The sequence below is a fragment of the Bicyclus anynana genome, chromosome 16 (genome assembly GCF_947172395.1).
Source record: "Bicyclus anynana chromosome 16, ilBicAnyn1.1, whole genome shotgun sequence".
In the NCBI taxonomy this organism is placed as follows: Eukaryota; Metazoa; Arthropoda; class Insecta; order Lepidoptera; family Nymphalidae; genus Bicyclus; species Bicyclus anynana.
The window spans coordinates 11,350,703-11,494,881 of NC_069098.1; the positions used below are offsets into that span (position 1 = coordinate 11,350,703).

General features: G+C 35.6%; 3 protein-coding genes and 2 long non-coding RNA genes across 11 annotated transcripts; 3 read left to right on the forward strand and 2 right to left on the reverse strand.

The window, feature by feature from the left end:
• Window positions 1–21,702: 21,702 nt before the first annotated feature.
• Window positions 21,703–31,901, forward strand: LOC112051842 (upstream stimulatory factor 2). Its single transcript, XM_024090655.2, has 7 exons — window positions 21,703–21,851; window positions 22,029–22,075; window positions 22,282–22,368; window positions 23,044–23,121; window positions 23,691–23,809; window positions 25,074–25,258; window positions 26,457–31,901. The coding sequence occupies exons 1-7, from the start codon at window positions 21,802–21,804 to the stop codon at window positions 26,614–26,616; spliced, it is 726 nt and encodes a 241-aa protein (XP_023946423.1). The 5' UTR covers window positions 21,703–21,801; the 3' UTR covers window positions 26,617–31,901.
• A 1,423-nt stretch (window positions 31,902–33,324) lies between these two features.
• Window positions 33,325–46,809, reverse strand: LOC112051831 (zinc finger protein 354C). 3 transcript variants are annotated; one of them, XM_024090635.2, is made up of 11 exons: window positions 46,413–46,805; window positions 45,162–45,355; window positions 44,997–45,055; window positions 44,268–44,454; window positions 42,828–43,117; window positions 41,955–42,215; window positions 41,068–41,564; window positions 40,456–40,572; window positions 39,321–39,469; window positions 34,394–34,488; window positions 33,325–33,612 (listed from the first exon to the last, which is right to left on the reverse strand). In XM_024090635.2, the coding sequence occupies exons 1-11, from the start codon at window positions 46,518–46,520 to the stop codon at window positions 33,350–33,352; spliced, it is 2,220 nt and encodes a 739-aa protein (XP_023946403.2). In that variant the 5' UTR covers window positions 46,521–46,805; the 3' UTR covers window positions 33,325–33,349. The 3 variants fall into 3 exon arrangements, with proteins under 3 accessions (XP_023946403.2, XP_052741962.1, XP_052741963.1); XM_052886002.1 differs by lacking the exons at window positions 33,325–33,612; window positions 34,394–34,488 and adding an exon at window positions 36,063–37,874 and having other exon boundaries at window positions 46,413–46,809; XM_052886003.1 differs by lacking the exons at window positions 33,325–33,612; window positions 34,394–34,488; window positions 46,413–46,805 and adding exons at window positions 36,063–37,874; window positions 46,249–46,302.
• A 7,935-nt stretch (window positions 46,810–54,744) lies between these two features.
• LOC128198829 (uncharacterized) lies at window positions 54,745–56,449 on the reverse strand. Its single transcript, XR_008251534.1, has 2 exons — window positions 56,036–56,449; window positions 54,745–54,887 (listed from the first exon to the last, which is right to left on the reverse strand). It is a non-coding gene; the product is annotated as an uncharacterized LOC128198829 (long non-coding RNA).
• A 1,055-nt stretch (window positions 56,450–57,504) lies between these two features.
• LOC112055006 (uncharacterized) lies at window positions 57,505–70,486 on the forward strand. 4 transcript variants are annotated; one of them, XR_008251535.1, is made up of 9 exons: window positions 57,505–57,773; window positions 58,081–58,247; window positions 62,938–63,105; window positions 63,514–63,598; window positions 63,955–64,039; window positions 65,014–65,098; window positions 65,631–65,715; window positions 67,360–67,489; window positions 68,104–70,486. It is a non-coding gene; the product is annotated as an uncharacterized LOC112055006 (long non-coding RNA). The 4 variants fall into 4 exon arrangements; XR_008251536.1 differs by lacking the exon at window positions 63,514–63,598; XR_008251537.1 differs by lacking the exons at window positions 62,938–63,105; window positions 63,514–63,598; window positions 63,955–64,039; ... (2 more) ...; window positions 67,360–67,489; window positions 68,104–70,486 and adding an exon at window positions 62,824–62,905 and having other exon boundaries at window positions 57,507–57,773.
• A 422-nt stretch (window positions 70,487–70,908) lies between these two features.
• On the forward strand, window positions 70,909–72,931 carry LOC112051832 (protein FAM177A1). Of its 2 annotated transcripts, none has more exons than XM_024090638.2 (2): window positions 70,909–71,227; window positions 71,649–72,931. In XM_024090638.2, the coding sequence occupies exons 1-2, from the start codon at window positions 71,123–71,125 to the stop codon at window positions 71,922–71,924; spliced, it is 381 nt and encodes a 126-aa protein (XP_023946406.1). In that variant the 5' UTR covers window positions 70,909–71,122; the 3' UTR covers window positions 71,925–72,931. The 2 variants fall into 2 exon arrangements, with proteins under 2 accessions (XP_023946406.1, XP_023946405.1); XM_024090637.2 differs by having other exon boundaries at window positions 70,915–71,269.
• The last annotated feature ends 71,248 nt before the right edge of the window (window positions 72,932–144,179 follow it).

The window sequence follows — 144,179 nt, forward strand, 5'->3', positions numbered from 1 at the left end:
CTCATATTTTGTTACTTTTATTACAACCTTTTTTTATGTACTTTATTTTTCGTTGTTTCGTACCTACTTTTTGAAATAAATTTCGTGCTATCTGAGACAAGGGAGTGTAATATTACCAACTTCCCAACTCTGGGCTGGAGTTCTGAAAATTTCTTTGAAGAAATAAAAGAAGCCTGACATGGACTCAATCCCAGGAGCTCATGGTTGCAATACAAACCACAGTTGGTTTTACTATGCACTGGCTATATTACTTATTTTACATAAACCGCATGCATGAATGCGGTTACATAAACCGCATTCAATTTTTAAAACTGGCACGCAAACATATTTCAGCGGCGTTGTCAACGTCGCGATGACAGTGCGGCGACTGAGCTCAGGTTTGCTAATTAGCATAGTTTTAATGTGCCACTTGCGGTGCGCTTATAACCTATCTACCTCTTTTTTCTTCTAACATTATTGTATACAATGCTAAATGAAGTAATATCACTGTATTGTATATAAAATAAAATCACTTAAAATTAAAAGCATAGCAATTAACCCACTCAGACAAGATATAAAGTCCCTTTTAATTAATTGCTAACATGTAAGCTTAGAACAACCTCTGTGAAAGCGAACATGCAAACATTATCAGATGGGAATTTGATCGTGAAAAGGTTTACTTTGCATTAATTAATGAAGGGTAAAACTTGAGGAAACTTTATAGAAGTTTAATATTTAATGATCTACTTTACATGCATGGCATCGGTTTGAGCGTGTCATGTTTCAGCCTTTAACTTCTAATGACGTTTTTATGGCTTTTGTTAACCCCTCCTTTGATACAGGCAAAAATTATTACTATAGTATGTAAAGCTATAATATTATAATGGAAAAAGGTATTTTAGGAACACCCTCTTTAAATCACGAGGTTCTAAGTTAAACTATGTCTTACTATGAAATGTATGGGATTTTCTGTAAAAATTATCACCTCTACCTGATGATAATTTTTACACCTGACCTGTCGATAGCAAATGCCATTCCTATATATTTTCTAGTTTTCGAAGCGTTTGCAATCGTAGAAAGAGAATCGACGTGCCACTTGGTTATAGGAGCTGGTCTTGTAGTCAATCATTAATAGGCTGATAATGATGATTCTGATATAATTACTCATATCTACTCCAGTGAAATAAAAAATACTAGCGGACACCCGCGACTTCGTCCGCGTGGAATTCAATTTTTCACAAATCCCGCGGGAAACATGGATTCTTCCGGGATGAAAAGTATGTGTTGTGTTAACCTAGAGTAAAATCTATTTCCATTCCAAATTTCAGCCAAATCGCTTCAGTAGCCGCAGCGTAAAAGAGGAACAAACATACTTACACATTTACACACTTTCACAGTTACAAGTGTAAGTGTGCAAGTACACTTACACACAAACTGTCGCCTTTATTATATTAGTGTGATGTGATAGTGTGTGATACCTACCGACTAAAGCTATCCATTAATCAAGGCTTTAAATTTTACCACATAGTGTTCAATCCCAAACCCACCTCAATAAAGGGCGCCGGGATCGTTAGGAGTTGCAATTTGTTACCGCATCCCCTTTCAACTGTCAATCGCAGAAATTTTTTATCCCGCAAAAATTCTAAAAAGGATCGTTCACTGATTCCGTAATTATAGTCGAGGGCAATAGACGGTTTTATTTTATTATAGAACCGGCGGGCTGTTATTTTTGAATTTCCATTTTCTCGTCGCGACCACAAAGTAAATGTTGTTAATGTATAGGTACCCAGTTGCTGTACCACTCACATTCGTATTATTTGTGTATTCTCTGAAAAATTAATCTTTATCGAGTTTTGACGTAACAAAGCTATGATAAAGTTAAAATCTCGAAAAGTATGCCGGCTCATGCGGCATACTTTTCGAGATTTTAACTATCACTAACTTCCACTTCTGATTATCGGACAACAGACTAAATCACGCGGGCTAAATATCGGGATATCGTGTTAAGTCTCAACTAGGTATACACAAAGTAACACTATCCATCAATACCGTTGACTTACTTCTACAGATCTACCCTCTAATTGCAATATTAAAGAAAGTAATACTATCAGATGTAAACCAGGATAATTACGGGCTGGCAACCGCTAGTAGCAGGGTTAAAGGATACTTTTATTACATGTAAATGCTCCGTCTCCCCGCTCGTGTTGGCTTCCAGCTAAGTAAATAACAATGCAATGGTTTAACTATATGAATAACAGATTCACTCAATTCTCTTACTCACTGCTACACTGACTAGATCCAGCTAAAGCGTCCAAATGAATAAACTTGAGAGTTAATACCGCGTGGCGCGTGCTAGCTCCGAAATCGTCAACTGGCTACTATCTAATCCTCCGACAAATACATTATTTTAAGTGCGGTGCTTATGCTTATAATATTATTTTAAGTATTTTAGCTATCGCCGTTTTAGCAATGATAATTTTATATTACAGATCATAACGTTCCTTGTTGCCCACAACTAACATTGAGATGAAGAAAAATGAGGCGCTCAAAAGAGGACATTTCCCTCTTTTAAGCGCCTCATTTTTCATGACCTAGGAACACATCTAACAGTATTTAACATCATTACATTCTAGCATTTTTTCTATTCATCATCATCATCATTATCAACCCATATTCGGCTCATAGCTGAGCTCGAGTCTCATCTCAGAATGAGAGGGGTTAGGCCAATAATCCGCCACGCTGACCCAATGCGGATTGGCAGACATCACACACACAGAGAATTAAGAAAATTCTCTGGTATGCAGGTTTCCTCACGATGTTTTCTTTTACCGTTTTAGACACGTGATATTTAATTTCTTAAAATGCACACAACTGAAAAGTTGGAGGTGCATGCCCCGGACTGGATTTGAACCCACACCTTCCGTAATCGGAGGCAGAGGTCATATCCACTGGGCTATCACGGCTCTCATATTTTTTTCTATTGGTTTCACTATTTTTTAGATTTCCCGGAAATTTTACACATTTTTCAATAACTCATAAATTAAACTGTATAAATTACAATAGGTCCATTGTTGTGATTAGATACAGTAAGGTACATACCTACACTTTATTGGTATGGAATACTTGACAAAATATCAGGAATTAATTCGAAGCACATGCATATTCCTTATTTTTTAATATATTTTCAGTATTATATACATATATAGTTCTTTTGTAAGGCCCTAGGGCACAGAAAACACATATACAAGTACCTAGGGGCTGTTAGGATAGGCTGATTCTGTGTGCACTACAACAGTACGCCTAACTTCTAATTACCCAGCAGCACTTTGATATCAAAATCACAAGTACTACGCCCAGCTCAATATCTATGTTAAGATTAAAACGTGGTTCGACCGTAAATTCACAGGCTATCAAAAGATTGAAGGGGTTTTATGTGTCAATTTCGCATAAAGTACACGATGCGGGTAAGTGGTTTTATGCTGCCAGATAGGGACACTCATAAAATAAGCTTTCTTTACGCCGTAGTGAGGACGCTGTAAAAATATACGTCATCATGAAAACGAGATTTACTAAAATGCATGACTAATCTGTTGTATAGATACACTGCAATGCAAGACTTAAAGGCGTTACAGAGTTTTACCTTACCTTATCAGCCGATAGACGTCTACAGCTGGACATAGGCCTCTTGCATGGACCACATCTCGAGTACGTAAGTACAACGATCTCGAGCCGCCAGCATCCAGCGACTCCCTGCAACCCGCTATCCTCGGTCCACCTAGTGGAGGGTCGACCAACACTGCGCTTTCCGGTGCGGGATCGCCATTCCAGCACATTGGGAACCCAGCGTCCATCGACTCTTCGAACTATGTGGCCTGCCCATTGCCACTTCAGCTTTGTGACTCGCTGAGCTATGTCAGTGACTTTGGTTCGTCTGCGGATCTCCTCATTCCTGATTCGATCACGCAGAGAAACTCCAAGCATAGCTCGCTCCATCGCCCGCTGAGTGACTTTGAGCCTTCTAATGAGGCCCATCTAATAAGGCCCCAGTCAGAGATTTATCTAATCGCAATTTTCGAAGTCCCCTGCTGGACATTGGCTTCTTGCATAGACTTCCAAACAACACGGTCTCGAGCCGCCAGCATCCAATGGCTCCCTGCAATCCGTTTGATGACCTCAGTCTATCTAGTAGGGGATCGACAACACTTACCGGTGCGGGGTCATCATTCCAGCACCTTGGGACCCCAACGTACATTGCTAGTTTAGCTTCGCGACTCGCTGAGCTATGTCAGTGACTTAGGTTCTTCTACAGATCACCTCATTTCTGATTCAATCACGCAGAAAAACTCCAAGCATAGCTCGCTACGGTACATTGACAGTTAAATCAACAATTCCAGAAAGTCGTTATATTTGGACAAACACATTTTATTTGCACCGGAAAAATACCAATTCCAGTTACGTGTTTAACCACAATGTTCGGGCCACAATTTCCTCCGCCGAAGTTTCATATGAGGGTTGAATGTAACTAATAACCCGCGAACCCTTGTCGCTCGTTTCCGATAATTCAATTATTCGACAATCTGTATAAAGATGTATTCTTTAACGTAACCTGAAATGGGTTGCTGTAAGCTTTATTTTTTTTAGTAGTAGTTGAATATCCAAACTAAATAATACACTACTTACTCAGTGCTTATCGCTTACGAAGCGTCGTCGCATTAAATACGAGTAATTAAAGTAGTAATTAGACTATTGGCCTAACCTCTCTCATTCTGAGAGGAGACTCGAGCTCAGCAGTGAGCCGAATAAGAGTTGATCACGACGAGTAGACCGACTAGTCTGAGCACAATCCGTAAAAGAAAAAAAAAATGAAAAATTCTGTTTTTTTCTAATAAATCAAAATCACCAAAAATAATTGGAATTCACAGTTAATATTTTTTTTATTTATGTTCTTTCTTGAAATCGTTATTTTTTTTTTTAAGTACAAACCCATATTTTAATTAAGCAACTGTCAATCAAACTGAAATTAAACTACAGAACATAGAAAACGCTAAAGCTGTAATTAAACCAGTCTAAAACTGATATTAAAATCACTAATTTGTATATTGTAACCAATGATATTAAATACTGTTAGATGTGTTACTAGCGCATGAAAAATGAGACGCTCAAAAGAGGAAATTTATATACAACTCAATGTTAGTTAATTAAACAAATAATATTCAAATATCATCTATGTCGAGTTGTGTGTTCAGGAAGTGTAAAAACATAAATATACAATGGAATTAAAGACAAAATTGTGCATGTATGCACTCAGTGGCGTAGCCTTTATTATTCGGATCACTTTTTGCGGTGATTTTGTAGGAACGTAACCGATCTATAGTATAAAATCATCATTGATTATAGCGGTTTATTCATCATATCTGGGCCCAGGAATGTCTGAAACCGGACCATTTTTCCAGTCGATCCTTTAGTTTTTCAACAAACGGATTCGTTTAATGAAGAGGCTGTACCGATCACTTGTAGAGAGCTTACCTAAAATCTCTTAATTAGCATTAGTTTACAAAGTATTTACCTCCCTCGGCGACACGATAAAGTCCCTAATCCCTAAAGCCGGCTTTATCAGAAATCAATACCTATTTAATGAAACAACCCTTTCTCTGGGCCGATTATCGAAGAGGTATTTTCAGTGAAAGCTTATTAGCGGAAATTTAAATGGGAATAAGTGCCTGTAAAGTTTATTTAATGCTAAAACGAAACTATCGCTATTTAAATATTCTAGGTACTTAAATAAATTAAGTTTCGGACTCTTTATAATGGACTAGCAGACGCCCCGCTATTTCTCCCGCGTAGTTTCCGTTCCCGCGTTAACACGAAGATAAAACATAGTCTCTGACACTTTCAAATAACGTGACTTTCTATTGTTAAAAGAATTTTACTTGTTTATAATCCATACAAATAATCTAAATGCGACAGTAAGTCTGTCTGTCTGTCTGTTACTTTTTCACGGCTAAACGGCTGAACCGATCAAAATGAACTTTGGTATAATGGTAAATAGGATGAATTTTTAACCCTTAAATAAGAAAGGAAGGGGGTGAAATAGAGGTTGAAAGTTTGTATGGAAATTCCCTCATTTTTAGAGTTACAGTTTTAAAAAATTTTACATGAATCATAAAAAATACGAAATATTATATGATTCAAGAATTTTTAAAATAGTGGTGAAATAGGGGTTGAAAGTTTACATTAATTTCCACGAGGACGAAGTCGCGGGCGTCCGCTAGTATTACTATAGATAACTTTAACTTAGTCGGATCGATCAGTGCGCTGTGCCAATGTTGATATTCCTGGTCCACATGACGATAATCTGGTGAAATCCTAAAAGGAAAAACCTTCCTCACGAGATTACCGCCATATGGAATGTGGAGTCAACCGTTATTGTTCCGAAAGTCGTTTCAGTCAATGAGACGTGGATAACTTCGATCAAAACCATAAGAAGCTTTCGCTTTACATTTTTAATACATTCAAAATGTAAAGCGAAAGTCGATTCTAGATACGAAGCTTATTGTGAAAATCAGTAGGTACCTATGGAACGAGCATGGGCTGAAGAACGTTAATCTTTACAAAATTACCATCACAAGAAAAAATATAAATCTAATAATAAACATACATACAAACATATCTCAGAGATGATTATTCACTTCATACCCACCTTTTCTGTTTTTGTTTAGATTTTGTTTCTAATTATTGTTATATTAAGTTAAACGTAGTGTTTTTATGTATTATGTGTATTTTTAATTGTAAAATTAGATTTTCTCTTTATTTATTTTTCATTATTTTTCTAGTTCTTAGTAGATTTAATTACAGCTTTGTCAACGGCGCAGGGTGCGCAGAAAAACTTTAACAAGTTTATGTCTGCACCTTTTAATTTTTATCATTGTAAATATATAATAAATAAATAAATAAATAAAATAAAATGACTTTTGGAGAATAAATAGTTAGGTTAGATACCTTTCCGGTAGAATGATACAAACTAAAATATATTCAGAATTCAGGTCAGAATGATTTACCTGTTCTTCCAATAAGTACACAAGTTACATTTAATGCTCAAAGTAATTGCTAATAGAACTATTGTGCCCAAACAAATAATTTACGTACGAAGTAGTTATAAAAGTATACAACGCAATTCGGATTGGTACGTCTACTGAAATTGGTTTTTCTAAGAAATAAGGAAAATCTTTTGTTCGTTTCTATTTCACGAATGTAATTTATAATACATACTCTTGATATCGAATCAAATAGGGCTCGCTATGTATCAGTATATGCCATGTAGATTTTTTGAGTCTTATTATGGCTACGAAAATGTTGTACATAAGTTTCGTAAACTGTGTTGACTGTTGTGTTTCCTACCTCCAATCTAAACAACTTCAAGGCAAGTGTGAATAAGTATTTACTTCTTCTACCTTTTACTATAATTAAATTAAACCCACCACTCCATAGACCCCATCATTGCTTCCCATCCAGCATAATTGTAGACAAGCGGATGCCTATCGATCATAAAAACAAACTATAAATATAATTTTACAATTTTTTGCACCGCCGATAGGTTGCCTGTCTATCGATGTTCTATAAGATATTATTAGCAGGCTCAGAAGTGGATGAAAATAAGAAAACCAATGACGAACAAAGGTTCACAATATTTGTCAGGACAACTTAATTAACAAATCAAACTATAACCAAAATAAGACCCTAGAATGGCAGAGAATGACCTTAAATGGAGTCGCGGACTTGTGATGTAGGGTTAAGGACTTCCTTGACAATTAACTAAAACTCCCCTTTTCCACTCAAGTTCTTAAAAGATTACAACCCTTAAAAGATTACACAACAAGAAATGTGGACGGCGCGAACGCTACGAGAATACTGAAACCGACCGTACGGCGAGCGCCTTATATCGCTAATCGTTCCTGCTCGATTGCTACCCCTCTCTAACTCCCTACTCTTTACGGAAACAAGTCGCGCCAAATGCAAGATCGAGCGTCGTCATATCCGTTTCAGACTACAATATATTATTTCAGGGAGTGTACTCATGAACTTTTTGATCTTATTCTTGATCTTATTAATTACCGATCTACCATAAAAGTGATGGCAGACATCAGTTTGAATCTGCATCGCTACGTAGTCGATATACCTCGGACGCATATAATAAATTGCATGACATGAACGCGTTTTTTATTATTATAACGGAATTAAGAAGAAGTTACCGAGCTTTTTTTAATCCTGGTAAAATAATGGTCTTCGCTGGATTTTTGAAAAACTGTATTTCACGCGGACGACGTCGCGAGCGTCCGCTAATAGTGAATAAACTAAACGAATGTAAACAAGTGAGGTCAAGGGTGGTAGGTGTTTAGTGCCCCCGCAGACTGAGCGACTAGTCACCGCGAAAGCGACACGCTACGTAACGCTGTGGTTGAAAATCACTTCGAGTGATGATAATTAGTTTATCCATACTAATATTATAGATGCGAGAGTAAGGCTGTCTGTCTGACTGTTTGCATTAAACATGGTAACATGCATAACAGTATCTTTTAATCTATGCTTCCCGCGGGATTAGTAAAAACAGAATTTCACACTATTATTTATATTCTTTAGAAGTATGCGTACGACAGTCGACCGTCTCTCTTACTGACTCGAAGAAAATGATCGCTCTTTGCCATTAAGCCGTTGCGTTATTAGACGTAAACAGTGCAAACTGCGCATCACGTTGCAGCGACAAGGCGCCTCGGTACGATCGTCTCTCATTTGCTCGAAGAAAATTATCACTTTTTGTCGTTTAGACGTGTAACCATTGCGTCTAATCGCAAACAGTGCAAACTGCGCACCACTTTGCAACGACTAGTCGCCTGATCTCAATCTCAATCTCTGCCATTTCATCATCATTATCAACCCATATTCAGCACACCGCTGTACTCGAGTCTCTTGGCTCTTCTTCAATGCGGATTGGCAGACTTCTCACACGCAGAGAATTAAAAAATATTCTCTGGTATGCAGGTTCCTCACGATGTTTTTTCTTCACCGTTTGAGACACGTGATATTTTAATTTCTTAAAATGCACACAACTGAAAAGTTGGAGGTGCATGCTCCGGACCGGATTCGGATCCACACCCTCCGGAATCGGAGGCAGTCATATCCTCTGAGTCTGAGCTATCACCCTCTCTCTCTGCCATTTACACGAAGAAAATGATCGCTCTGTGTCGTTTAGTCGCGTAATCGTTGCGTAAACTGCACGTCATGTCGCGACAACAAGTCGCCCAGTGTGCGGGGTCACTTACTGCCAGCGATAAAAGCAAAGTCAAGTTAAACAGTGAAATCGTGTTAAACAAAACTGGATCAAGTTTACGTTGACCGAGTCTTGTTTTGATATAAATCTTGACATTATTGGGTTACATTTCTAGAACACGGGCCTGGATCTGTTTCACCGTTCTCTTTAATACCTAATTCATTACGTAGATAGGTACTAAATACTAACTAAAAGTTTATGTATAATAAATGTGAAAATCAGTCTGTTGACTTTAAACAGATAATTGGCTGAAACGATTTAGATGCTTGCTAGCTATTTATTCCAAGGTCCTACTTGGAGAAAATATTAGCTACTTTTTTGATTTGAAGGTTCGAGTTAAAGTCGTTTATTTTTCATGTTATATTTATGAAAATCAGGGTAGGTAGGTACTTAAAGAAAATAAAAAATCCACTTAAAATAAAGTAGGTACCTTAAGGTTTTATTGTCAAATTGTAAACTGTTACGTAGTTAAAAAGAGGATGACAGCATACGACGATTATTTAACGGGCGTAGTCGTGGTCATCCATTAGATGGTGTTATAAGTCTGTATTTGGATTGTGGACTACGTCAGAAACTCTCTATTACGTCAGAAACTCGGTCACTCGATTTTTCACACAAATCTACTGTTTTGACAATCCCAGTTTGAACGCAATCAATGATTTTTTATGTAACTTGAATTTCTAAGTATGATTTTACTAGCAATCCCAGTCAAGTTTCGTTTTGACAGTTACGGAACTAATCAATCGCAAGAATCGGCGACAAACAGAAATTGTGCTTTTCTGTTCAGTACCTGCATCGGTCAACCTATCCTTGTGAAAAAATAATTGATGAATAAAAACGCTTCTTTTTGCCTCTTCTGTCTATCATGGGCGTGAAAAACCTATGAAAAGACAATGTCTTAAATATATCTATGAAAATATCGAGCAGTTGCGGTCAACGCTGCTACAGAGCATATCTCAAATAATGGGTTTGAATATATTGATTTTTATGATACATTCGGGTGAATAAGGTCAATGTTAACTAATTTATACATAAAAAGCAAAGATTGTCTGGATATTTGCAAAATAAATGAGATTACAAAATTTCAAAATCTATTAAAAATCTTTTATCGTAATTAGATGAAAATTCATACAGTTTTAGCTTCCTTACATTAAATGTGACGTTTTTTAATAAATGAACTATAAACATAAACGCACAAAGATATTAGTAAGTTTGTTTGAACGCACATACAATTCTAACGATCATTACATTACCTACGACGTCATTAGTTCGTGCTATTTTGTATGGGGCGTTTTTCAAGGATCCGTGGCAGCTCCGCAAATCTGACCCTTTAAATCCCTGTAGCTTCGAAAGTAATGATCGCAGATACCCTGTTCCTTTTACAAAATTGTTTTACTATTAGCATACTCTTAATTTATATACAATTTAAAAACTGTCATCATCCCTATTATATTATTTATCTACTACGAGATAAAGTCTAAAATTGCGTGAAATCGTGTATCTACTGTTTGCAGACTCCAAGGCGCCGTGGTGGCGACTGTTTGTCGTTGCGGAGATGAAGTCGTTTAGCTTTCGCTGAATATAATGGAATCACATTTATACCTATGAGTAATAATTGATATTTGTTTTGGTTTATGAGCAATAGTTTTAGCAGACGTGATTACAAAAATAAGAAAACTAATGTCAAACAAAAATTCACAACATTTGTCAGGACAACTTAATTAACAAATCAAACTGGAACCAAAATAAGACCCTAGAATGGCAGATAATGATCTTGAGTGAAGTCCCGCACTTCTGAACGTTGTGAGTAGGGTTTAAGGCGCTTTTGACAGATATCTAACACTCCCCTTTTCCACTCAAGTCACTCTCCCCGCCTATCCCAAATAACCCATAAAGAATTACACAACAAGAGATGTGGACGGCTCGAACGCCACGAGCACACTGAAGCCGTCCGTACCGCAAGTCGATGTAACGCGGCGATAACAATAGTTTTTTAGTATAGATACTATCAACAAACAAACATTTAGCTAAAACAAAATAATGACGAAAATTATTACGAACATCAATGGGCAGGGACGTAGTTCGAAGAGCCGAAAGAAGTTGGGGTCCAAAGATGCTGGAATGGCGACCCCGCACCAGAAAGCGCAGTGTTTGTCGACCCACTAGGTGGACCCAGGACATCAAACGGGTTGCAAGGAGCCGCTGGATGCTGACGGCTTGATATCTTTTGTTTGGAAGTCCATGCAAGAGGCCTATGTCTAGCAATGGACGTCCATCGGCTAATAATGATGATAATAATGATGAAGTGTTGAAATATTGTTGATGATTTATAATTACATGTAATATTAGTAATAACATAATTGTAATTGTAATCTTTAATAATGTAATTTTTAGATATCATTTTCTTGTTTGTTCTTGTTTTCTTGTATTTAATTGTATGTGACTTGTTTTTATTTTTTTTTATTGCTTTTAGTTTACTGTAGCTTGACATTTTTTTTTGCATATTAATTTGCATTGTTTAATTTGACATTCATTAATTTCTGACAACTGTAGTGTTGACATAATGAATGCTGTGATAACCTATAATTAGCTGTGCAATATTTATTCCTATGTAAATTATTAACAAGTGATATTGTAATAGCTAATAAAATAAATAATAAATAAATAAGTAATATTGTTGAAAAAAAATAGTAGGTAGGTACCTATATGCTTCTAAACTAAGTCTACCTGTATCACGAATTGGAATTTGAATTTACTTATCGGATTCAGTTCGATTTTCTTTTTGTAATCGAAAAGTGAATACGAAATAGAAATACGAGTGCCTTGCCAAAAAATATACGTCGAATTGAAAATTTTCCCCTTTTACAAGTTGAATTCGGTTTAAAAGCAAGTAAGTAGATAAACTTTACACGCTACTGTAATATTCATGAGGTTCAAGCTTTGCGCGTGTCTCCGCTTAACTAGATGATTAAACGTACTCCCAGGGCACAGTAGAGATAGTCGATGTCTACTCTTTAACCGACTTACAAAGAGGAAAATGTTAGTTCGGCTGCATGTATCTATACTAATAAAGTTGAAGAGTTGGTTTGTTTATTTGGTTGAACGAGCTAATCTCAGAAAGTACTGGTCCGATTTGAAAAATTCTTTTAGCGTTAGATAGCCCATTTATCAAGGAACGCTATAGGCTATTTATTTAAAAAAGGAATGCCTCCAGAATCTCCAATATTTTAATAGAAGCGGGCTAACTTGTTAGGAGGAGGATGAAAGTCCACACTTCTTTCGGTTTCTACACGAAATCGTACCGGAACGCTAAATCGCTTGGCGGTACGTTATTGCCGGTAGTGTAGTAACTAGCCCCGGCCGAAGCCTCCCACCAGCCAGACCTGGAACAACTAAGAAAATCTCAGTCTGCCCAGCTGGGGATCGAACCCAGGACCTCCGTTTTGTAATACCACTGCGCCACGAAGGCCGTATGTATGTATGTCTATGCAGTGGACGTCCATCGGCTGTTATGATAATGATGAAATACCTAATTAAATATGTACCTGTTTTTTACTATACTAATATTATAAAGAGGTAGATAACGTATGAGAGGTTGTAGGGGTGATCTCAGGATCTGTCTGTGAGTGTCATAGGCTATATTTTATTTTTTAATCTCACGGGAATGGGAACTACGCGGGTGAAACAGGCCTCGGAGCGACGGCTAGTGTCATATAAATAAGAATCTAGTTTAAATAATACCTATACAAGACGTTCCCTGAAAATATGCATCGTAATAACATAAACACTCGTTGTCAACCCATATTCGGCTCACTGCTGAGCTCGAGTCTCCTCTCAGAATGAGAGGGGTTAGGCCAACAGTCCACCACGCTCGCCCAATGCGTATTGGCAGACTTCACACACACAGAGAATTAAGAAAATTCTCTGGTATGCAGGTTTCCTTCACCGTTGAGATACGTGTTTTTTAATTTCTTAAAATGCACTAAAAATACTTAAACTGTAAAATCAAAAAACTGAAAAGTTCGAGGTGCATCCCCGGACCGGATTCGAGTCACACGCTTCGGAATCGGAGGCAGATGTCATATCCACTGGGCTATCACGGCTCACATAAACCTTACACTCAAACACGCAAATGAACATTATATAGATACACATTCTGAACATTTCAAAATATGGAACCTGCTTTTAAGTCTGTGAATAAAATAATTTGATTCACAGATGCGTAATAGGTATAATGAATAATTCCATTGTTAAACCCCCCGTTAATTATGCTTAACGACATAAGCAAACTTGTCTGAATTTCATTCAGAATCCCCTTCAGCCCTTAAGATGTAATGGCCCGTAGATCTAGTTAAAAGTTTCGTAGCTCAAACCACGTTTACACCACGATCGGAGGACGACAATTTTTTTGTTATAAATATTTTAATTTTCTTTTTATAGTGTGTTCTAGCATAGTGACCGTAAATGGCACAGTATAGGCAATTTTGTTCACTTATTTTGATTTTAACACGAAAAAAATATTTTCAAAATCGGTTAATAAATGACGAAGTTATGAGGTAACAAACATTAAAAAAAACTATCACTTAAAATTAATAGAACACTCCACATTATCATTATTATTATCAACCTATTTTAATGGCTTACAATACTTCATTCGTTGTAGGGAGGGGTATAATTTCAAATTCAAAATTAATTTATTTCTAGCTTAGTTTACAAGCCCTTTTGAAACGTGACATTTCGGCGGTCTTATTAACCCCACTGCTAATACACAAACAAAAAAACAACATAACTAAAGCAATTGCTTAAATAACATACAGAAGCATCTTGAATCGACAAATTGTAAACGAGGTTCAATTTAAAAACGTAGGCACCTACTATGAACTCGGTTGAACGTCGGTTGCCGATAGACGCGTTATCCTGTATTCGATGAATAGTTCGCTAAGTAACTTCCAACTTATATAATCGTTATATCATACTCTACTGTATACAATATTACAGTATTTACCGCCCGCAAATTAATTCTGTTTTCTTACTTTATAATCTACCGCGTGCCCGCGTTTTTGCGTGAAATTTGGTCTACAGAATTCCCTCCGGTAGTTTCGCCAAGACCATCTGTCCGTGGCTTAGCGCAAAGATTATTACTACGAGTACCTACTAGAAAGCTGTAATTTAGCATGATTATGTACATAAAAAATGTAAACAGAGCCGTAAAACAAAATCTTGAAAAATTATTTTTTTAGCATACCTTCCCTGTCATGTAAAGTGGGCATGAATTTTTTTTCGTCTCTGCCATGGTGTGGGGTATCGTTATCGGTGTTTTTGTTCATTAAATAAGGTATTAAAGTGCTTATGTAATCTACGGAACCCTACACTGCGCGTGGCCGATTTTTATAAATCTAGAAGACAAGCTAGGTTTGTTTGAATCTACCATTTGTTTTGGATTTGAAATGATATCACTTAACCAACCCTGTATTATTCCAAAGCAACCTTGTATCTGCAAGCGAACTTCAGCTCTAACTGTCTGTAATTATCAACCCAATTTAATGGTCCAATAAAGGGCTAGGCTTCTCTGTAGGCTTATTCACTATCTTCGACGTATGCTGGTTGACATATACAAAATTGAGGTTCTATGTAAAAATGTCATCCGGTGCTTACTGGTGGCTATAACTGATCACACACACGTTTATTTTAATAGGTTGATAATGAAGACCAAAATAGTTAAGACGCCAGATAGTTTCCTTGTAGGAAAGTCGAGTTTTTTGAAGCACAAAAACATATTGATCATCATTATCATCATCATATCTGCCGATGAACGTCCACTGCAGGACATAGGCCTTTTGTAGGAGGGACTTCCAAACATCACGATCCTGAGCCGCACATCCTGCGAATCCCTGCGATTCGCTTGATTTCGTCAGTCCACCTGGTGAGGGGTCGACCAACACTGCGCTTGTAGTGCGAGGTCGCCATTCCAGCACCGTGCGATCCCAACGTCCAACACCTCTTCTAACTATCTGCCCCGCCCATTGCCACTTGCACATCGCGACTCGTTGAGCTATGTCGGTGACTTTCACTAAAGCATATTTTTTTTTTGTTTGTTTGTGATAATATTTACACAGCATACCTCTCAACTAAGTAAATCAATCAGAACGAATGGGGAACTTTAATTAAATGCTAACAATTGCAACAATAGGGGCAAAAATCGATTGACAGAGCCCCTGAAAACGCAAACACTATTAGACTCCCACTTATGCTGCACTTATCCACTCTGTATGGCCACGGGAACGAGCGAACAGCGGGAGCGACCAGAGAAAGCACCAAGGGTCTAGATCAACGATATTTTATACTATAGATATGATACGTGCCTATAAAATCGCCGCAAAAGGTTATCCGAATTTAGCTACTACACTGAGCACATTATGCACAATGTAGTGTTTATTTTATTTAAGCATATGACGTGGAATAAACTAAATTCCACTTCTGATAACAGAGAAGCCGTAGCCTCAGAGCAGGCTCTAAGCTTTACGTGTCAAGGATACACAAAATTCAATTAGTTTACAAGCACTTTTGAAGCGTCAAGTTATGACATAATTTAATTCAATGGTGGTAATTATAGTCCAAAAGTTAATATTAAATTTATGAGTCGTTAAAATAGTCAAAACATTAACACCCTAAGCCCGTCAAACAGCATTGGAGCAGCGTAGTGGGTATAAGCTCCATATCCCATCCCAATCAAGGAGGAAGGCCTGGCACTGTAGTAGATAGGCCATTAAACTAGCCTTGAGCCTAATAAAGATGAGTAGATAAATAGACTTACTCAAAATACACCACAATACCTAGCTAATCCATATCTATACTTCTATAGTTTAGAGAGGTATTTTGGTATTGTAGAGGTAATCTTTTGATCTACTGAACCGATTTATGAGTGTCAGTCTATATTTTATCCCCGTATTCTCACTGGAACAGGAACTACGCGGGTGATCCCGCGGGGCGTCGGCTAGTACAGCATATTTGCATCATAAAATGACCGGCATCGTTCGCTTCGCTTGAACAATATGATAATGTTTGACAAACATTAAACGGAAACAAGCGCCAGTCATCGCGGTCTAATTAATTAATACTAGAGAGAGCGCACCATCGTCCACGTAATGTCTTCATAAAATTTAATGGCCGATGTCATTAGGTGATTCGGTGGAATCAACTGCTACATACATCATACCTAAGTTAACGAAATTTGACGGCCTCCAAGGCGCAGTGGTATGTGCGGTGAATTTACAAGACAGAGGTTCTGGCTTTGATCCCCGACGGGGTTATTTGAGGTTTTCTTATTTTGTCCAGGTCTGGCTGGTAGGAGGCTACTGGCAAAGACGTACCAAGCGGTTTAGCGGTCCGGCATGATGTGGAGAAACTGAAATGGATGTGGATTTTCATCCTACGCCCAACAAGTTACCATCAGGTGAGATTGCAGTCAAGGGCTAACTTATAAAGAATAAAAAAAATCAGCCTGAACGTAACATCCTTGATAACTTAAACCTGCTTCCGTATGAGTGAGAGAAAGGGAAACCAGATAGACACGCCGTAACGCGTTACGTTACGAAGCTTACCTTCCCATGAGAATTGATTCACTTCAAAAATGCTGCCCCTGTAGCCATGTGATTCTCTTTCTACTATCGCAAACGCTTCGAAAACTAGAAAAATGTATGGGAATGACAGATCTTGATCACGTGACCTATCTATAGCAAATGTCATTCCCATACATTTTTCTAGTTTTGGAAGCGTTTGCGATCGTAGAAAGAGAATCGACATGCCACTTGGCTACAGGGGCAGGTTTGATAAATAGTTGTAGTTATAAAGTATCTCATTCATCAATAACGTTTAACCTTTTCAAAGACACAATACGACCGCCGTCTCTCTGACGCCGCTTAAGCAACGACCAAGGACAGATAGACGCCTTCAAGTCTGGACAGAGATTCGTCAGAGACGTAGATATAACTATTTAACTTAAAACGAATATGACTCTAATGTGGTGAGTCCTAAGGATCACAATACTCTGACTTTAATGTCTTGTTTTTCTATGCTCCCATACATTGCGGTATTAGTTCAGGGTAATGTTGTGTAGTTAAATACTTTAGTGGATTAAATTAATTATTATTATTGTAAACGTTCTTCATTTTGACATTTTTATTTTTATTATTATTCTAAATTTTCTTAGATTTAAGTATAGTTTAATCTTATACTTAAAGTTTTTAATCTGACTCTCCAGTGCTGTGAATGCCTGTAAAAGATGGCTGCAGTAGTCTAAGAATATTGTAACCGACTTATGTTTAATATTTTTCTGCTGTCATTGTTGGCATTTTCAAGAAATAAATCAATAAGAACTTTACAAGTAACGAATAGTAAGTAAGATGTAATCAATTGTGTCTCATAGCATGACTATAGTAGAAGCATGAACTGACGAACTTTAAACTTGTATAATAGTCCATAGAACATTTAATACACCTGATTACTAATACGTTAAGTCGTGATTAGCTTCATCTCGATGAGACGATCAACTTTTTTATTTACGGAAATTCTTGATTTTGGTAGCTAACTGAGATACCAGGAAATGAAAATTTCTGAGCGTCGGAGTTTGTAGGAAATTGTGTCTGTTTAGTTGTATAACTATTAGGTAATCAACAGTAAAAAACAGCTGGTTTTCAGCTCAAAGTCACTCAGCGGGCGATGGAGCGAGCTATTCTTGGAGTTTCTCTTTGAGATCAAAAAAGGAATGAGGAGATCAAGAAGAACGCAGAAGAACCAAGATCACTGAAGTAGCTCAGCGAGTTCGCTCAACTTACCTAATCTGAAGTGCAATTATTTAATTTAATCCCCCTATTTAATCTTAGGGTGAAATTTTAAAAATTATTGAAACTAACACATTTAATTTATATTTTTCTATTAGTCCTTAAACCGTAAAATTAAGTATGTAAAATTAAGTAGCACGTGCTTTTATAAAAACTCCGTTCACCTTCTTTTACCTAATTACATTTTCCCGACGAAAAGTAGGTATTCTTCTCTAATATTAAGAAGGATCTAATTTTTTAGATATAGGTACCTTTAAAATCCTTATTAATATTGGATTATCTATCTAGGTACTTGTAGATAAAAAAGCATATTTTAAACTTTTGTCCGCCTACTTATTTATTCACGATGGGATACAATATTCCCAAATGAATGTCCATTAGCATTAGCACTTTCAGAAAACACTTTGGAGTTAATCTTTTTATTGAATACAATATTCAAAGTAAGTAATAATAATAAGCGAGTTTAATATTGTTTTGATAATGTTATTTTACAAGACCGTTCAAATATTGTGTGAAGTTCGTACAGGTTGTAAACTAATAATAATAAGTAGGCACGTACAAACAAATAAATGAGAGATAAAATTCAAGTATTTTTTTTAAATTTACGGTAGATAAAATCCGTTCGATGCGATCCGTACGATGCACTTTCAGGACTTTCTTTTCTATACAAATAATACTAAAATCCGGTTGAAACAATGCGTCCGGTAGGTACATACGATGCGGATCTGTAGACGCCTACGTTTAGTCGGAAAACTGTAGGAATGGGTAGGTACCTACGGTAAAATTGGAACATCTTTGAACTTTTTCGAACATGCCACACAAAAATTCCATTAACAACATTGATCGAGTTCATTGGAATGAAGTAAAATTATGATCGACACATATCGCAGACAGACAAAATTGGTTTTCAATCCGCACCTACCTACGCTGACTAAGTCACAGCTCATAAATTAAATCTACCACCGTTTGTAACAGTGGCGTAGCGTGCTTTAAAGAGGCCCTGTATCAAATTTTGAGGGGCCGACTAGACGAGCGGCAAATCCCGATAAATCTCTTTAGACTTTGATTTTTCATTCATTTCATTATTACCCATATTCGGCTCACTGCTGAGCTCGAGTCTCCTCTCGGTTCTCAGAATGAGAGGGGCTAGGCCAATAGTCCACCACGCTGGCCCAATGCGGTTTGACAGACTTTACACACGCAGCGAATTAAGAAAATTCTCTGGTATGCAGGTTTCCTCACGTTGTTTTTCCTTCACCGTTTAAGAGAAGTGATATTTATTTTCTTAAAATGCACACAACTGAAATGTTGGGGTTGTATGTCCCGGATCGGATTCAAACCCACACCCGGAATCAGAGGCAGAGGTCATATCCACTGGGCTATCACGGCTTTGAGATTTTGATTTACCGTAGCTGCATTGCTTTTTTACTTTTTACCCAACTGCAACAAGGGTTATGTCATTTCTGCAGCATTTTTATGTTTTTTCCCAGGAAGCACCTCCAGGGGTAAGTAAGTAAGGGGTAACCACCAGCAAGGGGTCCCTGTATCATTGATACGGCTGATACAACGGTAGCTACGCCCCTGGCTCGTAAGGATTTCATTAGAATAATATTTACATATTATTATCTAGGTTACTATGTAGCAGCGGTATTTTGACGAAGGTAAGCCGTCCCAAAGAAAAGGAAATTCATACCGCTTGGTACAAACTCTGGATTTTTTATACATCCATACTAATATATATTCATTGTTGTGACGAATATGTAAATATGTATGGATTTTTAAAAGGTAACCCGAAGGAAATCTACCTAAACATAGAGGTCTGAGGTATGTCAGACAGAGCGCAGCAGAGTCTAAGACTAAGTCAAAATTCATTTATTTCATTAAGTAGGCTTAGTTTACAAACACTTTTTAAACGTCACGTAATGTTATTAAAAAGCTTGTCGAAAGCTTAGAATTAAAGTTACGAACGAGGGTACCAAATGCGCCCTGGACCGAGATGAGACCACAAAAAACTCAGCCAGGGATTTTTTTGTCTATACCAAAGGTGGGTACTGCTATAATTTTTTTTTTTTGGGTAATGTGTAAGTGCCGTAGGCTCCTTATGGGATCTCAGCGGCGTCACCGGGGGTTTGGGCGAGCGCAGAAGCATCGCCTGATGGGGCCCGAAGGCAGAAGCGGAATACATGGCCGGATCGACTCTCTAAGGGCGTCTCCTTTGAGACTCGGCTTAGAGGCTTAGAGGGCCATTCGGGTAATGGCGTGCAAGTTTCCTTTAGAAGAGCACTACTGCTCTTATCTCTGGGTTTACCTCTATCCTCCATTTGCGAAACCACTTTGCTAAGTGTGTTATCGCTTTCTGGAGGCGGGCTATTATAGATCTGCGTACAGCTATTCTGTAACGATGTTTTTGTACGAGTAACGTAACTCGACATTGTGAGTTTTGATTTTTCCCCAGTCCGTGTTAGACAGAGAGATAGCCGATAGATAGGTAAGTATAGATACGATTCGAAAATCGTACTGTCTATTTTAAGTAGGATAGATACGATCCGAAAATCGTACTGTCCCCCCCTCCCGCATACACTTCCTAATGACGCGTAGGCGTAACAAGCAAATATCTAGATTTATTTGCATAATTTTTTTTCAGATCATTATTATTATTATTTATTAATTATATTAATTTTGAACTAATAACGACAGAATAAAGAATGATACAGAAAAAGTCTTTACAAGCAGCGTGGTAAAGCCGGTGATGCCCATAAAACCCATACCCAGTCATAATTCAAGTCGTATTTCAAAATTTAACACTAACAACAATTGCGTAAAATAATATATACCAATAAAAAAATACTCCATCTTATTTCTCAGTTTTTGTACGAATAGTTTTTAAAATACATATTTAAAAACTTAGGACGACATTTTTCTTGATTAATATTGAAAATTACTGCGACGCTTCGTGTCGTACTGACACGAAGCGTCGCAGCTTCGTGCAGCTTTTTATTAGCTTTTGAACTTCGTATTTGGCACGGCTACCGTCACCGGACACCGTCGTGTTCCGTGCGCTCTATCTGCCTATTATTCTTTAATCTGTGATATTATCATAATTTTGGCGACTCATAAACGGCCAAATAAACATGCCTAACACCGATAGAGGGCGTTAATAAATTAATCCTTAATGAAAATTGATGAGTTACTATTTTTTTGAACTGAACATTTGCACAGTAGATAGGTGTGTAATGAATAGTTATATTATAATAAAGGGATTTGTTACATTTACCTTTAGGATTATCAACATTAATTTAAAAGATTTACTTACAGTGCCATCTGACTTCGATATTGTGTATTAATATACTACGCTCTGAACTTTACAGAGGGCTAAGTGTTTATGATAAAACTTAAGAGACATGATTAATTATTTGTTTTTGTTGTTTATTATATTTTTATTTAAATTACACTACTGAAGACGGGCAATACATAAAAACATGATGTTAAAATAATAATCGCTTCACGATTTTCAAAAACATGGTCTATACTCTATGGTCTCAAAATAGACACTAGTTTTGAAAAAAATCTGTGCAAAATTGTCTATGACTCCATCACATGACCACTTTATTTTGTTCCCGTGATCAACTTTAGAAAATTCAAAAATATTAACGCGCAATGGCCAAAGTGGAAATAATTGACATCCTCGAACACTCTCTAGATAGCAGGTAAAACGAAATGGTTGCCTGAAATTACCTTTTAAAATCGAATTAGTGTTACATAATAATCAAAACGGCCAAGTGCCAACGTAGAATGAGTACTTCTGCAATTTGGCAAATATTTTTCATTGTTATTTTTGTTTGAAAGAATGCGTTTTATTTGCTTAACTTTATTCGTATTTACAGTGGTGATAACGAACATATACTGGGCTTGATTGGCGACGAAGCATACGGTAAGTGTTTGCAATTTCATAACTTCAATAAATTATTATTTATTCGGGCCATTCACTCCCTTGCATTCACTATATTTGCCGTTGTAATTATGTGTGTTATCGTGCAGTGGTTCTATTTTGTTACCATTGGGGTAATTAGTGTGTTTATTGAATTAGTAAGTAGTTGTATGAGTAAATTGAATTATAAGTATTAATAATTATTCCAGAGAATACAGACAGAACACAAATAATTGCCCAGCCGATTATAGATGGGGCTGAGGAAGATAGCTCAAGTTATAGCTTCAAAGATATGTGTAAGTATTGTGTAGTTTATCACTCCTTATATGCACTGCAAAGATATGGAATGCCCTGTACGCTTCCACCACTTATGGTATCTTTCAGTCAAAAGCGAATAGATTTATTTCATCATGAGCTGTGTGGTTGCAGTCAAGTGCTAGTTTTGGTCATAAACATAAATACCATAATATAAATAAATAAATAAAATAGCCCATTATTCCAAATAAACATTAGATATATACATATAAGTTATGTATTGAAATGTTTATAATAAGTATGTCCCATTGTGTTTGTGTGTCTGACATGGCCTCCTCCAACTTCCTTCACTGAACCCTGTTGACTGCAATTTCATAAATAACATTATTATTATTTCAAAGCTTACTAAAATATCCTTGAGGTAAGAAAAGTTTTTTTGACTTTAATAAGAGAGGGTATTACCTTATTTCTTATTTCTCGTTTATATTCACAGCCATGTATTTGTGTTATACATATGTAATATGTGCCAAATAAACTTTAAATGTGCTCTGAACACACTATGAATTTCACAATGCTGCAATGTCAAAGTCTAGTCTAGAAGTTGGGCACGTTTACTTTATCTGTTTTTAAAAAAACAATGCATTTTTATTACAATATAGTTTAAAAAAAATAACAACATAATTTTATTTTAAGAAAGAGGGTATCCTCTGTTACAGCTGGCAGTACATACAAGTTAGTACAAATCCCAGACAAGCAGCTTACAAATAATATGTCTTCCCGTTCTCCTGCAAATGGTATGTATCTGTTTTAGTCATTAATATTTAAGGTTGCAAATAAATAATTATATTTATTACTATATATTACTATATGCTAGGGTAAGCAATATACACATGTTGGCACGAGTTAGCTATTAGATTGGTTGTCTTCTGATTGAGATAGTACAAACTGTTGCAGAGTTGTGTGGGGATGTGTCAGTCAATGGTTCAGTTTGCAAAATAACTTTATTTGGAACAATTTCAAAATAATTTAGTTCATAGCTTTGCATTTAATGTGTGCCAGATTTCTAAAGTCCAGTACATTTAGAGATAATTAATTGTAACAAACAGACAGATGGACACACACAGAGTGATCCTATAATGATTCTGTTTTTGTGCCGAGTACATCAACTAACACAGTGTGCGTGCGTGCGTGAGCCATGGTATTACTGTCCACTGTACCTGGTGGCAATGTGTATTGGAAGGGAATTGTAGGCTCTAGCGACTACATTAGATCGGAAGTAGTTAAAGTGGTACAGTGACCTCATGAAGACCTCCAGAGCTGCTAAATCAAGAAGTTATTTATTATACAACATTGACTTTTGCAGGATTACCCGGTGGGGAGTTCTATGTTATAAGTAATCCTGTTGAGGTGTTTGGTACAACAGCCACACAGAAGAAAGTAATAAGAAGGCAGCCGCCTATAGAGAAAACAATTACAAAAAAGGTAAAATAAAAATCACTGAAATCAATATATCATCATCATCATTATATCAGCCGATGGATGTTCACTGCTGGACATAGGCCTTTTGTAGGGACTTTCAAACATCACGATACTGAGCTACCTGCATCCAGCGAATCCCTGCGACTCGCTTGTGGACCCTGTGGACTTTTGTGTCTTCAGGCATTGATTAATATTGGACGAAAAGATGTTACAAAGTTTCCTGAATGCTGCCCAGCCGAGTTGGACTCTGCGGTTTACATCTTTCTTGAATTGGACCTACTTAACTGGACCATATGTCCTAGTTCCTCTGTAAGCTCTTGTTCATTCAAAGAAAATCAATATATACAGTGGATTATATCCAGAAGTTGTGACATGTAGTAAAACTAAACATTGAGGTAGTTCTTCTTCTTGCCTGGGCCTTTTCCACAGTTGGCCACTAAAACTGCTGGTCCCCACTGAAGTCACTCCAACCAACTAAGCTCACTCCAGAAGCTTAGCAGGCAGCCCAGTTTGCCGAACGCCTTATGGAGTCTTTCTAAAGACCCAACATGTGCTGCGCGTTGTTTAGATACACCTCTGCATCTAAGTATAACATGTATCTATGTCTGTTCATCATGCATGGTCTGCACAGAGGACTATACTACATGTCGATTGTACCTAGAACCGAAAGAGATGCCATTAAGAACGGGCCAGATTGACGCAATGCGGTGCGCCGTGCGGCAGGCCGCATGTCTATTTTATTATGAAATCGTATAATTTCAACACACTGTCTTCCGGCTGGCCGTCAAACGCTCCTATTGGCGTGAGACTGCGGCGCGCCGTACGGTTGAAATTGCGGTGTGCCGCATCCCCTCTACGCACTATGCGGCCAGCCGCGCGGTACGGCGGACCGCTTTAGAACTCAGATGATAAGGCTTTCTATATGAGCACCCCACTGAAGTTTAGAATCCAAGGTCACTCCCAGGAAAACTGTGGAATTCTCCATTCCCAGTGTTTCACCATCAATCATTATAGACTTATCTAATTTTATAACATTTGGTAATGAAAACTCAACACATTTAATATTCTTTGCATTTAAAAGTAAGTTGTTAACAGTGAACCAATGCGACACATGCGATATGGCACGGTTTACATCAATCCGCATGTCTTGCGGTCTGCCGTAACGGCGTGTCGCATTTTGGCTAGTCGTTAGTGCGTTGTTGCGCTAAGGGTAGACGAAGTCATGATGTATCCACTAGTCCTTACATAAAATGTTTATTTTTATTAGAGAGATGATAAACGACGAGCCACTCACAACGAAGTGGAGAGACGTCGCCGGGACAAGATCAACTGTTGGATCGGCAAGCTGGCTGCTCTCATACCCAACTCAGGGCTGCCCGACACCAACAGCAAGGGCGGCATACTGGCAAAAGCGTGCGACTACATCACTGAGCTCACAGAGAAACAGAAAAAGTGAGTTAAAGTCTGAATTAGTAGTAGTAGAGTGTGTCAGTGGAAATTATTTTCTTTTTTGTGTTCAGTTAAATCTATCAGAGATCAGACCCTGAAGTATAATAGTAGATTATGTAACAGTTGCATAATGACAGTCATTAATACACAGGTTGCATTTTGAAGTGAGTTTTATATTAGAGACACGAGTGCTTGATTGCCAAGTTATGCACGTTTCATACTCTCGTTATCAACCCATATACGACTCACTGCTGAGCTCGAGTCTTAGATCTCGAGGGTTAGGTCAATAGCTCACCACTCTGGCCCAATGCGGATTGGCAGACTTCTTACACGCAGAGAATTAAGAAATTCTCTGGTGTGCAGGTTTCCACACAATGTTTTCCTTCACCGTTTGAGACACGTGACATTTAATTTCTTAAAATGCACAGAACTGAAAAGTTGGAGGTGCATGCCCCGGACCAGATCCGAACCCACACTCTCCGGAATCAGAGGCAGAGGTCACATCCACTGGGCTATTACGGCTCTCTAGTTTCATACTCTACTTTATCTAATCTCATGAAATAGGAATCTAACAAAATTAAATAATACTACATTTTCCACGACTTTGTTGTATTTGTAGCACTTCCAATATATCCGGGAGAGTTTGTTTCATATCAAAGCTTGAGTCAGTGATTTTGCTAAAAATACAAAACTAAAATACATTTAAAATATAAATTTGTAAATAAATCAATAACGTAATTCAAGTGGCAGCAAAATTAAATTACGAAATACAATATTTTACCACATTTTACAAGTGTATACCAACAGGCAAAAATTGATACCCATACAGCCATGTCTTCACACGAACCCAGAGCTCCAATAGTAAAAAGTTATATTATAACACACATTCCATACAAAGAGCACTGTTACAATGTAATTTTTCAAGTTACTACAGTATGCATGTGAATAATCTATGCCATTATAATATATTTTTTAATTTCTTAATTGGAATATTATGACAAGATAATAGATAAACTGATTTTTTGATAGCTGAGGATGTTTTAAGTTGAAAGTTTATTTAATTAAGCAAACTCTTTATGTTTGTGAGTTGAAAAAATGACCTAACAAATCAACTAACTAAAAATGGCTCTGCGGTTAGTCTGTAGTATTATTATATCATTCTCAATCCTTAATCCTCGTATTTATTTATATTAATCAACAGGTTAGAAAGACTGGAAGTGGACAAGGAGAAACTGGTGCTGGAAATATATAGGCTAAACGAAGAGCTCACCGAACTGAGGAACGAGAACTCATCAATGCGACTGCAGCTTGCGGACAACTGCATAGTGACCAGCCATCGGCAGAAAGGTCAGAGGTCCTAGTCGCTGATAGTTAATGGACAGTAAAATTTAACTAATCTATGTCACACTGTTCAAGACTTGAAATGTGTAATATTTTCTTCCTTTCTCTGTCGGAGATCAGTCAGACCATAATCCGAACAAATGACTGCTTAGTATGTTGTTTCAGGCTCTGCAAATCCACCGCAGACCAATTATTGTATTGGACCTGCCTCGCTATACGTTACTTTTCTGTCAAAGTATATGATCAACGATCTAATGCGATTATAAAAACTGTCTCTAGAATCGATGGTAAATAGTTGTAATTGTGTTCGTCGATTAAAGAGCTCCTTAAAAATGTTTTTGTAAAGTTGAATGGTGTAAAAAACTGGCAACTTCTAGTTTAGTATAAGATATATACCAAATCGAAGCGCGTTTTCCTCAGAAAATGACAGACAATTTTGTCCGTGACTATGAGTGTGATACAGGTCCTTCTATAATTGGTCTGAGACATCCACTGATGTAGCGTCCCTCCAGGAATGAGTATTTATTACTATACTATGTTAGCCAGTCGTGTCCGTTTCAGGCGGAATTTACGATCCCTGACGTCTAACAATTTGCAGGGTTATTATGTAACTCGGTGTACCATTCAAGTAATCAGTCACTGCATCGCTTTTCATCGTATTTTCGTTTTTGCAGTCATCTAATATTGTGTTTTCAACGAAATGACACAATTATCGTCATTTTAATTATCGTCATAAAATAACATTAGTGTAGTAGTGATAGTAACGTTATTTTAACGAAAAACTGATATTTACGTAATTTCGTTGAAATAATCATGTTAGATGATCGTAGAAACAAAAAAACGTTAGCACTTAATGTAAAATAGTGCAGTCAAGCTTATTTCGTTGAAATAACTATATTAAATCATCAAATAATATTTACGTAAAATTTTTGCAGCCGAAACAACACATTAGCAAGTGACGTCATTCATAGAGATAATAGCGTGGTTGGCGTTTGCAGTGATGTGATATATGACGTCACCGCAAGCGCCAATCACAAACCGGCGCCTTGTAGCGAATGACGTCACAGTTTTATGATTGGCGTTTGCGGTGACGTGATAAAAATACAATTTTGTTTAGTAAAAATATTACAATTACGAGATTATTTTCACAAATAAAAATGTGATTAAAGTTTCTAGGCATCTAAACTGCCTATATGCAAAAAATATTCTTAGTTTTAAACAGCAGGCGAGTAGCCTATTCCTTGATTAACACAATTAAGACACGTATTCTTGCTATGGTGAACAGGGTAGCCGTGATAGCCAAGTGGATATGACCTCTTCCTCCGATTTCCGGAGGGTGTGGGTTCGAATCCGGTCCGGGGATGCACCTCCAACTTTTCAGTTGTGTGCATTTTAAATAATTAAATATCACGTGTTTCAAACGGTGAAGGAAAACATCGTGAGGAAACCTGCATACAAGAGAATTTTCCCAATTCATTGGGCCAGCGTGGTGGACTATTGGCCTAACCCCTCTCATTTTGAGAGGAGACTCGAGCTCAGCAGTGAGCCGAATATGGGTTGATAATGGTGAGCTTGAACAGTGTGCCATTTACAAGTGGTGACCATTTTAGAAATAACAAAGTATAACTGTATCGTGATGTTCATGAAACGGTGCTGAGTTGAATGTGTAGCAAATAAGTATGTGTCGCGTAATTATGTATAGTGTATTGTATAGATTGGTTATTGGTTATATTGATGTTATTGTACCATTATTGTTGAAATTATTATTATTTACAGCTTTGATGGTAATGTTATAAGCAATCAAACTTCGTTATTCATCATTCTTTTTTACTTGTGTGTGAGATCATCTGAATTAATCCAATTAAATGATTGCGTTTGAACGTTTTAGGAAAAGTAAGTGAGAATATCTAAATTCAATCCTGTAAAAGTAAACTTGAACTATATATGGAATTGAAATAGCGCCATCTAATTATGGATTGTGTTACCTACGCTATCTAGTCTAATTAATTTGAAGTTAAAAGTTATGTGGAATAAGACAGCGCAATCTAGCTAACACGAGAGAATGATAGACATGTTAACTCACACTCCTGCACATTTATTGATGTAGCGTTGTATGATATATTTTCAAAAAAGCTCTTCTTCTAAAAAAATTCTCGATAGATTCTAACCTGCAGATAGAAAGTTTATGATGTTAAGTCAAGTATTACGAATATACGTTTATTACAATTAATTGTCACGCATGCTTACGTAAACATTCTTACATGCTTTTTTTTGAACTTGTAAGAATTTTCGAAAACGCGTTTCGTTTTCAGACATAGACAGAGTGTGGGTTGGCATGTTTAAACAGTAGTAAATATCTATATTAGCCCAGCAGGGTTATTATGTAACTCGGTGTACCATTCAAGTAATCAGTCACTACATCGTTTTTCATTGGTGTAGTGACTCATTGTTTGAATGGTTCACTGAGATACATAATAAGGGCGCAGATCCCCTCCTATGTAACACAGTTGAAGGCCGGAGTATGTAGTGGGCCATTCAAAGGGACTGACATTAATGACTGCACACTAAAATAGCATTACTATCTAAGTAAATATCATGTATTGTTTAGTTACGAAATTTTTCGTTTTGCGGTATGAAATGAAACTTTTGTAATAATTTGTTATATTAAAACAATCAATCATAACATAATATGTTGTGTAATCTGCCATTTCGTTTGGCGACGTTGTCTTTTTGTCAAATATCTAAGTATGATAATTATTTCAGTGAACAATTTCGCTTTAAATTATATGTTGTACATTGCAGTGTTTAAAAGTATGGAGGTGGTAAAAATAGTAGAATATGTATTATCGTACACAGAAAAATTAAAAACCTCATTGTCTTATGAAACAAAATTTCTGATCAATGAAATTTAATTTCGCCATCTCCACACTAACGGTCATATTTATAAACATGGATTAAGATTTAAACCTCAATTATGTTCAAAGTAAAGTGGACCTAACCACTACTATTTATAGTTTACTTTACTGTGAAGTAAATTAATGCTTAAATTAAAATCCATGTTTATAAATATGGATGTGAATGGGTTTCAATGTTAATTTATTATCTCTCCAGGTATGGTCTTTTAAAATCTACTACTGATAGTCTAGAATAGAAGCCGGGCAAAGTTTTTGCACTAGATTACTGTAGTCCAGCCGCTCAGAGATTGCGATTCTGCCACCTGTCAATGTCATCTTTTTATATTTGTTAACTAATTGTTAATAACTTTAGCCTAAAATTAAAACGTTTATTGTAAGTTGGCATAATTATTCAATTTTTAATGTTAGTAAGAGATATATAAAATTTTGCCGTCAGTTTGAAGTTACATCGCCCATTCGATCATGAGAAACGCAATCTCTGAGCGGCCGAACTTTTAAAATCTAATCTAATTTTCTGTGAGAGGATGAACCTATGATTTTTTCCCCTTCATAGTTCTCCACTGCCGTGGCTAACAGGGGTACAGGGAAATTAGCTTGATTTTAATTAATTGTAAAAAAACCCCCGTTCTTGGACTAACACATACTTAAGTTAGATTATTGGAAACAACTATATAGATTATTTACAAGTAGTCAATAAAAGATATTACTGTACAAAAATATAATAGTTATAACTTATACCGGGAGACATTAATCGAATTTACGAGGCAGCAATAATGTACAATGCATTATAATGTGTATAAAAGTTGATGTAGTTACGCGTATTGTATATTAATTTACTCAGTATCAGGAACTGCTAGACTATTTAATCATGATCACGTTCGCGTAATGTAAGGCGATGTTATGTAATAGACTAAGAAATCCAAAAGTAACTACTTAATATACTCTTAAAAAAGACAATGTCTTTCAATATGGTACAGTTAAATTTTAATTTATTGAAAGACTAGCGGACCCGGTCAAGCTTCGCTTTAACTTATGTGCACTTCTTCCCTATCCTGCACTACCCTACTCCTGCCCCTACCCCTACCCTACCCTAGCCTACCCCTATTTCTTGAGTCTTAAAAGTTGCTTTTCTATACCTCCACAAAAATTTCAAGACCAAGATAAGATAAATCTGCACAGCCGTTCTCGAGTTTTAGCGAGACTAACGAACGGCAACGCGTACCCACATCAAATGAAAAAAAAAATAGATTTTAGCTCAGAAAAATTAAATTATGGATTTCAAATGTAACTTCCATGTTAGATATAATGTTATTTATTTGTATTATTTTAATTTTAATTTAATTTGTTAAGGTTCGCAATAAGTGTTTAGACTCACTTATTAAGTATGTCACCCGAACAGAAAGTTATCTGGCCCGGATTGTCCGGCCGCTCTGATAGTGCGTTTGCACACCCATTAATGTCAATGACATATTTAAAATCTATTATTAACCTTTAATTAACATTAAAAATTAAATTGTTATACCAACTTATTAATAAACGTATTAATTTTAGGCTAAAATTATTGACAATTAATTAACAAATGTAAAAAGGTGACATTGACAGGTGTCAGGAACGCAATCTCTGAGCGGCCGGACTTAAGTGTACTGTTTTTCAAAATGGCGACCGCTGCGACGTCAGTTCTTTGAGACAAAAATATACGAGTAATACAGACATAGATCGAGGGCCGTCTCTGAGGAGTCGTTAAGCCCATCTCTTCTGCTTCTGCCTTCAAACCCCATCAGGCGATGCTTCTGTGACATCTCTGAGGTCCCAATAAGGAGCCTACGCCACTACACAATCAGGAGAAAAAAACTGACTGTAGATCGGTCTTAAATGTTTATACGAAACCGAACAATTAATGCCGGCTCCACATTAGTGCCGTGGATTCTCGCCATGAATTCACAATCGTTTGAAACCGGCCGCGAAATGGAAGTAGAATCTGCTGCAGTAATAATTTCAAACGATTGTGAGCATCCAGTGAATGTGGAGGGCATGGACTCGTGCCGAGAATTCATGCCGAGAATTCGCGCGTGAATTCACGGCACTAATGTGGAGCCGGCTTTGGATCTCAAAACGGGAAGATAAAGCGTATGCAACAACCATAAAGATTACAAATTGTTTTTAAAGACTAAAGTTTACTATAGGCGAAGGTTTTGTTGTAAACAGCCTACAAAATGTATTTTTAGTTAGACCCTTGTACATTATAATTATAAATTAGTTTACGTGATATGGAAATTATTGTAAACTCCTATTATGAGTTTGTTTTAGTGAAGCGCTAATTTTATGAACCAGTAGTTTTACGTAAAATAATTTTGTACAGAGAAATAAAATGAAATAAATTAAAATTAAAACTTGTTTTATTCAAATTCGTTTATTTTAGCAGGCATTTGTATGAGCACTTTTAAAACGTGAAGTTAGTTGTTATGTTTATCACTATACTAAAGCCATATGCCTCAATAGCTCAACGGTAAGAGCGGTCGGACTCATCACCGAGGGGTGGTGGTTCGATCCCCGCACTGTTGGTCTATTGTCGTACCCACTCCTAGCACAGTCTTTCCCGACTAGTTGGAAGGGAAAGGAAATATTGGTCATATTAAAAAAAAAGATATGGCAAATATTCTTATTACGAAAAAAAAAAATATTCAATGTGCACTGTTTACCAACAAACAATTTAAAAACAAGGGTATAAATATAAACTGTTAGTCGTTTCACATTTATAATAATTTACTTGTTCATAGTTTAATGAAAATAAACTTTATTATTAAGCTTAGAACAATTAGATATAGTTAATACGTATTTTGAAAACCATTTTATAAATAAAAAACAATACATAATTTAAAATAAATTGGGTATGAAATGACATTCGTTTTCTTTTTACTTTCATTTGTAATTTGTTTGTTGGTTTAACATCGAGTACGGCTTTAGTACAGTTATCTGTTTAGCGCCATCTAGTAACAAGACTGAACAATCCATGATTTACCAAATACCATAGATACACTTTTATCTACGGTATCTATGTCAAATACAATAGCGAGTTGCAAAGAAAGACTTGTGACGTAAATTGTTTTGGTCTAGCAAAGAATATCACTAAGGATGCTATAACTTTTTAAATTTCTCAAGCTGTTTAAAGGTACCTCAATGTTTCAGGGAAAGGAAACCAAAATATCTCAATGTGGGTGCGATTTTGATATATTGTTTCGAAATAATTAATAAATTAATAAGTTTTGCAACAAAATAACATTTATTTACAGAAAGAAGTAAATTTTACAATACAATACGTAGGCAGATTATCCCTATGACAAAGTGCACATGACTAATGGACCCAGCTAGCGTCAATGCATATATCATGAAGAAAAAATTCACTGTCGACCAATAGCAGTGGAGTTGAAATATCGCTTTCTCTTTTTTCCAATAGCGGGGAAGTTTGAAATATCGCTTTCTCTTTTTTTCAACAGCGGTGGACTTGAAATATCGCTTTCTCTTTTTCCAATAGCGGTGGACTTGAAATATCGCCTTCTCTTTTGTTCCAATGCAACGAAAAAGAGGGCTATTTCACCGCTATTGGTCGACATTTCTTTTTCTTGTCCCGAGATATGTCATGGGCATGTTAAGAATACTTTTTTTTAGTTTCTGCCATCAGATGTATTTTTCATTTTCTTGTTTGTAACCATTTGTTCTTTTTATTCTATACAAGTTAGCCCTTGATTACAATCTCACCTGATGGTAAGTGATGATGATGATAAAAAACTATTTTTCTTCTTAAGACTATTACGGTAACTAAGTCCGGACAGTCGAAGTCTTAACTCAATAGATTATCAACACTCGGTGGTCCAGTTTCATCATCGTAATATTCTACAATTATGGGTCCATTTTTAGCGACTTCAGAGCTATCAGTGACCTCTGCATAGAATACAGTGACATCCATGTTACTTAGTTCTTCATTTTCCTGAATAACAGTCTTCTGCTGTTCGAGACACTCCTTGCATTTAGCATGATGTCTTTTCAAGAGAGCTGCGGTTATGAATTTGCAGTCGCAAAATGTGCAATGGAATGGCTTTTCACCTGAAATAATGTAATTTAAATTCTTCATCATTAATGGCTGAGAAAAATATAAATATTACAACAAAATGACGTCACCGAAATTTATGTCTACTAAAACTGTTTATAATAGTTTAGCTGACGACTCGTTTCATCTGCGTAGTTCACGTTTCCGTGAGAATACGGGTATGAATTAAAGTTCAAGACAATCACAAATAACATGGTTTTCTAGTGGTAAAAGAATTTTAGAAATCAGATCAGTAGATCCAGAGAAGTATAGATGAAACGGGTGATTTAAGGCTACCGTCTCATTAGTACGTTGCGTTACGATACCGATGCAATGTCGCAACGTAACGCAATACGGGGTTATTAATTATTATTAATAGTACGGGGTGCGTTTTTACACGAAGGTTTCAATACCAAATTATGCACCCTTTCATACTCTACGTTATTTAATCTCATGCAATAGATATTAGAACAATATAACTTTTTACCAAAAAAAAAAACATTGCATTGAATAAAATTTAAAATTCGTAAATTGTATACTAAAAAGTAGCTATTAGTGACTAGCCGACGCCCCGCGATTTTACCCGCGTAAGTAGTTTTAGGTGTCTTGATAATACGGGGTAAAATATAGATTTATTACCTCCGTATTCTATATAGTTATATAGCCTGTGACAATCACAAATAACATGACTTTCTATTGGTAAAGAAATTTTCGAAATATATTTAGTAGATCCAGAGAATACAACCTCGCAAACAGACAAACTACTTCTCTTTAATATTAGTATAGATAATGTTTTACCAGTGTGACACTTGATGTGCCGGTTGAGTGCATCCTGGCGAGCGAATCTACTCGGACAATATCTGCATTCGAACGGTCTTTCACCAGTGTGGCGTCTGCGAACAAAGTGCTTTATTCATATATACGGCTCACTGTTGAGCTCGAGTCTTCTCTCACAATGAGAGGGGTTAGGCCAAAAGTCCACCACGCTGACCCAATGCGGATTAGCAGACTTCACACACGCAGAGAATTAAGAAAATTCTTTGGTATGCAGGTTTCCTCACGATGTTTTTCAAATTAAGTTTTTTTATGAAATCCTAAAATTTATTAATTGATATCTATATATATTTCAGACCCTTATTCCATGTAGAGTGATTGTGGGAACAGTAGGTGACTTTTTTCCGAGTCATATATCTCAAACACCATAAAAGCTATCGATGTCAAACTTTAGTGGAAGAATGAGACACTTATTAAGGAATACTAATTGGCTGCGTTTCAGTCACAAATATATGTATTATACTTAATAGTTTTTGAAAAATATATATTTTTTTTTAAAAATGGCTTTTGATCCACTGTGTCCTATATAGTGTATACAGTGAGTCAGTTTTCAGGTCACAGTGGGTCAGTTGGGTGTTTAACCTAAAATAAAAGGTAATATTTTTTATCTATGTATAAAAACTGTATTTAGACTTTGTTTAACATATTATTAATCCTTTAACATTATGACAAACAGATTTTTTTTAAATGTAGTATTCTTAACTAGCCAACCAAAAGTCTTCATATGTAAAATGTCAAAGCAATGAAGTTCTTCTTCTTTATAAACAAATATAATAATAATATTCATTCATTCAAATGTAACCAACATAAAAACCAAATTATAAATTTTAAACAAAATAAATGACTTTTAGCTTCTAGACTTTTTACTTTAGCCATACAATTTAAAAGCACTTTCGTTTTTTACCTAACCTATAAATCACAATTGAGATCTTTGTAACGACATTATTATCAGCAAAACATAAAATTAAATAAAAACCTTTCCAAATACCAACTAACGGATATCGATTTGAGAAAAATCAACATTGACATAGTAGTAGGATTGTTGTCGTAAAGTGCTACATGCTTAGACCAATTATTGTATAGGACCTGCCTCGCTAGACGTTACTTTTCTGCCAAAGTATATGATCAAAGATCTAATGCGATTATAAAAACTGTCTCTATAGAATCGATGTTAAATAGTTGTAATCGTGTTCGTCGGTTAAAGAGCTCCGTAAAAATACCTTTTTGTGTAATTGAATTGTGTAAAAATCGGGCAAAAACTTCTAGTTTAGTGTAAGATTTATACCAAATCTAAACTCGTTTTCTTCAGAAAATGACAGACAATTTTGTTTGTGACTATGAGTGCGATACAGGTCCTACTATAATTGGTCTGAGGCTACATGAGGTTTAGACAATATAAATTTAATATCACATTCCTTAATAAATGATAAATCAGAAATCGTTGGCATATGGAACTGATATTTACGATTTGAACGTAAGAAGCTAACGTAATATTCTAAGTTATCATTACAGTTATGCAAAATGTTTCCTACATAATAAACACTTTTTTTCTTAGTAGAAAAACGAAGGAGAACGTAATCTTCTTCCCTTGGAACTCTGTGCAAGTCACGGGAAAGTAATATTTTATCACTCAATGTCTCTATTTCATCTATGGCTTCATCTTCCTCACACCAATCAGAGTCTTCATCATCAAGAGGAACATCTTCTCCATCATCCTCTGATTCACTTTGCAGGACTTTTCTCACAGCTTTTTTTTTGGTTTGTCTTTCTTTGGTAACTTATTTTTCTTCACTTCTGAATTTGACTTCTAATATTTTCTTTCTCAGGTGTGTCTGTTGCGATTAAGCTGCGGCCATTTTCTTATATTTATGTTCGCCCTTGGCAGTGCTTTGAGGGGTTTTCTAAATTGACTAGGACTTGCGGAAAAAAAGATGCGGATATGCCTTTTGACGTAGAGCACTGAGGTTCTGACGTATCTTGTTGTTCTGCGGAATGTAGCTCTATGTGCTCTTTATGTAAGCATTGCCGAGTCTCAGGTAGTTCCTATCTTTGATCAAGCATAGACTCTGGGTCTTGCTGAAAAGTTGGAGTATGTGCCAGAATTTCAGAGAATGTTTCATTTTCTAAAATCGATGGCCTATTTTGTTCATCAACTCTGCCATCTTGCAAAGATACGTCAGGTACGTTTTTTAAAACATCAGGATAAAGACGATCAGTCACAGCGCTCGGCAGAAAGTCTTCATCTGTGAAAACATTTCTATCAAAAGGGTAGATGCCGGTCTTTCTAAAGGCATTTATAATATTCATTGGGGTCATGGCCCTGGTAAATGCAGTCCCTATAAACTCAGCTAAATCGTAGATCGTCACATTTTTCCCTGGATTATTTAACAACCAAGAATCCATAGCAGCATTATAATAGCTTTTAAATGGAGAAAAAATGCCCACATCCAATGGCTGCATTTTGGCTGAAATATGGGGATGTAATGTTAATATTGTCACTCCGTTTTCTTTAGCTAAATCTATGGCTTCAATACACAAATGTGATTCGTGAGTATCCATAATGATTAATGATGCATTCTCCTTAGAACTTGAGGTGTGTTTAATAAAGTGTCTCATTGTTTTGACAAATAGCTCACTATTCATCCGTCCCGATGGATTCGCTAAACCTAACGTTCCAGGCGGGGTACCTTTTATCATGTGATCTTTATAATTTTTTCTGGGAAATATTAGTACTGGTGGTAAAGCTTGACCAGCTGCACTGATAAAGCAACAAGTAGTTACCAGTGTGCCTTTTTCACCACTAGTTACTTTTCCAATATTTTTTCCTTTAGGACCAATTACATTTTGGGGTTTTTGTACTGTTGTCGTTGCCGTCTCATCGAGGTTGTATACTCTGGTACCATCAGCAAACGAGGTATGTCTTTTATAAACTTCTTGTAGTTTATCAAAAAAAGCTTTGACGACTTCCTTGTTAAACGACGTTGCTCTAGCCAGACTGCAAGCTTCCGGCTTGCGTAAAGAAAGTTCACTATGACGCTGGCGAAAAGATTTTAACCAATCAATACCTGCCATCTTGTTAACATCCCATGACTGTGGTATTTTAATTTTGTTCAAAACAGCCATTTCATATGCAACTGTTCTACAATCTTTTGTAGTTAAGCCGTAAAACATAAGAGCGCAGTTTTGATAATACTCCTTTAATGCTTGTTCTTGCTCATCCGTGAAAACTCTGTTAGTGTCATAATGTGGTACAAGTCTCACATTTTCAGGACTTGTGGATGCTTTAACTTTGGCTGCATAACGTTGTAACGTCGAAAATGGAATTTTCAGTTCTCTAGCAACAGCACGTATTTTTTTCCCTGATCTGATATCTTGAAGAGCTTTTTTCATATCTTCTTCGGTATGATTACCTATTTTCCTCCATAACAGGCGTTTATTTGGCATTCTGTAAAATAAAATTACAATATGTAGTTGTTAAGTTGGTGGTGTTACGTCCTTTGCCCTGGAGAGCACGTTAAGCCATCGATCCCAATATTATATAGAAATAGAAGAACCTCGCAGTTATAGCCGCGTAGTTCTGATTCCCATAGGAAAAAGGTGATAATATAAAGCCTATTTTACTCCCTGATAATGTAGCTTTCTGTTGAAAGAATTTTTCAAATCGGTCTAGTAGTTTGTGAGTTTATTTGTTATCTACGTAAATACACTTTAAAATATTAGTATAGAATATAGATTATTTCAATAGGTCTAAAGTGGGTCGACTCACTGTGCCCACTTTGGAAACGACTAACTGTGTACCACCCACGCCATTTTAATTTAACGACACAATAACAGAATACTTCACCGAGAAAGCCGAATGAGGCCTTAATAAGTACTTAAAACATGAAAACTTTAACTAACTTCTAACATTTATAACTATGGAAGAAATAAAAATTAAAACTTACGTATTTTTTTATTTTTGCAGTCACAAAACACAAACTAATTCCTGTACCGTTAAAAACGCTTCCTAGCGATCCACTGGCAAGCTTGGCGTCATGTTGGAGCGCGAATATAATGTGAAAGAGACGCAACTATTGACCGTCTCTTTTTCACCAATATATTGTCGACCCAGTGTTCCCACTTGACCCACTGTAGCCACAATGACCCTACTACACGAAATTAATATTGTTTACATTAAATTTGATATGAGTCAAATACTTCTATTATCAAGTTTTTTTATATAAGTAAATTGCTGGATGGTTAGAGTAGGCCACAGCCAGGGACGGGCAATAGGGATGATGACAGTTTTTAAAATTGTATATAAATTAAGAGAATGCTAATAATAAAGCAATTTAGTAAAAGTAACAGGGTATCTGTGATCATTACTTTCGGAGCTACAGGGATTTAAAGGGTCAGATTTGCGGCGCTGCCGCGGTTCCCTGAAAAACGCCCCATACAATATTGTACTAGATTTGTATGGGCGTTCAAACAAAATTACTAATATCTTTGTTATTTGTGCGTTTATGTCTATAGTTCCCGTATTAAAAAATATCACATTTAATGTAAGGAAGCTAAAACTGTATGAAATTTCATCTAATTACGATAAAAGATTCTTAATAGATTTTGAAATGTATCTTTATAAATCTTATTTATTTTGCAAATATCCAGACAATCTTTGCTTTTTATGTATAGATTAGTTAACATTGACCTAATTTACACGATTTACGAATGTATCATAAAAATCAATATATATGTCACCGGAAAATAACAAGATCCGTAGGTTTATCAATTTACTAGGAAGTTTATAAACTTTTGTAGGATTTTAAACGGGAGATAAATTGTATTATTTTACGTCCACATTTTCGTATTCAAACCTAGTCATCATCCCCATTCCCTTGGGAGCATATTTTACCTCATATGGACGTCCAAGTCGGAGGTCCTGTAGAATCCCTTCCCGCATACAGTGCAGGTGATGGTGTAGGTATTGTTGTGTCTCCTCATGTGAATGTTGTGGTTGGAGGAACTGTTCTGCACCGCTCCACAAACGGTGCATATGTAGTTCTGAAAATCATCACCAATAACTCAAGAGCCGTGATAGCCTATGGATATGACCTCTGCTGATGCCGGAGGGTGCAGGTTCAAATCCGGTCCAGGACATGCACCTCCAACTTTTCAGTTGTGTGCATTTTAAGAAATTAAATATCACATGTCTCAAACGGTGAAGGAAAAACATCGTGATAAAACCTGCAGAGAATTTTCTTAATTCTTTGCGTGTGTGAAGTCTGCCAATGCGTGGTGGACAATTGGCCTAACCCCTCTCATTCTCAGAGAGCTCAGCAGTAAGCCAAATATGGGTTAATAATGATGAAATAACTTGAACCAAAATGGTCGCTTGTGCAGGTGCAATTATAAAATAATCAGCCCATGACTTCATCCGTGTGAAATTAGGGTTTCCACATTTTTTTTCCAAATAACAGCCTAATCCAAATTCAAATCTTGCAAAAACCATGGTTACTTACAGGTCAACCAATGTGTCAAAATCAAAATCAAAAATCAAAAATCATTTATTTCAAGTAGGCTCAGTTTACAAGCACTTTTGACACGTCAGTTGACTATTTGTAAAGATTCTACCACCGGTTCAGAAGGCAGGTTCTGCTGAGAAAATACCGGCAAGAAACTCAACAGTTGCTCTTTTGAAAAAGTCATACAGTATTATAATTTACAATTGATAACAATTACTGTTTACATTTCTTATACTTTTACTTCCTGTGTGAAGGTGGAAGCTGATTCAACGGCCTCCAAGCATCTTTATCATTAAGGAACTCATCAATGTTGTAGTACCCTCGACTAAGTAAATGTTTTTTAACACATTGCTTAAAGCAAAGCAAGTGTTAAATCCATGTTATTAGGTATAGGGTTTATCTTTCTTTTAAATTTAATCCAAATTTTACATCGTTTACATTTAATACAAAGTTTACATCGAGTTTCACGCGGACGAAATCGGGGGTGTCCGCTAGTTTTCTATAAATTTAATATTAATCACTAACCCTTTTTTTATTATTGCTCCCCTTGTGAACAATCCCGTGGGTAGATTGGTGTGCCTTTAGTCCAGTCACAGTTCTAAATGACAACGGACAACGGTCACAGTCATACTTATCAGGTTCCTGTAAACAATTGCATATATAATAGTCCGGTCCAAGCTGAAATATGATTAAAAATACAATAAAATAATTGACAGTTTCTCATCTTACGTCTGTCTAAAAAAATATTCAAGGTCAAAGGTAAAAAGAGTATATTGCGATTTTCAGCCAAAACGGTAAGTTTTATTATAAAAATACCTCAGACAAAAATTGTAGATAATATAATTTTACTAGCAAACGCCGTGGACGTGGAATTCAGTTTTTCACAAATCCCGCGGAAACCATTGATTATTCCGGAATGAAAAGTAGTCTATGTGTTAATCCAGAAAAAAATCTATTTCCATTCCAAATATCAGCCAAATCGCTTCAGCCACGCTGTACAAAAGAGAAACAAACATACACACAAACTTTCGCCTTTATAATATTAGTGTGAAGCGTGATTTTTAGTCATATTTTAAACAATCTTACTGATTTTCAGCTTGGTGGGAATCTAACCAATAAAAGCAAATACATTCATACCATATGTTTTTGAATATGTCTCACAATACATCTGGATGACATAAAAACTTTTCCACAATAGTCACATATCATTTTTTTTCTAACACTTTTACGTTTCGCACTCGCTATTTTGAATTTATGAGCGCTGACACAATGCACCTTTAGTGCCATAACATGTTTGAATTTTCTATCGCAAATTTTACATAGAAACTCCTTTAAACAGTATTTATCCTCATTAGATTCATTCAGAGTTTCAGTCGTTTTAACAGGTTTATTTACATTTACACCTTTTTTAATTATGTATTCATGATCTGAATTTTCTTCCTTAATATAAAATTCTTCCTTAATTATTAAATCTTGATCACTTATTTTACAAAATTCTTCGTATAGCCCATCTATATCGTTTTCATCCGGTCTCGGTACGTAGACATTCTTTGGTCGATTCTCAATGTCTATTTTATTACCAAATAGAATATTCTTTATTAACGGTGTGGGCGGTGCAGATATATTTGGAATCACTGAAAGATAAAGTTCTTTGTTATAGTCATTTATAATGAAATGTGAATATATCATAAAAAATATATAAAATGTGTCAATCTTTAAAACCTGCTCTGAAAGTAATCGTACTGTGCAGTGTAAATATATATATACCGTGTATATGTTTTGCAACTTCAAACTGATAGTTAACACATACTTTACCATAGCAAATTTTTACCATAACAAAATGAATAATTGTATAAAAAAGAACATTATTAGAAACTGAAAAAAAGAGATAATAAGAAAGAATGGGTGGAAAAAACAGTTCGTAAGAAATATTGTCGTTAAAAACAAATAAATCACCTAGGTCTTTGGTGCTAGTTTTGTTAGTGTTTCATGTTTATTAAATAAGTTACAAAATAATGTTTAACCTGGAGGAGTCGCAAGTAGGTCATCCAACATTACTTTCTTCGCAGAATCATTTTTCAATGCATTTTCCAAATTAAGATCAATAACACATTTTTCACCACTCTTATCTTTTTCTTCTATTCTTTTTTCTGACGTGATATTACTGTTGAGTTCTGTTGGCACATACACGTGGTTTGGACGAGACTGTGTATCAATGTCTAGTTTATCACCAAATAAAATACTTTTGATTAGAGGTGTTGGAGGAGCAGATATATTTGGAATTACTGAAACAATATTATTTTATTAATTACTTGTACTAACTGACCCGGTCAAGCTTTGCTTTGATATGTGAAATTCTTCCCTATCCCTACCCTATCCTACTCCTACCAGAACCCTACTTCTAACTTTAAGATCTATAATTGACTCTTAAACGTTTCTATGGGTTTAAATTCTCAGTAACAACCCAGAGTAGAAGGTGTAAAACCGCAGTGTGAAGGTGCATTCGAGTACATTAAACCATGGTTCCCTATCACTATCATTACATCCAAAGCAAAATAGACCTTCCGGAATATATTTCATGATCATCGTTATCAACCCCTATACGGCTTACTGCTGAGTTCTCAGAATGCGAGGGATTAGGCCAATAGTCCACCACGCTGGCCCAATGCAGATTGGCAGACTTCACACACATAGAGAATTAAGAAAATTCTCAGGTATGTAGGTTTCCTTACCATGTTTTTCCTTCACAGTTTGAGACACATGATATTTAATTTCTTAAAATGTGTGCACTGAAAAGTTAGAAGGCAGAGGCTATATCTCCTTGGCTATCAAGGCTCAGGAATGTATTTACCTACTATAAATTATAATAATACTACTATAAATTTTAATATACTTACTGGGCGGCGTAGGAAATAAGTTATATAACGATCCTTTGTTTGCAGAGTTATTTAATACATTTTCCAAATTAGTATCAACGTCACAACTTTCTAAATCTTCAACATTTTCTTTTTTTATTTTGTGGCTGTCATTTTGGATATTTGGGTTAATATTTTCCATATATGTTTGATCATCAAATTCTTTCTTAACTGGAACATTTTGTTCTTGAAGTGCAGTTGTATTGTTTTGTACTTTCTTTGGTGTGTAAGGATCATCAATTGTGGACCGTGGTGTTGAAAATGGACTGAAACTGTAAGGACAAAAAACATTAATAAAAACATTTGACTTTCAACTAATTATATATTTTTGAAGTGAAACTTCTTTAGACGAATGATAGTAAAATTTTTACAGATGTAACGTCACGCCGGTATGCAACGGAAGTGTCGAAAAAGAGAGAGAGAGAGAGCGATCGAGGCAGATTGAGAGAGAGTAAGACAGGGCGAACGTAGCATGAAGCAACTAGCCGTGGAGTGAGAGTAGGGAGCAAGCAAGTGAGAAAGATTGAGAGAAAAAGTGAGACAGAGCGAACGTCGTATCACGCACAGTGCTATGGAGTGAGAGGTGGGGGAGAGCTATAGTGAGAAAGATTGAACGAGAGAGAGAGAAATCGCGCAATGTAAATATTAAAGAAATAAATTGAAAAAATTAAATTTATAATTTAGATTAATTTTCAACACTTTTTATATTTTAATGACAATTAAATTCCTAACCTATCTTCCTTTTTCCCTTCCTCTTAGTCTCGGAAATTTAAAGTTTTAGATTTGTATAAATATAAACAAGATTTATAAATTAGTTTCACTTCTGACATGTGTACTTTGTACGCACGCATTTTTTTTTATTCTGTGACAATCAACTGTTGACTCAACAAGGACTCTGCTACGATTGAACAATCTAGAAGATTACCGACACACCGTCTACTCACTTGCAGCTTAATGTATTGCTTCAATCTTTATGTACGCGCATTGATTTGATTGGACGACTTAGCTGTATTACTGTATATCAATATACAGTCTTCTAGATTGTTCAATCGTGGCAGAGTCATTCTTGAGTCAATAGTTGATTGTCACTGTAGTTAAGGCTTTATTCTGTTGGACATGCAGGCTTGTTTTGTCAGTATATATATCATATTTGCTAATCCTTTGGGCTATGTCGATTAATTTCGTTCTCCTAGTGAGCGACTTTAATTAGTGGCAGTTATCTGAAGTGGCAGTGGGCGGGAACAGGCCGTTGGGTCAGACGTGTTCTGGAGTGGACATCACCACATTAAAAAGATAGTGGGAAATGGCTCTATGAAGAAGGCGGATGACTGTGTGTGGTGGTGCGATCTCGGAAAGTTCTATATCCAGCATTTGACAGATACAGGGTCATGACAGTAATATATTCACATTTTCTCTATTTACCTAAAATCCAGCCTAAAATCGGTATCAATAGACATATCATCTTGCAGCCAATGTGAATCCAAAGAATCATCCAATATGTCAGTCTCCTCTTCAATCACCTCTTTGATAATGCGCGCTTCACTGTCCGGTATCTCCTCAGATTTTAGTATGTCTGTCATAAAGTTCTGTATGCTTGTGCAGGTTGATTCTGCAAACAAATTTGTATATTATTTTATAAGTATTTCTTGGGGATTAGTGTTAAACTAACAATTATAATCATCTTGCATATTATGTACTATACTGCTGAAAAAATATTTTTCACAAGCTCTAACAATACAATAAAAACCAAAATTTTAGCCTCATGTGCCTGTAATTTTATATGCAACTTTGTTTGCCTTTAGACAGGAATACAACAATGTAGACAATAAGCTGCAGTGCTCCCATGTCATGACAAAACACTGTATCTAAAAAACATAAATTGTTGAGAGATTGTAGTTCTTTTTTTAGTCCCTGTACTATTTGCTAGAAATCATGTATATTATTGATGCATTTCTCAGGGTATTGTTGAGATTTAAAAAAAATATTTAAATTCATAGTATATGTATGTGTGAAGAACTCATTTATGGGTGTTACCACAAACACTGTATCTGTAGATACAGTTTATTGTCATGGCACAGTAGAGTAAGAGCTATAGTACTTCTGAAAATTTACTATTCTCATAATTAAAAAAAATATATGTAAGACTATTACCATTATCATCATCTTTATTTCTGTTGGCAGGAGTACTGTTACCAGCATACATTGGAAGCCTGAAACATTAGTTTTATTAGCAAAACCATACTTCAAGGCATTTGTATACCATTTCTGATAAACAGTTATTCATAATTAATAAACTTATTTTTTATTATAAATTACCTGAATTTAAGAGATTCATCATTATTCTTGAGGAATGTGCAGAAATCTACAGCATCCCCAGCTTCCTTATTAGCTAAATAGTTTTTCAACTTCTTGTCCGAGTTCCTGCATGTTTTCTTGAAGTTACACGCCACCTTCATGTTTAGAAAGCACTCCTTGCAGAGTTGGAATATGAATGTGTCATTTCTCTTGGCCTGAAATTTTATTTTACTTCAACAATAATGACATTTTAATGACACGCATCCTTGTCGGAGACAGATTATGGAGCTTACACCCACTACATCAAATTAATAAAAAAAAATGAGAGATAGATAATGTTTTATTCTATTATGAGACATGGCTAAAACTCACGTGAGACAATGTCAGAGTATTCCTGCCTGCAGTGTGCTGCATTGCAAGAACCAGATTGTGACTAAGGGCCCTGTATGGGTTCGAAACTAGTCAGGCACACTCAGGATATTCTTCATGCCATGAAGTGCCATCAGTGAGTTTCAGCCATGTTTCATAATAAATTAATGTTTTACTCTATATAAGATGTTAATATTAACAGCTGGGGTACCAACCCCTGAGGCACAAGGCCAACACCAACAAGTTTCTAACTATAGGCTGAGAATTTCTACTGATATTAATTATCTAAGCCAGGGCTTTGTTATCTCAAGCCATAGTCTAGCCACTGAATCAACAAGTGTGTACAAAAGAGTTAGTAAGAAATTAAATATCACGTGTCTCAATCGGTGAAGGAAAATATCGTGAGGAAACCTACATACCAGAGAATTATCTTAATTCTCTGCGTGTGTGAAGTCTGCCAATCCGCATTGGGCCAGGGTGGTGGACTACTGGCCTAACCCCTCTCATTCTGAGAGGAGACTCGAGCTCAGCAGTGAGCCGAATATGGGTTGATGACGACATACAAAAGTTCTGTGTGGCAGTACCAAATTACATCTATATCAATTCAGAGGTTAACCATGAAAAGACAGATAGACTGACTTATTTTGTAATTTATTGGTAATAGCTTTTGTATAGCCTGACATTTTCACCCATAGTTCCCATAAGAATACTGGGATAAAACATAGCCAATGGCACTCACAAATAACGTGACTTTCTAGTGGCAAAAGAATTTTCAAAATTGGTTCAATAGTTCCAGAGATTACCCCCTAAAATACCACAAACTTTACGTCTTTATAATATTAGCACAGATAATATTATGAAGTATAAGTAACTATTTAATAAGTATGTAAGTTGTACCATTACCTGTAATCCTGTAGCATAAACAAACAATCTTCTGTTTTTTTCTGAATATGGTACCAAGTCAGTGGGCTCATCAAATTTCACTAGGCAACTTCTACAAAACCCTTCCATATTTTTCTAATTTACTCAGCTATGAAAAATATCTTATGAGTGAGAGTGGGACCATATCTAACTGTGATTTAGATACTTTAAATATAAAAAAATAGAGGGATTTATGAAGACTATTGACAAATAAAAAACAAATTTTTTTGCTTAGTATGTTCCTATTTCTTAATATAATTAAAATATGCCATTATCAACATGATTTTTATTTGTTCCACAAGAGACTTTATTAGTTAAATTATTCTATCATTTAAGATTGTTAATTTTAGAGCAAACAAAATATATCAAGAAATAGCAATAGCCAATAATGAGCAAACTTCAAATTCAAACCACAGAGACGACCACAGACCACAAATGAAGCAGACCTCTGACTCAGAACAAAGCTTTGTGCTGGTTAGAAATTTTGTATGTGTGTATAAAAATGTCATTCATAAATTTCTCGGACCTCTCTTTTACACTTGGGAAAAAATTAAATGTGGGGGGAAAGCCCTATCTCTTTCTAATTCAACACATGCATATATTTCGTAGTAAAATTAGGGATGTGCAAAAATCGTAATTAGAGAAATTAGTGCTGAACACACACACTTGTTGAAGATTTTTTAATGTACCGATTTTAGAAATTTCCGGTTTTCTCTTACACTACTAGTGCACCTAAATTTATATTTACTTGTTAGATTTTAAGGAAAAGAAAAGCCTTTAATATATTTAAATCTATTTATTTTGTTATTGTCTGTTAATTGTGTAGTGGCTCTACCACCGGTTCGGAAGGCAGATTCTACTAAGAGCCGGCAAGAAACTCAGTGGTTGCTCTTTAAAAAAAAACATTATTTGCAATTGTAATTATCATTCAAAATCCCCAAAATTACAAATATTGTGTACATGCAAATTTTAGGCTGGTGGAAAATCACTTACATATTGTTTTTCTATAACATTATGAGGATTCAATAAACAAATAAATTTGAGACAGAACAGTGTAACAGAATCAACATAATATTCTTAGTTCTTTACTATTTATTTTTTTACTTGACCTTGTAAATTACTAGTTTCAGTATTAAACATTTTTTTTACAAATTTAGCAATTTTTTTACAATATACATTAGAATGTAATACAAAGAGCAAGATTTCTAATTAAAAGTACAAAAAGGACAGGATATCACAGGAGGCACAGATTTGTTAGGACTTATACTTAATTATATGTATATTACTAGCAGACTTGACCATGGTTTTACCGGAATAGTAGTTTTGATTATAATGGGTGCTTGGCAGTATTTCCTATAACTCTGGGGTTACTCTTTAACGAAAATTAATACATAATAAATTTATATAATGACGTACATAATACAATAATACATATTTATAATTATGACGTAGCCAAGTTTTACGTATTTTAATGTTTGAAGACATAACAAGATTTTATTTATTAGTTAAAAAAAATATTAGTTATGCAGTTCGGTTCCTTTATGTGGACTCGTCGACACCTTGAAGTTATGGGAAATACTCCCGAGCACCCTGTATATGTTACAGATGTAGCATTCTAGTAAAGAGTGGATTTCTAAAATCAGTAGTGTAAGTTTTTGAGTTAACTCTTAACAAACAAAAATCTATAATAATAGTCTAACAAAAATATAAATACAATAATAGAATACAAATACCTAATAACTTACTCTTACAAAAGTAATAGTTTGAAAGAATTCAAAATGGAAATTTGAAAGACTGATAAATAGCATGAAAAATAATCTTTAATTTAAATTCCAAGTTAAGAAAATATGAATATAAACATACGGTATGAAAAAAATACTGACTTTGGTGGTGTGTAGATCTATAGCTAGCACCTTAACTTACTTTATTTTTAAGCATATCTTCCATTTCCTTTCCTTTCTTTCTAGTATCTACATTGTGCATCTTCCTATTAAAATTAATACACAATTGTCTGACATGCATTCTAATGACAAACAACCAAAAAGCGTTAAAAAAATACAATTTATGCTTGTCACAAGATAAGAAAGAAGTATCGAGCCGATTTTTAAATACGTTAATTAAATCTGTGTAAATGTAAACGTTACAAATTTTTGGCTATATTTCTTCAATTAAATAAATACATTGTCATACAAGACTCATAAGATTACGAGACGGATGATAAAAAATTCTGGTACTTGCATTATATTCTCTGGATTCAATTAAAGAGTGAAATGGTTCATTTACATCAGACAATAGTGCATTTTTACAACTTTGGCAGTCTGCACTATCTAGTTTTGGAAATAAATATCTGCAAATTGCACCTGCAAAAACACAGCTTGAGTTTGAAAAACATTTTCGGAAGGAATACAAGTATCTATGAAATCTAAATTTTGATGTTGTGATGTGTAATCAATATATTGAATATCTATTTTTGGTCTATTAATTAAACTCCTGAGAGAACCGAGCATTTTATCTTTATCGCGAGAACAATTTGCATATATAGAACTATCAGATGTCATATCATTAATTAACAATGTCTTAAATGACGAAATAAAATTGTGACAATCTGGGTGTGTATTAGAGCCACCATTACCTCTGATTTGTGAAAAAAAATCCAGGGGATCCTGGTTTAATTGCTGAAGACTCAAGAAGTTAACGCCTGAAATGTTTTTAAAATCTTTACGGTTTTTATATCGTGACAAAAGTTACGTAATGAAATTGGCCTCATTTTTCTTGAGCCTGTAGCATCAAATTTCATTGATTGTAGTTTTTTCACTGCTTCATTCCAAAACTGAAAGTGATCTGATTCTAAAGATAAAGCATTACGTAAACTGGTACTTTTATGACCACCACCATTAAGGCTATCAAACAAATTGTTCATGAATAATATTATTTCAGCAGTGAATAAGCCATTTTCAATGTTAATAGGTGGGACACTATAATTATGGTCCATTCTAAATCGTTCGCATGTCTTCAAATGCATCGATAGAGAGGTGTAGACTGTGTTGCTGAATACTTCTGCATTGGTTGACCTGTAATGTAAAATGAAATTTGGTTAAAAATTGAACATTTAACACTGTACAATAGTATGAATAACATAATAGTTATTGTCTCGTTGGTCCAGTGCTTAGCCCGTGCGGATCACGAGGTACTAGGTTCAAATTCTGTCTCATTGCCAAACCAAAATCTTGGAATTACCTAAATGGCCAACATTAATAAAATCTTTTTAACAAAACGACTTCAAAATAACAAAAAAAAAAACTTAAAAGCGAAAAATAACATAGTATGTGCTACCTTCAGATTATTTTGAAGGCGGTGGCAAGTGAGTGACATAATAATCAAAGCCGTTTCTTTTAAATCCTAAAACTTGATTGATATGATTTAATCGGCTTAAGTTACTGAATTACTGTGTTGGTACTGCCTTCAAAATGATAACGTAAATGCTAATTTATATGGAATTGAAACAGTGCAGTAGTAGCTATAGATGGCGCTGTTTCAATTCCTCATAAATTCGCATTTACGCTAACGCGACCGGCACAGTATCAAACTGCCACTAGTCCCTCTGAAGGTAGTACATACGATGTTATTTTTCCCTTTTCATTTTTAGTCGGTTAAAGTTTTTTGTTACAAAGATTTTATTTTTCTGTCTTTAGTGTGTCCTAGCATAGTGAACGAAAGCGCCACAGTACGGGAAAATTCCTTATTTTCATTTCAACACAAAATTACTGAACCGATTGTCATAAAAATTTAATGGAACCAATCTGGAACTATAATCTTTTAACAAAAAAAGAATTTTTAAAATTGGTTAAGAAAAAACAAGTGTCGAATTGAGAACCTCCTCCTTTTTTTTAAGTTGCTTAAAAAGCCGTTAATTTGCATTTTTTTGTTCTAATAATACTTTTATATTGAATCTTCGGTAAAATAATACATTTTTAAATATATATTCATCACGCGAAGACGCGTGATTCGTGTTTTTAACGTATTGCCACATTACTATTAGTAAAAAATAAACTTTAATAAAGTATTTTTCACTACTCTTGCTCAAAAACACTGTCATATTACCACTCCACAGCGGGGCTATACAAGCATATTAGCCTCTAGGGGCTAAAGTAATTTTGTTTTTTTAATTCTTGTCTGTTACGAGTACTAGCTAAGTACTAGCCTACTATAAAACAGAGGAGGTTTTATTCGAAAATAGAATCATTATAGGTAAGGCCCCGATTGTTTTGAAAAATAAATAAAAAACTTTAAATTGGAATAAAATGCACCGTTCTTGTCTGTGGAATGCGTTTATTTTTTTATTTCATTTTTATTGAGTTGCGAATATAGCGAGATTTGAAGACATGGGACATCCTTTACGGTGTAATACCTTTGCCTTTTTCTCATGTGAAAAAAATAAAATTAAAAAGCGGGAATTTAAAAAACAATAATACACACTTGATTTTTTACAGAAATTCATTGTAAATTTGTGACCGTAACTTACATATTTTTCAACAATAATTGTTATTGTTGTTTTCATCTAGTGAGAATGGTGATCTTAATTTGGAGATGGATGAAATCTTCAATCTGTTACCATCAAAGTCGAAACGCATTTACTTAAATACTTTCCTACGATACCTGCGAATACCTACGAAAAATTTAATAAGTGGAGAAAACAACAACGAATGAATTCACTTACGAAAGGAGTTTTTTAAACTATTATCTCCCACGTTTACCTCACATACTCATTATTCATCTTCACAGTAGTCGGAAATTATGTTACCGGGTAAAAGCATTGTCCTTAATATCCAAAATTGTAGACTTTTTACATTTAATTTTCAATTAAAATAAATCATTGAACATGTTCTAAACTATTTTATTTTCTCGCAATCGTAGTGAAAAGCAGAGTGTAACACATGGGGCTAAACCGATTATAAACTCGGTTTCTATTTAGGCCTAAAAATACCTCCTACATAATGGGTCTTTTTAGCCCCTTGTATAACAATCTACTATTTTAGAAGACTAGCGGATGGCCGCGACTTCGTCCGCCCTTAAACCTCTTCTTACGAAAACGGGAGTAACTACTCCCGTTTTCCCTACATACGTTTACCCTTCACTACTCTGCTCCTATTGATCGTAGTGTGATGAAAAGTATACTATATCCAGGAGTATGAAGAATAATTGTACCAAGTTTCGTTAAAATCCGTTGAGCAGTTTTTGTTTCTATAACGAACATACACACAGACAGACAGACCGACATTTGATGTTTTATTGTAACCAGAACGCGTTGTGAGCTATTTTTTCGCTCCGGTCCCGCTTTTGCTTTGAGCTATTCGGTGCGCGGCCGGATTTTGCGCTTTTTATGTGCTTGGGTATAATGCGGTGGCCACGGTCGGAGGCCCTACCACAAACCCCTGGCCGAAGGCCGGGGTATAATTAGGCGCGTGGGCCAAGGCAGCGCGTTTTATGTGCTTGGGTGAAATGCCTAGCCAAATCAAAAATCAAAATCTACTTCACTATAAGTAAGTTCTGCGTAGTTTTACTTTACAATGAATGGGTATACACTCAATCATCCCCTGTTTTCCTAACCATAGAGTTGGATTTTTTTCCAAATTTATCATCATCGTCATCATCATATCAGCCGATGGACGTCCACTGTAGGACATAGGCCTTTTGTAGGGACTTCCAAACATCACAATCCTGAGCAGTCCGTTTTGATAATTTTGTTTTGTTAGAAAGGAAATATAATGAAAAAAAATTTATACACATTTTGTGGCTTGATACATAACAGCTTAACACCGTCCAAATAAAATGACGTACTTCAACATGTTTTCTGGTGAACTGACAATTTTAGTAGGTATAGAAACACGAATATCAAGTTTGACAGCGTTTCATACTCTATTACCTAATGACATACAAAAAATTTTAATTTACTATAACTATAAAATTCATTATTATTTACACAAGTAAACTTAAATCCTTATCAAAATTAATTACCTAATAATCAAGAGGATATTATAGAGATAAGATTTGCCTTTTACAGTATGTTAATTAGTCATATAGTTTCGAAGATAATACAAAATTTCAGCAAAGACGCAAAAATGCCGCTAAAAGACGCCCCGCTGTTTCCCCCTCATATGTGTCCTAAAGCAAATCTTACCAATAAAAAGGTAATGGTAACTGTTTGGTGGTCTCAGCATGGTGACATTCACTATAGTTTTCTCCGATCTGGTCAAGCAATAACAGCAGATGTCTATTGTGCCGAACTCCGAACCATGTTGACAAAACTAGCAGTTAAACAGCCCCGACTCATGAATCGATCTTCACCATTATTGCTCCACGACAACGCGAGACCTCACACAGCACGAGAAACCATTTTAACCCTTCAGGAACTGCAGTTAGAAACTATTCGTCATCCTCCGTATTCACCAGACTTTGCTCCAACGGACTACCATTTTTTTCGTGATTTGGACAATTATCTACGTGACAAGAAGTTTTCTTCCCAGGAGGCAGTACAAAATGCTTACACACAGTTTTTGCAGTCTAGATCGTCTGAGTTCTATCGCAAAGGCATTAATGACCTTCCCATTAGATGGCAGCAATGTATAGATAATAATGGCAACTATTTTGATTAAATAAATTTGTTAAAAATTAAAAAATAAACAATTTAGATTTTCAGTACAGATCGGCAATTTCATACTTTAACCCCTAATATGATCGATACTGAGGCCCAAAACACTTTTTTGTTATTTTTTGTCTGTCTGTCTACCGCGCACCACGCTAAAACTACTGAATGAATTCAAATGAAACTTAAGTAAAATTAGTGGACTATTTATTATACTTTAATAAACTTGCAAAAATATATATAGAAGGTTGTGAAATAGGGATTGAAAGTTTACATCGCTTTTCACGCGGAAAGAAGTCGCGGGGGTCCGTTAGTTATTTATAAAAATCATAATATATTGGTAACTTGAATTATAAAATTTCATTGGTAAATTAAAAATGTACCTTGACCTCGCGGCTGCTCAATGCAGAACTAGCAAAAGCAAACAAAAGAAAAACAAGATCAGCAAGCCACGCCTACTAGTCAAAAGTTCATTTCTTCCTTTAGTGGCCGAATAAATACTAAAAGCCAATATGATACAGCTGATGTTCTATAGCTCGTACAAGATTGTTAGTCATCACCACGCGACGTCGCGTTACCGGCCTCAGCGTAAAAGGCCGTTTCACGCGACGTCGTGTGATGTGGCACTGAACTTGTTAAGAGAAATTTTAGTAGCAGGAGACACTTGGTGGTGTCAGACTCAGACCTGCGTGCCCCAGAGAGAAATCCTGGTCATTACCTAATGGTGATGTTATTATATCTAATATAAATATTGTTATAAAATAAATAAATAAAAATAAAAAGAGATGACATGATTACACAACTTAAATTCCTAACAAAAGGTAGCTACTGTAAATCATTGAAGAGTTCCGTTAAGTGTCTTTCGTATTCCTAACCAGACCCCTAATGACAGTCACAACCCATCTAGGTGAAAACTCCTCATCAATACAAATTAATCAAACCTAATCACAAAGTAGCTACTTAAAACTGTTGAGGAATTCCATTAACTGTCCTTAATCTTCATCATCATACAACAACATACTTACACACTTACACACAAAATCTTCGTGAAGTGTGATGGTGTGATATAAAACATATGAAAATATACATAGAAGTGGCGAAAGGGTTGAAAGTGTGTTTCGATTTTCACACGGACGAAGTTGCGGGTGTCCGCTAGTAATAATTATAATTAACTTGCTCTTAAATTAATGAAAATAAATTTGATTAATTACCATAGAACAATCAGATATGGTAAATATATTTTATATAACATTTTATAAACAAACCATACATAATTTAAAATAAATAAGTTATAAAAAGACATGTGTTATCTACCTTCATTTCTAATTTATTTGTTGGTAAACAGTACTCATTAAGAAAGGCTGTAGTATAACAAATGAATTGACTAAAAATGGCTATGTAGTTAGTCTGTATCTGTACACCATAGAAGGTGAGAGAGGATCACCATGAATCCATGGAATGCTAAAATATTTGTCTCATACTTGTGCATTATATGAATATCTCTGTGAGCTTTGTTCAAATTTTTTTTGGCGCACCTACTAACAGTAAACCTCCGAAACCCCTGCATATTAAATTTCATTTAAATTGTTGGAACTTTTTCAGAGATTCAGCTTGTATATACACAAGGAATGCTAGTTTAAAGGTATTAAAAAGGGATTAAAACAACTTGCCTTCATCTTGTCATAAGAAGTTGGTCTAATGTGTTTATCCGTCAGGGTTGTGGTTCTTGCACGTCCGGCTTCACCATCTGTAGCATAGAGCTCCTCAATGATGGACCACTGTGCACGTTGATTACCAATAAGTAGGTCTTTTTTCTGAAAATTGTTTCGAAAACATTTTAATAAATGTGGTACATCATACATGTGATATATTTTATTATTATTATAAATATAATAAAAGACATTATCAGGATCATTACTATTATTACGGTTAATAAGTAAATCTCAGATATTAATGAATTTATTGCTGCAACATTAGCAGACCCTTGATCTGAGACAGTACATCTCACCCCATATCCCGATTTAATATTTTTTAAATTTAAAGTTTTAATTCCATCTTGGGCAAAATAAAAAGCTAAAGGTAGTTTCCAAGAAGAAAATATCCCACACAGCATAAAAACTAAAACTTAATCAGCAACATTATTTGTTCTGACACCACCTCCTATATCCTCAAAACCTTGAATAACACCTGTATGAAAGTATAACATTTTGGACTAATTTTAGATAAGGAAAGTGCAAAAATTTTTTCATCATTGGAAGATATATTTAGCACCTCTGAATTTAACACCAGATAATCTTAATTGTGAGTCTACTAATACCTTTTCAAAATGACTTAACAGGGGATACTTTGATACAAAAAGTTTTAATTTAAATATTGATATTTAGCCTTTAATCTGTTAAGTTGAGTTTTATTTTTTAGTTGTTTCTTTAATGATTATTATTAGCTTGACGTGAATTTTTCTTACGAAGAGTTTCAAACTTATCTTCCGGAACTCTATGAACAAAATCTAGCTTTCTACATGACTTGAGTCTGTTATATGACATAACATGCACTGGTATGTTTTCTAAAGCAGACTCACAATTAGCAGGTATGGAATCAGCATGACTCACAGTTGAAGTCTGTAAAGTAGACTCAACATCAGTTTGTAAATTGGAATTTTCAATAATATTGACCGGAGACAATATTGAAAACTGTTCTTTACCACTGTCAGACTGACTCTCTGAAATTTAATGGGTTTGAAGATGTCTGTTTGTATGTAATGTAAAAGTAGATGGAATATGGTCAACTATTGTACAGGAATTCATTACAATGAATGGAAAAAAAATCTAGAAATTTTTAAACATGGTGATGGTGGTGAAATAGTATTTGGATCAGATTGAAGGGGTTGATTAGGAGTAGATAGTGTAATTTCTAAATTTAAAGTAGGAATAGCATCCTTTGTCGATCTATGATAATTACATACCTGGGTAGAAAGTGGTTTTCACAAATTTTAACGTTTTCTAACTGCCTACGAGTATATTTCCGTAATATTGGACAATTGATGAACCATGCCTCCCATCTAGTGTTGTCACTATCAGTAAAAGGTACAGCACGTAATTTGATCGCGTTTTACACTTGGGAATAACACATTGCCTCATTTTTAATGTAAAACAAAATTACTTTTATCAATAACCAAGCACGAATCACGCACGAATAATCAAGCACGAAAAATTTATTTAAATAGTCAAGATAATTAATTAACAAGAAAGATTTATCCTTATTATTAGTAATTCCAGCGGCGCTCATGCGAATTTCAATCACAATTTCAATGATTTCAATTATTGAAAAGTCAAAACCAATCTTTCGCAGTAAAATTACAATGGCGGCGCAGGCACGAGGCAACAATTCAACAAATTCAAAACAATCTTACACACGTGGTATAAACACATTTCTCTTTCATTCATAGAAGCTATTATTTTTCTTTGTGTAAATTTGACCAATCACATCAGTTCTTCGATACTTAGAATTGTAACAGTGTGCAAGTTTATTTAAGTGTACAGGTGAAAGAGATAGGCATGGCCACCACCTACTACAGCCCATAACAAGGAGAAGGATGGAGATATCTCTCTCTTTTGTTAGTAAAGGATGGAGGATTCTCATTTTTTATTCTACGGTTGGGAGGGCCTGGAGACGACTAATGAAATGAAAGTTCAAATTGATTGACGTTGACGGTTGACGGTGCTAGTGGCTGGTGCACAGATTAATAGATACTTTGACGCTTAGATACATAGATAATAGAGGATATGTGACAAGTAATTTTCGTTGATTCAAAGAATTTTTCAAATTGGTTCAGTATTTTAAACAGCCTGTATTCACTATTCATATACTTTAATTATAAAAATACATGGTTTCACACCTTTGCTTATCTAATAATAAAAAAGCTAAACTAAAATAATAAAACTAACTGTCTCCCCATGAAAAAAATCTTAATTATAATTAGCATTAATCTGTGAATCTGTCATTCTTTTTGATTTGATTTTGACATTCTACTCCACCGGGTCAACTCTCGAACAAAGTTTGGTTATACCTACGGGGGCTAGACCTGTGGTGTCATCATCCATACGGTTCTACCGTCTGGTTGTTGTAGCAATATTATTATCGTTAGTAGCTCACGCCTGACATAATATTGTGATAAATCTAATACATTTTTAGATTTAAATATGACTTTAATAACTGAATAAATACTTTTCTTCTACAAAAATATAGAGAGACACTCTCGTTGAATATTGTTTTAGTAACGTATGGGTAAGATTTTCTAAACGAAGTGTGGCAACCCCAATTTCTTAATAAAAAATAAAAATGTTATAAAATGAAAATGGCGTCATTTCACCAAATATTTTAAAACGCAAATTCACAAATAATAAAATAAATGTTTGCCACGGCCTGTTAATATTTATGAAGACCTCTTCATGGATTTAAGCAACCTGCTGTGTAATATCCTCGCCATTCTTGATGTTGAGAAGATCTATAAGTCTTTTACGTTTCATCTGAGTGTTGTGGTTTTTCATTATGTTAAAAATAAGACTTTGTTAGTTCAAGTGTCTCTATAACTATGAAGAAGAACAAAAGAAAATGCTTTGAGTGTGGTTCTTCGCCTGCCGATGATCCAGAGAAGACCCTACAGAGATTACCGAAACTTGATTCTACAAATTTAGTCTCCGGTATGTACCTACTTTAGTTTTAGCTAATTATAAAATACTTTAATAATAGCTATTGATCAGATAATGATTACATTATTATGATTATAGTTAGTTAGTTAGGTTTCTTAGTAGTCTTCTCAAGATATGGGAATTATTAAAATCCTACTAATTCTTATGAAACTCGTGCTCAATTATACAATTATGCTGGGTTTACACATTATGGTGATGTTTGTAGATGCAATGCACCCCAAATAACTGTCTGACCTGCAGCTGTCTGAATGTTTACTTCTCTGGATCTACTGAACAGATTTTCATTTGGTTATCACAGGTAGCTTAATCTGGAGCAACATAAGGTTAATTATGAAATGGTAATGAAAATAAACATCTGAGAAAAGCAAATTCCATGAACTAATTTGAAAGTATCTGTTACCAGAAGTAAATTTTTTACTATACCACTGTTCAATATTAAACCACAGGTATATGTACTAAAGGCAGGTAGAGTAAAATTTGAGTTTTATTTTTGAATCTATAATAAGTACTTTATAATTATGTAATGATGAACCAGAACAATTTGTTAATTTGAAACTACAATTACAAGTTTTTATAAATATGTTAGGCACTAGGCAGACTAATGAAGAGTATGTTACTTTACTTTGTACGAAAATCTGTTCTTTGACATGATTATAGAATAAGATGATAAGTGATGATGCAATCTAAGATGGAAGCGAGATAACTAGTTAGGCAAAGGATGAAAATCCACACACATTTCTGTTTCTACATAATATCTCACCGGAACACTAAATCGCTTGCCAGTAGGGTATTAACTAGCCAGCCAGACATAGACCAGAAAGAAAACATCAATCGGCCCAGCCGGGGATAGAACCCAGGACTTTTGCGTAGTTAATCCACTGTGCTACGGAGGCCATTTCGGCAATATTTTTCTTGCCTTGATCTATAAAAGCTTTTGCCAATAATAAGCTACATTTTTCATTGAAGGTTGTTTGAAAGAAATAGCTTTTAGCTATAAGACCTAAGCTTTGCACATTTTACTTTTTTTTTTTTCTTTTTGACAATGTAGCTTCTGTGAACAGTTGAGGAATTCCCTCATCTGTGTTTCTGTTCTCTCATCAGATTGCCTCCAGACATTTTAGTTATATTTCTCACTTGGTTCTTGTCAAGGTTTTGTAATAAATAATAATAACAAATGAACTAAGTAAAAATGATTTCTCTATTTTTAATTAAATTTACATAAACATACTACACTCTCTTTATTTCAGTAATGTCCAGATAATCAATGATTAGACCATTGGACTTTTAGAATAAATTTTACATTGAACTATGAATGGTTTGTCATCTACATTTTTAAAAAAGACGAGATGTTTTGCCTGTGAGAAGAAGAGAGAGAGAGAATAAGAAGTTAAGTTAAACACCTACTGTAAAATGCTCACTGCTCCAATGTGAGTTGATAGGCTTGGGGTAATAAAGTTAAAATATAAAAGGATCACTATCAGGTATTAATGATAATGACTTATATCCCAGTCAATATAATTAATACTTGATAGTGATCCTTTTATATTTTAACTTTATTACCCCAAGCCTATCAACATAGCATATCATACTCTCTGAGATATAGGGATATAACACCAGCAACAGCTCTCCAGTGATGCAGTAGATAGCATCATTGCTCTTTGCATCTACACGCCACAGCCAGTTGTGGCAATTGAACTCATCATATTAGTGTGATGTATTTCAGTGTCTATGTGGTTGTGAGTGTATGCCCATGTTAAATAACAAGTAATGGCCAAAATAATAAGTAGCCTATATGTTGCTCAATAATCTTCTCTATCTTCCAGTAAAAGTCCCATTAAAATGACCCTGCTGTTCCAGAGATTAGCTCAAACAAACAGACAGATGAAAATTTTAAAAAAGTATGACTGTATGTCAGTATTGTATATAGGCACTTGAGAAAACACAGTCATTTTGAAATCACAGACATACACTTAAATTTTATTGATATGTATTGGTGCTGTTCATAGCATCAGCTGAAACAAACTAGGCATAGTTAAGTTACATGTTATACAGGGTGCTCGGGACTATTTCTCATAAAGGTGTTGACAAGTCCACTTATAGGAACTACCTTAGCTACTAGTTTATATTGAGGAGAACTTTCCACCTAGATGGGTTGTGACTATATTAGGGGTCTGGTGATGAAGACGAAGGACAGTTAAGAGAACTCCTCAACGGTTCACAGTAGCTACCATGTGTTGATAAATTTGTATTGATGAGAACTTTCCACCTAGATGGGTTGTGACTGTATTAGGGGTCTGGTAATGAAGACGAAGAACGGTTAAAGGAACTCCTCGATGGTTCACAGTAGTAATTAGTTTGAATCTAAGTCAGACGCAATTAAATACAATGTTTTATCACGGCTCATAGCAACATACCTTTGGCGCTAGATCAATATCTAGGATGATTTCACTAAAATGGAAAAATAAAAAATTCTAATTAAAGAAATTCAACCAACTTCAAAAACATAAAACATACTGGCTAAACTAAAAAGCGAAAAATAATATTATACTAAGTTCATATCATATTATGTTCTAACTGATGATCAGTTTGAAGGCTGTGCTACACCGGTGTTGTTTTAATTTAAGCTCTTACTGATTGAACTACATGAAAGAACACTGTCTGAAAAACCTAAATGTTTATGATATTCTTACATGGCTTGAAATAATACATCATTGGGCTAGCACCACCTTCAAACTGATCATCAGTTAGAACATAATATGATATATAGAACTTAGTATAATGTTATTTTTCGTTTTTTAGTTTAGTAAGTATGTTTTTGAAGTCGGTTGACTTTTTTTTTATTAAAATTTTTTAATACACATGTAGACATTTTAAATTAATTTTCCTTATAGAACTTGGAGCTACCCTAGAGTTATGGGAAATACTCCCGAGCACCCTGTAGATGCTACTTAATCCTACTAATCCTTCATTTATCAGTATCGGTTGGTGGGCTTGGAGTTTATAAAGTATATTAAGTATATATAATTTATTTATGAACATTCATCATTCAGTTGAGCTTTTACTACCCATAACACAAGCTAAGCTTACTTTGAGACTAGTCAGTGATGTAATGTGTTAATATAAATATTAACCAACTTTCTGCAGTTTGAGAATACGCGGATAAAATATAGCCTATGATACTTACAAATAACGTGGCTTTCTAGTGGTAAAAGAATTTTCAAAATTGGTTTAGTAGATCCAGAGTTTACCTGCTAGAACACCACCAGTTTTACCTCTTTATAATACATACTAGCGGACGCCCGCGACTTCGTCCGCGTAAAAATCGATGTCAACTTTCAACTCCTATTTCACATTCTATTTTGCAAGTTTTATAACTTATACCTAATAAATAGTCCACTTATCATTTTACATTTACAAATGTACCTAGAAAAATTAAGGACTTTCCGTACAAACTTTCTACCCCTACTTCACCCATTTCTGATTTTGTTTCCGCGACTTTATTTATATCCTTCTACGTATTATGGTCTCAAATCGTCTTAAGTATCATTTGAATTCATTCTGTAGTTTCAGCGTGATGCCCGGTCAAAAAAAAGGCAAACAGACAGACAAAAAATAGAAAATAGGCTTCAGTATCGATCTCCTACCTCTACCCTACTCCTACCCTACCCGTACCCTAACTGTATCCTACCACTACCTTACCCGTACCCTACCCTACCCTACCTCTAACCTAGCCATACACTCCCCTACCCTGCCCTACCCTGCCCTATCCCACCCTACCCCTACCCTACCTTCACCCCTACCCTACCTGTACCCTACCCTACCCTACCCTATACCTTCCCTACCTTACCCCTGCCCTTAGCAAAATCGGTCCAGCCCTATGAGCGTGGTGCGATGACAAAGGAAAATAGAGACTTCTATGCTAAAATTATAATCTTTGGATCTACTGGACCGATTTGAAAGATTGTTTTACCAATAGAAAGCTACGTTATTTGCGAGTGTCATAGGCTATGTTTGGTTCCCATATTCACACCGAAACGGGAACTACGTAATTGAAAGCGCGGGGCGTCATATAGCGGAATTTCTGCGTCTTTTAGAAATTTTGTATTATCTCCGAAACTATTTAACTAATTAACATACTATAAAGGGCAAATCTTATCTCCATAATATCCTTGTGATTATTAAATAATTTATTTTGATAAGGATTTAAGTTAAGTAGCATAAATAATGACGCAAACCTAAGTATATAAAATTAATAATTTTTAAAACACAAAAGGTACTATATCTGCTAATATATAGAAGATAGATATATGGTGTCGCGGACTTTTTTGTAGAACTTTTAAAGATACATAAAGCCTCCATACATTAATTTCAATTTTACACAATGGTTAAGGCAGCGCATGCGAATAAGTCTGCTTAAGAGGATTTTCAGTCCGACCTGTATGACAAAAACTGTGTTAACTCGGCGAATATGTATCATACTAATATAAAATATATAATAATAGTCTATAGCACTCCTCGATAATGTAGCATTCTACTGGTGAAAGAATTTTTGAAATCGGACCAGTAGTTCCAAAGATTACCCCATTTAAAAAATGTGACAAACTTACAAACTTTACCTCTTTATAATATTAGTATAGATTAACAACCCATTTTCGGCTCATTGTTGAGCACGAGTCACTTCTCAGGACGAGAGGGGTTAGGCCTTAGTCCTCCATGCTGGCCCAATGCGGATTGGCAGACTTCACACACCTAGACAATTAAGAAAATTCTCAGTTATGCAGGTTTCTTCACAATGTTATGCTTCACCATTTAAGACATTTAATTTCAAAATGGGTTGAATACATATTAGTATATATTTTTATTGTGAGTTTCTTGAAAGAAGGAAATGCTCAATATTTCATAGACCAACCCAGGACTCAAACTCAGAATTTCATGATAGTTACACTGAACCAATAAATCAGTTAGAGAGAGAGAGAGAGAGAGAGAGATAAATAAGAGTTTATTATGTATTAAAATTAAAATATATACCTAATGCTTTCAGCAATCCTGCTTCTTCACATGAATTTTACCCGCATGACGACGGTTTTTAATATAAAAAATATTTACAATGTCTCAAAAAGCAATCAAAGCTTTGAAAAATAAACAATGTTCGCAGAAGTTCAGTACCAACAAACTCACAAAAAATGAGCCCAAATTTAGCATTACTTGCAAGCCAGACTAAGAAATTTCAAGAAGATAATTTAAAAGAAGACAATAGAGTAAAATAATATTAACACACAATGCTTAGCAAATATAGCATTAACAGATGGAAACCAGGCAATAGGTATGTTAAAATAGGTTATGTTTCATAGAAGCTATTTTAATCCTACACATCCATCATTCATCATTGTCTCCATATAGTAGAGGAGGTATGGAGCTGAGACCCACCACACTGCTCCAATGCTGTTGGTGGGCTTAGGGTGATAATGTTCAATTAATTAACAACCACTATCTGATGATAATGATAATAATCGGGATTAAAGGCTTCCCAACTCCAAGATGAGAATTTAACTGATTTTTTTTCACTTTTTTAACCGACTTCAAAAAAAGAAGGAGGTTCTCAATTCGAGTCTATGTTTTTTTTTCATAATCTATTCTTCACATTTTTCACTTAATAAAATTCTTTTAGTTTTTATTTGTTTTTTAACTGGTGAAAATACATAAAATTTATTCTTTATGTTTAATTTTTCAGGTGTAGCAAAATAGAAGATGAAGTTCTAGCTGTGCCAGTGCTGAGCCACACAGTTGCTACTGGCATGTTTGCAAAATAGCACAAGGTAACCTGCTTCATCATCATTATCAGCCTATTTTAACGGCATTACAGGGACAGGCCTTATAGAAAAGTTATTATGGAGCTGAGACCCACCACACTGCTCCAATGCTGTTGGTGGGCTTAGGGTGATAATGTTCAATTAATTAACAACCACTATCTGATGCTAATGATAATAATCGGGATTGAAGGCTTCCAAACTTCAAGATGAGAATTTAACTGAATTATTTTTAACCGACTTCTATGTTTTTATTTTCATAATCTATTCTTCGCTTTTTCCACTTAATAAAATTCTTTTAGTTTTTATTTGTTTTTTAACTGGTGAAAATACATAAAATTTATTCTTTATGTTTAATTTTTCAGGTGTAGCAAAATAGAAGATGAAGGTCTAGCTGTGCCAGTGCTGAGCCACACAGTTGCTACTGGCATGTTTGCAAAATAGCACAAGGTAACCTGCTTCATCATCATTATCAGCCTATTTCACTTTTTTAACCGACTTCAAAAAAAGAAGGAGGTTCTCAATTCGAGTCTATGTTTTTTTTTCATAATCTATTCTTCACATTTTTCACTTAATAAAATTCTTTTAGTTTTTATTTGACGGCCTCCGTGGCGCAGTGGTATGCGCGGTGGATTTACAAGATGGAGGTCCTGGGTTCTATCCCCGGCTGGGCAGATTGAGATTTTCTTAATTTGTCCAGATCTGGCTGGTGGGAGGCTTCGGCCGTGGCTAGTTACCACCCTACCGGCAAAGACGTACCGCCAAGCGATTTAGCGTTCCGGTACGATGCCGTGTAGAAACCGTAAGGGGTGTGGATTTACATCCTCCTCCTAACAAGTTAGCCCGCTTCCATCTTAGACTGCATCATCACTTACCATTAGGTGAGATTGTACTCAAGGGCTAACTTGTAAAGAATAAAAAAAAAAAATGTTTTTTAACTGGTGAAAATACATAAAATTTATTCTTTATGTTTAATTTTTCAGGTGTAGTAAAATAGAAGATGAAGGTCTAGCTGTGCCAGTGCTGAGCCACACAGTTGCTACTGGCATGTTTGCAAAATAGCACAAGGTAACCTGCTTCATCATCATTATCAGCCTATTTTAACGGCATTACAGGGACAGGCCTTATAGAAAAGTGATTATGGAGCTGAGACCCACCACACTGCTCCAATGCTGTTGGTGGGCTTAGGGTGATAATGTTCAATTAATTAACAACCACTATCTGATGCTAATGATAATAATCGGGATTGAAGGCTTCCAAACTTCAAGATGAGAATTTAACTGAATTATTTTTAACCGACTTCTATGTTTTTATTTTCATAATCTATTCTTCGCTTTTTCCACTTAATAAAATTCTTTTAGTTTTTATTTGTTTTTTAACTGGTGAAAATACATAAAATTTATTCTTTATGTTTAATTTTTCAGGTGTAGCAAAATAGAAGATGAAGGTCTAGCTGTGCCAGTGCTGAGCCACACAGTTGCTACTGGCATGTTTGCAAAATAGCACAAGGTAACCTGCTTCATCATCATTATCAGCCTATTTCACTTTTTTAACTGACTTCAAAAAAAGAAGGAGGTTCTCAATTCGAGTCTATGTTTTTTTTTCATAATCTATTCTTCACATTTTTCACTTAATAAAATTCTTTTAGTTTTTATTTGACGGCCTCCGTGGCGCAGTGGTATGCGCGGTGGATTTACAAGATGGAGGTCCTGGGTTCTATCCCCGGCTGGGCAGATTGAGATTTTCTTAATTTGTCCAGATCTGGCTGGTGGGAGGCTTCGGCCGTGGCTAGTTACCACCCTACCGGCAAAGACGTACCGCCAAGCGATTTAGCGTTCCGGTACGATGCCGTGTAGAAACCGTAAGGGGTGTGGATTTACATCCTCCTCCTAACAAGTTAGCCCGCTTCCATCTTAGACTGCATCATCACTTACCATTAGGTGAGATTGTACTCAAGGGCTAACTTGTAAAGAATAAAAAAAAAAATGTTTTTTAACTGGTGAAAATACATAAAATTTATTCTTTATGTTTAATTTTTCAGGTGTAGTAAAATAGAAGATGAAGGTTTAGCTGTGCCAGTGCTGAGCCACACAGTTGCTACTGGCATGTTTGCAAAATAGCACAAGGTAACCTGCTTCATCATCATTATCAGCCTATTTTAACGGCATTACAGGGACAGGCCTTATAGAAAAGGGGTTATGGAGCTTAGACCCACCACACTGCTACAATAAAGGTTGGTGAGCTAAGGGTGATAAAGTGAAATTCATTGTGGATCACTATCAGATGTTAATGATAATGACCTGGACGAGGCACGGGAGTGTAATACAAACAACTTACCGACTCCAGGCTGAGAACTGTAAATTTCTTGGAAGAAAGAAAAACTCAGTATCTGATAGCCTGACCCAGGATTCGAAGCCACGACCTCGTTATCCAAAACCACATTGGCTAACCAATATTATAATACTAGCGGACGCCCGCGATTTCAACCGTGTGATGTTCAGTTTTTGAACATCCAGCGGGAACCATGTTTCTGGGATAAAAAGTAGCCTAAATATTGCTCAATAACTTCCTCTATCTTCCAATGACAGTCCAATTAAAATCGGTTCAGCCGTTCCAAAGATTATCCCAGAGAAACAGAAACACAGACAGACGAAAAATTTAAAAGACCTTGTTTGCATTTTAGTATTGTGTATATAACTATAATCACTTGAAAAAACTATTGATAAATTTCACTAAAATTAACTTTAATTCCTGAAAAAAATCAAGGGAGATTTGTGAAAAACTGTATTTCACGCGGTCATTGTTGCTTGCCTCACCCTACTCCAACTAAATTATTTTAGTGTACAACATGATTTTTTTTGAGACGAATATCTTACCAATTCATGGATTCACCATGTGGGTGTCCATCACGTGGCAGAGAGAAAAACGCTGAGCAGAGCTTGGACTTGTGATCAAATGGTAAGGTTAAAGAATTCCTTGACAATTGATTAACACTCCCCTTCTCTGCTCGTGTTGTTCTCCCTGCGTAGTAAGGTCTGCCAAATTTGGTAACCCAAATCTGCACTTCTAGAGAGACCAAGGTCTCTAAGCAAATTATAGAGAGATTTTGCTGGTAATCCTCTCGCACCTCTCTACGGCGTACAGACTAACCATATAGCCATTTTAGTTAGTTCATTTGTTGGTCATAATATTTATTCAGTTTTATACTGTGGTCCTTTGGAATGTTAGTCTCCCACGGGACAGTAAGCTCTACAAGTACTATGCTAAAAGAAAATGTCTGGTTTAGATCACGAAATAGCAACATCCTCTGGGATTATCCTCTTAACTGGTAACAGTAATAATTATGTAAAATGTATACCTTATCAGCCGATAGACGTCCACTGCTGGACATAGGCCTCTTGCATGGATCTTGTTGTGTTGTACTATACATTGCAAGGTAATGCCCATAAATGACCACGCTGGGCATGCGGGTTGGTCATTCGCAGGCCTAGACTTCTCGCACCGGTATCGCTTCTGCCTGACACCGGTCTGTGGTACTTGTGAAGTCTAGCTGAATCAGAATGGTTAAACCGCCATTGGTCGGTCGCCAGAGCCTCGTCGGTCAATCTGCAGGGTGCACCACGTGCAGGTGATGTTGGCAGTTGGAGAGGCTGACTGGTACTAGCCTCCCTCTTACACCCCATAAATGTATACTTCTTATTTATTTTTGCAGGTGCAGTGCATGCAATAATAATTATGTAAAATGTATAACTTCTGATTTATTTTTGCAGGTGCTGTAAAATGAAGATATATTGTTAAATATCATGAGATAGAAATAAAAGATGAAGATCTAGCTGTATCCCTCCCGAGCCACACTACTGCAGCCACGTTGCTGCTGGCATTTTTGCAAAATAGCACAAGGTAACTTGCTTTATTCATTCGGCTTAGGTTGATATTATTAGATTGATTAACGATCACTATCAGAAATGTTAATGATAATGACCGTGTTCGACGGCTTAACATGCTCTCTGAGGCACGGGGTGTGACACCACCAACTTCCCAACTCCAGACTAAGAATTTGTTAGCAGAAGCAAAAACTCAGTATCTCTTAAAGACAGAACCAGGATCTCGTGATCCATAACACATGGACTAGCTACTGAACCAACAAGGTAGTTTTGACCTACTTAATAACAATGAACTACATGTTTCCTAGATACACTTACAGTTTTGTTTTTAAAAACTGAAATAAACACATTATAATTTCTCTTTAAGTTTGTGTGCAAATTTGTGAAAAACTGAATTCCACATAGACGAAGTAGCGGGCGTCCGCTTGTAAATAATGTAACAAAATATCCATATTTCTATACTTTTCAAGGTTACAGCTGAGCTTCCTAAAATGATTTTTTGTAAATGGAGCAGAAAATAGACTAAAAATGTCCCTGATGAGAATAGGAATTCTTATTATATATAATTATGTAAATATTTATTTTCAGTGCATTTTAAAAAGTCATGTTAAATGAATTTTTCTATTACAGGTCACAACAATTGATGTAACAAATATAATCAATGGACCAGGCACCTGCACCATGATTCTTTGGAATACTAAAATTCGTCTCTTTATGTCTATACTTCTCATAATGAAAAATGTCACGTTTTTATGAAAGAAATAATGGAATCAAATAATAAATAAAACAAGCATATGCTGGAAGTCCTCAGAAACAGCTCCGACTTTGATGATTTTTTTTAAGGTCATGTTTTTTATGTTATTTAAAATCAGAAATGTTTTGGTGGACGAAATTATTTAAATTGTTAAAAAATATCTATGCTATTTATACATATATTTTTTTTTTTAAATACAACCGACTTCAAAAATACAAACTTATGCAGAAAACTAACTAACTAACAAACGAAAGTAAATATTATAATATTTTCTATCTATTGATCACTTTGAAGGCGGTGCCAATGGTCCAATTAATGGGCCGACAATTAGTTATCTATTGTTTACTAGCTATAGGGTTCGAATTGCTTTTTCATATGTTTAAAAGACTATCTTCGGAATGAACCCTTTATAATAAAAAAGTATTATCAAAATCGGACCGGTCCGGCCTATTTAACCATTAATTTTAGTATACAACTGATCGGTTGTATACTAAAATTAATGGTTAAACAATCAATCATCCCCTGTTTTCGTAATGTAAAACCAAGCATAACTGTTAACATGAGTAGTCCGATTTTGATAATTCTTTTAATTGATCATTCTTGATTGTTTTAGTTTAAAACCAAGCATGTCTTCGAATTCCGATTTAAATAACTTTGTTTTAAATAGAAAGGGTATATTCCGACAATGGTCCCAAATCATTATAAATTAAAAAAAAACGAAGATGACTGGTTGTTTTCCCATTAATTGTATTGTAAAACTATGCGTAATTTATTACGAAGTGGTCCGATTTCGTAAATTCTTTATAGATTGTAAAGGTATTTTGATTGTAAAGCTCCCATATACATTTTAAAAAACAATTCCAATCCTAAATGTGCGATTGATTGTTTTCTCATTCATTTTAATGTAAAACCAAGCATAATTTTTATTGGGTGGTTCGATTTTGATTATTCTTTTTTTGATAGAAAGGGTATATTCCTAAAAGTCTCATAAAATGTTGGAAAAAACAATTTCAAACCTAATAGTAGGAAAATAGAAGATGATTAATTGTTTTCCCATTTATTGTAATGTTAAACTATGCGTAACTTTTTACTGAGTGGACCGATTTTGAAAATTCTTTACTTTTTGTAAAGGGTTTATTTCGAAGTAGGTCCCATATAAATTTCGGAAAACAATTCGAATCCTTAAGGTGGAAAAAAACGGTACGATTGATTGCCTACCCATTAATTGTACAATTGGCAACGGCTTCAAAGTAATCAGTAGATAGAAAATATTATAATGTTTCTTCAGCTTATTAGTTTACATAACTTTGTGTTTTTGAAGTCGGTAGTGTTTATTTTTTAATTATTTATTATATAAATAGCATAACTATTGTTAAATAGTATAAATCGTTCCATCCTCACTCCAAAAGGTTTCTGATTTCAAATAATATGAAGAAACAAACTGAACAAAAAAAATCATCAAAATCAGAGCTGTTTGAGGAGGTAGAGGGTAAATGCTCTATTGATTCGCCTAAAAGTAATATTATGTTATCGCATTAGGTTGTAAAGTTTGGCTAATGAAAGTAGAGACTGAAATTGCCCGCCAAATTTAAAAATCACATGCGTTTTCATAATTTATTTAAATTAGTTTTTCTTTGTGAATACATTATTACCTATACTGTTAAACTCAGTTATTCCAATATTTGCACTATAATTTTGAGAATTTACTCCGATTTTTTAAAATTTGGCGGGTGATTTCAGTTTCTACTTTCATTAGCCAAATTCTAATAATTTTATTGTTTATGAAATTTATACTAATTAGAAAGAGGAAGTATTTGATTATTTGTTTGTTTGCATTGAATAGGCTCTGAAACTACTTTGCTGATTTAAAAATTTCTTACAGCATTATAATCATGGATTAGGCCATAATTGTTATCTCTGTATTCCCACGGGCACGAGAACTACGCTGGTGAAACTGCGTGACGTTTGCATAGTTTATCATATGTACAAATATCCCGACAATCTATATTTTTATGTATGAATACATAATATGGTTAAGTTATAATTGACTTGATTTTCCCAAATATCTCAGTGAAGTCAAATACCCAATCGATGCATAGATATATTTTTATTTTGGTTTTCATTTTACTTTAAAGATAAAATTTAGTTTTAGAAGCAAAATGAATATATGTAGATTATATTTAAGGTGCTGATGTTTACTTAGTAATTGATTAAGTGCATAACATATTTATTTGATAATAAAGACATTTCAACTTGAAACTGTTATTCTTTCTATTGTTTAATTTATTATATACAATTACTTGTTACTAAAATATTGTGCTATTATATTGTTTTTAATATTTTCACAGTTCAGCTTTTGGGGACGGAGTGGTTTTAAAATAAATATTTTTAAAAATCTGTTTAAATTAATTAATTAATCGACAGAGTTTATAAATATCTGTTTAAATTAATTAATTAATCGAAATGGTTTTTAAAAATATTTATTTTAAAGCTATTCCGTCTACAAAAGCTGAACTGTGAAAATTTAAAAACAATATATTAGCTTTGAATTTCCCGCGTTGGCAAATTGTTTCAATGGGGGCATTCCACAGATGGCGGTAATTTTGGTGCCACTTTTTTTGTATGAGGTTGGTATTCTTCTCCTGAGTAAATATGTTCCTTGTTCTACTCTATGGGTGTGTGTGACATTTGTTTGTTTGTAAATTTTCTAGAAATCGAATTTATTTGCAATTGTAATTTTAATTTTGTAAAACGTAGTGATTTGAGACTTGACTTTAAATTTGTTTTATACTCAAATAGTCAAATCACACGGACAGGACACGTCTTTGCCCATACATATTTCGTAAAGAAATTAATTAATTTGTATTTTTAATCATAAAAAACAAATTGAAAAACATGGAAGGCGTAAAGCAGGACAGTGAAGTCCAATTGACTATCAACAAACCAAAAAGAGTGATCCATTTCAGTGACGGGGTTGAGGAAGATATAGAGGAGGAAAAGGTGAATGAATTGCAAAGTGCTCCCGAACAAAATGTAGACCCAGTGAGTAACGCTCAAGGTTTAGTGTGACATCACTAGCTTATTTTGAACACAATCCATTGTTCATATTAAAAAAAAACATCAGCTAATTATCTAAACAGTTTTCGCGTGTGCTAATTTAATTGAATATTAATTTATTTTAAATAAATATATGTAAACTTCTTAACCAGGGGCATAGTTCTAGCCCCCCCTGGTTATGAAGTACTATCTTGTATGAATCTAACTCAAACTTTCTAAAAATCTAGTCTGCTCAGAACTTGAGGCATATCACAAATTGAGTATAGATATACTTGAAAATTAGTATAGATTATATTTTGTCAATTAAACTGTGATATTAACATTTTATACTCTGGAAATAATTAAGATTAATTAATTTTTTCAGAAAAGCCTGTCATGGGGTCCATGGTTTTCTTATTACACATGGAAGTCTGGTGTAACAGCTCTCAATGCTGTAGATTACGCTGGAGAGTCTCTGGCAAGTTTCTTCGGAATCACCACTCCGAAGTACCAGATCGAAATAGATGAATATGAGAGGCTGCAGGAAGAGAAACGGCAAATGGATGAAGAGTCCGCTGGATGGGTGCCGAAGAATGTGGGTGGAGATATACCCCTAGTTATGAGTGAGCCGTCAAAAGTTCATAAGCCTGAACCTGTTTGATTGAAGGCCTATTTGTGTTTGGACTGCTGTACTGAAGTGTACTAAATACCAGCCAGTGCAGATATTGGCCAAGTGGCCAAGTAAATTTTATTCTTAATGTTCAATTTCAATGATAATATTTGGATGCAATCTTTATGATGTCCAATATCAGCTAAGGATGATGCTTCGCGCTGGTCATAGATAAAGCCAAGACATGTTATCCCTCCCCCCCTAAGTTACCGATGACATCTGAAATGTAATATACTTCAGCTTAACACATGGTGTTCCAAAACGTCATATACTTTGCATGCCTACCTAATTTCAGATGCATATTTATTGTTCTAGACTTATTTTAATACCTCTACCTTCACAATATATCTTGGACATGTTTTCCCATCAGATTTAATCTGGATGATCAATGTACTTTACTTTGTTTTGGGGGTCTTGTCTCATTTGGCAACCTCATAGCTTTAATTTTATAGGTTTGTGAATTTACTAACCACTATTACGAGTTTTTGCAATATAATTGAAAATGAGCTATTAATCAATAAACGAATTGACTAATTTGTATAACAGAGCTCCAGAAAATTTGCTTAGGTTACACGAAAGTGGTGCTAAGTTAAAGTGGTGTTTGATTTATTTGTGACTAACTGTACTTGATATTATTAATGTCTACATATTACTACTCTTTGTCATACACAAAATTTTAGTGCTAATTATATTAAAGGCAATCTGTTAATAATAATACCATAAAAGATTATGATTAACAGATTGCCTTTAATGCTGATATTTGAGGATTGTACCTATTTAAACTTCTATAATCACAAAGTCTGTAAGTAGTTTAAATAACTTAATATTAATATTTTCTATTTTGTGCTATATTAAAGGAAGTAAAATGAATTGCTAGAATTAATTAATTTATTTTATTTATAAATATAATAATTTTTTGCAGTATGTTAATATTGTATTGATTTTAAATATTTCATTTTTGTTATTTTTTATGTCTTAATAAATATTTTCTTTCTACACTTCTTTAGTTTATTTTATCATATATAAATGGTTTAGTATATTCATATATGATTTTATATTTTATAATATATTTTGGCCGAGACTTGGTCGCTAACTATGGGCGTCATAACTCATAAGGATCATAGTCACACCGGAAATCTCCGGAATCTGAGGCAGTGGTCATTTCCACTGTGCTGTGCTGTGCACGGCTCACTAACTCATTAATATGTAGGTATCTACAAGGGTACCAATAGTTATATTTGAACCATTATGTTTCTGATAGACTTGAGCATTCACTTGTAACAGAACATCAAGCCGAGCATTCGCCGTTCTTATATTTCTCGAACTGAACAACAAGCCGAGCCAAGCATAGAGCCAAATACTGCTACGAACATCTTGAGAATTCTAGCGAATGCTCTGTTTCAGTCTTAGTAATTAATCTATCACGCCAGAACGCTCAATAGAATGCTGATGATGCCTAATGCTCGCTAAAATGTTCTCGCATTTTTTTGTGACGCTCATTCGCACCAGTGCTCATTACAAGTGAATGCTGAAGTCTATAAGGTCCAATGGAGTCTTAGACCATTAATTATTAATGGTCTAAGAATGGAGTAGGTAGCTAAAATGAAACATTAGCAGTTTAGATTTTGTATGGAACAGGTTTTTTAATTATTCATAATCATAGTAATCTTTCTTTGCTTACTGAAATATTTATTGAGATATATACTAAAATATAATTATAATTTTGATGATTAATACATGGGTTAAAGCGTTTAGAGTAGAAATAGGGTAGAGAAATAAAGAACTAAATACTAACAACGACATCTAGTATCAGGTAGTAGTACTACGACGTAAGTTTAGACATAATAGTATGTGATAATGCGCATGATAATGTATAGTTTCGGAAGAGTTATTTTATTTTGCCACCGGATGGCGCTACTAGTTTAGCATATAGTAAGATTTGTAAAAATAGTTTTGTTACTTTGCAAAATATTCTATCTAAATAATAAAACGAAATCGGCTAAAAACTAATAACGATGTTTTTTTTTTAATATTACTCTGAAAAATATAAATATCTGTAGTAAAATAGAAGACAAGAAATGAGGCTAAAATTAATATTTAGATAATAGGTATAAGACAAGAATCAATCCATGATAAATAAAAACTACACTAATCTTTTAATTTAAGTTCTATTCTTCTAAACATTGAAAACTAAACCTTATGTCTATAGTAATAAGATTATGTTTGGCTTATTAGAAAAGGGATTATAAATTACAGGCTATTAGAATTATTCCTGTCGCAAGTGACATAAAAATTATCAAGTTACTTACAACTTTGTGTTAGTGGAATAGAGTTGAAATTAGCATATGCGACGGTCACATTTTATTGTTTGTCGGTGTTTAGTGTGATATGTCGAAATGTAAACGGTTCGAGCTGTGTCCGCAGATCAATATGCGTGTGGCGCGAGGGTGTTTAGACTCGTGCGATTGGCCGCCGTGTGTGGGGCGGGGCGAGTATGTGAGGCGCGGTCTGAACATGCCGAATTTTGGCGCCAAATTGCGCGTTCCATTTTCAAGAGTCACCAGTCCATAGAGTCGCATAACTCTAGAGTGTAATTTGTTCAGAGGAATTATAACTGTTGAGGTATTTGGCTATTATGTTCAAGCGTTTTGCTTCATATGTATGTTCACTTATGCTATGTTTGCATGAAAACGTTATGATGGTTTTGTCCTAGGTACAAAAATAAATCTGTTTTTACTATTATTCTAGCTGTAGGAAGCTGATTTGTTTTTTAAATTGAAATCCTTCAACTACCTAAGTAGGAACTTACTTCGGAACCTAGAACCCTATAGTCTTATTTTTGACTATTTAGGTAGGTAACTGCCAATTACTTACTTTAGCTTTACCTAGCTATTGTAAGTCCTGGATAAGCCTAGCTATTTACCTATTGCTTAGGGCATCCCGTCTAAATTCGTCGGAATTGATATAAGAGTGGGTACCTATTACAATTTACAATAGTCTAAGGGCTGGGGATCGAACCCATGATCTTTCTGTGTTGAGTTTTGCCCCCTTTTAGGTAGGTAGGTACTGTGGAGCTGTTGAGGCTAATTAAGTACTTAAAACAAATATCCTTTCTAGACTACCTACCTAGGTAGGTACCTACTAAAGTAATTGGCTGGTGGGAGGCTTCGGCCGTCGCTAGTTACCACTCTACCGGCAAAGAAGTACCGCCTAGGGATTTAGCATTCCGGTACGATGTCGTGTAGAAAGCGAAAGGGGTGTGGATATTGATCCTACTCCTAACAAGTTAGTCCGATTCCATCTTAGATTGCATCATCACTTAGCATCAGGTGACATTGTAGTCAAGGGCTAACTTGTAAAGAATAAAAAAATAAAACTAACATAGGTCCTACTACCTACCTATGTTCAAATTGGCGTGTACCTAGTAGACAGGTACCTAGGTACCTAGATACTGACCTGCTATCCATCTTTTTCCACATCCAAATCTATTTCCATAGGTACGAGTAGGTACCTACCTACCATAGATTTACCATTCCGTACAATGCTACCTATCTATACCTACCTATTTAGATCATGGGTTTCTATAGGTTTTAATTAAAACCGACTTTGGGTGCTAAATGCTAAATTTAAAAAAAGCAAACTCAAGAACGATAACAAAAATAATTTATTACAACAGCCATAATTATTAGCTAATTCAATAATTCGTTAACATTCAAAACCTAACAATGCTGACCAGTGCAAACCAGTGTTGCAAGCACCAAAAATTTTCCCCTTGATTCGGTTCATTAGAAAAAAATTGCACAATGTGACGCGTGGTAATAAAACGAGTTTTGGCGCGAAACGAACGAGAATTTCTCGTTTTTCTGGTGCGTGCTTTATTTGCTAGGATTTGCGTGTCGCGGCGAATTTGTTGTGAACTTCATTGTATAGCAAGTTTTCAATAGTGCACGCTGTTTGATTGCAAATAAATAATCCGAAGCAATTGTGTCTTTTGGAGCGGACATAATCAACACGCTTGCTTCAATTATTGATAGATTAGCAGCGCGACTTTGTTCGCGTGAAAATCATTGTAAACTTTTATTGTAGGTAGATATGTAGTCCTATTTTAGAAGATAAACTGTGTATAGATAGTACCTACTTAGGTTAAGTTATTCATGAACGATAGGTTAAGTTATCCATAACAATCCGTTCAGTACTTTTGAATAGGTAGGTATATCGCGACCAAACAGAGAGAAAGGCAAATACGGTGGAGAACTTTGCTATGTAAATGTAGCTACCGCCGCCGTATCAGCCGTATCAATGGTATACGGGGCCCCTTAAGTGTGAAAGTAAAAATTAATCATCATCATCATCATATCAGCCGATGGACGTCCACTGCAGGACATAGGCCTTTTGTAGGGACTTCCAAACATCACGATACTGAGCTACCTGAATCCAGCGAATCCCTGCGACCCGCTTGATGACGTCAGTCCACCTGGTGGGGGGTCGGCCAACACTGAGCTTTCTAGTGCGGACCAATTCAACAGTTTGGGACCCCAACATCAAAAAAGCAAAAATTAGTAAAATGTAATCCACAATCTTACTTAATCTGGTGCTTCCCGGACAAAAAAACTGCTAAAGAGATTTTTAGTAGGTATTTATTATTTGCCGCTCTCTATTGAGCCCCCCAAATAATTTTACAGGGCCCCTCCAGGGCCACTGAAATCTAGGTTAAAGATTAGCAAAAATAATAAATGTATCGGCCTATATCGGCCTTAGCGATCAAGCTCATTTTGAGATTTAGGTGTCTACCTACCATTCATTTAGTAGGTACCTATAGGTATAAATCGTAGGTATATCTACCATTGAGATTACTGTAGGTAAGCGAGTTCCGATTCATCGTTTAAATCTTTTAAATTCAGAATTTTATAATTTAATATGACATTGCACGTTTGAGACACGTAATATTAAATTTCTTAAAATGCACACTCAAAAGTTGGAGGTGCATGCCCCGGACCGTATTCGAACCCACACCCTCCGGAATCGGAGACAGAGGTCATTTCCATTTAGCTATCACGGCTCTTATGACACTCACAATAATTAAAATTATAAAAAAAAATTGTTTATTTCAAAGTTAATTTACAAGCACTTTTGAAATGTTAAATTGTGCACTAAAGTGAAACACGCATGATTGTCGAGGGTTTTTCAAAATTGAAGAAATTTTGAACTTTGGTTTTGTGTATTGCTATTTGTTCGTTATCAACCCATATTCGGCTCACTGCTGAGCTCGAGTCTAAGAATGGGGTTGGGCCTTAGTACACCATACTGGTCCAATGCGGATTGGTAGACTTCACACACGCAAAGAATTAAGAAAATTCTGTGGTATTTAGGTTCTCTCACGATGTTTTCCTATAACGTTTGAGACACGTGATATTTAATTTCTTAAAATGCACACAACTGAAAAGTTGGAGGTGCATGCCCCGGACAGGATTCGAACTTACGCCAGTTTTCCTGTTATGTATTGTAGGATATATAAATTAAAATAACACATAACATAGGTAAGTAAATGATCCTTTATCCGTGATTCAAATTTCATTCACGCTAAACCCTGTCAGTCAAACTGCCATAGAAAGGATCAGCGAAAGGTGCGCGACGCTTATGCAAATTTTGCCACCGAAATCAAATCATTTTGATCTCTATTCCTTGAATTATAAAGGCTGATATACTTTGAAGGGATTCTAAGTAAAAATAATATTTGCATGTGACCGTTTATCAAATAAAAATAGCCGAATTCAACGAACAAATAACCATCAAAATCGCGTAACATTTAGTTTCTTTTACACCCTTCTTAGAATGCACCACCTTTCTAATTTGCATGGCGCATTGTTAGAAAGTTTTACTTTTTTAAAATGGCCACAAAAGGTTTTTTTAATAAACAACATTGCAAGTCGAAAGTAGAACATCTGCCGGTGGGCCCATTGAGGTGCGCGAAATTTGAATATGGCAACAAATAATGTTGCAATCCTGAAATAGTTGATAATAATATTGTATTGATCAATAGAAATGCATCGGCAAATTAGCATATTTTAATATTTAATTTAAAGTAACAGAATAATCCCTTTTTTTCTTGCTAAGCATCAGATCTGTGGCAGTCTCGATCCTTTGAAGGTAACTGAATCGAAAATAAAAAAATATATTTAAGTTGAAGTAGGCAATATGGAAAAATTCTTCATAAAGAGTAAAAACGGTTCTACCTACTTACCTAATTAAAAGTAATATTCAATAGAAAACAGAAAGGAACAAAAATAAATATAAATAAAACAAATAAAATAATAAAAAAGGGTAAAATAGGAAGAAACAATGATATCTATATTAGGGAATGTGAAATCGATCTTCAAATTTGAATCTGATTTTCCATTTTGCATGGTTTACTAACTAAGGTACTTCTTAAACTACTTCTTTTAGCCTTTTCAAAATCTCGAGCACACCATTGAAAATCTTATTGAGATAATTCCTTCTAAAATGACAGTTAAAAGTTCAGTAAACCACGAATGATATAAATCAGTTTATAATAATTATATTTTGACAGATTAAGCAAATGCAAATATTTACCTACACGGATTTTTAAAAATACAAAAAACGATTAAAAGGTATTTAATTTTAAGTACAAATTATAAAATACTATTACCTAAATAATAAAAAAAAAACTAAAAAAGTTATTTTCACCTATTTTATTTGCATACCCAGCAAAACACCAAAATGGTCATTTCCATACCAGCCGCACAAATATGCGGAAATTCCTCATAAATCAACCAACGAAACCAGTTTCAGTACGAAAAAATTCGCAAACCAGTTTTCAACCCTAAACTGGACAGGGGGACACTTAAAAAGTTTTAATATGGACACAATAGCTGGCCGGCATCGGGCGGGCAGCGGGTACACAATACCCTACCGGCCGATTAATTCGACACACAATGACCAAGGGTCCGATAGGTCATATTTAGGTAGAAAGGTTAGGGGTCAGGGTTATTGGTAAATAGGCGCGTATGCCCCGATGTGGGGGGAGTGACGCGGTGACGCTGTATAGAAAACATGCGGACGTTGGCTGCTTGGTTTGAAATTTATGTGTTTTTGGGCGATTTGTTTGCTATGATGATTTTGGCATGTTTTGTACACAATCATTGTAGTGAGGCATAATTTTTTTTTTTAAATACCTTGTTTAAAATTGTCTTTTTGCCTAGGTATAGTAAAAACTAAATTCGTTAATACATAGATAGGTTAATATTTATATACCTATTACCTATCTATAATATTATACCAAAAAGTAAGTAGGTAAGTACTAGCTAAAATTGTAGATTAAAATTTTAATTTGGTCACTATTTTATATTTAGGTACATACAGTTTAAGAGTGAATAGGCACCTTCTAGGCAAGCGTGTCCCATCTTAGACTGTATCACCATCAGGTTAGATCATGGTCAAACGCGAGCCTATCTGCATTGAAAAAAAAAATGTTTAGATACAGTGGAAAAACGCGTTAACTAAAAGTTGCGTTTTAAATTTTATGTAAAATATAGATTTACATATAAATTAATATACAGGGTGTCCCGTAAATATTACGACATACTTTACAGGGTGATAGCTGACATTAAGGCCTACTAAAATAACGCAATATACCTATGTTAACCGAAATTTTACGGTTTTAAAGTTCTATTGATTTTTGTACAAAATACATAAATCCCTTCCTTTAGTACAGTTTAGTCGTACCTACCATGTGCTGAAAAACCATTTAATTATTAATTTTATACTTGCTAATTATTTTTGAATAGTTGTTTCAGCCAATGAAATTATGATTTTTTCTTCTAAAAAGGCTTAAATTTTTTTTCCTGTTTGACGATTTTTATTGCATATATTTTTTACAGTCACATTAAAAAAAAAATGTACTAGACAAAGTTGTACATCTAACTTAAAAAAATGCTCATTTAATAAGGATTCTAAAGATGCAAGACATACACAAAGATTTTATACTATTAGATAATTAGTGCCTATAAAATCTTTGATCACGGTATAAGTTGCAAAACATGAGCCCCTATTATATTTTCCATCGTATTTTCGTCATCGCCATATTATTTTGAATCGTATACCGAGATATATAATTGACAGGCAAGTGTCTCTTAGGTATACAACTTTAAATTGTCGCTGAATAAAAAAGTCAATGGAGTGGAGGACACTCGAGTATGGAAGCGATGTTTATCTGCGTTATAAAGCCCTCGACTGATGCTGTGGGCCGAAAGGCATGAAGTGTGAAATTTATAGATGTTATCTGTTACCCATTGTACTGCCATGACATCTGTATCTTAGGTGCCTTGCTTTGTATCCATGAGAACTCTAGGCTACTTGTAGATACTATTTATTCGAATCGTTCGGAACGCTAAATCACCAAGCGATTTAGCGTTCCGGTACGATGCCGTGTAGAAACCGAAAGGGGTGTGGATTTTCATCCTCCTCCTAACAAGTTAGCCCGCTTCCATCTTAGACTGCATCATTACTTACCACCAGGTGAGATTGTAGTCAAGGGCTAACTTGTAAAGAATAAAAAAAAAAAAAAAAAATCGTAACTTTCGTATTGACGGCCGAGAGGCACTGTGGGTGACTCTATCCAATACCGGAGATTCGATTCTCACAACTGGAAAATATAAAATGAGCATTGGCGTATCTAGGATTATTTCCTAGGATGCCAGAATTCTAGGGTGGGCACAGGTCCATTCTAGTTTGCCCACACTAAAATGAACCTATAGAAACGCCCAAATCGCATAAACCATAGATTTTGTCGGGATAAAAGCCTATGTGTTAATCCCTGGTGTTATCTATCTTCGTTTTAAATTTTAGCCAAATCGGTTCAGTAGTTGCGGCGTTAAAGAGTAACAAACATCCAAACACACATGCAAACAAACATCCATACAAACTTTCGGTTTATAATATTAGTAGGATAATAATGATAAATAACAATTTATTACTATTTTTTATAAATTTTAATAGTGTTTTGTATTATATTTTTATATAAACATTGTTAAAAATTACAAGGACAAATAAATAAATGAGAGTAGAAAAATAACAATTTAAAATGCACATAGTGAATAAAGGAATTTTGACTTTGAGTTTTATTTTGTGTCTAGGCTAGATTGGACAGCAGAAGAAAGAAAGACAGAGTGTAACAAGTTTTGATTTTGATAATGGTATGAATTTGACAAAAATAAAAAGAAATCTTTGATTTGATCCACTTAAGTTTTAAATATTCACCAAGAAGTAGATACCTAGGTATACCTACTTAGAGGTTCCTCATAAAAATTGTTGAGAAAAGCCTCAGGTATCAGTTAGTTTAATTATTTAATTAATAGTTAATAAATATCATTAAGTTAACAAACTAAAATGTTTATTAACTAAGCTCTATAAAATTGTTATCTTTCTGACATAATTCCAAACACAAATCCAACTTTAACACCGTCATAACGAAGCATCCCGAACCGCAGTAGCAAAGGGTCTTTTGTACCCATTACTAAATTAAATAAAAAAAATCCCTTTCAATGCAGACGTGTCTAACCCTTTCACGGTGCATAAAAAGACCAATTTTACATTCGACCCCGGTGTCTCATTTCAATAAAGTGTAATAGAAAAAAAAAGATAAAACTTTTTTTTACCCACGTTTCTTTGGGGTCATATTTTTTACGGGGTTGAATCCTTAATTTGCAACAAGGTGCATCGCAGGCAAAGCAGGGGATGATTTCGAGGTACTAGTGATTTAAATGAGTTGTATAGAGAAAAAGTCGAAGGGTTCACTCGATGGTTGACGGTGGTTATTTTTTCCCATCGATCCGACAAAAGATGTTAGCGAATGTTTGACATTGATGTGTCGGGAATGTTTTATTGATTACCCATTGATTGTCAGTCTTAGGCACGTATTTTACTTGGTATAGTTCGAGGAGCTAACTATAGTGCTCTTGAAGAATCGAGAGCAAATTAAAAAAAATATATACAATCTCTTTTCAATCTTTGTTCTTCGTTGATACCTATCAAGAGCTTAATTTAAAAGCACTTTTGACGTTGAAAGTTTGATTTTTTTTTCGATCTGTTTGGAAGACAGGTTCTGCAGAGAAGAGTCGGCAGGAAACTCACCTTTGGGATACGCAGTCATGTTTGTGTTGCAATGGCCATTGTTAGAACTGCAAATTCAAAATCAAAATTCAAAATATAAATTATTATTTAAAACGTTTATTTAGATACTTTACTGACTTATTTGTTTTTAGGAATTAACTCTGTTTATAAAACTTTTAATTACTAATTTGTGAATATGGGTGCGATACTACTCCTCATGTAATTAGTCTGAGCGGAAAAACATTTGTAGGTATCTCGCGCGATTTGTGAAAATGAAATTTTACGCGGACGAAGTCGCGAGCGTCCGCTAGTTCTTAGTAAAATACGTTGGCTGCAGGTTTGTAATTTCGCCCGTGTCGACAACGTGTCGTGAAGCCGCAGCTATCGGTTTAGCAGGGTTAAGATAAACACACGCCGCTGTTTGCAATCAGTCGGTAATCATGGATCGCACTGTACTTAGGTACCGTCAGCAAACAAGTTTTAACGTACCACTGATTAAAAAATCTTAAACTCGATTAAAGAAAATTATATTACAAATAAAATCTTTTTAAAAAAAATATTGAACCGATTTCAAAATCACAAAAATAAACTAAAAAGCGAAAAATAACATCTTGTGTGATACCTTCTGATCACTTTGAAGGCGGTGCCAAGTCAGTGACGTAGAGTCTTGAAGAAGAAGAGAAGAAAACATTAATGTAGGTATTCTCAACCAATTACGGCAGGATCGAAAAGCGAGCGATATTTTTCATACGCCGCTATTGGACAACAATATAACTTTTGATCTTCACGAGATATTTCGTGGCGAGCATCTCACCCTCATGGCGTATCATAGATTATTTCCTAGGGGGGCCTGGACCCGACACCAAGTCTATTATTATCATAACAGAATTCCATATTGTTAGCCCAGAATCCTAGGGTGGGTACGACCCACCCGACGGTAGACTTCAGGTGTGAATCTAGGGCTTACGTGGCATCGAATTATACTAACCTAACTTGCTACTCACCTATTACTTTGCAAAGATACTCGTATATATAAAAGTATAAGTACATATAGGTTGTCAATTTACTCTGCAATCCGTACATTAGATAGGTACCTGTACAGCACAAGCGGGCAATTTTAGAGCTCTGTCCTGTACAGGATTTCCCTTTGCTACGTGTGCCTTCAAACAGGGAAACGTTACCCCCCTCTCCCACCACCCACAGCCTGCTTAGTTGACGAACAAAGAGCTTGGCCCACGCCATAAGACATAGCGGTTTTAATTATTATACAATATTTTCAGATGTACACCTAAATATCTAATTATATGAATTTGTAATGTCTCATATTATAATTATGTATTTTATGAAAACGTTATTCGTAACACACACTCCTTATTTAGTTGTAGAACAAAGACATAGAGGTCTCGAATATTTTTAAATTTTGTCAGTTGTAGATAAGATCAATGTTTTGAATTTAGAATATTTTAAAATGTTAAGAATGGCAATGAAAAAGTTAATAGGTATACAAAAATCATTAATAAGTCTATATTCGCACGAGAGTTAAAAAAGCAATACATTGAAACCAGCGTTGGCACTTTTATTTATCTTTCTAATTTAATTCATGGTTTATTTCCAACGCTATACTTGGAAATGCATGTGTTGTATTTAAATGCTTATTTAACGTCCGTTAAAAAAACTCTTGTGCGAGTGAGGCTTTAAAGGGGAAAATTAACATCACACCTACCTATGTGATATGTATTGATTAGTTTGAAAGCGGCAGCTTATATTAGTAAAAATACTGCTTTATTGTTCCATAAGACCAGTAATATCAACATCAAGTGGATCGCAGGAAACCGCTGGATTATGGCGGCTCGAGACCGTTATGCTTAGAGGTACATGCAAGTGGCCTATGTCCAGCAGTGGACGTCCATCGGCTGATAATGATGATGATGATGAAGACCAGTAACTTTTTATAACAAAAGTAATCCGCTCGTTGCTTGGGCCACACACCTAAACACGCGCTCGCCTCCCTGCTTAGGCGACCAAACAGGGAGGCTATGTATGTACTATCATGATATATAGTGCCCCTTAAACTTAAACGGATTACCTTTGATATATTACGGAGATTCGCAATTCAATCTCGGATAGTTGATGTAGCGTCATTTGATTGGTTTCGAGACGTTATTAAGCTTTATGGGGGTTGCTATGCTGAGATTGGGATGTCAAACTTTATCGAGAACAGGAGAATGGATGAATTTTAGCTAGAAGCGGAGAGTCTAATGGCTCGACCCTTCGTTCGTTTCGGAGGTACGGGATTCGATGTCAAGCACTAACCCATTGGCGTAGTGAGTGAACCTGTGGCATTCAGGGTCGTGGAATATATTCCCATTCTTAACTCTCTGCGTGTGTGAAGTCTGTTAATTCGAATTTTTGTTGTTAGTTGTAGCCTAACTCCTCTCATTCTGTGAGGAGGCTCGTGCTCAACAGTAATCCGAATATGGGTTGTTAATGATAATGATGATAATGATAACTTTTATAGTAAACAAATGTGACCTCATGTTATGGTGACCTCCCCGAAGCTATTTACCGTCGTATTAGAAAACGTATTTAAGCTTACTGGAACGGGTATGGAATTAACATCAATGGCGAGTACATCACTCAACTGCGATTTGCCGACGATGTGGTTGTCATGGAAGAAGCTCTGGATGACCTTAGTACCATGTAAAAAACCTCAGCAGACAAGACACAAGACAAAGAGCTCCTGTACTTTACAATAACATCTACCCAGTTATTGTTTGAGGACTTTGCGCTCGAAAAAAGTCCTAGGTACTTGTAGAGAAGTGTATCCTAGATGTATATACTCGTACTACAAGTATACCTATCCCTATTATGTGTTATATTTATTGACAAGCATAAACGGCTAGGATAATCGGTTCAGTTAGGTTGGCCTAATTTCGAAAACCGCCGAATTTTAACTCGCGTTCGTGAAATTCCGCTACATCATTTTGTCTAATATCCAGTGTCATTGTAAAGTAAACGTCAGATATGTAAAGTAAATGTAGGTATGTAAAATGAATGTCAGATATGCAAAGTAATATTACATTCGGCGGTATTTCAATATAAACATTGTCCGCCATCACTCGCGGGACACGATCCTGAGATATGAGGACTGCACTACCCGGCTCGCTCAGTGTGGAGAGGGACTTTATATTTTGTTATTATACATGAGAAAGTAAGTCTGTCTGTCTATAAAATCATTAAAACCGCTAAGCCGGTTTTTATTTTATTATAGAGATAAATGGAGGCAAAATACACTTATTTTAATTCGATTTTATTTGGGAAAAACAGAATTTCAGCGTCCGTTAGCATTTTATTTCAATACATTTTTTTTATAAAATTTTATATAAATCCGTAAGTGCAGTGTAACTTACCAAGTTGGAAAAAACTCAATATATTTTATCTCAACGTTCCAACTGTCCGTCAATATTTATGTATACTCATGGAGTCACTCTCAGGGGATTTTAAAATACCGCGGAATTTTGGTCGGTGGGAGTCTAACAAGAAAAAGAAAAATTACTACTAGTTCTTCAATATGTAATCATTGAGGATTTTTCCACCAAAAAAGTCACCAAAAAACTCATTTAAATACCTACCTATTACAAAAAATTACCAAAACATAAATACCTACATCTTCAAACAGACCGCCAACTAGTATTTATTTAAATAGTTCAATTGGGTAGGTATTCACGGTACTTTCTCAACCCTACTCCGACGAAGATGATTTTGCGCCAGAGCTTTTCCGACGAGTTGGAATATACCGGGGCTTTGGTCGGTGGGAGTCCACTCTCACCTTTTCAAGAAAGTAACCGAGAAGATTTCTCCACCAAAAAAAGAAAGCCGAAGTTGACCTAATCAGATATTGTATGTTCCCATTCAAGTAATCTGTCAAATATTATGTAAAAAAGTCCGTCTCCATACATCAGTATAGCAAAGGACAGACAGACTAGTTGTAAGCACTCTTCATTTCGAATGCCTGTCCACGCGTTGCCTCCCTCTCTCGTATACACCCTGCAATGCCACGGTTAACGAAAATTTTACTTTGGATGTGGCATGTTTTGCAATCCATGTTTTTCAATCAAAACCGAGGCGGTAGTATTGCTACCTTGGACGTGCTGTCACATAAAGTTACACCTCCTGGTAAGTAGGTACATATCGAAAACCCCGGTATCGAAAATAACACGGTAGATAACTATGATGAACAGGAGAATGAAATTAAAAGGTTGTAGGATTTCTTTTTGTGCAAATTTTCATTTTACTTGCTTTAATAGAACAAGTATACTCCTAGGTATTAGGTCCGACTTACGTGTTAAATCTAGGCAGCTAAACTAGAAGCACTTGATGATGCAATAACATGGTCTGATCTGATGGTCAAATCGAAGGGTGCTCGTAGGATATTCTATATTATTAAACACGATAAACCTATCAAGTTTGGGATTATTTATCTTTCAAGGACAGGTGCTACACAGAAAGTACTAGCGATTATACATTCGTGTAAAATTTACCAATTCGGGATATAATTCCGGGATAAAATGTAGCCTATCCTCTCGTCGCTTGTGTCGAAAGTCCAATACGCTGTCTATATCTACCATTTTTTTTCCAAATTCAGTGGTTAAATAAAGTAACAAACATACACAAATGGTTAAATAAAGTAACAAACATACACAATACTTTCGCATTTACGTATTCATTAGCGGACGTCCATGACTTCGTCTGCGTGGAATTCAGTTTTTCACAAATCGCGCGGGAACCATTAATTTTTCCGTGATGAAAAGTAGCCTATGTGTTAATCCAGAGTAAAATCTATTCCCATTTCAAATATTCAGCCAAATCGCTTCAGAAGCCTCAGCGTAAAGGAGGAACAAACATACAAACTTACACACTCACACAAACTTACACACATACTTCATCATAATAATAATTAAGTAAATTCTCTGGTATGCAGGTTTCCTCACGATGTTTTTCCTTCACCGTTTGAGACACGTGATATTTAATTTCGTAAAATGCACACAACTGAAAAGTTGGAGGTGCATGTACCGGACCGGATTCGAACCTACACCCTCCGGAATCGGAGGCAGATTTCATAGCTACTGGGCTATCACTTTGTTACACATACTTCGTCTTCATAATATTAGTGTGATTAATGCTTAGACGCATCCAAAAGAATTTATTTCGTGTTCTATGGCGCATGCCCTTCGCTCCTCAGCGCGTGATGAAAGGACGTGTGATGCGTACCCCTCTATTGTGGTTCCTCTGAGTGCGCTGGAGGGCCGACGCCATTACCACCTGTGTTGGGGAAATGCGCCACAAGTAATGGAAACCCCATACTTTCCATAGATACACATTGTTGTACGTGAAGCATTGGACTCTATGGGCATATCTACTTTACCATAACAGAAAAAACAAAGTTACTTAACCAAGTGAATCTTCTAAAAGATACCAATGAATCTTCTAAAAGATACCAATATACTCACGAACGTACATAAGCGGAAACTAAAGAATTATTTTTTGGGACAGCCTGTGTAGCGTCGCAGCACCGGTTCACTCACACTTTTATTTAACTACCCTATAATGATTATTCTTGGTATTTATCCTAATATGTTTGTTAATTACTTTTGTTCCTAAATATTATTGCATTATGCAATAATAACCAGTGCACAGTAAAACGAACTGTGGTTTTTGTTGAATAATAAATAAAATAAATAATTTGGGTCAAGTTAAGCTACAGCCTATATGTAAATGATTGTGGACATAGTTTCTATTCAGTATCTCTGTATTGACAAAAAAATTGTGAAACCAAATAATTACATAGTAACATAATTAATAATTGTAAAAAACGTCATTATAACCAGAGGGCCTAGTGGCAGTTTGATACTGTGACGATCGCGTTAACGTAAACGCAAATTTCTAAGGAATTGAAACAGCACCATCTAGTGGCACTACTGCACAACTGTTTCAATTCCTTACATATTCGTGTTTACGTTAACAGTATGAAAATATTGAAAACTCTCACTAGGCACTCTGAACTAGATTTAGAGTCGTTATCGATAGTGATTGATGTTTTAAATATTGACTAATGTAATTTGTTTATGTATTATAATCGTTATCATAAGTAACCCATATTCGGCTCACTATTAAGCACGAGTTTCCTCCCACAATGAGAGGGGTTAGGCTAATAGTCCACCACGCCGGCCAAATGCGGATTGGCAGACTTCACACACGCAGAGAATGGGGATGATAACTAGGTTTGAATATATTGATTTTTACGAGACACTCAGGTAAATAAGGTTTTTTCGGGTAAATTCTCAGGTTTTGTCACAATGTTTTTCTTTCACAGTTATATTTAATTTCTTTCATCGAATCATTTCACCGCGGCTAGTTGTCTCGACTGGTGACAGAAGAGCTGCCTCATTTTTTGCGCAAATGATCAGCCTGGCTGTCCAGCGCGGAAATACAGCCAGTATTCTTGCCACCATTCCACGTGGGCATGATTTGTATAGTTATTAGGTTAAGTTAGCTTAAGTTCCTTATTGTATTTTTTCTCAATAAAAAAAAAAGAAATGAATTTCTTAAAATGTGATATTTAATTCCTTAAAATTCACATAACTGAAAAGTTGGAGGTGCATGCCCCAGATATTAGGTACTTACACGTATGTACGTAAGTATCCATTAAATTATGCCTATCTCCAAATTGCTACGTCACGGACGGTAGATAGCAACCCCACATGCGACCCTTAAAGAGGTTACAACCCTTGTTTGCGCTTCGATTACAGTTTAAATGTAACGGATATTGTCTTAGATGTACGAGTGTCTGTAATTTCGTTTAGAAGTTTAAGGGAGGGTTTAAGAAGGGAGAACTATCTACCTATGTACCTAGTTCAAAACTGCTTGTAAACTAAGACTAATTGAAATAAATGAAATTTTAATTTTATGTTTAAAAAGTGTTACATTGAACAGTTGTTACTATATATCACGTGTAGGTATGCATTTTTATTTCAGAGTCTTATTCTTCATAGTAAAAACATCCACAAAGTGCCTCTCGCGACAAACGCAGTGTAGGGTTCCATCGTGGTACCTACTTTACAAATACCTTACAAGTTTACCTTTCTAGTTGAGGAATACTTATAAGTACAAAATCTCATGATTTTAAAACTAACCTATTTGTAAGTTTAGTGTATCTATACCTACTTATTATTACAAAGCTGAAGAGTTTGTTTATTTGAATCTCTACTGGTCCGATTTGAAAAATTCTTTCAGTGTTAGATAGCCCATTTATCGAGTAAGGCTATAGGCTATATATTATTCTCGTATTCCTACGGGAACTGGAACCACGCGGGTAAATCGCGCGGCGTCAGCTTAATCTATCTCCATTCTAAATTTCAGAAATCGATTCAGTAGTGATGTGTATGAGTACTTATACATACTTACACTTTTGTCTTTATAATAGTGAAGTGATTATAGAAAGCATATCGATAAATAGGGGTGGAATATTTAAGATGTGTTAATTTCATGGAACTTCGACAAACTATATTCGGAGTACACAAATATTTTCGCAACGAAACCTATTTCTACTTGTGGGGAGCGCAAGTTTAGCGATAAACAAGCAACGTGGAGCTATTTACATTCAGGTACAGTCGGTACAGACAATTCGTGGTGAGTTGCCACGGCAACGGCAAGATGGCCGCCGTCTGCGGTCCCAACTCCGCGCAACTTCCAAATTGTTCGGATATTTCAGAGCGGTGTATGTAGGATGCATAATTACATTATGTACGGCGAGCTATGTACGACGTTCGCACTAATTACTGGTACCGATCGCAAAGAAATATTAAGATTTGTTATTAAAATGTTTTTTTTTATTTTTTCGCATATTATATTACAGCCGGCTGCGGAGTCGAGGTAAAGTGAAAATCGCTTGGCAAAGCAGCCAAAGCCAATATGGCGAAGCTCATAGTTCACAAATTCTTAATGTTTTCAAATTACTCCACCACGGGTAATGGTCTCGACGTACTTGTCGTCGTCGTCGTCATCAACCCATATTCGGCTCACTGCTGAGCTCGAGTCTCCTCTCAGAATGAGAGGGGTTAGGCCAATAGTCTACCACGCTGGCCCAATGCGGATTGGTAGACTTCACACACGCAGAGAATTAAGATAATTCTCTGGTATGCAGGTTTCCTCACGATGTTTTCCTTCACCGATTGAGACACATGATATTTAATTTCTTAAAATGCACACAACTGAAAAGTTGGAGGTGCATGCCCCGGACCGGATTCGAACCCACACCCTCCAGAATCGGAGGCAGAGGTCATATCCACTGGGCTATCACGGCTCATCATTCTATGTGGGCATGATTTTGTATAGCTAATATAGCTAATAGCTAAGCTATTAAGATAAGTTTCTTATTGTGCCTATTCTAATGAATAGGAATTCCAATAAAAAAAGATTTGTTTCGGAAAGTAATCACAAGAAATATATAATTTATTTTTGTCGATGAATATCTGTTGATGTTCTGTTTGATAACAAGTAAAGGTAGGTAAAACAGATTTTGCATAGATAATTTCTTTTTGCCAACTTCCGTTGTCACTACTTTGGCATCTAATTAAAATGATCCATAAATAAAACACATTTACTTACAAAAAAAAAATAAACATTGCCGTTCTACACGTTTCTAAAACTAATTCGTTTTGCAATTTGTATGCTAACGGTACCTTCCTGCTAAAGGATTAGTTAAGGAGGATTTAATAAGAGTTCCTTAGATAAGTGTAGCGGGAGCTCTATCTAATGCTCTTCAATTTAAACACCTCTCGAGCTTAGTCGAGTTCACGTGGACGAAGTAATACCTACATGACTCGTATGTATGTTACCTAACTCGTATGTATGTTGCCTAACCTTCCTTCGGTTTCATAAAAACGGTGAAAAGGCAACTCTGCAATTTAAACTTATCAATGATTAACCTACATGCTTATTTGAGAAATTTCATTTCAGTAATTGAATACCAGCTAATAGCGGAAAAATAATACAAAAAATGTAGGTAATGTAGGTACAAATATTTGCCTAAATACACATTCTATTAAATTATACAAGTATAATATATTCGTAGATCGACGAGATTTTTTTTTCTAGTATTTCTTCGAAGTAGAGGATTCAGGTTTTTCCGATGAAACCTGTAATTTAATTTAAATTAAATAAGAAGAACCAAAGTCACCGACATAGCTCAACGAGTTGCGAAGCTGAAGTGGCAATGGGCGGGGCACATAGTTCGAAGAGCCGATGGACGTTGGGGTCCCAAAGTGCTGGAATGGCGACCCCGCACTGTAACTGTACTGTAGTAAGCGCAGTGTTGGCCGACCCCCCACCAGGTGGACTGACGACATCAAGCGAGTCGCAGGGATTCGCTGGATGCAGGTGGCTCAGTATCGTGATGTTTGGAAGTCCTTACAAAAGGCCTATGTCCTGCAGTGGACGTCCATTGGCTGATATGATGATGATGATGATGATGAAATAATTAAGTTAAAATAAAACTATTTTTTTTAATAAAAATACTGCAAAATAATAATTAAGATACTCGTTATAAAGAAGAACCTGCTCTGAGCACATTTTCACGTATAAACAATATGGATTTATGCGTTTACCACCTAACCTATCTAACCGAAGAAAATAAGAAGTGCCTCTAATTGAACCTGGAAAAACTTAATATTGGAACACACACATGCTACTTAGAAGTAGAAATAACCACGGTGGTAGTAGTAGTCCGATGAGCTCTGTCATTAAAATTCTACTAAAATTATAACATAGAGGATGCCCCGCGGTTTCACCTGCGTAGTTTCCGTTCTTGTGGGGATATACGAATAAGGGGGAGGGGGGAATATGGGGACAAAATATATCCTATCCAATTAACAAATAGCGTGACTTTCTATTGATAAAAGAAATTTCAAAATCGGTAGTAGATCCAGAGATTACCCCTACAACCTCATATTAAAAAAACATTTACTTCTCCATAATATTACTATAGATATACGAGTAGGTATAATTAGGATGACTATGAGGTAAGGATTTCTCTAATGGCATTTACTTACACAATCAGTTTTAATGCGCCCTAAAAAGTCAGCTTTATATTCATAAGCAGTAAAAGAGAACTACTTACAAGGAGTTCATAAAACTTGGTCATATTTTAGTTTTACGATGAAATCAAGGTGAGTACGGAGTAACGAACATTGTATGTAGGTATCTACGAATTAGTGTTGCCAGCTCGACTGTGTTAAAATCGATAAAGTATTAACGGGACTTTGCTTACAAATGATAAACAAGATCTAAGTACTACCATAGTAAATATAATGTAGGTACAGACTTTAATTTTGGTAACTTGGTAATATTTGTTAACTTAGGTCATACGTACTATATGTACCTAAGTGCTATATTATGTAACATTTAGAAAAAATGTTACATATGCCAACACGTTTTGTATAGATGACAAAGACAATTCTTGGGTAAGTGACGTCATTCCCAATCAAGGTACCTACTATGACGGACCATTGAAATATTTCAAATACCATGTACCTACATTATACGGTAATCAAAAGAAAGGCTTTGCTGAGAAAAAACGACAAATAAAATAATGACACTTAAAAAGATCGTTTTTTTATATATTATTGATATATTTGTAAAGTGTAATGAAAATCGGGACATTTAATATCCTATTCAAGGTTTATTCAGGATGTCCCGCAAAAATCGTACCGCCTGGCAACACTAGTACGAATGTATGGGTTCAACGCAAAGTGAAATCCATCGTAAACTGTTTTACCGACTTCCTGCGGGTAAGGGTTACATGTAGAGAGAATATTGATAGTTTTTAGGGTTTCGTAGTCGAGTAAGTAGATAATCTTACTACTTCATCGGAGCTTCTGGTTACATCATGTAACCAACCAGTACGATGCTTTGTAGAAACAGAAAGGAGTATGATTTTCATCCTCCTCCTAATAAGTTCATCACTTACCATCAGGTGAGATTGTAGTCAAGAGCTAACTTGTTAGGAATAAAAACAATCGAAATGTTTTTTTTAACTTACTAGGGCGAGTTTAGAATTCACCTCTCTTCGTCTAACACGATACAATAGAATGAGAAAAATAGAGGTGAATTCGAAACTCGAAATAGCGAGTTATAAAAAACGTTGCAGAATACGAATCCTACTGCATCCAGAGGTCAAAGAAATAAGAAACTCACAGAAATCAACGGACTTAACGGTTTACCCCAGAGGCTACCAAACTTTTTTTTCTCATAGACCACTTTCAAATTTAAGTGGTTCTGGTGGACCCCCTGCTTAATTTCTACTCAAAACTCGACAAACAATGTAATAACATTCGTCTATGGAAAATTTTGTTATAGTTGAAACACCATCATAAAATAACAGTTTTCAAAAAAAATAGTGAATTGATGACTTAATTAATTGATTGTGCTGTGAGTGGATGACGAAAAGTAAAATTGTCCAGGCAAAATGTTATTTCAGCCAACTTTAATTTTTGATTTCTGCTGACAGCACCAGGACGCAATTAATTCACAATTATTTCCCCATTCGGTATGAAACCAGATAAGTATTCTTGGCCTCCCGACTAAGAATCGTGAACCCCCATTTTTATGTCACACCAACGTAGCGTAGACCCCCGCCGAGTCATCTGTAGACCCCTGGGGGTCCACCTGGACCACTTTGAGAATCGATGGTTTGCAGGGTAAAGGTAACATTCCGTTCTTGGCGACCGCGACAGGGTCGTACGACCCACTGCGTAGTATGGATTTATATGGAGCACTAAACAAATTCCGAGACCGTGTCGCGCGACCGCCTTTGTTTAGAACGGAAGAACGGAATGCTACCTTAAGGAAAAAAAACATCGTTCAATCAAACGTTCAATCTTTCATACGACTATCCACATGGATGATAAATTTCCTATTACCCTCTAAGACAAATCCTTTTAACATCCTTCCGCGCCGAAGGGTTTATAATATCCGTCCGTAGCCGTACTAAATGTATATCACATTGTCACATACACCCGATAGCCGGGTAATCCGCGGTTGTAATATCCGGACTTTTCGTTTTATATGAATAAATAATGTTAAACGAAAATGCTCTTTTGACTTACACGGATGTGGGAAGGTATATATATGTAGGTAATAAAATGTTATAGCAAATAATTATCTTGTTTTTTTTATTCTTTACGAGTTAGCCCTTGACTACAATCTCACCTAATGGTAAGTGATGATGATCTTCTGGGATTACTGGTTCGGCTACGGGATAAGTTCACCACATTACTCTAATATTGTATGGCGAGCTACGCGATTGGCGAGGATGATAGGTATATACCTAATGTCTAAATATCTTTTACAATGGAGGGTATCAGAAAGAGGTCATTAACCTGTAGTGGGTCATAATAGTGGGTCAAGCATAGGGCATAGATGTTTTCTCTCTTACAAGAGAAAAAGTGGAAATTCCAATTCGTCCGAAATAATTTAGACAATGTTTACAATTTCCTCGATTGCGGTGGTATTAACATTAAATTATTATGTTTTTGTGGAGGGGAGCTATCAGTGTTGGTAATCGGTAGAGAAGAGGATATCTTGAGCTCAGTTGTTTGTTAGGCAGCGTGGACACCGTCACGCTGCCAGCCGCGTTAGTGATTTTGTACTATAATATTACGTGTTGTAATTATTGATCATAAATTGTTTAGTGTGGGCATGGAGAACATGTCGGGATCCCTTAAGGCCACAAAGTCCATGGTACAATCAATGTCACTGCTACCAGTCACGTCACACAATGTTATAATTAAACGTTTAATTATAATCATACGGATGCAATAAAAAGTGATTTCCAGCGCAAACTAAAACGCTCAACCAAATTATAATCCGCCAAACTGCCTTAATAAAACCTGCCAAACTTGCACAACTCGCTACACAATTACTCCTAAGCTCAACCGGTACCACCACAAAGGCTCGCCTAAACGCCGAATTTACCCGACACACGCCTCCCAACCTCCCAAGGGGGGTCGAACCCCCCCTACGCCGGGCTCACGTCTATCCATTTGCCAGCTAGTTCCGAGCTAAATTAATTTCAAAGCTCCTTATGTTACGTGCCTTGCGGCTTTAGGTTGCATGTGTGCGGAGTTTTCCCATGTGTGGGGTACTTTCGGAAGGCTTAACTGAATACATATATATCGTGTAAATAGGTTTTAATGTACGGACAGCGCCTTGTTAAGGGTTGGATTAGACGTTATAAATTAGTCTCGGGGCGAATGAGAGTTTCTTGCCTTTCGTATCGGGGTAAGCTGTCTGTTTAAGATAGTTTCGAAATTACGCCCATCTGTAATTGTCGGCGTCTACCTGTATGTGTGTAAGTTATTAACGTTACAATTAAACGTGAATTATGTTGAAATTGCCCTGGGGGATGGTTTAAATTTCTAAGTAGACGTACTTAGATATAATTGCTACGTTTGGCGGTACATACGTATTATGACGTAGATATAATATGCCCGCATTGATTTACAGAAAGTAAAAATTAAAATTAAAATTGTGTCTTTGGATAAAATTAACAAAAACTAAATTGAGGAAAGATTTTCCGTATATTCACGCTCTGGGTCTATCGAACGGATTTTCATGCAGTTTTCACAGATTAAGCTTAATTAAAAAAATCCTTATTAAAAGAAAAACTAAAAAAATCTAAAAAAAACGTTATCTGAGATTTTTATGGATTACTCCCTAAGCGTCAGTTACCAGAAACAATTTTTTAACTAGGTATACAATAAATATACTATGTATTTTATTTCAGCACGTCCCCCTCTTCATTCAACTGCAACTCAACAAGCTCAACTGACGCAGTATCTGCAACAAAAAATCGGGTTAAAAAAATAATTTAATCTTTAACATAGAACAAAGTCACTAAGTACCTAGTCACCAAGTACGTGTGCAATAAATAAAAATTACGACTTTTTTCTCATTTGGTGATATTTTAACCATAATGTGTGATACTTCCCACTGTTAAGATTTGACAAACTAAATCCAGTGATTATAAAGATACCCGTAGGTCAGTTTACAGAAAGTAAAAATTAAAATTAAAATTGTGTCTTTGGATAAAATTAACAAAAACTAAATTGAGGAAAGATTTTCCGTATATTCACGCTCTGGGTCTATCGAACGGATTTTCATGCAGTTTTCACAGATTAAGCTTAATTAAAAAAATCCTTATTAAAAGAAAAACTAAAAAAATCTAAAAAAAAGTTATCTGAGATTTTTATGGATTACTCCCTAAGCGTCAGTTACCAGAAACAATTTTTTAACTAGGTATACAATAAATATACTATGTATTTTATTTCAGCACGTCCCCCTCTTCATTCAACTGCAACTCAACAAGCTCAACTGACGCAGTATCTGCAACAAAAAATCGGGTTAAAAAAATAATTTAATCTTTAACATAGAACAAAGTCACTAAGTACCTAGTCACCAAGTACGTGTGCAATAAATAAAAATTACGACTTTTTTCTCATTTGGTGATATTTTAACCATAATTTGTGATACTTCCCACTGTTAAGATTTGACAAACTAAATCCAGTGATTATAAAGATACCCGTAGGTCAGTATCTGCAACAAAAAGTGTGAATTAAAAAAAACAGTTTAATCTTTGGATAGCTTAACTTTTTCATAGAACAAAGTCACTAAGTACCTAGTCACCAAGTAACTCAGTGTGTAATAAATAAAAACAGCGACTTTTTCTCATTTGGCGAGCACGAGCCGGCGATACTTTTGATATTTGAACCATAATGTATCATACCTCCCTCTGTCGAACTACGAGTATATTCTACGCTGTAGTAACTGTAAAAACTAAGTAAATCAATTAATTTGTTAAAAACAGTTTAAATTTAGAATAGCTGAACTTTTTTTATAGAACTGAGTTATTTAGTACCTAGCCACCGAGTAACTCCGTGTGTAATACATCCTTCAGATAACAATTTGACAAACTAAATTCAATGTTAATAGAGGTATAAGTACCTAACCGTAGGTCACAAGCCATCTGTAACAAAAAGTGTGAATTAAAAAAAACAGTTTAGTCTTTGGATAACTTTACTTTTTCATAGAACAAAGTCACTAAGTACCTAGTCACCAAGTAACTCCGTGTGTAATAAATAAAAACAGCGACTTTTTCTCATTTGGCGAGCACGAACCGGCGATACTTTTGATATTTAAACCATAATGTATCATACCTCCCTCTGTCGAACTACGAGTATATTCTACGCTGTAGTAACTGTAAAAATTAAGGAAATCAATCAATTTGTTAAAAACAGTTTAAATTTAGAATAGCTGAAATTTTTTTTATAAAACTGAGTTATTTAGTACCTAGCCACCGAGTAACTCCGTGTGTAATACCTCCTTCAGATTACAATTTGACAAACTAAATTCAATGTTAATAGAGGTATAAGTATCCGTAGGTCATAAGCCATCTGTAACAAAAAGTGTGAATTAAAAAAAACAGTTTAATCTTTGGATAACTTTACTTTTTCATAGAACAAAGTCACTAAGTACCTAGTCACCAAGTAACTCCGTGTGTAATAAATAAAAACAGCGACTTTTTCTCATTTGGCGAGCACGAGCCGGCGATACTTTTGATATTTGAACCATAATGTATAATACCTCCCTCTGATTAACATTTGACGAACTGTATATTACGCTCCGGTGGACTTTTTGATGCTGCCACGATTCAGCTACCGGGAAATAAATATTGCCACAATTTTAAATTATACTTTTTTTTTCCTCTATTTTTTTGTTGCTTTCACGTGCTTGGCGCGAGCGTGGGTTAATTTTGTTCTATCGCGGAAAAGAGGTAATTTATTTGTCGTTTATGTTTTTTTTATTTGAAGCATCTATTTGCTTTTAAATGACAAATTATTATCTAACCGACAGATTATAGTATTTTAAATAGATACCTTAGATGTATTTTTAGTAGGAATTTGTAGCTGTCTTCAGTTAAATTTTAATGTACAGTAAAAAGTATTTATAAAAATTAAAAGAATCAATTAAGAATAAAAAGAAAGCTTTATAAAATTGCATTCTAGAAAATAAAAGATAACGAACGACTTCAATCAATTATTATTAAATTTATTATCAGTTTATTACCGAAAATATAATAATTATTAAATTATTATACTTATATCGTTTTAATATAAAAAATAGTGATTTAAACGTTCTTAAAGTTATATGAAATGAACTTATAGGCAGGTAGATATATTATAAAACAACACTTTTAAAAATTAAGTAGTTTCAAATTTCATCAAATATTAATTTGATTTGTGATAGTAAAGGTGTGTCTACTTTTATATTATATCTACACACTTAAACAACAGTATTAAACTAGCAAAATAAAAAAATCAAAACTTTCCCTGCCAAGAATGCCTAAAATCCTCATAAATAACAAACGTTAAAATACAAACAAAAAAAAGAACTAATAGGGGATTTCAATTCCGAAATAATAGCGTTGCATTGAATTAATTCCAGCATTGTTTTAAGGTCACAATCGCTTAAAACAATAGACGGAGTCACATGCAGAGTTTTAGACTAAACTTCTATTGTATTAAACCCTTTTCTATACTGTTCGCTTAATTGTTTTCGGGAGGGCGAATATTAATCTTGTTCCAGATTCTCGCGAAATAAAGGGCCCCGACAGCCAAGGATATGTAAATTGACATTACAGTCTGACAAGTTGTCAGAGCACGTGGTGGTCGCCAGTTGTTGTCGTTTCGCATTGTTTTCGCCTCAGTTCGCGTTTTGTTCGCGCGACGTTCGTTACGAATTCCGTTTAATTGGACACCGGGCATTTTTACTATGTATACCTATAGGCGACCAAATGGTCTGTTGGTATTTTGAATAAGATTAGGTACCAAAAATTTATTTGGGACAATATAAGTCTACATAAGGATAATTATGTAAATTGACATTACAGACTGACAAGTTGTCAGAATACGTGGTCGTCGCTAGTTATTGTCGTTTCGCATTGTTTTCACGTTTTGTTCGCGCGATTTTCTTCAGCACCGGGCATTTTTCTGTCTTTATGAAACCTTGGCAGAGTTTTTGTGGGTTGTGGGACCAAAGCACGTTTGGAACCCTCGTAACTTTAACTTTACCATAAAAACATTACATAACCAGACGTTTCAAAAGTTCTTGTACCTAAATTAAGCCTACGTAAAATAAATTAATCCCAATTTATTAAAAAAGCTGTCCAAAGCCATCACAGATCAAACCCCAAGCAAAATAACTACAGTGTGTAGTAGGTATGGTAAGACATACTGTAAATTTTTCAGCTTTCATTAAATTAAGTATATATGTCAGGCAATAACAGGCTTTTAGTCCATATAAGTTACTCATAGTAGTCCTAGTACTATCTATATAATACGTAGGCGAAACTGCGAGTAAAGTCTAAAGTAATGTATAATACAAAGTACTTAGTAGTTTGTAGCGTATAAACTAGGAATGTGGTTTCGTATTTCCTCGCAACATCGAAGCCTCTTGCCATGACGACGTTCCATTTCAAACTTTATGTACTTGAGTATAAAGATCAAAATACGTTGGCGATGTTTAAGTTTTCGCCGGGAGATTAGTTTCTATCTTATTGTGGCAGAGATATATCGGTAGCTCGACAACCCTCCCCGGGTTGGACTATATAAATGAACCTATATAGAGATCACAGTTTACCTACCTATATAACATATACAAACGATTATATGCCTACTTATATACCTACTACTTACTTATAAATTTAAGAAATTAAAATATCACGTGTCTCAAACGGTGAAGGAAAACATCGTGAGTAAACCAGCATACCAGAGATTTTTTTTAATTCTCTGCGTGTGTGAAGTCTGTCAACTGGGCCAGCGTGGTGGACTATACGACTATACGAGACTCGAGCTCTGCAGTAAGCCGAATATGGTTTGATACCGACCGATCGATATACCTACTGCGCAGTTGCTAGCCGTGTGTAATAGTTAAGAAGTCTTGGGTTCAATTTAGTTTCGAGTCCGAGGATTTTAAAAGAATATTTGTAAGAATATTTATAATACTAGTTGTAAAAACTGTGTTAGGAGTGGGCAATAAGCATTGCAGGAATCGAACCTACGACCTCACAGCATTGTTTAACATTGATATACATTTTAACACACAAATATTTTTTCCAGTTATGGAAATCAAACTTACTGGTCTTGGATTCAGAAGGCAGGGTCGCTCCCTCGCAGTGTGCCACTCGGACTTCAAACAATTCCTCCAATCATTCAATCAATAAATTCTTCAAGCACAACATAAACCGATAGATGTATTATATTAGCCACTAGGCGTTAAACATAATTCTATGTTCTGGACCCGAGATTTAATTCCTCCAATCATTCCTTCAAGCACAAAATAAAACCGACCGATGTAGCCACAATACATCGTACATTACTCGTAGATGTAGACACATTAGCCACAAGGCGTTAAACATAATTCGATGTTCTGGACCCGAGATTTAATTCCTCAAATCATTCAATCAATCATTCCTGCAAGCACAACATAAAACCGAGAGATGTAGTCACAATACATCTGACACATTACTCGTAGATATAGACACATTAGCCACTAGGCGTTAAACATAATTCGATGTTCTGGACCCGTTCATTCATCCAATCATTCAATCTTTCATTAACTCAAGAACGATATAAACCAACAAATGTTTTACATCAGTTAGATTACCACCATCGAGGAAAACATACACACTATCCATCAAGTTGTTTGTTTGTGACCTCTTTACCACTATTCCAGCGGCGAACATTGTGTTTGGTACAGAAGGAAATTCCGCGTTCAATACATTACTCCAGTCACCAGTAAATGAAGCGGCAAATAGCTGGCGGGGGGACTGAAAGCGCTGAATATATGAGAACAGGGAAATAAACTGCCGTAGCGGTACTATATCGGGTCGAACCCAAATTGTACGGTTACGTATTATCTGCTATGCTCTCTATAAATATACCTCTATAGATTAGGTAGGTACTTACTATAAACAAAACCTTTTTCGGAAAATTGCTCTGAACCTGTATAACTTGCTTCAGAGCAATATTACAACTTTTGTGCCATACTAATTATTGGTCCAAATAGCCAGTTGGCCAGTTCTAATGGGCACTTTTTAAAATCGACAAAATGTATAGAAATGACGAGTCGTCGATCCTGTATAACTTGGTTAAGAGCGATCCAACAACTTCTTTGTCATATAAGCTATTGCTGAAAAAGACTAGTTCTAACGATTCGTGACATTATGTTTTCTTGACCGGCCCTTTCAAAAAGAACCAAAAAATGTATGTAGCGTGAATGATCTCTGCAAAATAAATTAAAGCTACAAATGGAAGCCCTTTATTGATCAAACTTTTCTTACTGTGACTGTCAAACTATTGATCTGCGGATATGGTTGAAGCATTCCTGATGAACAATGAAACATGTTTGACAAGCTATTTGGCCAAACATTGTTTTATAGTTGGTATCGTTTGTCAAACATTGCTTAATAAAAATGTCAAATTTGACAAGTAAGTTCGTCAAACATGTTTGGTGGTGCTGGTGAACGCTGGTGTGCTCCTTAAAGATAGGTACTTAGATTTTTGTATTGCTCGACGTTTTTTGAGTTAATCATAAAGTAATAACTATAGGTATTTTGTCTTTGTAGGAAATACGTTTGTCTTTGTTTTAGGCGTAGATAACGGATTAGATATTTTACGGATTACCCAGTTATTATTCCAGCACTTGTCTCAATCAACCAATTTTAAATATCTTTAATTTGTTGCATTGGTATCCGAATAGCAGAATAACAATTAAAGTATGAGTCAGTAACAGTAAGTGTCGTAAAAAATAATTTGAAGCAACCTCGTTTTCAATCATTTAGGTATTTTTTCAAGTAAAAAGAAGTTGTTATAAGTTGTTGTAAATTCTGATTACGAGTATGTAGTTATTTTCTACAAACGGAAATACGCATACATTTAATTAACATAAGCCTAATAATATGGTAATAGATTTTTGCTACGGATTCTTACATCGAATGGAAAGCTCATTAAGTCATTACAAAAGAGTATGGCGTCACATCAAAGCAATTTCAAAAATAGAATTTTATTAAAACCGTTGCGTGGAGCGTTTTATTTAAAGAGAGAACTAATTTAGAGGCTTTGATGCCAAGAGCCCGTTTCACGTATAGGATGTGAATACTTACTATTCATACTTTGTACTGTGTATGTTTATTTTTTTTAATTTAGACCGTGATATCCCAGTGGATATGATGTGATGTGTGGGTTCAAATCTGGGGCATGCACCTCCAACTTTTCAGTTGTGTGCAGTTAAAAAAATTAAATATCACGTGTCTCAAACGGTGAAAGAAAAACATCGTGAGGAAACCTGCATACCAGAAAATTTTCTTAATTCCCTGCGTGTGAAGTCTGCCAATCCGCATTGGGCCTGCGTGGTGGACTATTGGCCTAACCACTCTCATTCTGAGAGGAGTCTCCAGCTCAGCAGCATTCAGCAGTAGCAAGCCGTGATAGCCCAGTGGATATGACCCCTGCCTCCGAATCCGGAGAGTGTGGGTGTGTGCAGTTTAAGAAATTAAATTTCTTTACCAACAGTTAATATGATAGGTAAGAACATAGATATTATTAGATAGATATGTGAGTACATATAAAGTATAAGGTTGTAGAGGGCACACCGTCCCGCCAAACGCCCTCAGAGTCACGTATGCGTCGGTAGGCTCGATGTTATTATCCAACACTTACGCACGTACGCCCGTACGCACGTAATCTTTGCGTGGATGTGTGCGTGGCTACAGATGTAGGTTGCGGGCCCAAGCGCGGCCCATACGACCCCGGCCGAAGGGACAAAGCGAAACGGGTTTGTCCCAAGGGAAATTCAATATTCGGGACTAAACCTAAACCCCCCTTAAGACACCCCCGTCTGCCTCCCCCGGAATGCTTATATGGCCAAGACGTGTATCGATTTTCTTGCCAAATGGAAGATTGGTGTCGAACCGTTCTCTGCGGACGAATGAATGATGTATTGGTTTGGCGAGTGAATATTTTACGTGCGTGGGGTTTGGTGTTTAGTCACCGTATTGATGGGGATTCGGGAGAGGGGTTATTTAAGGGGGGGCATGAATATTTCACTTTTGGTAATGTATCTTTGAGGCCGTAACGTATTGCTGTCGGTTTGAGTCTATTGCTGTGCGAATGCCTTCCCGAGGGTTTTGATTGTCACTACACATACCTATTACTTACGCAGGTTTTTGATGTGGGGTTTTGTTTATTTTGATTATTCGGTGACATGAGTGCGTCCCTTATTTAATTTTAAATCTGTTATTCAGTAAAGCGAGCGGAGTCAGCGTCTAGAGGGAAAACATTGGTCACTTTTAAAAATACATACCTATACCTATAGATATCGCAATTTCAAATGTATACACGATAGATTTGGATAGCGTAGTTTTAAATGTACACCTGTACAATGACAGATTAACGCTACTACCTATGTGCCTAGTGGGAGTTTTCAATATTTTCATACTGTGACTATCGCGTTGACGTAAACGTGAATTTATATGGAATTGAAACAGTTGTGCCGTAGTGCCACTAAATGGCGCTGTTTCAATTCCTTAGAAATTCGCGTTTACGTTAACGCGATAGTAACAGTATCAAATTGCCACTAGGCCCTCTGTACAATGACAGATTAACGCTACTGCCTATGCGATCTGTGTGCCTAGTGGGAGTTTTTAATATTTCCATACTGTGACTATTGCGTTGACGTAAACGCAAATTTATATGGAATTGAAACATTTGTGCAGTAGTGCCACTAGATGCCGCTGTTTCAATTCCTTAGAAATTCGCGTTTACGTTAATGCGATAGTAACAGTATCAAATTGCCACTAGGCCCTCTGTTTTGAACCGTCTCATTGTTTTTTTATTAGTTACCTACTCTTTATTTGTACACAGCTATGAATGAAGAAAATATATAGATACATAAGTACGGAAAAAAATGGTTACTCAGGCCTATTATTAGCATATACTATCCACGCAACTTTAGGCTTAAGAAAATACGTTTACATTAATGTAATTGTACAATTATGTACAACTTTCAATAACTTATCTCTAAGCAACCTGTACGGAACACCAAAAAGTACTTACCAAATAAAATAGTAGTAGTATTGTATCTTATCTACTAAAAGGTTGGTATATTATGTACCTATTCGAATATATTATTTTAATAAATATTTTTCTTGTAAGAGAGAATTCATATTTTATTAAAAATCCTGTAGGTTAAAAGATTTTTAACTAATAAAAGTATGTTTTATGTACATTACTTATCTGCGCTATCTTAAATAAACCCTCAAAGTCACCTTTAACATCAAAAAAACATCGTAGAATTTTATAGGTTACCCGCAAAAATAGATTCAGGTTACGACGCTAGTCCTACATATTACGAGCTACCAAGTTATTCACAAGGCACGCCGGTAACGCGAAATCTGCACTTTAGTACGTTACAAGTCATAAAGGGAAGCCATAAAGCGTATCGTAAAATAACGTTAACTAAATTATTATGAATATTCACTTTGATGGCGACTGTACGTATTTACATACACATGGCATATGTAGAGGTTACTTATCTCTTATCTATACTAATATTATGCAGATGAAAGATTTGATTGTTTGTTTGTTTGCAATAGGCTCCGAAACTACAGAACCTTTTTCAAAACTTCTTTTAATGTTGGGAAGCTATAAATCAAAATCAAAATCAAAATTCATTTATTTCAAATAGGCTTAGTTTACAAGTGTTAACGCCATACACACACATTACAGATATATACTTGTCTCCCTTCTTCTCCTACCTTTTCCATTTCCTTATTCTCGTGAGAGGGAGACAATTGCAACCCGCAACGCCAGACGCTTCGATCAAATTAGTCAATCAATGTTCGCCGCCTGATAACTACGCATAAATTGGCTCGCGCGCTTTCTAAATCAGTGATTATTAAAAACTATAATATGTGTTGTGTTGTGCATTGGTGGGCTTCTATGAGCTGTCGAAGGCGCCTAGCAGCCCTGTGAGATTTGCTGCTTCACAAGGTCAGTTCACGAGATCCTTTGTCTCCAAAGTTCACCTATTTCCACACCATATTTTTTGGTCCTTCTCCCTGGATATACTTTCTATTCCCGCTATTTATTTATTTCTTTCATTTCTACGCCTAATCCGCTATATTTTACATACTTTTACATACAGTTACACGCTACACACACGCCACACGCCGCTAACGCCACGACGCCATTTTCTTTTAAATTCTAACAATGGCCGAGAAAGAAGATTTGCAGTTAGAAATACGCTTGCTTCAAGCGAAGCAACAAAGCTTTTATAAGCATATACAAACCCTGTACGATTTGTCGCAAAATTTAAAAGATGACGTAACCATCAAAAACTTTTTAATTAGACTTAAATGTTTAGACAATTTAAGAAATGATTACGTGTCGGTTACAGATCAACTGAATATATCTAACTTAAAAGCCAACCCTAAATCGCTTATTAATTTTGATACTTTAACTTCTTTTGACGAACTATTCTGTCACATTAAAAGTGTTGAATCAGATATATTAGCCAAATTGGCACGAAATAAAACGCACAATTTAGATCTCCTCAAAAAACTGCCTGCTTTGGAGTTAAGGGGTTTTGACGGAAATCCAACGCATTGGTCTGCTTTTTATGAAAACTTTAAAACGCTTATACACAACAACGAAAACTTATGTAACGCCGAAAAAATACAATATTTATTAGGCAAATTATCAGGAAAAGCCTTGTTAGTTTGTTCTGGGATACAGCCGGTAGCCAGTAACTATGAATTAATTTGGAATTCGCTTATCGAAAAATATGAAGACAAAAGAACGCTAGGATCAATGTATTTAGAACAGATATTGAATTTTAAAAGTACTCATACGCTAACGCAAAACTCATTAGAATTATTTATTGAGCAATTTTGTTCTGCACAAGCCGCATTATCATTATTAGGTATTTCTGACTTAACGGACTTTATATTTTTACATATAGGTTTGAATAAGTTAGACAAGGAAACTGTAATGCTATTTGAGCAAACGCATCGTAGTGAGAAAATACCATCTTTCGCGTCTTTAGTCGAATTTGTCAAAGAACAAAACAAAATATACACGTTACGTAACTCATCGCCGCAGACTTCTAAACAAAATTGGAAGGTAAACGCAAAACAAATAAACCGAACGCCGCACGCTCGCTCGCTTCACGTAGATTATAATAAACCTAGTACGTCTGATCATAATAGGCAATTTCAAGCTCAAAGATGTCCTGATTGCGAACAGGATCATCATCTTTTCAGATGTAATAAATTCAATGAACGCGATCCAAAATCTAAGATACAATTTGTTCGGTCTAACAAATTATGTATTAATTGTTTAAGTGGATTTCATGTACTAGAAAATTGCAGAAGTAAGATAAGATGCTTCTGTGGGGCTGCACACCATTCGAAATTGCATTCGGGAATCGAACCCGTGAAACATAGCCACGCGCAAGTGTCAACGCTCCTCTGTAAAAATGTTGCCCCCCCGCAGCCCGCGCACGCGCAACCGCTGACCGAGTGCGATAGCACTCGACGTGACGTGGGATCGACCGAATCGCCGGCGCTCGCGCGGAATGTGCCTACCAACTTCAGTCGCCCGCCGGCCGCCGCCGGGAGAGACGCGTCACTTCATTCTTTAAAAATACAGACGAAAGATACGACAGTGTTACTTCCGACTGCAGTAGTATATGTTTACAACAATGCTGGTGAACGTTTTAAGATGCGAGTGCTGTTAGACACCGGTAGTTCGTGTCATATAGTAACTAAATCGCTTTGTGATCGATTAAACTTAAAAATTAATAAGTCTAATACGACACTACACGCTTTAGGTGACAATCAAGTGAACGCACAGGGACACGCATTTTTAACGTTTGAATCTCGCTTACAAAATAGATGTAAATATTCTATAAAAGCTTGCGTTATGGATTCAATTTCGCGAAATATTCCAAATGATATTATTGATTTAAATAATTTACATCATATAAAAGGATTACCTCTCGCTGATGAGGAATTCTATTCGCCCGCTGATATTGATTGCCTTATCGGAAATGAATTATTTCCATTTATTTTAGAAAATAATAAGGTAGCACACCCTGATTCGTCCGTGGCCGCTATTCAAACTACACTCGGCTACATTTTAATGGGAAAAGCAAGCTACTTAACGCCCTCGCATTCAAAAGAAAAATCTTTTCATATTTTCTCTGAAAATACTGAATCGAATTTAGATAAATTAACGCAACGCTTTTGGGAACTGGACTCAGTACCTACTAAGATACATGTAAGTCAGGATGATTCCGCTTGCGAACGCATTTTTTCAGATAATATTTCGCGCGATATATCCTCAGGTCGTTATATTGTTTCCCTTCCTTTCAAATATGATACCAAATTACTTGGTGATTCATTCGCAATTGCTAAACGCTGTTTATTACGCTTAGAAAAACAATTTAATAATAATCCTTCGCTACGCTCCGATTACAACGCGACCCTTAAATCTTACATAGATGAAGGTTATCTTAATAAAGTTAGCCAATCCTCACGCAATATTAATTCTTATTATATTCCGCATCGTGCTGTCTGTCGGCCTGACAAGCAAACCTCTAAAACGCGTATTGTTTTGAACGCCTCATGTAAAACCACTTCAGGAAAATCGCTTAACGATTTGTTATATACAGGTCCTGTATCTACAAAGCAATATTTTTGATCTACTACTTAATCTACGCCTGTATTCTGTCGCTTTAAGTGCTGACGTGGAAAAAATGTATTTTAGAATTAAACTTAAACCAGAAGATCATCGTTATCAGCGTATTCTGTATAGGTTCGATTCAAATGATCCTATTGATACGTATGAATTTAATTGTGTATCTTTCGGTCTGTCAGCGTCACCATACCTCGCGATGCGTGTGATTAAAGAACTAGCTAACGATGAACGCTCACGATATCCAGCAGGCGCTTGGGCAGCTGGACGGCATTTCTATATGGACGATTTCGTCTCCTCCGTCCCTTCTTTAGAAGATGCTACGAACCTTTACTATGAGCTCGTTAATCTGTTCAACGCTGGTGGTTTTAAATTAACAAAATGGATATCAAATAATACTCGCTTACTTCAAGAAATTCCGCCTGAATTACGCTCGCCTAACATCGTTCAGTTTGATGAACACTCAATAACCGCTAGTACAAAAATAGTTGGCTTACAATGGGAGCTTAACGATGATGTTTTTACGTTTAAAGTAAATGTACCTACAGAATATAAGTGCACCAAACGCATTATTCTGTCCGTCACCGCCCGCCTTTTCGATCCGCTTTCTTTATTGGGTCCTGTAACCGCCTTATTAAAATTATTAGTGCAAGAATGCTGGAAACAAAATCTACACTGGGACGAAGAAGTTTCTACTAGTATAAGTGACCAATGGTTTCAGTTACAACGCGAGCTACATTTGTTAGAAAGGTTGCAGATTCCGCGACATATAGGTATTTTTCAAACCACAAACAATATTTCGCTTATAGGGTTTGCAGATGCTAGTGAAAAGTGTTACGGAGCTGTAATTTACCTGCGCGTAAGCTCTAGTGAATCAGGTGACGGTCAAATCACATTACTCTGTTCGCGGTCTAGAGTAGCTTCCCCTAAAGGCAATGTGTCTTTACCGCGACTCGAACTTTGCGCTAATCTTTTATTATCAAATTTAATTGTCGCTGTAAAAGACTCAATAAGTGAACGCGTAACAATAAACAAAATATACGCTTTTTCTGACTCCACGATCGCACTTTCGTGGGTCCGCTCGCCTGCACATAGGTTTCAAACCTTTGTTGCAAATAGAATCGCCGCTATAAACGCTAATCTTCCAGCTGAAAACTGGTTCCATATTTCTGGTAAAGAAAATCCCGCCGATATAATATCACGCCCTATTTTACCCGCTAAGTTTATAAATAATACGCTTTGGTTTCACGGACCTCCGTGGGCCACGCTTCCTTTCAAAGAATGGCCAATCAATGAATGTCATTCTCACGCTATCGATGAACTACCTGAACATAAAACGCTTATTTCTTTAACCGCTAAAGTCTGTACAGATAATGAAAGTACCGATTTATATTATAACTCCGCGATGCGCATGTCAAATTGGAATAAATTCATACACTCTTGGGTGTATGTGCTTCGCTTTACTAAAACTTTAAAATCGCAAGGCAATATTACTGTCGCTGATTTAGAAATTGCTGAAAATTACATTTTACGAGCTATACAAAAAAGGCATTGTTTAAATATTAATAGCCCAGCTTTGCGAAAGCTCAATGCGTTCCTAGATTCAAATAAAATTATACGTGTTGGAGGCCGACTGTCTCAGTCACAATTGGGATATTCGCACATGCACCCAGTCGTCCTTCCGTCTAAAGATCGCATAGTGCACTTGCTCGTAGATTATTTTCATAGGCAGAATACACACGCAGGGCCTGCTCTATTGCTTGCTCTATTACGCCAAAATTATTGGGTTATCGCCGCTCGTAACATGGTACGCCAACGAGTACAAAGCTGTAATCGTTGTTTCAAGCTTAAGCCAAAAAATACCTTCCCTGTAATGGGCAATCTGCCCCCCTATCGCGTAAGCGAAGTAAAGAGCTTCGTTTTCTCGGGCGTTGATTTCGCAGGGCCCTTCTACATAACGCCTTATCGCCGCCGCGGTGTAAAAAGCATAAAAGCTTACCTGTGCCTATTTGTTTGCTTAACTACAAAAGCTCTACATCTAGAGCTAGTGAGCGATTTAAGTACAGAGTCATTTTTAAACGCTGTTAAAAGATTTATTTCTAGAAAAGGTCCTATTTCTTTAATAAGAAGCGACTCGGGAGGCGCTTTTGTTAAAGCGGATAGATGTCTGAAGGAAATTCACGAGCTTTTGTCAAAGGATAAATTTTTAGACCAACATTTAGCAGATTTACGCATACAATTCCAAAGAAACCCACCTTACGCTCCGCATTTCGGTGGAATATGGGAGAGTAACATTAAATCTATTAAAACCCATCTATTTAGGGTCATTGGAAATCAAATTTTGACATACGAAGAGCTCAACACTATCCTTATTCAAATTGAAGGAATAATGAACAGTCGCCCGCTCTGTGTATTAAGTTCAGATCCTTCCGATCTCACTGCTCTAACACCATCGCATTTTTTGAATATAACACCACTTAAATACTTACCGGCTGAGGACCTTACGGACGTACCTCAGAACAGGCTTACTCGCTATCAGTTGTTGTCAAAACTGGTCCAATCATATTGGGACAGATGGAACCGTGAATACCTAACTTCGCTTCAAAGTAGACAAAAATGGAACACTCCATCAAATCCGATTAAAGTAGGATGTATTGTCATTATACGAGACGATAACTCACCGCCTCTTAGTTGGCCTCTAGCTATAGTAGAAGAGCTCTATCCCGGTAGAGACGGTATCGTAAGAGCCGCTAGAGTTAAGACCAGAACTGGTTACTATACGAGAGCTGTAGTAAGGCTTTGCCCTCTACCTCTTCAATAATATTCGCACTTTAATATTAACGCTTTAACCTAATTATTTAATGTTTATTTTTAATTTATAGTTAGTCTTTTCTTACAACTTTATTATATTATTTATACGCTATCGCATCATCGCAAACTTTTATTTTCCTGAAGGCTTTGCCTCAGCCCGGGGGATAAATGTTAACGCCATACACACACATTACAGATATATACTTGTCTCCCTTCTTCTCCTACCTTTTCCATTTCCTTATTCTCGTGAGAGGGAGACAATTGCAACCCGCAACGCCAGACGCTTCGATCAAATTAGTCAATCAATGTTCGCCGCCTGATAACTACGCATAAATTGGCTCGCGCGCTTTCTAAATCAGTGATTATTAAAAACTATAATATGTGTTGTGTTGTGCATTGGTGGGCTTCTATGAGCTGTCGAAGGCGCCTAGCAGCCCTGTGAGATTTGCTGCTTCACAAGGTCAGTTCACGAGATCCTTTGTCTCCAAAGTTCACCTATTTCCACACCAACAAGATCTTTCGAAACGCCAGGTAATAATATTAAACTTAAGATAATGGTGATAATACTTATTCGAAAACTTAAAATTAAAGTTACGAGGGTTCCAAACGCGCCGTATTCCGAGAAGTATATACTATCCCCAGGTAATATTTTAGCCCTGTCTTAGGGAAACGGGAGTTAGACGGGTGACACCGTGGGGCGTAGCTTAGATAATAAACCTGCACATTAACACCTTGGACTTATATTTTGACGGCCTCGGACGGACGGACGGTTGGTGGGAAGCTTCGGCCGTGGCTAGTTACCACCCTACCGACAAATACGTACCGGTCGGTAGGGTGGTCTACAAGCCGAAGCTTCTCACCAGCCAGGCCTGGATCAATTAAGAAAACCTCAATCAGCCCAGGCGGGGATCGAACCCAGGACCTCCGTCTTGTAAATCCACAGCGCATACCACTGCGCCACGGAGGCGTAAAAAAAAATACGTTAAAGGGTATTAAATGTACGGACTCAAAGCACAAAGTGTTTTACGACTACCTATATCTAAACCTACTTATATTATAAACGCGAAAGTTTGTGTGGATGTTTGGATGTTTGTTACTCTTTAACGCCGCTACTACTGAAGCGATTTGGCTGAAATATGGAATGGAAATAGATTTTACATAGGTTACTTTCCCTTCCTTATCCCGAAAAAATCCATGGTTTCCCGAGTTTTGCGAAAACTCATGATTTTGATGATATGAATGTTTATTACTCTTTCACGCCTCGACTACTGAACCGAATTAGCTGAAATTTGGTATTAAGATATATTATAGCCGGGATTAACACATAAGCTACTTTTTATGCCAGAAAAATCCATGATTCCCGAGAGATTTGTGAAACTAAATACCATGCGGACGAAGTCGCGTCCGCTTGTATTACATAAAACATTGATTACAATTCAAATCTCGAGTCGGTAATTACCGAAAAGTTGTGTATCACAAGCTTACATCTTTCGGTATTTCACACATGCGTGTGTACCCGTATAGGACATTAGTATTAGTACGATTCGGTCTTTCAAAGGCCCCTTAGATCGGGTGTGGGGTAAGAACCTGTGTGGGCGGTGGGGGCGGGCGGATTCAAGATGGCCGCGGACCTGCCGGCCATAAGGGTAAAACGGTTGTGTATTTATATGCTGTATGTACTGGATGGTCAGGCGGCCAGTGTATTGATCGTAATCGTACGCAAACGACAAAGTTGCTTGGAAATAAAATGTATTACATGACAGGCTACTTATATACCTATTGTTAAATGGTGATAAACTAAAACAGGATAAACCTGGCTAGCTCTTCTCGGACTAAAGCGCATTGGAACCCTCGTAACTTTAATTTTAAGTATTCGAATAATTAATATCACCATTATCTTAAGTTAAATATTATTACCTGACGTTTCGAAAGTGCTTGTAAACTAAACCTATATGAAATGAAATGAAATAAATGAATTTTGACTTTCACTTTGATCTGTTTAGTTTTACCACTTGTGTTTTTGCTTAGATAAAATAGTAATAAGGAACCGAATTCGAAATTAGAATTAAGATTACGGTACTTAAAGGTATAGTCAAGGGCTAACTTGTGAAGAATAAAATGAAAATTTCTCACATTGCTTTCAGAACCGGTGTCAGTCACTACTCGTTTCGACATACTTGGATTTGCATTAAATTGCTATAAACCCCTTTTTTTTCAAAAGACTAGCATATTTTTAAACTAGCTAACACCACGCAGTTTCTCCCGCGTCGTTCCCGTATTCATAGGAATACAGGGATAGCCTATAACCTTCCTCCATAAATGGGCTATCTAACACTGAAAGAAATTTTCAATTCGGACCAGTAGTTCCTGAGATTAGCGCGTTCAACCAAACAAACAAACAAACTCTTCAGCTTTATAATATTAGTGTAGATATGACCAATATTCCCCTTCTCCTAATTTAAATTAATCATAAAGAGTAAGGTAATAGAGGATCCCAATAACATTATATTGTTTTAAGTTAATAAGTTTTATATTTTTTTTACGTATAAGTATTTATAGTTAATAATTAAACAAAGTCTAATTTGAAAGCATGACATTAATGTGAATGCCTAAAAATAAACAAAAAAGGAACATTAATTAAAATTATAATTTACAGAAAACTAATAAAAACTAACAATTTTTATTTAGGCATCTGTAAAGTCTTAGTACATTATCACCAAGTGACCAATCCAAAGTCGCAGAGACGACGAAACTTGAAGATTTATTTACTTGCGAAGTTTTCGTGGCTGGAGAAAATACCTACTTTTAGAGGCTGAGTTTTACGGACTTGAAAGTAAATTTCAATGTCGTATAAGAGATAAAGTGTCTCATAAGCATAAGCTTTGGAATTTGAAAGCTTGGAGTTTATTTAAGAATAGTTATCTACAGTAAAAATATAAGTATAATTAGAACTAAAAATTAAAATATGTGTTTGATCTGTAGTAGGTAGGTATAAATAAAATCTGTATTTGTTCAAACAATATATATGTTAAAAAATACATATGTTTTCTGTGGTATAGTACACTTAATATTATTAATTAGTGACTAATGTAGGTACCTATTAAACTGTTAGGAATGCAAATGAACCGAGAAAGCTAAATTTTGGATATGACGTGCGACGAGACTAGAAAAGCTTAACCTAAAATTCTCGACCAAGATTTCTTATGTGCAGTTTACGCCATCAGTTTTTTTACAATAACTCGGTTATCCGTTGAATCTATACTTAATATTATAAAGCTGAAGAGTTTGTTTGTTTGATTGAACGCGCTAATCTCAGGAACTACTGGTCCGATTTGAAAAAATCTTTTAGTGTTAGATAGCCCATTTATCGAGGAAGGCTATAGGCTATATATTATCTCCGTATTTCTACGGGAACGGGAACCACGCGGGTGAAACCGCGCGGCGTCAGCCAGTTTGAGATATTGTCATATCCAAAACTCGGCTTTCTCGGTTCATTTGAATTTCTAAGCCGTTTTTTTCGACACAATGATGTATTAGTATGTAAGTTTGTATGATTGTTACTCCTTTACACCGCAACTACAGGACCAATTTGGCTGAAACTGGAACTGAGATAGGCCAAAAATCTGTGGCCAATACAGACTGACAGACCTCTTCAAAACATGAGATGAAACGAGTCTCACGTCTCAAGTCTCTACACAAACAAACTGTACCTATTCAACCCTTCATTCAACAGTCAAACGAAAGATTGTTAAGTACAACCTAAGTTGATGGTTAAATCATTTTGTATACCTAATCATCATCATCAGGTGCCCTCTTCAAAGTGAAGTTTGGCGGTCAGCCGGAGAAAACTTTTCCGATCACTTGAAATATTTTTCAGCTGGCTGTACTCTTCTTCTTAATATTTTCCACCCATTTACGTCGCTGTCGTCCTCGTACCCTTTTTCCGAATATCATGCCTTTCAGGATCAACCTTGCAAACTCGTAGAGAGGTCATCGTTGCAGAAGTCCGAAAAATGCAACCTTTCACCTGATTACAGTTGTCATCAGCTCGCGCTTGCAGTTTTCTCTCCCCAGCACTTGAGCATTTTGCTAATGTAATTAATTATTAATAGTAAATGCCTACTTGGTCCTTTAGTCTAGGTGGCTTCAAATCAAGAGATTGATTCCAAGAATTTCTCAGTAAAAACTTTTCAACTATAAAATTGATGGTGAGACCGTTTATCCATCGGGCCTGCCCCCCTAGCCAAGTGGTTCATCGATTCTCTGTCTACGATCGCTAACGCTTCGAAAACTAGAATGATGTATGGGAATGACATTTGCTATCGACAAGTCACGTTTTCGACGCGTTAGCGATCGTAGAAAGAGAAATGACATGCCACTTGGCTAGGGAGGCTGGTGATTTTCATCATCATCGTTAAAGTTCAAATGTTGCTCGTCCGCCAACACGCTTTAGAGAGTCCAAGCTCCATATCCCTATAAGGAGGGAGGCACGGCTGTAGTGAGCCGTTAAAATAGACTGAAAATTATAGATATTGCTCTTAAATTTATTATAAAGTTATAACTGCAAAGTATCCTATTTACTTTTCACATAAAGCCCTAACAATATCAGGGTCCAGCAGGATTCAGGAAGGGTTCGCGTCGTAAATTACGGCGCAGTTCTCGAGGGGTGGGGTGGCGGTTTTACAGTTTATCCCTCGGTCCTCTATGAGCCCTCCGGAGGGTAGTGAGTTACGGTAAGCAGGGGCCCGCGTGGACAGCGGTCGTTGCTAGGTTACGGAGTATGGCGGACAGTTTATCTCGAAAGTGAGGGTAGATTGTTCGAATTCTTTGGGCTTTATTTGAGTTGGATACAGTTATGTCTGTATGGAATAATAAATGAAATACATAGTTTTAAAATAGGTATTTTGTTTGAAACTACGATAATCTATACTAATATTATAAAGCTGAAGAGTTTGTTTGTTTGTTTGATTGATTGATTGTTTGATTGAACGCGCTATTCTCAGGAACTACTGGTCCGATTTGAAAAATTCTTTCAGTGTTAGATAGGCCATTTATCGAGGATGGCTATAGGCTATATTTTATCTCCGTATGCCTACGGGAACGGGAACCACGCGGGTGAAACTATTTTATTATATATACGACTTTTGTTTCGGTTTTTTTTTTTAAATTATTATACTTTCCTATTTATTGTTTAGAAAGACGATGTTAGTGTAGGACTATGTAAGGCCCAGCATGCCATTGTCAAATCTACTAAGAATTTTTAGTAATGATTTCTTATTCATAAACAAGCGAATAACTTAGTCTCATTAAATCCTTTCGTATCATATCTAGTAAATTAGTATACAAACTACCAAATAATACCAACCGTTTTATTTTTAACCGTTTTCGCAGCGTACACAATGAAAACTCTTGAAAGGAATATTTTTCCACATTTATCATTGATGCCTCGCTCATATTGGTGGCGTGATATTATACTTTTTTTTTTATTTTGTATAAGCAAGGGCAAGTGATAGCCCAGTGGATATGACCTCTGCCTCCGATTCCGGAGGGTGTAGGTTCGAATCCGGTCCGGGGCATGCACCTCCAACTTTTCAGTTGTGTGCATTTTAAGAAATTAAATATCACGTGTCTCATCGGTGAAGGAAAACATCGTGAGGAAACCTGCATACCAGAGAATTTCTTATATCTCTGCGTGTGTGAAGTCTACCAATCCGCATTGGGCCAGCGTGGTGGACTATTGGCTTAACCCCTCTCATTCTGAGAGGAGACTCGAGCTCAGCAGTGAGCCGTATATGGGTTGATAACGACGAAGCAAGGGCTTAGCTGCAATCACGCCTTATGGAATTAAGCAATGATGCAGCCTATGGTGGAACGCGCTATATATATTTATAGTCTAACCAAAAAAATCAATTTTTAAATATCCTGCGACTAGCGCGTTCAACCAAACAAACTATCATCTTTACATGCAGATAGTATAGATGAATAAAATAGGTAGAAAACATATTTTTTTTTTAAATTACAGTGTGATATAATTTATTACACACAAAATCATGTTATACGAAATCAAATTATTTAAATCAGAACAAAGAAAACAGATTATGATTTATTAAAAATCTTGTAGGTACCTACTTGATAAATTACAAAAACAACTTTTAGAAGGAAAATATAGTACCTATCCATGAAAAAACAAATATAGCCAAGTATAACCAAAAAAAGGTGTTTAGATACTTGTATCTCTACAGTTTTCTTTAGAAAAGTTCGGAAAGTATCAAGTTTGCGCGGCCGGAGTTTCGCTGCGCTTTCCATACGCGCGGTCAAGCGGATTTTCCGTACAGAGCAATGTGACAATAGAAGTTGCACAAGAAATCTATAGTTATAGATAGTTATTTGTATGTTGCACATTTTGTTTGTATATTGTATGTACAACATGTAGTCTTAAAGATGCTTTACTAATACCAACTACCTTCAACAATACACCTTTCTTGATGAGTACTGTTTACCAACAAACAAATTAAAAATGAGGGTATAAATCACTAATCATTTCACACCTAATAATTATTATGCCTATTTAACTTGTTTTTAAATTAATGAAAATAATTTTGATTAATAACAATTAGATATGGTTAATATATTTTTATAACATTATAAAAACATAATTTAAAATAAATAAGTTATGAAATGATATGCATTTACTACCTTCATTGAATTCATGTAATTTATTTGTTGGTAAACAGTTCTCATCAAGAAAGGATGTAGTATAGTTTATTATTTGAGGGGAGCAGTAGAATTTTAAAAAAGGAACTAATTTTTGTTAGTGTAAAGTAGTTTTGTACTATATAGTACTTGCAACTCGTAATATTGGCAAATTATATATACCAGATATTTTTTTAGTAATTCAATGTTAAAGAATAAAAAAAATACTTTGAGAGACGGATATGCGAGTGATCCTAAAATGGTTCCTTTTTCAAACTCGGACTACGGAGCTCTAAAAAAAGATGTTTTTTACTTTTAAGAATTTTAGTATTCACTGTCTAGGCATACCGCATAGTGGTAGGTACGTAATTTATTGTTAAGAATTTAGTGTTTTATTAGTATTATTAAAGTTAAATTTGTACCTTATTGAATTTTAAAAAATAGTAGATAGGTAAATACAAGTTAACTTTAATTATAATTAGTAGCATAGTGTATAGAAACGTCACAGACAAACAAAACCACTGCGAACAAAGGAAAACCGAATACAAATTGGACAATTTCAGACGCCAACTTACTCTGTGGCATTTGACAATGTAGGTGGAGGCGTGCGGTCTGTGGGCCGAGAGGGTAAGGAGGGGAGGGGGGTAGTGACACAGGCTACCGGTCACCACCGCTCGTATTGATTTGTTGTATCGTTCGTCCTGCAAACACTGTCCCTTTCACACCCACATCACCCGCTATAGTACCGTTTCGCTCGCACACGTGTCCCTCGCACACGTGGCCACATACGACCCGTATATGAGCGGACGCTTGTGTGGGTGGGATGACTATGTGTTTCGCTGTGTGTGAGTTGGGGTCCGAATATTATGTGCCCCACGCAGTATTTTCGTCACGGTTTTCCATCTACACAGGCACAGGTGATGTTGATGTGAGGTCGGCGCTTGACTTTTTTGTAGCCTTTCGTTTTACAGCGCACCCTTTGTCTGTTTGCTTTTTTTTTTTTTCTTGTGTTCTCCCGTGGAGAAATGAGAGCTCTATTAACAAGGGTTGCCTTTACCTTTGAGTATTATACTTGGGCTTCATAAAATATTTTTTAAGTACAATGCAATGTTACGTTGGTTATTAACAAGTTTCTTGGGCGCTTTTTTTTTGTTTTTTACTTAGTAATCTGGCGCTGGTCGAAATTCGTCTGCTGTGAATTCATTCTATCTATTTTAAATGTCTTGTCAAAGAATAAGTTTATAATTTTCTGCTAATAGTCATCTAAGAATTGAAATATTTTTTCAAGGAAAATTTATAATTTTTACTAAAACCGTTTCTGAAAAATGCATATGTTATCGTCTATAAATTTTGATAAAACATTATATCTATTTACTTGTCAATCAACAAAGAAATATTAGACAGGTATAGTTTAAAAGAATTAAAAAGAGAGTTTTAGTGTGATACCATACAAAGGACAACTTAACAACAAAACACAATTTTGAATATTATTTTTTTGTTTATAGAAAACGGCTCAAAATCTAAAAAAAAAATATTATATAATTTTTAATAAAACTAATAAATTTTCCTTGAAAAAATATTTCAATTCTTAGATAACTATTAGCAGAAAATTATAAACTTATTCTTCAGAAACTGAAAAAAGCATATGTTATCATCTATTTAAAAAAACATTTTATCTATTTACTTGTCAATCAACAAAGAAATATTAGACAGGTATAGTTTAAAAGAATTAAAAAGAGAGTTTTAGTGTGATACCATACAAAGGACAACTTAACAACAAAACACAATTTTGAAAAATCTAATCAAAATCTAAAAAAATAATCAAAACTAGTCAAAATATATTTTGCATTTTCTCTAATATATCTTCATCTTAATCTCCTAATCTTCATCTCCGTTATATATATGACGAACTAGATAGGTATTTTCTCCATCAAATGCTCAAACGTAGAATGTTATCAAAAGAATGTGAAAATCCCGAACCTCCGGCGCTATACATCAAGCCAAAGGGATTCCTTCCGAACCCCACATTTTTTATATAACTAGTGTTAGAATAAACACAGAGAGGGAAAGTTTCCTCATTTTTCATTCGGAGGGCATCTCGGGAGGGCCACGGTTCAAATTTCCGATAAAATAATAGCGTTTGAGTTTCATTTCTTACTTTATTTTGTGAGTGTGGGTAACTTTGGCTTGAATATTGTTTCTTTTTAGATTATTATAATAGGCTTATCGTAAGTATGAATTATGGTAGGTAGGTAGGTAATCAATTGAAATGTTTGTGTCACACTTACACAGTCAGTTAGTTTACTTAGCAAAGCCTACCTACTATAATGCGACGGGTAGTAACGACAGTGATTGAAAGTTAATCAACCTATTTTCTTACCATCGATAAGTGCGATAGCAAATTAAAAATGGTAAATATTTTAGTCATATTTTAGTATATAAAACATATATTTTTTTGTTATGCTCTACGGGATATTATGTCATGTATTTGATGTACATAGGTATTATAAATGCAATCGGGTCTGCAATTTTTAAATTTCTAGAGCTGAAGGTCTTTTTGGGCAACCCTTATCTACTTAATCAATTTATTAAAATCATTTGTTTTTACGCTACGTCGTACAAGTAAACATAGTGTTTTTCATGAGACTTGGTAGGTACTTAATTACAGACTATCCATGGGCGAAGTCCACTACCATGCCAAATAGGGTTGATTAGTTTAAAAAACAAGGTATCCTATCAAAGTTTCATAAGATATCGGCTAATTTTGCATAATCTGCGTAACAGGTATTTCATTTAATTTAAGTAGCCCATACAAAGTTTAAATAATCAGTCAGCCAAAATAAAGCAATAAATTATTTCTTTAAACATGACACCTTAAAGATTCCACCCTAAATTAACCCTGTAAAGAGACACGCGAGTTCATAAAATTACAAATTAAACGTAAAATTTGAATTTCGAATAATTCGGCACCCTAATGCGAAACCGGTAAGTCGGGTCGGTAAAGCTGCGAAAATATTAAAAAGTTTGTACATAATGTAGCGAACACGAGGGGTCATTCGGCCAATCGGCCCCCGTGAATGACCCAACGCGCGCCGGTCAGCGGAATAATGAAATTCAAAAAAGGAACGAACAAGCCCGCCAATAAACAAACCGTATATCATTCGTTATTCAAATATATTTTTAGTGAATGGTTGACCCGTGAGCCCACGCGACCATTTGATGGTTAAATATTTTCAGTGGGCAACACCGACCGCAGAGTTATAATTTATGACTCGTAAATTGGAGGAAAACGTTCCATTCTAATTTTGTTCGAATTATATTTTCCCAGTGATGCCATCGGGAAAAATCATTCTCGTGTAATTGTTGTATTGAGAAAAAGTAACTAATATTTTTATTTAGCAATTTATATGTATAAATGCTAAGTTAAAATGCCAAGAACGCTATTTAACGTTCATTAAGTGATACCACCCTAATTGTAACGATCCTACTTTATTAATAAAATGACTGGTAATTAGGCGGGGGAGAAAAAGGCGGGAAAATTGTATTACTTTGCCTTTTAACACGACTTTAACGCAGTGTTTTCATCCCTCGCCCTCATAATAATTGTATTAATTGTTGTTTGATGCTTTTTTGATTTATTTTTGGGATTTTCATATTTTATCATTTAGTACGGGTACGGGTATTATGTTTAAATATGGATGCAATTTGTTTGATATACAGCTAATATTTGTAAGTTTTATACGTAGTGGTGTAGGAGTTTTCACAAAATCATTTTTACTCGCGATTTTCAATATTTCAATTGTCTTAGAGAATCGGGTGTCATAGTATCTTATAGGTGGTTCAATTTTGTAACCAAATAGGTGTTTTGAATTCTAGTAGGTACAATTATCAAAAAGTAACTTTTGTATTTTTATTAGAAACATTACCAATTACCTACAGTATTTTATTAAAAACATTTTAGCAAAGTTCTAAAACTACTGCCAAACGGGAAGGCATAAACAATACAGATTTATGACGGGGGACAACAATTCGAATTCAAACATGGAACATAAATTTTGAATATTACCTATATTGGGAACGGCTCGGATTCTAAAATTAAATTTTGCATGCAGAATGCCGTCGCCTAGGGGGAAGACTCCTTTTTTATTTGGTAGGCGTATATAATTTTATTGCAGGGACCAATGGTTTGCGAAACATGCCGGGCAATTCTTTTGATGGAATTTATAAAATGTCTTTTAGTGCTTCCGAAGCGTTATTTTGTTTTGAAGCGAAGTTTTAATGGGGAAAATGGAACATGCTTATAGAACGAACTAGCGAATGTGGTTGATTGAATGAACAAGTAACTCGTATCTAACACGAGCTTAGCTAATGAGATCGCAGGTTTGCGTTGTACCTAACACAAGTCTTATGCATGCATGTAACTTGCACAAGTACCGTTGCGACTAGGTATTTGCAACTTGAAAATGCACAAACATGCACATTAATGTGTACACGACCTTTCAGATCTCTGGGCTCTTTAGCAATAGAAGGAAGTTTATAGTAAGTAGTAGACACTTGCAGTACTTATATTTATCAAAACTTTTGTAGTAGTTTTTTTTTTTATAATTATTAGCGACTATATTGATGGACTATAAAAATATCAAAAAACTGTTCTACACAAAATGTATTTTTTTTTTGTTAAGTCTTCCGATGTTTAATACTCATAAAATGTATGAAATTTTTTTTTGTTTAAGTTTTCCGATAGGTATTTAATACTTAGGTTTCATTCTGATTTCTGAGCGCACACACATCCTACAAATACAAAGATATTTCTAATGTTTTGATCTGTAGATATAACATGTTGTAGATATATTCGTTGATAAAAAAAAACAAAAAAAGATTTAATACAATTTAATGATGTTCCCGAAAAAATATATTGAAACTCAATGCATTCGGTCACTGTATAGTAAAGATACCTGTGAATAACCAGTGCTTATACACTTTAAACGATTCTCCCATCTATAGTTAATATGAAACATTTTCTCGCATAAAACAGATATAGAAAGGCTGTATCTCAAAGGCTTTGAAGCAAAAGTCACGCGTGCTTCCACTCTAAAAATAATAACGCATTATGTCCCTTTGAAAGGAGGAATCTTCGAACCCCCTCCCACCCTCTCAACCCTCCGGTACAATAACTTCCCCTCACATGGTCATAACGACGAGATAAGGGCTCGGGGTAAATCACCCTGTTTCTTGGCTCCCTCTCTTATGTATTCTCTATGTATTGAACGGACAGTTGGTCGCGCTTGGGTGTGGGTTCTTGAGTGCTTTCGACTCAATTTGTGTATTGGAATTTGCTTTTACTCTGCCAAGCATAGGGATTTCGATTATAGAAATCTTTTGAAATTGTTCGATTGAAATTCTAAATTTGAACTTTAATGGCGTCGGATTTTAGAACGAAGTTCTTTTATGCGGCTTGTAGTAGAGTAAACTGGCAGAAGTAGTAAAGCGAAAGCGTCACTTAGGTGCCAGAATAATCTATACTAATATTATAAAACTGAAAAGTTTGTTTGTTTGTTTGGTTGAACGCGCTAATCTCAGGAACTACTGGTCCGATTTGAAAAATTATTTCAGTGTTAGATAGCCCATTTATCGGAGAAGGCTATAGGCTATATATATTATCCCCTTATTCCTACGGAAACGAGAACCACGCGGGTGAAACCGCGGGTGAAGCTAGTAAAGAATATTTACTAGCTGGTGTTTGATTTACTCACTTACTGTTTGTTTTTTATTTTTACGAAAAAGTGTTAAACATACCTATATAATTTCTAAGTACAGAGCTTAAAGCGTCTAGATATAAAGCAAGTTCCTAAAAGTCCAAACTCTATTATTGTCTACCGCATTGAATTGAAAAACATTCTGCTTTTATAATAAGACCTGACCTGGTCTGGACCTGAAAACGTCTGACCATCACAGGCATTAATTATTCCGTAACAAAATTCTCCAAAAGATAAGCCACGTGGCGTGCATTATTGGCCGTGGTTTCGATTCCCACAACTGGAAAATATATTTTGTGTATTGAGTGTGTTTACCAGTGCCTGTGTGTATTATATATAGGTATACATTATAAAAGTTATTTATATGTAGTTTATAAATGTATAAAATGATAAAATCCGCTATCTTAGCTTAGCTTAGCTATCCGCTACCACCACACATAACACAAGCTATACACGCTTATTATGGGGCAAAGTGGTGCTGTGTTTATGTGTAGACTATATACTATATAATAATCGTACATAAAACTTACAAAAATTATATATCATCATCATTATCATCGACTCAACTCACCGTCGAGCACGAGTCTCCTCTCAGAATGATCGGGAGTAGGCCTTAGTCCATCACGCTGACCAAATGCGGATCAGCAGACTTCACACACGCAGAGAATTAAGAAAATTCTCTGGTATGCAGGTTTCCTCACGATGTTTTCCTTCAACGTTTGAGACACGTGATATTTAATTTATTAAAATGCACATACATACCTAAATGAAAAGGTGAAAAGTGCATCCCTTCGGGCCGGATTTGAACTTACGAATACGAAGGCTATGACGTTCCCAAAAAAAAAATGATAATTATATATAGGCGTATAAAAAATAAAGCCTACGATTTATCAAAAAACGGCAGCACAAGACCTTCTACATCAATGCTAATACTACATATTTAAAAGCACGTGAAAAATATTGCCTATGATAACAGAGAAGCGTGTCAAAAAATTTCCCTTTCACATGTTTCATAACGCCGTCTCACCGTAAATAAAATCCATTAGAGCCTAAACAAAAATCGCGGTTGACGCGCCCTCCGCGAACGACCTTAGGCAACACCTTCCCTTTAGTTTAAGCCTAATGCTTTTTTTCTTTTCCCCACTCAACCTCGCTATTTTAAGTTCAAGATTAAATTGAAATAATTTCAAGATACGCTTTTGACCCAAAAGCATACTCGAATATAGCCAGGCCATCTTCATTTTATAAAAGCTTGAATATGATTTTTCATAATATTATGCCAAAGACAAATTAAAAAAAATTACAGCTAAAAAATACTTGGACGAGCAATCTGGTATCTTCTAAAGCCACTAAGGCACTCCATTGCTGCCCTTACAATAATTGCATGGGTTGAAAACCTTTCACAAAAATACCGTCACTAGACTAGATTGCCAGAATTGGTTCGCTTTAGTTGTTTTATAGAGGCAAATAATTAAAAAAAATAATTATCCAACCCGCATTGAAGCAACGTGGTGGATTTAACCACCATTTCACTTTTCCTGGGATGTTAAAATAGGCTGATATTTATTTATTAAAAAATACAGAGTACAATAAAAGATAAATTACTCGGACAACCACAAAAATCTCAGAGATTTGATGTTGGTCTCCATCGATTATAATATGATAGATAATTGTAAATATCCAATGTACAGCAGGCGCTTTTAGTTTCGTTTATTCATTGACAAGATTAACCTGCTAATCGAAACACACCATTGCTATTTGGTAAATTGCATTGGTTTTTCTCGAAAGTACTGTAATGCAAGGGTGCTCAACGTGACGATATTTTACACTAGATTTTACTTTGTCGTAACTTTTCTTGGCGATTGGGGAAGACACCGTTTTGTTTTTCTTCCACCGCGGACGCCCTAATCCCTCAGAGAGTGAGGGCGTGATCGATTTCCTGAGAGGGCCACCGTGAAACTATGGTTATTGGATGTTTGTGGGAAACGTCATTCTGCTTTATTTGCTTAGTTCGAAAATTGGAAAACGTATCCCCTCAACCTCCTGTCCTCCTGTCACGTATACTGGTTTTAGTGAACGGCTTACAAATTACTTAAAGACGTAACATAAAATATAAAAATTGTAGTTAGTTTTTGATACTTTAAATCTTAATTTAGTTGTAACTAACCTTTTCTCGAGTGATTTGTATTCCTGGAAAAACTATTAAATAATTTTTATACTTTTAGTAGTTACTTTGCCAATATTTTAATCTTCTTTATCTGCTTTGTCATTATTTTTTTTACTTTTTTTAATTGGCTCCATGACATAGGCAAAGATTAGTATGCGTAGGTAAGTTTTAAGTAAAGGACAACGTTTCTAACGTAACGATACTTCCGAATCGGTAGTACAAGCAACTGTTAATTTTCAAGAGCTTTAAGCCTACGTAGCTAAGTTGTAACGTGTAACGTTTTTTTTTGTTAATATCTATTTGTATTTGTTTATAAACACTCTGAAACGCCAATTTTGTACAAATTTCTTGCTAGTAAAGTTACGTTAGTAAAGTCACTAACGAAGCAAACTAAAACATTATTAGTTAAATAGGTAAAGGTAAGATGACAAATTATCTACATATACTTACCTAAATATTTCTGACCTCAAATACAGTGTGCGAGATTGGAAAATAATATAAACCGATCGATGGAGAAGCTTCGCAGCATATGGCTATGTATATACTCGTATGTATCTGTATACAGAACCCGTATCTGAAGGCTTAGTACGCCATTTCGCCAGGGCACTTCCTGTTAACATAAATCCACCCCTATTCTGTGCGAGACGTAGCTCGAAGCCGCCTTTTCATAATATGTTTCGTGGAAAATCGAATGAACATTAATTTGTAAGTTTCAAACCTTTGTGAGAATAAGGATGTATGGAGAAATTAAAGTAGGTTACGATAAAAATTAATTGCCTTTTGGCTGTTTGTTTACGCGTACTTTTTTTCGTTCTTTTTTAAATGTTTTACGGCTCTGAGTTCTAGTCATTGTGAACACCTCGTGCACTTTTAATCTTCGTAGTCGAAAAAGGTAATGTTATAATTTTTCATTTACTAAAAAAAAAGTTAAATTACTAGGATATTTGGAATATGAACAGGAACTGGTTATAGCTGATATACTTACCGGTATAAGTAATAAAAATATATGAATGTCGTATATGGATGGCGATGATTGAAAGTGACAGGTACCTTTACTTATATCTTGAATAGGAGTTATGTGTATTACTTCATGGACACAAAGGCTATAAATTGTTGCACTTAATAAAATAACACTCCATAATAGATTATTTTTCAACCGACGAAAGACAGAAGGAAGGCTTACAATTCGACGTGTACGTAGATATATTTTTTATGAAGTCCGACTTAGATATTTTTTTTTAATTTCTATAAATAAATTTAGTTTTATTTCAAGTAGGTTTAGATAACAAAGCTTTTTTAAGCGCTTCAGAACAAACAGATAATAATTAGTGCTTCTTTTCTGATTGTGTAAGTGCCGAAGGCTCCTTATGGGACCTCAGCGGCGTCAACGGGGGAAGATTTTTTTTTAAGCGCTTTTGCTAATCTTATGTCCGTGGTTTGTAGTAACTCTGCTACTGGTTTGGAATATTTTTTTATACACATGCGAATTTTGTCTAAGTCAACTAAAAACAACACTTACATCTACCAAATAAATGCACATATTCCACTTTGTTTCTTCACAAAAATCTCACAACTATTAAAATATTACAGCACGATAACAAAATAGAAAACACCTATTCGTATCAAAGATTTGAAACACACTAAATCGCACAAAGTTAATAAATGCAACAAGCTATAGAAACCGAACAGAGTTAACCCCTTCGATATCTCGGCGTATGCGCATGGAAATTAGATCAGTAGGTAGCGATAGAGCAATGGTTCTCAAAGTGTCGAATGACTCAAAACGTTTTATGTTAATATTTCAATGTGACCGTTAAAAGTACATACAAAGAAAATCGTTTAACAGGAAAAAAAATATTAGTCCCGTTTTTTGGAAAAAACTTACTTTGCAGAAGAAAAAATTAAAATTTGATTGCTTGCAATAAGTATAAAATCAACGCTTTAAACTGCACTGAAAGTAGGGATTTTTGTATTTTGTACAAAAATCAATATAACTTAAAAACCGTATAATTTCGGCTAACATGTATTGCGTTATTTTAGTAGGCCTTGATGTCAGCTATCACCTTGTAAAGTATGTCGTAATATTTACAAGGCACCTTGTATAACAACTTAATATATGTAATTAACTTGTTAGTTTGTACGCCATAAAAAATACAATAACAAGAAACCTTATTTGAAGTTTATATTTGTGTACATTTTCATTAAGTTTTAGTTAAACTTAAGTACTGACTAGATATTCAAACACAACAGAAACGCACTACAAACGTATCTCAGCTTAGATGTTAAGACCAAAACAAGCGAGCAATTACGAGTTACAGTGTTATTCATGAGTCCTGTTTCTCTGTTATTTGTGACTACTATACAACTTGTGTGGATTGTCGCATGGAAATCCGTACCCTGTACCGTATATTCTATCTACAAAAAGCACAGAACGTGCTTATTGTAGATAGAATATTAGAGATAAATAGAAGATTGAAGATACGTCGATATTATTAAAATATGTCTCATACAAGCTAGTAATATTATGCAATTAAACAATTAAAATAGTAAATGTTTTAGAATAGCGCTACAATACTCTGTCGAATTACTCTGGCTGATTCTAATCTGGAAAAAAAATAGTTTAAAATGTCATAAAAGCATAAAAAATGTGAGTCTATGCAAAAAAAAAAAACTAAAATGCTTATTTTAGAATATTCTCAATGAAAACACTCCCGCACTTGCTATGCTATAGAGTAGCTTTTGAGTTTCATCAAAATTCCATCATTTCCGGGGTATGAAGTAAGATTATTTACAAGATTTTTAGCGACAAAAATATTACGTGGCCTTTTTTTTCGTTAGCACAGGTAGACAAAACTTTGGGCGCCGCAGCCTGAGATCGTATGTCGCGATTGTATATTTTTTGCGCGCGCTCATTAATTTGGGAGTCGCAAGTTCAGACAATGGCCACCCTTCCGGCGGTGTCGCCCATTGTGGCATTATCACTGCATTTGTATTTCCTGCTGCTTCCTTTTATCATGCAGATTAAGGTTTATCGGGCTGGGATTTGCGTTCTAAACGCGATACGGGCGCGATGTATGCTGTAAGCTTAGATAAATTACGCTCAACTCTGATGTAACTTTTTACCCGACTGCACGAAGCAAGGGTTATGTGTTTATCAGTTTGTGTTTGTTCTTTTGTGACGCTCTACTCGTAGGTAGTAAACATGAAGGCCAACTTTGTTGATTATTAGGTACGCATCGATCTCCTATTAAAAAGTGGATGCACAAAAAACGTCCCCACTCAATGAGTGCCAAACACAACTTCTTGACTCTCAATTCAAGTAGTCGCATTTGCAAATTCAATCTTAAACTCAATTCTTAAGGTTGAATTTGCTCTGAATTTAGGATTTTATTGAATATTGGACTATGTATATTTAAAAGCCTTTAAGTATATATTTTTTTGCCAATAATTCTAAAACTGTCAAAGCAAAATTGGCTAGCTTTTAAGTGGAATTTTCTACATGATTGTGCGTCCTTATATTATAAGAGGTCAATGTTATTACGTCAATATTTTCGACTTATTGTCACAAAAGACGTGACAGTAATCATCAATTCAGTATGAAAAGGTTTTGAGGATCATCCAATGTTGATAAGTTCCAAAGAGAAGAAGTATTATATTTGTGTGAATTCGTCTCTATCTCCCTCCGTCTAACATATTTCTATATAATATAGACACAGTTATAAACGAAGTAGAGACTGAAGCTATAGAGTTGTAAAAACATCTCATGACAAGTCCCTTATGAGTTAAAATTTTTCATGAGTCCATTTTGGGATCACGAACTTAAGAGAAGAAACTTTTGTGAGCCCAGACTCACTGGAGTGTGATAGTGTTAAGTAAACACTTTAATAGTAAACGACAATGACTAGGCCCATTGCTAAAACACATTGGACAAGTAATAACAAACAGACTACCGACTTTTGAGTCAAATGATAGAACCGATTGACTTCTACACAATATTTTTATATTATGCACAACATTTTTTTTTAATTTCTCTCACCCTCGCAAACACAGAATAATAGACACTAACTGCCAATCGACATAACCGATCACGCGTAACGCGATAGCATTGCTCGGCAGCAGTCAAATAAATCTAACGAGCGCTCTTACATCTGCATGTCATTGGAATAAATCAAATCACTATTGAATGCATCCGTAAAATATTTTCGAACTATTTTGAATGTACCTTGTGACTAAAAAACTATCCCGCGATAGGGCTGTCACTGTTACTAAAATCGGACACAAATTCAATGCTGTTTAATGCAAAATATTAAAAAAATATATAGTTAGAAATTAGCATAAGAAATTTAGAGATATATGAATATAATTACTGAACAGTGTTTTTTCAGTTACTGTATACACTCGTAACTTGTTGACATTTTTATCCACTTTGGTAAAAAAGAAACTCTATGATGTTTGTCTTCTAACAACCATTCCACACCTTTTACATTTTCAGAAATGTATAAATCATACAGAATAGATATTTATATCGTATCGCACTCCAGATATATTCACTACCATGGAAGTTTATTGGAAAGTTCATGTAGTATTTTAGGTATAGGTAGGTAATGCAGTGTATTTCTCACTTGTTATTATTACCTGTCATTTCATGCCATAATCTTATATTAACATTGTTACCTTTTCAAAATAAGTGAATGTGACAACCCTAATCTCTCATAAGTTAACCCGTCCACTGTCACGTTCAGCCGTTATAAAAAAAATGTTACACCCATATTTTGCACTTCCCGATATCGGATAATAGGGTCTATTTATGCATTCTCGATAAATGAAGAGTATTTTTTTACTTCCATTATAAATCAAAATGTATTATTTATTTTTAGAGTTTTAAAATCTGCATCCTATTGTTATTCGGGTTATGCGGTGTGTCAAGGGTGTAATGTTTTTGTCAGATAAAGTTCTTTGCAACTGCATTTTTTATAATATACGAATCGGCATGACGACCGACAAAACATTTTTGGTAGATAAATGAAAAAAATAGTCTTGTAAACTCTTAATTCCTAAAGGAAAACATTTTAATAATTTACTCGTATTTTAAGAATTAAAATTTTACTTAAGAAAAATTATTTAAAAGTCAAATAAGAATTAAAATATTATGTCCTCATTACAAGATACCAAGTTTAACCTTAAATCCTTTAGATGTAAAATGCAAATGTAATTCACCAGTAAATTTGAAGTATAGTAGATGTTATCTGGTATTCAATTGCGAGTTCGGCCATTTTGAATATTTTGAGTGCGGAGGGTGTATTCGACCGTGGGGCAGTAATTATTTGATTGAAGTCAAGAGGTCGCATGCCGAGATACTGGTGTGTATTGTAGTGCCCGCCTTGGTGGATTCTGCTTGTTCACTCGAGTATTTTATTGTTTGAAATGCACTACGTGCCAAATTTACACCTTTGCGTTCGAGGGTTAACCGTTGATAGATGTATGCACATAAATTTAAGTTATTTTATTACTTATACAAAAATTACTATATACTGTATAATTTTAATACACTTTAACTGCTCTGCACTCATTTAATTGTTCGAAGCGTTTGTGTTCATTGTGGTCTATATTATTTTATTTTTCCTTTTCTAAGAGTTTACTGTTTATGAAGTTTTTTAACTTGATAAAAATAGATTATAATTCACTAGCCGACACCCTGCGGTTTCACCCGCGCAGTTCCCGTTACTGTGAGAATATGGGGATAAAATATAGCCTATGACATTCCCAAATAACGTGGCTTTCTAGTTTCAATGTTCAAAATTGATTTAGTAAATCCAGAGATTACACTCTACAATACCACAAACTTTACCTCTTTATAATAATTATATAAGTATAGATACAAATCTGAAGGTTAGAATATTAGGTATCTTTATAAAATACTTATAGGCAGATTAAATAGGTATTCAGCAGATGCTTGTGACTTCGTTATGTATGCAAAAGAGTTTTTTTGCAGGTACAAAATACTGGTAACAATCAATACAGTTTTTAGCCACAAAAAGGATCGACAGCTTGCATTTAAATGCATACTATTAAATCTGTGATGAATAGTTTATTCAAAAACCTTCTAACAGTAACGACAAGGTGACAGGAACAGAAAAAACGTCACTCACAGAAACCTACTACCCTTTAATCCGCTCTATTATGCATATAATTATTATTTCCGATACTCATATCAAAGGAATTATATTTTTGCATATGCGTTTTTGACGGAAGTGTGAATAAAAAATGTCACCCTCAGGTAGAAAGGGTGACCCTAAGGGTTATTTTAAGGGCAAGGGTAATCGGAGATCGGTTGGAGTATCGGAAGATGATTATTATGCATGCTTTCTCAGGAAGATTTAAACACATTGCCCGAGGCATGTGTGAAGAGGAATAATTTTATAAAGACTTCCTATGGGTCGAATTTGTTTGGGGCTGCAGTTTAAGTGTTAACGGTCATTTCTTTTTACTTCACTAACTAAAAAACTTTCATGTAGGTAGGAAAGTATGTATTTTTAACTGACTGCAGAAAAAGGAGGAAGTTCTTAATTATATATGCCTATTGTTTTTCTTTTTTTTTAATATAGATTATATTGTACAATACCTACGTCTTTTAGATGTTACCTCAAATCTTCATCATAATTCATTTTTCTATAATATTCTACAAAGATTTTATATTAGAGATATGTCACTAGCGTATCAAAACTGAGGTGAACAATAGCGCCTAATTGCCTTAATTTCATTGAGTCGCATAGTGAACAATGAAAGTTATTTAAACAAATAATAACTAAATATACGATGTCGAGTTTTGTGTTTAGGAACTTTAAGTTATGTGTTTAGGAACATTAAAAATTGTAAGTACATAAATATATAATGGAATTAAACACAAATTTGGGCATGTGTGCGCTCAGTGGATTAGCAAAATTCGGCTCACTTTTTGCGGTGATTTTGTGGGCACGTAACATGTCTGCAGTATAAAATGTCGTTGGCAGGCTATAAGACTAATAAATGTCACTATGCTTTCTTATTCTTTGTTTTTTTTCTTTTGATTGTTTTGTTTTTATATTTCCGAAATTCGTTTATCCAATGTTACAGTTACCAGTAGTGCATTTTATCTACTTATGAAAAGTAACACATTAGTTGTTATAAAATACTTTTATTATAATAATAAATGACATAAATCTGGCCATGACACCAAGAGCTTTTATGATCTAATAGAAAAAAACTGCACCCACCTTATCCGTTTAGGGTTATCCATTGTCCCCACGGTGTTTGTTTGGTTTGTTCTCTATGGGTTATTCTGTATGGGTCTTAGTCCAGGTAATCCCGTGTCCTCTCACGGAGATCAATGGGTTTTGACATATAAAAGGATTATTTTTTAATTATTAATTAATGATGCTACGCTACGTTTCGGTTGACACTTGGATAGTATAATATTGGACTTTTTATTTGTCACTGAGTGTATTTTTTATTTATTGATAAGTTAGCCCTTGACTCACCTGATGTTAAGTGACGATATTGTTTCAGATAGTGGCAGCTTACTTAGAAGAAATGCAAGTATATTAGATCTATACTCATAATTATCTCTGTAGGTTTCTACGCGGCATCGATCTACGCGATGCAGCATGGTGGGTAAAGCTCTATAATATCATCTCTCCTATAAGAAGGGAGGCCTGCACGGCTATTCTCTAACTATGTTGTATATAACTCGCAAGTGCGAGTTTCGAATTCACCGCTATCTTTCTCATTTTATACTATCGTGTTAAACAGAGAGAGATAGAGATGAATTCGAAACACGCTTTTGCGAGTTATAAAAATATCGTTACGTTAGAATAGCCTAGCTGGCCGTTGAAACAGGATGACAATGACTCATTAAGAACTAGTAGGTACATATAGGAGAAGATTTTTTCAATTAGTAATTAATGCTTATAATGCCTACCCTACTTGAAAATCTTTTGCACTGCACCCCCGTGTTTCGAATTTTTTTTAGGTAAATTTTAATTTTAATGTAGATAAAATTCGTTTGATACGATCCGTACGATGCGGAGTGACTTGCATGACTTTCTATATAAAGAATAGGTACTAATCGTCGAGCTATGTTAGGAGTATCTCTGCGTGATCGCATCAGAAATGAGGAGATCCGCAGAAGAACCAAAGTCACCGATGTAGCTCAACGAGTTGCGAACCTGAAGTGGCAATGGGCGGGGCACATTGTTCGAAGAGCGATGGACGTTGGGGTCCCAAAGTGCTGGAATGGCGACCCCGCACTAGTAAACGCAGTGTTGGTCAACCCCCCAGCAGGTGGACTGGCGAGCACAAGCGAGTCGCAGGGATTCGCTGGATGTAGGTGGCTCAGTATCGTTTGCAAGTCCCTACAAAAGGCCTATGTCCTGCAGTTGACGTCCATCGGCTGGTATGATGATGATGATGACTAGTCCGTACGATGCGGATCCGCCTGCCATTATACTTATATGTTTTCCGTGTCAAAGTAGAGTCTGATTTAGCAAGACTTCAATACAATAAGCGGGCAGTTCGAAAAACTCTCCACGTCGCTAGCGAGGAAACTCGCAACAAAACAAAAGACAGCTGCCGAGGTCGTCGACCTACGGCAACGTAACTTTCATTCTTAAAGCGAACCAAGTTAGTAACCTACTTTTCATTAATAAGGCGGACTAAAAAAATGCACGAAGAAAGTATCAAAGATTGAGCGGAGCGCGAACTTCGCTAACTGGCGCCGTTGGCTTACATGGATACGCCGTCTTGGGAATGGAAAATTAAAATATGATAAAGTCACGCTTTTATAGTATAAAAGGAAGAATGGAATATATGTATTTTTTTTTTTATAAAAAACGTTGTAATTTGCACGCATTCTGTATGCTTTAAGTTAGCTACCTTATCTATACCTGATAATTAGTTATATTCTAGCTACCTACCTTCTAGGTAGCTTGTATAAAATAATTACAATTTAAGTAAATACCTAATTTCCTTCGTGTTTCCTTGTACACAAAATTGGGGAAAAAATAAAGGACTTATATTGAATATGAATCTTATTTGGACTAAATTTGGTAATAGAGATAAATTGGATCTATAGGAGTATAACTTAGGCTGATTTTTATCATGAAAAATCTATAGTTCCCGCGGTATTTGTAAAAGAATTTTACGCGAAGTTTATAAAATCAAGTAGGTACCTAATTCAGTATTAAGTATTTTATATTCAGTTTAATTTAAAATACTTAATACTACGTCTTTTGGTCATAAGTTCAGGACTCTCGGAGTTTTTCTCTCTGCCACGCCATGGGCCCGGCACCCGCACGGTGAATCCATGTATTGCTAAGACATTCCTCTCAACAATTACATAATGCAACTTTGTGACAGTCCTAAAATTTTCAGGATTTATTATTTATAGTCTCCCGTGAAGGTAGAAAAATGTCGCCAGTAGGGTACAAGGATACGTCACATCTCCGTTATGTCTTACACAATTTTTCCCAGTTCCCGCCAGACGCCGAGACGCTAAAAAAATAATTAAAACGAGCGGCGGGCGAGAGTGAAAGCGCGCCGTCTGCCGCGTAATTAGTACAATGGAGTTTCCTGACTTTGAACTTCGAATAGTATTTTTTTATTTTTAAATTCTTCTTGTCTTGGCTCGGTCTTCATTCAACGTTTATATAATCTGAGTGCTCTATGGTTTGGACAGTTTCGTTTTTTAAACTGAGGAGGTTTATAAATTGGAACTATAAATGCCGCGTGATCAGTATAATGAAGTTTCCTGACTTTGAACTTTTAAGCAGCGAAAGTTTTAGAGTTCCTTATTAGTAGTAGAATCCTTATAGTTTTGCCATGTCCGTCTGTCCGTATATCCGTGGGTTAGGTATCAGGGACTAGACAGTTGTAAGTATGCACGCCGACACAGCCGTGAAATAAAGTCTAAGAAATGTTTTCTTTTTTATTATTGGTAAGTATAGGTAGGTCCTTACCGTCCCTATATGTGAAATTCATCCACCAAATTTTTCATAGTTTATCTCCTAGACGGAGTGTCGTTGTATGTTTTTAAAAATGGTTTTTAAAAATGCTGCGGGTGTGTTTACATTTTTTTCGATCTAACGATTTCTTAGTAAAATTTCAAGATTTAAAATTGTAATTTTTGTTAGAGCTATAGAGCTAAGTGTCTTCCCCCTTGGCCAGCTAAGCGGCCGTTAGATATTTACGTAAAAAAACACCATAAGTTTATAAAACTATCACAATCATAGTAGTAGTTTATAAAACTATCACGTAGAATACGCTACGTAGAAATTAAAAATTAAAGAGTTATAGTCGACCAACCAAAAAGTACCATACCGAGTCGGCAATGGTGTAGTACTATTGCGGAACCCTACACTGCGCGTGGCCCGACACGCACTTGGCCAGTTTGTTTTTATCTTTACTTCTACTTGCCTTGAACTTTGCCTTCACTCAATGTTTAGGTATATTGAAAGCAGTGTTTGAAACGTGTTAATTTTCCTCTTAGTGTAGTGTTGTCTTGACTCGGTCTCATAAGAATTATTATTAGAGCTATGCTTCTAGGTCTCACCAGAAATGGGACGGTAATACCAAGCTAAAAAGAAGCCTGTGTCCTATACCAGACTATAATCTATCTTAAAGCAAAATTCCATTCAGATCTGTTCAGCCGTCGAGCCATAATTGAGAAACAAACATCTACGAGTATAAAATAAACGTTAAAAGTTTTCAATTTTCTGCAAAATTTTCCAAATATCACTACAAAGTGTTAAAATACTAGCGGACGCCCGCAACTTCGTCCGCGTGATATTTAGTTTTTCACAAATCTCTTGAGAACGATGAATTTTTCTAAGATGAAAAGTAGCCTATGTGTTAATCCAGAGTAAAATCTAGTTCCATACCAAATTTCAGCCAAATCGGTTTAGTAGTTTCGGCGTTAAAAAGTAACAAACATCCATACAAAATTTCGCATTTATAATATTAGTAGGATTAGAATAAAGATAAATTGAATCGGTTAGATTTCCGAATTATTTAGTCGTTTTAAAGTTAATAGAGTGACCACGGGGAAAAAAAATTATGTACTTTTTTATAATAGGTATATCTAAGCGTGCAATTCACTTTTACACAAAACTCGCGGGTTTTAAGCTCGGTTTTTTTTTATTAATTTTTATTTAAGATAATTTGCTGGTGGTGGTAGACTTCTTGTCGTAGCTAGTTATGACCTTACCGGTAAAGAAAGACGTACTTGCAAGCAATTTAGCGTTACTTTACGACGCCTTCTGGAAACTAGTCAATACCTGCTAATTACCAGTGCACAGTAAAACCAACTGTGGTTTGTGTTGCATCATGATTAGGCTTAATTTTAATATTTATTTTGTGGAATAATAATTAAATAAAATAAGTAAATAAATAAAAAATAGTGCTATATCATCTTAGACCATAAAGAGCATCATCATCATCATCATCACATGCTTATGAATAAATAAAAAAGCCTCAATAGACACGATGATAGGTTAGGACTCAGCACCGAGAGGTTATAGGTTCGATCCCTGCTCGCTAGTTTTGTCGTTCCCATTGCATTTTTGTCTTTGATTATTTATTTATTTATTAGGTTTATTTACAATCACTTACACTAACTAAAATAATAAAATGTAACTAAATTATAAATCACTATAAGTGTAATGATTACTTACATTACTTACAAATAAACACAGCATGAAAAATAAAGAAGAACAGTAAATAAAAGATACAGAGAAGAGATAAGAAATAAAGAAAATGAAATAAGGTGAGCACATTTGAGTCATAAAAGTACCAAGTACAGATGATTTTTTTATGTAATAGATTTCGAAAATATTCTTTTAAAAACAACTCGTGCGAGAATCAAACCAATACCTTTCGAGCAAGTTGACGAGCTTACGAATAGGTACATATGTCTCAAGTTACCCTAATAAAAAAAGTAATTTGTGAAATTCCCAAATAATTAGGCCCGCGAAGCCGTACACGTATTTAATTTTCCGTACCGGGATACTCGGCCCACATCCGCCAATTTTTCCGCCGCTTTATTGAAAACTTCAAAATTAATTCCGCCACCTAATTTCCTTTACGTGAAATATGAGGTCGTGTACACACACATGCGTATACACGCAAATTTCGTTATGTCGACATAGGGTTGCCGAAACTACCGCCCGCGCCCCTCGGCATCAATCTTCACCCCCGCGCCACCTACGGCGGTATAATACAATAATATATGTCTAACTTTCGGACCGGCCCTGTAGGTAGCGGCGTCCCTATCGCTCTCGTCAGATAACCGTATGGCAGAGGGGGATGTGCGATAGGTGGGGGCGTCCTAAAGGGTGTACGAAGTGTGTGGGGTGCTATTGAAATTGAAGCGGGGTTTAGGCGCGGATGACGCCTGGCTGGAGAATGGATGGAAATTTCCTCAATTTAGCGTTTTCGCCAACAAAGGACATTGTTTAATTTTTGGTTTTCGTTGCCGCTCAGGTGTGCTGTTGTGTCGGCCGTATTGGTTTGCATGGAAAATGGAAAATGTATGTCGGAAAGATTGGTTCTTGATGTCTTCAGTGTCTTCTCCTAGAGATTAGATTTTTCCTTTGAAACAAGAAAAACAAGGAAATGCAAATTTTTCATGGACCCTGTTTCGTTTACAATAGTGAAGTGCCATAGTTTTTTAGTCCTTAGGTACTTATACATCAAATACTATTGCAAAGGACATTATTTAGTTTTTTTTTAATTCTTTACAAGTTAGTCCTTGACCGCAATCTCACCTGATGGTAAGTGATGGTAGCGGGCTAACTTGTAAGGAGTAGGAAGACAATCCACACTCCTTCTCGGTTTCTACACGGCATCGTACCGGAACGCTAAATCGCATATATAATATTATGACAGACAAAATTACCATCTGCTGTAAGAGATTTTCCAACCCATTTCTTTTGATTCGAAATAGTCAAGCATAGACAAAGATACGACTTTAAGGTACCTATTATCACTTACATAAATAATACTACTCGTAAACATATATTTTGACACGATATAGTGAATCATAGAAAACCATACGACTGCTCATCACCACTTCATCATCATCATCATCATATCAGCCGATGGACGTCCATTGCAGGACATAGGCCTTTTGTAGGGACTTCGAAACATCACGATATTGAGCCACCTGCATCCAGCGAATCCCTGCGACTTGCTTGGTGTCGTCAGTCCGCCATTTCAGCACTTTGGGACCCCAACGTCCATCGACTCTTCGAACTATGTGCCCCGCCCATTGCCACTTCAGCTTCGCAACTCGTTGAGCTATGTCGGTGACTTTGGTTCTTCTGCGGATCTCCTCATTTCTGATTCGATCACGCGACCACTTACATAAACTATACTATATATCAAAAGTGAAGCATAGACAAATACATAAACTACTTACTTAAGTAAACAATTTCATTAAAGTGGCCACACTCACCGAGCCATGTTTACAAGTTCCAAGTTCTAAACAGGAATAAAGGCCCGCGAAGATAAGGCGCACAGTGCGAGGTTGGAATATAAATGGCTGCAGTAAAAGTTGGCGGCTAATTAATTGCGTTCGGATTACGTTGCGCCGCCATTCTGATCGCTGTTATGTGTGAGAGCCCTTTTGTTTTTTACATCATTTAGTTCGGTCGGTATCAACCCATATTCAACTCACTGCAGAGCTCGAGTCTCCTCTTAGAGTGAGAGGGGTAGGCCAATAGTCCACCACGCTGGCCCAATGCTGATTGGCGGACTTCACATATGCAGAGTATTAAGAAAATTCTCTAGTATGCAGGTATTATATGCAGTTTATTTATGTGTATAGTAACTATACAGGTAGTATGCATTTAGTTCTACTTCTTCATAATTATAATCTTCATCATCATTACCAACCCATATTCGGCTCACTGCTCAGCTCGAGTCTCCTATCAGAATGAAAGGGGTTAGGCCAATAGTCCACCACGCTGGCCCAATGCGGATTGGCGGACTTCACACACGCAGATAATTAAGAAAATTCTCTGGTGTGCAGGTTTCCTCACGATGTTTTCCTTCACCGTTTGAGACACGTGATATTTAATTTCTTAAAATGCACACAACTGAAAAGTTGGAGGTGCATTGGATTCGAACCTACGCCCTCCGGAATCGGAGGCAGAGGTTATATCCACTGGGCTATCAGGGCTCTATAATAATCTTACAAGAAATATTTGCCCATATAAAAATCTAATAAGATTTCACTACGCATTTCCAATGTCTTTTCCTAAACCGAAGTTGCCTGGTAGAGATCGCTACTAAGCGATTATACTGCTTTCATACGTTTCTGTTAAACTTATATTTCTTAATTATTGTGGTGTAGAAAACTAAATAAATAAATAAACAAAAAAAAACTTTACTTTTAACTTCTAAACTCTCATAAAGTATAGACCTTGTTACAGACATGGCTAGGTTAGGTACTATAAAATTATATGGGCGTATAAACTTTATAGTCTTCACTGAATGTAGGGCTTTCTTCTTTATTATCCTCAAGCTATCGCTTGAACTTTTCCAAGTTAAGGCGTTAAGGTTTTTGTCCATGAGATGTTGTTTTTTGTTTCGTTTATTGTATTTAATTTAATTTAATTTTCAACAGCACCTCGGCCTGTAGCCATGTGACACGTCGATTCTCTTTCTACAAACGCTAATGCTTCGATAACTAACAAAATGTGTGGGAATGACATTCACTATCGACAGACAAATCACGTGATCAACTTGTCGATCGAATTTGTCATTCTCATACATTTTGTTAGTTATCGAAGCGTTAACGTTTGTAAATAAAGAATCGACGTGCCACATAGCTAAGGCCCCTCATCCTAGGTATACCTAGGTGTATATTCTATCGGAAATCTTTTAACAGTAGCAATAAATTAATTAACAAAAGCATGATTGTCATACTATAGCCTAGCAATTTCGTTGTTGACACTCCCACGATATGCGGGCGACAAAATTAAAAAAAATCATAAAATTATACTTAAAATACTCAATTCCAATATTTTAACGATGCTAAAGACTACGATACTATATCTACCTACTACTCTTCAACATTGTATTTAGACGAAAAAAATTAAACTGATGTAGGTATTACGAGTATTTTTACATTAAATCTAAAACAATACATTACATTTTGAACATCGTGAAAAACTAAAACTTAAATTTTCGTATATACAAGAGAATAATGGTCATGCGTATACCAAATACCCCATTCAAACTCGTGTACGGCCTTATCTCTCCCGACAGGCACATTTTAAGCCCCCGGGGGTGACTTCAAATAGGAATAGTCGCATTAGGCTCCAAAATTACAGGCGACCGTCACAGGCTAACGTGGTAAAATGGCTCAACCACCTGGGGGGGTTAACCCTCTCCCTGCTTACGTACGCTTCAGGGTTCTAATACCCATTATAACATAATTTCAACCGTATTGCTGTTAAATAGAGTATGTTTTTGTGTAATCGCGCCATGATCTCGGACTTAGGAGCTACGTCTAAATGTTAGCGTTTGACCCCACTTCGTATTTCGGGCCCGTGCTCCGAGGGGGGTTGTTTTAGTCATCAATAATGTTAGGAGGTAAGACTTAGTGGGGACATGCAATGGGACGTTATGCTAGATTTTTATGGAAATAAATGTGTGTTAAAACTTTGCAAGTGCCTTCATAAAATTCATTCCAATGATAATCTTATTTTTCTCAAATTACATTTTTAGCCTATTTTTTTTAAGCACTAATACAGTATATGCGGTTGCAAGATTATTTTGATATTGCAACGACTGATGTTTGTTGTTGAACCGGATTTAGGAAAATGGTACTGAAAAAATGGATTCCACGCGTATGAAGTAGCGATGTTCGATAGTAGGTAAATAGTACCTATACAAGAATTAAATTAAAATTGTCTTAACAAATATTTGTACAAAATAAATGGTCGTTTTATTAAATTTTGTATAAAAATTTGATAATAATCGGAATACAAAGTTAAGCACATAATTTACAAATCTTTTAATCTACAAATAATATACTTTTTTTTATAAACGTAAAAAGCTACTAACGTCATGACATGTAATGTATGTATGTCATGTTTTGAATAAATCCGAACAACTTTTGCCGTTTTTCATTACAGTATAAAAATAAAACATGTAGGCTCGTATTAGGTACCTATAAATAATAACTTTAAAGAAAAATGCGAATAACTTTTATTGTGAAATGGCAAAAGAATTCTCAAAGGCTTATCTCCACTATTGCGATGAGGTGACAGCAATCTTGTAGGACGCGCTTATCAATCACAGCTGATGGCAAGCCGCCAGTCTAAGGGTGCTACGTTCCCATCGGTGCCTATCGGCCGCTTTGAAATAGAAAAGCTTGCTGAAAATATTTGAACTTTTTCACAAACTTACTTGATGACACCCGTATTCAAAATAAATCAAAATAAATTTATTGACTATTTGTAAAGACTCTACCACCGGTTCGGTGGGCAGGTTCTTCTGACTGAGTAGAGCCGGCAAGAAACTCAACAGTTGCTCTTTCGAAAAAACCATACAATATTACATATTTATTTTGTAGTGTGTATTGACGGCCGCCTGGCGCAGTGGGTAGTGACCCTGCTTTCTGCATCCACGGCTGTGGGTTCGATTCCCACAACTGGAAAATATTTGTGTAATGAGCATGGGTGTTTTCCAGTGTCTGTGTGTATTTATACATTATATAAGTATTTATATGTAGTATATAATTGTATATTAATATTATAATATCAACTATCTCAGCACCCACAACAGCAACACACACTACTCTGTATGCTTACTTTGGAGCTAGATAGTGATGTGTATTGTTTAAGTATATTTATTTATTTATTTATTTGTAAACATCATTAAAATTTATTTTAGTTTTACTTCCTGTGTAAACGTAGAAGCTGATCAATGGCCTCCAAGCATCTTTATCATTAAGGAACTCATCCGACTGGGTACCCAAGAGTTGTTACCAACTTGTAAATAGTCTTTTATTAGAGGCTTATCCATATTATGTATTACTTGTTAGCAATCTCCCAGTATGACTATATTAATCAGTTGATGGAAATCAACCAGATTATGGTACTACGCTACTATCGTTGCCTATCGGACTCTATGAAATAGAAAAGCTTTCTGAAAATTTGAACGTTTTCACATACTTACCTACTTCTACATTAATTTATCGTAATGTTTTTATTTTGGACTTATTCTTATAAGTAGCTGACGCCGCGCGGTTTCACCCGCGTGGTTCCCGTTCCCGTAGGAATATGGGGATAATATATAGCCTTCCTCGATAAATGGGCTATCTAACACTGAAATAATTTTTCAAATCGGACCAGTAGTTCCTGAGATTAACGCGTTCAATTCGTTCAAAAACAAACAAACTCTTCAGCTTTATAATTATTATTACAAAATTGTCCACTCAAGTATGAATGAGCCTATTCTTATATATTTATACAAGTATTCATTCATAAATGACCATTTAGCAATATCATCAGAGGCTTATCCCTATTATTACTACGACGTGTTAGCAATCTCGTGGGCGAGCTTATCAATCACAGCTGATGGAAAGCCGCTAGACCGCGCTGCCTGCGCTCTGAGATATTCGCACACGTAAGAATACAGCCGCCTTTCGGCCCCTTTGATATAGATTTTTCTGCTACAAATTTAGTTTTATTTTTTACACACATCCAAAACTTGTAGGTATGCACATACCGTATGTACTGTGTAGTACATATAGTTGTATTATACATGTATGATTATGAAATACTGGAGTTGCACTTTCTTCCAATTCAGGAACAAAATTCTCAGCCCGGTATACGAATTAATTAATTTTTAAAAATGCACACAACTGAAAAGTTGGAGGTGCATGCCCCGGACAGGATTCGAACCCACACCCTCCAGAATCGGAGGCAGAGGTCATATCCACTAGGCTATCACGGCGGTTTTTTTTTTAAATTAATTATCACGTGTCTCAAACGGTGAAGGAAAACATCGTGAGGAAACCTGCATACCAGAGAATTTTCTTAATTCTCTGCGTGTGTGAAGTCTGCCAATCCGCATTGGGCCAGCGTGGTGGACTATTGGCCTAACCCTTCTCATTCTGAGAGGAGACTCGAGCTCAGCAGTGAGCCGAAATGGGTTGATAACGTATACGAATTAGGTGGTGTTACATACTCGTGCATCGCAGAGACGTTAAGTTAAGCCTTGTTATATCTACTGTGGTTAAGCCGTCAGTCATGGTCATTAACATATTCTGCAGACTAATTTTTGACGACCTCCGTGGCGCAGTGGTCTGCGCGGTGGATTTACAAGACGGAGGTCCTGGGTTCGATCCCCAGCTGGGCCGATTGAGATTTTCTTAATTAGTCCAGGTCTGGCTGGTGGGAGGCTTAGGCCGTGGCTAGTTACCACCCTACCGGCAAAGACGTACCGCCAAGTGATTTAGCGTTCCGGTACGATGTCGTGTAGAAACCGAAAAGGGGTGTGGATTTTCATCCTCCTCCTAACAAGTTAGCCTGCTTCCATCTTAGACTGCATCATCACTTACCATCAGGTGAGATTGTAGTTAAGTTCTAACTTGTAAAGAATAAAAAAAAACAAGACTAATTCACTAACTTTAACTTATGTTTATAAATAGGTTAGGTAACCTATAAACCTATAAAGAGCAAATTAGTGAATTGGAATTGGAAATAAGTGATTTGGTGATAGAGTCAAATTTTATCACCCTAAGCCTGCTAACCCGCATCGGAGCTGTGAGAAG

What these genes read in the sequence shown, in the direction of transcription:
- LOC112051832 (XM_024090637.2), top strand. Translation starts at nt 71,123, where the DNA reads ATGGAAGGCGTAAAGCAGGACAGTGAAGTCCAATTGACTATCAACAAA. An exon ending in CCGAACAAAATGTAGACCCA is followed by an intron (nt 71,270 to 71,648) that starts GTGAGTAACGCT and finishes TAATTTTTTCAG; the next exon opens with AAAAGCCTGTCATGGGGTCC.
- LOC112051831 (XM_052886002.1), bottom strand. Translation starts at nt 46,520, where the DNA reads ATGGAAGGGTTTTGTAGAAGTTGCCTAGTGAAATTTGATGAGCCCACT. An exon ending in GGAGCAATAATAAAAAAAGG is followed by an intron (nt 39,470 to 40,455) that starts GTTAGTGATTAA and finishes GATGATTTTCAG; the next exon opens with AACTACATATGCACCGTTTG. An exon ending in GACTTGGACGTCCATATGAG is followed by an intron (nt 37,875 to 39,320) that starts GTAAAATATGCT and finishes TTTATTTTACAG; the next exon opens with AATGCCAAATAAACGCCTGT.
- LOC112051842 (XM_024090655.2), top strand. Translation starts at nt 21,802, where the DNA reads ATGGCCAAAGTGGAAATAATTGACATCCTCGAACACTCTCTAGATAGC. An exon ending in TTATAGCTTCAAAGATATGT is followed by an intron (nt 22,369 to 23,043) that starts GTAAGTATTGTG and finishes CCTCTGTTACAG; the next exon opens with CTGGCAGTACATACAAGTTA. An exon ending in TTCCCGTTCTCCTGCAAATG is followed by an intron (nt 23,122 to 23,690) that starts GTATGTATCTGT and finishes TGACTTTTGCAG; the next exon opens with GATTACCCGGTGGGGAGTTC.